The sequence below is a fragment of the Schistocerca nitens genome, chromosome 3 (assembly GCF_023898315.1).
Source record: "Schistocerca nitens isolate TAMUIC-IGC-003100 chromosome 3, iqSchNite1.1, whole genome shotgun sequence".
Taxonomy (NCBI): domain Eukaryota; kingdom Metazoa; phylum Arthropoda; class Insecta; order Orthoptera; family Acrididae; genus Schistocerca; species Schistocerca nitens.
The window spans coordinates 273246613-273390791 of record NC_064616.1 but is presented as its reverse complement, the minus strand read 5'-3'; the positions used below and the strand labels follow the sequence as shown (position 1 = coordinate 273390791).

The 144179-nt window shown below is 39.0% G+C and overlaps 1 protein-coding gene across 1 annotated transcript; it reads right to left on the bottom strand.

Moving 5' to 3' along the window:
• Positions 1-57863: 57863 nt before the first annotated feature.
• LOC126248239 (endoplasmin-like) lies at positions 57864-84914 on the bottom strand. Its single transcript, XM_049949079.1, has 15 exons — positions 84751-84914; positions 84300-84383; positions 83879-84039; positions 83672-83788; positions 81636-81837; positions 81419-81548; positions 78342-78453; positions 75206-75402; positions 74457-74646; positions 70948-71091; positions 70601-70864; positions 70116-70361; positions 69739-70009; positions 66459-66559; positions 57864-58230 (listed from the first exon to the last, which is right to left on the bottom strand). The coding sequence occupies exons 1-15, from the start codon at positions 84794-84796 to the stop codon at positions 58120-58122; spliced, it is 2376 nt and encodes a 791-aa protein (XP_049805036.1). The 5' UTR covers positions 84797-84914; the 3' UTR covers positions 57864-58119.
• Positions 84915-144179: the final 59265 nt, after the last annotated feature.

Here is a 144179-nt window from a genome sequence, read left to right as displayed (position 1 = left end):
ACAGCAGGCGCCACTACTGCCAGCTAAATAAAAGATTCAAACTATGGAAGGCACTAACTACTGATAGGGATAGTTAGCAAATGAAAGATATTAATAGAGAACAAACACTGTATTTACCTTAATAGTCATAATACACTCCTGGAAATTGAAATAAGAACACCGTGAATTCATTGTCCCAGGAAGGGGAAACTTTATTGACACATTCCTGGGGTCAGATACATCACATGATCACACTGACAGAACCACAGGCACATAGACACAGGCAACAGAGCATGCACATTGTCGGCACTAGTACAGTGTATATCCACCTTTCGCAGCAATGCAGGCTGCTATTCTCCCATGGAGACGATCGTAGAGATGCTGGATGTAGTCCTGTGGAACGGCTTGCCATGCCATTTCCACCTGGCGCCTCAGTTGGACCAGCGTTCGTGCTGGACGTGCAGACCGCGTGAGACGACGCTTCATCCAGTCCCAAACATGCTCAATGGGGCACAGATCCGGAGATCTTGCTGGCCAGGGTAGTTGACTTACACCTTCTAGAGCACGTTGGGTGGCACGGGATACATGCGGACGTGCATTGTCCTGTTGGAACAGCAAGTTCCCTTGCCGGTCTAGGAATGGTAGAACGACGGGTTCGATGACGGTTTGGATGTACCGTGCACTATTCAGTGTCCCCTCGACGATCACCAGTGGTGTACGGCCAGTGTAGCAGATCGCTCCCCACACCATGATGCCGGGTGTTGGCCCTGTGTGCCTCGGTCGTATGCAGTCCTGATTGTGGCGCTCACCTGCACGGCGCCAAACACGCATACGACCATCATTGGCACCAAGGCAGAAGCGACTCTCATCGCTGAAGACGACACGTCTCCATTCGTCCCTCCATTCACGCCTGTCGCGACACCACTGGAGGCGGGCTGCACGATGTTGGGGCATGAGCGGAAGACGGCCTAACGGTGTGCGGGACCGTAGCCCAGCTTCATGGAGACGGTTGCGAATGGTCCTCGCCGATACCCCAGGAGCAACAGTGTCCCTAATTTGCTGGGAAGTGGCGGTGCGGTCCCCTACGGCACTGCGTAGGATCCTACGGTCTTGGCGTGCATCCGTGCGTCGCTGCGGTCCGGTCCCAGGTCGACGGGCACGTGCACCTTCCGCCGACCACTGGCGACAACATCGATGTACTGTGGAGACGTCACGCCCCACGTGTTGCGCAATTCGGCGGTACGTTCACCCGGCCTCCCGCATGCCCACTATACGCCCTCGCTTAAAGTCCGTCAACTGCACATACGGTTCACGTCCACGCTTTCGCGGCATGCTACCAGTGTTAAAGACTGCGATGGAGCTCGTATGCCATGGCAAACTGGCTGACACTGACGGCGGCGGTGCACAAATGCTGCGCAGCTAGCGCCATTCGACGGCCAACACCGCGGTTCCTGGTGTGTCCGCTGTGCCGTGCGTGTGATCATTGCTTGTACAGCCCTCTCGCAGTGTCCGGAGCAAGTATGGTGGGTCTGACACACCGGTGTCAATGTGTTCTTTTTTCCATTTCCAGGAGTGTATATATATAGCAGTTCATGACAAATTACAAAACTCCGCCATCTCTCTCCCCACATCCACCACTGCTGGCGGCTCAGCTCCAACTGCGCAACGCTACGCGCTGTTCACAGCCAGCTGCCTAACACTACAATGGCGAGTATTACAACAATGCAAAGCAGCCTCAGACTGCACACAGCACAGCCAGTGATTTTCATACAGAGGTGGCGTTACCAATAAAAAAACCTAAACAGCCTACTTACATAGCCCCCATGCTCCCCACAAAAAATTTTACAAATTGTTTTGGGCACTGGGCAATACATATTTGTTAAAATTTTTTATAATCGTAATTACAATAACAAAGAAATCAAATGCACACACTTATTGATACAATGTTGGTCAAAAGCTAAAATTTTCTCACAGTCCATAAAGATAGTCCTGATCATTCATCATAATAGTAATTACAGTTTTTTTTTACAAAGTCTCTTTAGTAAAAGAAATTGCACACAGAAGTAGTGGATTTCCATGCAGTCTTGAAGAAGTAGTGTTGTCCTTCCAACGGAAAGACAGTGCTGACTCTTGACATGCTGACAGGTAATGGGCCACAACAGAGCAAACCCACAGCGGAGTCAATCGAAGTTTTGAAGAATATCGTTTGGTAGGTCATCACAGAGCAGACCCACTGCAGTCCTGGTAGAGATTACGGTATTGGTGGGCCACCAGAGGCGCAGACCCACTGCAGTCCTTGCAGAAATAATGGTACTGGTGAGTCATCAAAGATGCAGACCCACTGTAGTCCTTGTAGAGATGGCCAGCAGCCATCTGTTGCAAATGTGCGGGTGCACAATCACCATTGAAGAGTCTTGCGGACAATATAGCAAGTCCATAAACCACCACTTGTGCACTCACAAAGTTTTTTTAATCGTCCTTAGAATCAGCAATGCTGTTATCCAGTCCCTTGCTGAATTATTAACACACGTGCAAACACTATCAGTCCCTACTTCTCACATATTGTCCATATACTATGACCAACAAAAACGTGTGCAGTGAAATGTAACTTACAAGTTACTTAATTTGATGAACTGGTGTCAATTACAATTTTATAACATAAGAATACAATAACAGAGGTACAAAATACATCATTAAAGAACATAACAATACAGATAACATTTGTAGTACAGGCTTTACAAAAGAATCGAAATAACACATACATCAGTGTTACAGGAATTATGACATAAGTAAATAAATAAAATAATGAGAATAGTTCTTGAAACATTAATTTCACACATGAGCATTGAAACAAAACAGAATTAATAATGTCTATACACCTTTATGAAGAAAATAACATAGTATTTGAAAAATTCTACAACATAAATCTTATTAGCTAAACACATAAAGACAGGAAAAACACAAATACACAAGGGAACACAAACACCTAGTGGGATAACACAAGGAAAGGACAGGGTTTCTTTTACTGCAGTATTTTGCATGGAGATCTACCTTTGTTCATCATTATTCCCAAAAGTACTATCTAAGCCGGCTTTCTGTATTCTGTTCACATCCTCTTTCAAAACAGTTTTTCTCCACTGTACACTACCTTTTTTTTTTTGGCCAAAACATTTTCTTATATCTTCTCAATGCATTTCATCCAATTCATCATAGTTAGTTTCTTATATAGTCTACCCCCTCTTAAGTTAACTTAAATCTACTGAGCTCAGATGCTAAACTAAGGGACGAGGCAATGCAGCAGCACAAAACAATTAACACAAACAGCAATGACAAAATATTCAAATGGCAAAGCAAGCTACAGTAAATGTAAATTACCAAGCAATGCAACATTACCACTAATATGAGCCAATGTGCAGCAACAAGAAAAATAAATCAGTAGTAAAACTAGCTTAACAGAGTAATACAAAGTTAAATTCAGTAACACTATGCCTGGCAAACAGCAGCAGCAAATAAAATTTAAACCTAGACCTCAAGCAAAAAAAAATATTACACTAAAAATGGCCATGTCTAATACCTATGTCACATCTTAACACTAGAGTGATGCATCACAATTTATTCTAGAAAAGAAATTACCAAGAACTTGAAAAGAAAATTATGAATGCAGTTCCTGTGAAGGTAAATGTCTTTTTGTGCTCCCTTATTTTTTTGAAAAAAATTATTATTTACTCGATCTGTAGACAGAAAATATTTATATTAATACATCTATAAAATTTTATTTTTACCAATGCTGCAGTGCAGCTAGAAACTAGATATCAAATGAAATAAGCAACTACTGTATGTACAAAGCAAAGCATAAGAACATCGTTCAATAGCCATGTGGCATTTCATAAGTAGTAAAAAAATCTCTCATCTAGAAAGACAGTAGTCATAATCAGGTGTGTAGACAAACTATTTCTTGTCATTTCATTAGGCATTTCAGTAAATATCAGAAAGTACGATATGTTTCCAAGTAATGAAAGTGTCGTATTTGCGATGCTTTCTATAAAGGAATGTCCGAAGCGAGGTTAATGGCCTCCCCCTTTTTTTTCTTCTCCACCTGCGCCTCTGGCACACACTAACGGCTTTTTTCCAGCCGACTGTCGCCCAGCTGGGTGCCCACGACGCATTATGTGCAGGTGGTCACTTAACTTCCTTACCAAAATATTTATGACAACAGTTTCCGCTACAGTGGCAGTCTCGTATAAAAATATTTCACAGGTCAAGAATTTGCATTACAAATCTGTAGAAACAAAATCCTATTGATATAACAGTGTCCAAAAAGTTTTCGTCGGCATTGTAATACATTCACGCATTTACATACATTTCATAACTCTTAAAGTACGATTCTTAGTTTCCAACAACCTGTTTCACAAACCAGAGTGAGTCCCTAACCACTACTCATTATTCCTTACCTTATTCGTCGACACTTCTTCAATATTTTATGATAACAGATACGTAGCATACTCAAATAACTCATATAGCATCAGCTTATTGATCATAAACATACCGCAACAGCATAATACACATAGTCATCGTAATAATATCATAACACCTCAGTCAACTCTCAAAATCGTCGTAGCTTCCTCCAATAATTTCAAAACCTAAAAAAAATTCTCTGCTCATGTCAAAAGTGTCATCTGCCTCAAACGTACTTTAAAAATCGTGATCCCATACCAAATATATCATTCAAAACTCTCATAGTATCACAATGGTTCCAAAAAAAATATGAACAGTTCACAAAGTACAAACAACATACAATTTCGTAAGTGTGAAGTTATCCAACTGTGTAATTACGTAAACATCTGTCACTGATGTAGTAAAAAAAATGTTTCTTTCTCTGTTAAATGATCAGGTAGCTGTGTAATTTATGTGTTAGAGAAATATGGTACCGATGTGTAAAGTTGTATAAGCAAATATCATATTAGCTAGGGCTGCTTGTGCTTGCCAAACACATGGTACACAAAGTAACTGTGTACCCCCCTGAGGATTAATGTAATTATACCCTCAGGTGTTACAGATTACACCAATAGAATGAAATGTATCACGGAAAACTTTCTTTGTAATTCAAAAATCTTTAAAAATAAATGTTTTAAGTATAAAATTAATCACTCAAATACGTGTACTGTAGCGCTAAACTGTGCATCTTGTAACATAATCTCTGTGGAAGTGTCGTAGTTATTGTCCTCCGAAAGCTAAGTTCTGCAGAAGTCAATGTACTTACCTCATGATAAACAAAAGTGAAATGCTTTGCGTATAGATATCTTAGTTATTACGCTTATTGCCGTGATGAGGAAAGTACTGTGCTGTAACGTATTGTTGTGCCACGGAAAAGGCAGTCTCATTGTAGCTATACCACAAAAGTTGCTACTAAAACATGTTTTTCTTTCCAGAAGAATTCAGAAAACTGTGCAGATATAAAACAGATACACCGCAAAAGCAACATTGTAAATTGTCACTCATTAGTAGCGTTGTGATAAAAATCGTGTAGCTGTCACATAAACTAACCTCTGTGTCATCTGGTATCTCTCAGAAAGCACTTTAAATTCAGAATGTATTTTCAAATAAACCAAAATGTTGCATTAAAATCTCATTAGCAGTACTGGTAAATGTTCTAAGTATGTGAGCCTTATAGTCGTTACGTAATCGTGCAACAAACAAGCAAGAATGCACACACACAATAACACTGTGTCGTCTGTTCACAATAACAATGCATTCGTAATTTCTGTTTAAATAAGTTCTCTTGGTTCTTGACTGGATATTTAACTTCAAACATTGTTGCATGGTAACAGTTTCTAAGTCTGACAATGCATACTAGAAATGTGAAGTGAAACGTTTTATGGCAATGACAAAGTTAAAAAGCAGATTATCTTTCAATAAACGGTTTTACATGTGAAATATGGTGTAAACCTTTACTCTTCATAGTACGCAGAGTTTCAACTTCAAAGCAATTATCATGTTGTATACATCGGTAAAAAATACTGGAATTTTTCTCAAGGTTAGCGTCTATGTTATTTTTCTCTGAGCCAGCCGGCGCACGTGGCAGCCTGCGGTGCGAGTCATTGTCTGTCTCTTTGTTGGCGCGCGCCGTTATTGGGATTAGGAGACCGAACTTCTACAAATTCACCTTGACGAAAAGGCCCTGCCCTGTTTAAATCCCGCCAGTTCTGATGCAATTCAGGTCTGTCGTTACGATCATATCATCTGTCGTCATGTCGGTAGATGCCAAAGTTTCTTTCTTGTCGGTCACGTGGTGGAGAATTTCTCCCTGAATCGTAACTGCGCGCTGGGCCATTGCGTCTAAAGTTATTCTGTCTCCCTTGATAATAATTATTTTGGTGCCCAAATTGTCTGTTTCTCTGATTGTCTCTGTGATAGTCACTACCGCGGAGAGGTGATCTATCCCTGTAATTATTACTACTCTGCCAACGGTTGTCATACGGGTGGTGTCTGTTTTGGTCACGATATGTGTTGTGAGAATAGCCTTGTCATGTCCAGTTATTATTTCTTTCATCGCGGAATTGTGACAGATGTGACCTGTAATTGTTGTGCTCCTGTTTCCGCGTTCCCCGATTGTCAGTGTCAATTTCCAGTTCTTGTAACAGTCCCTGAAAAGCCTCAATGTCTTCTTTGTAACGTCCTGCTAAAATAATATGTCGTAAATGTTCAGGTAATTTGATTAAGCAAATGCGGATGAGTTCTGAGGGGCTGTATGGGTTTGACAGGTACTGATTCTTGTGCAACACGTCTTCAAAATATTTCACAAGACTGGAGAATTCAGATTGTTCGAAATGTTTCATCATTATGATGCCATGTTTTACTCGGTCTTGTGTGGCTTGAGACCAATATGCTGAGAGGAAGGCATGGTAAAATTCTCCTTCACTGTGGCAATCGTGAATGACCGATCGCATTCTTACGGCTGGTTCATTCTCTAAGTAGCCACACATAAATTCTAATCTGTGCTCTAATGACCAGTTGGGAGGAAAACAATGAGAGAATTGATGAAGCCACGCTTGTGGATGAATGTCGTTGCCGGAATTCTTAAATGTTTTGAATTTAAGTGTAGTAATGAACAGCTTATAGTCAAAATCATCATGTCGGCGAGTCACATGTCCGTCATTATTACGTCGTTTCGGCGGTTCCATCTCAAAATTCGGTGTGCCTTGCCAATTTCTTTCGTAATTTCGGAAGTGTCCTGTGTTATTATTTTGTAGTTGTTCCGTATTTCTAAGTCCCTCTTCCCGTATTGGAGCGCGAGTGGCCTCCGAAATACGTAATTCTTGTATTACCTGAGTCAGCTGATCTTGTACTTCCCAGATTTCTCTTTTGTACTGTGTATTGATTTGATTTTGATTTTGTTTGAATTTTCTAATTTGTTCATACTCTTCAGTGTCCGTGAAGGCTACAGGTCTTGTGTCATTCAGATCATCATCTACCTTTGTAGATAAGTTAATGAACTGATCTGAAAGTTCGGCTACTTTCTCTGATAATGAACTAATTTCCTCAGTGTGTTTTTCTGAACCAAGTTTCAGAGTATCTACTGTGTCCTTTAAGTTTTCCTGAGTTTTTGCAAGTTGCGTAACCGAATCGGTAGATGCAACTGAGTCAATTTTAGCTTGCAAGGTGTCATGATTTTCATGAACAATGGTTTGCAGTTCTTTTATGGCTGCTTCGTGATTCTGTAACATGCCGCGAAAAAATGGGTTGAAAATGCTCACAAATTTGTGTTTTTACGTCATTACAGACTTTTTGACATTTCGATTCAATGTTATGTAACTCACTAGTTAAATATTCACGTGTTTGTTCAAGTGTGGTGTCTAACTTTTGAAGCTGTTGCTGTGTTTGTCTCTGGTGTTGTTCCATTGTGTCTAACTTTTGAAGATTTTGTTCCATTGTGTCTAACTTTTGCTGTGTTTGTCTCTGATTTTGTTCCATTGTGTCTAACTTTTCAAGCTTTTGTCCCATTTGTTGCATTAATTGTAATAACAATGCACTGGTGTCTGGAACATGTTCCTCAGTGCTTTTCAGCAGTGAATTTGCACCGGCAACATTCACATTTTGACAAGCGGAAAATGTGTCTTGACTCATTTGAGAAAACGGTGAGAACCCAAAACCTGAGTCTACAATATTTGCAAAATTGTGTCCTGTCATTCCCGATTCCTGAGGCGAGCTGTTACCGACCGATCGATCGATAATGCTTCCCTCTTCACTAATTGTTTCACTGTCTACGCCATTGTTTGCCGCCCGCTCCATTTCCCTATGCACAATTACCAAATTACTACTTTGATCATTAGTTAATTCATTACTCGGTGGCGCTAACACACTGCTTTCGTTTTCACTGTCATTTCTCAGTTTACTTTGGAGCCTAGTATTACGTTTTTCACACGCCATTATTGTCACAATATTTCACACAACAACACAGAAAAGCACAATTTGAAGAGCAAAAATAAGAGAACACATTAACATAACACTGAAAATAATATCTAGTTAATTGCAAGCGCAGCTGCGAAATACTTGCTGCAAATCTACATACATGCCACAACTGTTTTACTGTACAACAATGAAAAACTACAACTACAAAGGAGATTCTCTCTACAATTACGCGCTAGCAATAAACAAAAGCTACACTAATTACACAAACTACAAGAAAAAATCAGAAGATTCCAGTGAGGTATCCTCGGCTAAGGGTCGACATATGAAACGTCCCCTTTTTGAACAATTATACATGACTGTGCTTTAACTGACACCCAATATTTTGTTAGCGCAACGCAATCTGACTTTCAAAAAAATCCCTACGAAATAATGGCCCTGACTAACATTAACCTATGCGTTTCACAAATCGCTTACCTCACAAAAATCTTGGTTACTCGAACTACTGCAATACAGCGAGCGCCACTACTGCCAGCTAAATAAAAGATTCAAACTATGGAAGGCACTAACTACTGATAGGGATAGTTAGCAAATGAAAGATATTAATAGAGAACAAACACTGTATTTACCTTAATAGTCATAATATATATATAGCAGTTCATGACAAATTACAAAACTCCGCCATCTCTCTCCCTACATCCACCACTGCTGGCGGCTCACCTCCAACTGCGCAACGCTACGCGCTGTTCTCAGCCAGCTGCCTAACACTACAATGGCGAGTATTACAACGATGCAAAGCAGCCACAGACTGCACACAGCACAGCCAGTGATTTTCATACAGAAGTGGCGTTACCAATAAAAAAACCTAAACAGCCTACTTACAATGTGTTTCGACAGGAATTTCTCAGGTCTCAATATCAAAGGGTTGCCAACATCTGACGCTTTTGTTCAGGGATTAGCGTGGTACTTCACGAGGCATTGGAGCCACCGACGGCCGACAGCAGTGTGGCGAGCCTGCTGGCATTTCCAAGTCCCTCCAGCAAGTGCCCACTACAGGCAGCCTGCACAGATGGCGAGACGTGAGAAAGTTTTTCAGATGTGTTTAAGCGGTCTGTGACAGTGTAGTTACGTGCCTCCTTATGCAGTCGTGATACAAAAAGCGCCACAATTGTTCAAATATTCCCTACTGCCTTGCTACCCTCAAAATTTTTAAATAGACAGTATTCCATACAATGCAATTGATTTCCAGCCAATTTCTTTAAATAAATAAATAAACTGTATTCCAGACACTGCCTTATGTTCTATAAATAGTTTAAATAAACAACATTCTACACATTGTCTTCTCTGCCAGAAACAGTTTAAAAAATATTCCATACACTGCAATCTTTTTCCTTGCAAATGGCGAATCAACTGTCTTTTACCCACCAAATTCTGGGTCTGGGAGGGGAGGGCAATAGCTGGGGGGGAGGGGGTGTCCCTGAGGGGGAGGTGTTAATTAATAGAGCGATTTAATTAATTGGTCAACGATAATGATATCAAGTGTGCTTGTATCAGTATAGGGAGTTCGCAGAGGAGTGGAGGAGGAGGAGGAGGAGGAGGAGGAGGAGGTGGAGGGGGAAGGGGAGGAGGAGGGGAGGGATGAGGATGGTTCTCAGAAAGATGGATTATTTGCAGGGGGTCATAATCCCCCCAGGAGAAAAATAGGTTAAGTACCTGTCAATCAAAAGAGAAAAATAAGTTTGCCCCTCAATGTATACTTACCCCTGATGTAGGCAACCACCAGTGTGTGCTGATGCCCGCTTTGTCCTACTACTATTGCCCCCCTGGCTATACACAGTACTGCCTGCCTGGCAGTGTTGCAGATTTGAATCCTGGGCTTCCGCGTGCATAACAGCCACCATCCGTGATATGCTATAGGTAATCTGTCTTTGAGAGTGATGGAACAGGCTGCACGACTGACTGATGAGCCACAGAAGGCTTGTGCCTACAAACTCCCGTTCCAGCTACTACATGACATTGCAGTCAGGTCCTGCAGATGCAGCTGACGAAACACTGCGACCACATCCCTTGTTACAGTCGAGTGTGCGAATTGGGAACCTTCCACCATACCAGAGAAGACAGTCTGTGCTGTAAAATCACATTAATAAGTCTATTTCCAGAAACGCTGTTTTACTGACACCTTACGGCGTATGACAGCCACCCACATCAGCTCTGGAGTTCAGCCTCCTGCACCTGTAGCGTCACCACCTCACCTGCACGGCCTCCATGACCGTACAGATTCCCACCCCAAGGAGTTACCGCTGCAACTGGTGTCAGAAGTATCTGACCACCGCTAGAACTGGTGGTGAGAAGTGTGCCACACACTGCCACTGCTGCAGTGGCATCGCTATGCCCGGCACTAGTTTCCCACATCACCGTCATCACCACAGCAGCTTGACTCATCTCGTAGTCAATGCTTCGCACAATGCAGTGCAGTGAGTGAGAATCATTTTTTTACCATGCAACTGGCCATTTTTATTGCGAAACTCATTGACCATGAAGGATCGTAGAGACATTCATTTTAATCCGAAGGTAATTACTGTAAAACCTTGTGAACCTACTGAATTAGCTGGTTTTAAGGATAACTGTAGTCCATTTAACACCTGCCGGGTGTACATTTTGCAGTCTTTCTGAACACGAGTTGCTGTGCACGAATAATGTGACAGCCATATGTTTCACTTGTCGACACTGGGGTCAAAAAAAATGGCTCTGAGCACTATGGGACACAACATCTTAGGTCATAAGTCCCCTAGAACTTAGAACTACTTAAACCTAACTAACCTAAGGACATCACACACACCCATGCCCGAGGCAGGATTCGAACCTGCGACCGTAGCAGTCCCGCGGTTCCGGACTGCAGCGCCAGAACCGCTAGACCACCGCGGCCGGCACTGGGGTCATGTGGCATGAGATTGTAGTAAATGATACAATGAAAGAACAGGAGGAACTTATAGTGTATTGTGTAGTCTGCACTGTGAACCTGGCGTTTATTGCCTTTTGTATTGTAAATTCTTTTATTGTTTGGGCACTGGTAGAATTTCGCAAGATGCCAGTAGAAACATGCATCGCCGATTTGGGTGATTCTGTTTCCGCTATGACGGAGCAGTTCATTAGGTTCCAAGCAGCGCTTGAACATGGAACTGGAAGGTAGAATATTACAGAGACCAGCTACAGGTACTATCGAACTGTGTGAATATGCTTAAAATGATACAACCCAAAAGAAGACATAATGCTGGTTTACAGTAGAAAAAAAAGATTATTAAAAGAATTTAAAACAGTTGGTAGAGCGCTGAATAATGGTCACTTTATGTTACTGGAATCTTTTATTTTTCGATTACGCGTTTCGAGTGCTGTCCATCTTCCAATTATCTACTAAAAATAGAAACAGAGATTTTTGTTGCAAATACACACAGAAACGCATGTTAAATAAGAAATATATGTATAAAAGAGTCAAAATTACTTTAGAGAAACTTCTTAACGAGTGCATACAATTTGAGAACAAAGTGAATACAAAGCTTTAAATCGTTGTCAATTGTGAATAAACGTAACATGAAGAAACGTGATATCCTTGGACAGACTCTTGTAACCTCTCTTGTACATTACTTGTGTGGTGACTTAAGTGTGGCAGCTGCAGCTACACAGAGGTGAGCTTGCTAACTCTATATGGCGTAAGCGTATAGGTTCTGTCATACATCAATGCGGAGATGTGACCAATTGTATTATCTTATACAATGTTTGATTTCCAAATAAAGGAAATTACTAAAATTTATAATAAGTCATACCCTTCATGCCAGAAAACAGGCAAACACAAGAAGTAGTACAAATAATTAAACTAATAATTATTAAAAACCTGTTAAAACAATTAAAACGGCAAGAAGCGCAACAGTTACAAAAAACTATTCCATCTTTTTAATGAAATTAATTGTCCACTATAGAAATGTGATATACGGACAAATTTCCATGCACACACTGTCCCAGCATCAGGTCGACTCCTTCATCCTTTATGAAACCTTCCTCCTACCTCACCATGTTGTCTGCACCTCTCTCGGTCTCCTTCGCCACACTGACAACCCCTTCCCCTCACACGAGGCAGGGTCGCTATTGGCCATCTCAAGCATATCCCTGTCTAGCCACAACCCTTGGTCAATGACCCTACCGACCACCTTCTCCTTAGCGCTTTTTTCCCTCCCTTACCATCACCTTTGCCACTCTCTATGTCTGTCCCACAGCTCCTCTCCCATACGACTTCATTTCCCATGTTGAACATACCTTCTCCACCAATGTGATTGCCTCTGACCTCAACATCCACAGCCGGGACTAACAGATGACATCGAAAAAGTTTGAAGAAGGGCAGCTCATTTTGTATTATCGTGAAAAAGGGGGGAGTGTGCCACAGACATGACATGTGAACTGGAGTGGCAATCATTAAAACAAAGGTGTTTTTCGTTGCGATGGGACCTTCTCATTTAATTTCAATCACCAGTCTTCTCCTCAAATTGTGAAAATATTTTGTTGGTCACACCTACATAGGCAGAATTGGCCATCAAGATAGAATAATAGAATTCAGGGCTAGCACACAAAAATTTAAGTACTAGTTTTTCTCGTGCGCCGTTAGAGAGTGGAACGGTAGAGAGACAGCTTAAAGGTGGTTCATTGAGTAATCAGCCAGCCACTTTATTTTGAACAGCAGAGTAATCATGGCGATGTAGATGTAGATGAATGCCATATTTAAATGAGTTAAGTAATCATAAGATAAAGTATAGGATAAACAAATTGTTGAACTTACTTTCATGACTAGAGGCGAAAAAATGCACAATTTCAGTAAATATGATTTTATTCTTAAAAAGTTGTTGCTGATAAAAATATAAAGAGAGATTTAACAAATAACGATTCTGATCTTTTGATGAGTGCTTTTGACAAACTTTACAAAATAACTCCTGACATCCAATCAATAAAAATAATACACAAATCAAATTTTCTAACTGTAAGACAAAAGATTCGGGTGAAACAGTGCCAGTTGATGTAAAGTTAATTATATTAGGTGAAATAGTTTAATTACTTTTTATTCTGTGTAAATGAACAATCATAATAACATCTAATGTTTGAAATGTAAAAGCTTCACTAAGACACATAATCCTCACTAACATATAAAAAATGGAAATCAAATAATTGACGATGTTTGATCAGTTTGTAAAACTATGAAAAGCATTGCTCAAAAAATTTGTGGTTAGTGGATTAAGCATTCATGAAGAATGTGTTAATGAATTGTATACACAAATGAAAAATTTTTTAAAAGATAAATGTAATTACTTTTGGAATAAATCGTTTATGGCAAACTGATGTAGTCAAAATGGAGTCTGGTAACTTAGAAGGATACAAATATTATATAACTGTTATTGATGTTTTCTTCAAAATTTGTTTGGGATATACCAGTTAAAGATAAAACAGCTAAAAATATAGTTGATTCTATTGAAAAAATATCTGAGTCTAGAAAATCAAAAAATTTACAAACACATAATGATAAAGAAAATTATAATAAAGAAATCAAGAACGAATGAAACAATTTAATGTTAATCACTATACAACTTTTAATGAATTAAAAGCATCTGTTGTTGAACGATTTAATAAAGCACTGAAACAAAAGATACAGAAAAAATTTGACTTACAATGAAATTATAAATGGGTTGAACTATTTAGAAAATTAAATGATGAATATAATAACACAAAACATTCAATGAAAAAATTAAACCTAAAGATGTAAACATAGAAAATGAAAAAATTATTTAAAACTATTTGTGTAACAAATTTGTTAGATACAAATAATGAATGTAATATTGTAACAAAGTAAGAACACGTAAATTAAATGTAATTTTGGAAAAAAGGAGTAAACAGCAAACTGGTCAACAAAAATGTTTGAAACTGAAGATGTTATTTGTTATAATCCTGTCATATATGAATTAAAAGATTTAAATGGTGAAGAAATAAAAATATTTATGATCCAGAACTACTGAAAACGAAATTTCCAGATGTTTAACTTGTTGAAAAAGTTTTGAAAAAAAGGTAATAAAACACATGTTAATTGGTTAGGTTTTGATAAATAACACAATAGTTGGGTAAATAAAATGATAGTAATTTTTAAAATGTTGATAAAAAGTTTTAGTGCTGATGACCTCGATGATGAGCGCCCATAAGCCCCAACACACCATAAAAAGTTTTATATACATATGGAGTTGGTAACTGAAAATTTAAATCTATTGGGTATTGAATATAAATTTCATTATGCTCATTATTTAACTAAAGAAGATAGAGTATATTTTGATATTCAAATAAAGGTTAACAAAAATGATATTTTCTTAATTATTTGATCATTTTAAATTTGAATAAATGGAATATCATGGTTTTAATGAATTTAGTTAATTAAATGTCTAGCAAAATGGATAAGAATGTTATTTAAAATTTAATCATGAAAAATGTAGTTGAAAATTTAGTTTTATATTCCTAGAAACGTTTGCTGATAAGTTATATGATCATTCAATGGTTCTCATGAATAATTATTCAAAGTATTGAAATAATTTTGACAAAAAATAATTTTCAAGTTTCTTTCATTCGTTGATATAAATTTACTGAATTTGGTACATAATTAACTCTTACAAATTCTTCACAATTTCGATATCAGTTTCTAATTATATTGATTCGTTTTTGAACATCGAAAAACATACTAATCATAATTATGTAATGTTAAAATAATAAATAAATGCTTTAAATTTCGGTTAATCTTTTGAGCAACAACATGTGGTTATAAACTATTTATTTGTTCATTTCCTGAACGTAAAATTTCTGCAGTTCTATCAATTATTTCATCAGATTTTCATGTAATTATTCTTAATTTTATTCACATACTTTAAATGACTACTTGATCTTTGTTTTCCATTAATACTTATTTTTTATTTTCCATGTTTTCTTATTGAGTGTACATCATGAGTAATCCATCTTTTCAATTGTTTGGCATTTTCAATATTTTGATTTTAATATTAAAGAATACATTCCAGAATCGTTAACAAACATTGTCTGTTTTCTGTTCTAAGGTGGCCCTCCAGTTTGAAGGGTTTTAAATTTTCTAGAAATTGTTTTCTTATCTACATATTTAAAAGGTTTGTCTATTTTTTTATGTTCTAAAATTTCAGCCACATTATTTTCATCAGTAATTATTCAAACTTTTTATCATTACAAATAAGTGTGTTGTTTTTTAGATCTAAAAGAGACTTGATTTATACACAACAAAATTTTATCCATTTTTTATTTCTAATAAATTTCTTCTTCATAAATGGATATTGAAAATAAAATGATTTGTCCATTGTGCGAAGAGAAACCGGCAAAAAAATTAAAATTACATAACAATAAAACTTCCAAAATCGGTTTTGTTGATTGTATAAAAAGAAAAAAAGGATATAGGGAAAATAAATATAAACATATAAAAGAACTTGACAATAACTGAAATAAAAACACATTTATTTGTAATAATTAAGGGTAGGAAATTAAAAATTCTAAGTATATTCATAACTGTGACCATAATCAATCAAAAAAGAGAAAATAGATTTCAATTATCAAAAACAAAAAGATATTCTCAAGATGTTGTGGGTTTTTGTGGAAAATTTGGTTGTAAAATGTACCTGAAACTATATAAAAATACCATATAATGCGAGAATATTAAAAACTGATTAATTTTTTTATTTTATTATTTGTTTTTGGTTAATATGCAATGCAACTGCTTAATTCTCACAAGAAATCATTGTTATCATGTATTTAATTTAAGTGTAATTTATGAAGTTAATATGGTGTAGTATTAATATCATCTTGTAATAAAACACGTTTATCACCATCAGAACTTAAAACAATTTTATTACATTCAACTGTATACAGTTCATGGTTAATTTATCTAATTAACTTCATTTTCATATTGTTTTATTTTGATATCCAAACAATTTTTACAATCAACAATACTAATTTCGCCTTCCATAACACATTTTTAACTCCTTTAAATATTTTTCCTGCTTTATCACCATCTTTATAAGTATACATTTTCGATCTTAAATTAACGTGCTCTTACATAATGTTTCCACAATTTTCATCTTCCATTTTTCCTAAAACTTTCCTATTTACTTGCAGAATTCCATAAATATTTCCTTTTGAATAATCACTAGCATCAAATTTGTTTATCTTAGATTTCATGTCTTTCTATAAACTTCAGTTTTTAAAAATAATCTTTAGCCATATAACATAAATCAATAGTTTCACGATATTTTGATTTCATAACATTATAATGAAAACAAGGTATTTTTATTTTCGAAATAATAAATGAGTTTTTGAAACATTACTGTTCTTTGTTTCATATGAACTGCAATTAGATTTTCTGAAGATACAGTAGTATTTCCATAATTTAGTTTTCACATATATTTCGTATATTTTCCTGGATCTGATATTATTTTAATATTTTGCCTATTTCTAATACTTTTCATGGTTTTTTAAAAACTGAATTTTTCATCAATGTATAGAACTCTTTTGAAAAATCATTAGGGGCTTTAGTTTTCATTTCTGTTTTAAAATCTATATATATTTTAACCAATCTCATTGTTCATATATAAGATTCTATGACATTCCATTAATTTTAAACCAATATCTAAAATAGTTTAAAATTTCTATAATATCTAAATCTACATGTACATCTACATGGTTATTCTGCAATTCACACTTAAGTGCGTGGCAGAGGGTTCATCGAACCATGTTCATACAGCTTCTATACATTTTCACTCTTGAATTGTTTGTGGGAAAAGGAACACCTAAATCTTTCTGTTCGAGCTCGGATTTTTCTTAATTTATTATGATGATCATTTCTCCCTACATAGGTGGGTGTCGACAAAACGTTTTCGCATTCAGAAGAGTAACTTGGTGATTGAAATTTCGTAAATAGATTTCGCTGCAAAGAAAACTGCCTTTGTTTCAGTGACTGCCACCCCAACTCATGTATCATATCAGTGACACTCTCACCCCTATTGGGTTATAAAACGAAACGAGCTGCCCTTCTTTGCCATTTTTCGATGTCTTCCGTCAATCCCACATGATAAGGATCTCACAATGTGCAGCAATACTCCAGCAGAGGATGGACAAGTCTAATGTAGGCTGTCTCTTTAGTGGGTTTGTCGCATCTTCTAAGTGTTCTGCCAACAAACTGCAGTCTTTGTTTCGCCTTCCGCACAATATTATATATGTGGTCTTTCCAATATAAGTTACTCATAATTGTAATTCCTAAGAATTAGTCGAATTGACAGCCCTTAGATTTGTGCGATTTATTGTATTATTGTAAATTTATCGGATTTCTTTTAGTACCCATGTGGATGACCTCGCACTTTTCTTTGTTTACTGCCAATTGCCACTTTTTGCACTATACAGAAATTCTCTCTAGATCATTTTGTAATTGGAGTTGATCATCTGATAATTTTACTAAATCATAAATTGCAGTGTCATCTGCGAACAATCCTAGGGGGCTGCTCAGATTATCACCTAGATCATTTATGTAAATCGCAAACAGCAGAGGACCTATCACACTACCTTGCAAGACGCCAGATATCACTTCTGTTCTACTCGAAGATTTACCATCTATCGGTATGAACTGTGACCTTTCTGAGAGGAAATCACGAATCCAGCAACACAACTGAGACGATACTCCATATGCATGCAAATTGATTAATAGTCACTTGTGAGAAATGATATCAAAAGCCTTTCAGAAATCTAGGAATATGGAATCGATCTGAGATCCCTTGTCGACAGCACTCATTACTTCATGTGTTGCACAAGAACAATATTTTCTGAATCCGTGTTGGTTATGTATCAACAAGTCATCGACTTCAAGGTGATTCATACTGTTTGAGCACAGTATATGCTCCAATCAGTGATATAGGTCTATAATTCAATGGGTTACTCCTATTTCCTTTCTTGAATATTAGTGTGACCTGTGCTACTTTCCAGTCTTTATGAACAGACCTTTCATCAAGTGAGTGGCTGTATATGATCGCTAAGAAAGGCGCTATTGTTTCTGCATACCTTGAAAGGAACCTGATTAGTATACCATCTGGACCAGAAGACTTGCCATTCTTAAGTGATTTCAGTTGTTTTGCAACACCAAAGATATCTGCTTTTGTGTTACTCATGCTAACAGCTGTTCTGGTTTCGAATTCTGGAATATTTACTTCGTCTTCTTTTGAGAAGGAATTATGGAAAACAGTCTTTAGTAACTCTGCTTTAGTGGCACCATCATTGGTGACATTTCCATCGCTATTGTGCAGTGACGGTATTGACTGTTTTTTACCACTGATGTACTTTACATACAACCAGAATCTCTATGGGTTTTTTGCCATATTTTGAGACAATGTTTCATTGTCGAAACTATTAAAAGCATCTCGCATCGAAGTCCACACTAAATTTCGAGCTTCCATGAAACAAAGCCAGTCTTAGGGATTTTGCGTTCTTCTGAATTTGGCGTGCTTTTTTCGTTGTTTCTGACATGTTTTGTGTACCATGGTGGATCAGTCCCATCTCTTATTAACTTATGCGGTATGAATCTATCTATTGCTGTTGATACTGTATCTTTGAATTTGAGCCATACCTGGTCTACACTTACATAATTAGCTTGGAAGAAATGGAGACTCTCTCTTAGGAAGGCATCAAGCAGGATTTTTATCTGCTGTATTAAATAGATATATTTTGCCTTTATTTTTAGTGCTTTGGTTGATATAGTTTGGAGCCTCACTACAATGACCTTGTGTTCACTAATCCCTGTATCCATCATGCCGCTCTCTATTAGATCAGGATTATTTGTGGCTAAGATGTCAAGTGTGATTTCACAACCATTCACAATTCGCGTCGGCTCATGAACCAGTTGTTCAAAGTAATTCTCAGAGACAGCATTTAATACAATTACGGAAGATGTTTCCTGTTTACCACTGGCTTTGAACATGTGTTTTCGCCAACAAATCTAGAGTAGATTATAATTTTATGAGTGGGGTACTTCTTTGTAATGAGATTCAAGATTTCCTTGAACTGTTCAGCTATTATATCATCCGAGTCAGGAAGTCGGTAGAACGAGACATTTATTATTTTGGTACAGCTGTTGAGTATAACCTCTACCCATAGAAATTCTCAGGAACTATCTATTTCAACTTCACTACAAGATAAACTATAGCAACAGACACACACTGCCACCTACTTTATGTAATCTATACTTTCTGAACATGGATTGCAGAATTTATAGTTTTCTGTGTTATTTAATGTTGTTAATAATTTATTTTTCCTTCTGGTGCTAATGGTTAATCTTTATGTATATCATGTAATTTTTTGTATATTTTAAAACAACTTCTGAAATACAACCATATTTATCATCATCTGCTATTTTAAGTATTTTTTCGAATTTGTAATATTTTGGGTGTAGCAGACTGTAAGCTCTAAATGGTAAAAATTGTGATATTGCCCAACCATACAAATTATTTGCGTCTAAACATGTAATATAAATTGATTGTTTTTCTGGCTCAAAATTTTTCATATTTTTATTATTTGATTTAGTATATTAATACTTTGTAAATTCCACCTTAAATTCCTGTTTCAAGAAACAAAATGATATCATAATCGTTTAATATATCTAATTCAATTTTTGTCATTTTTAACATAGAATTAAGAACAACCCAGGAGCTGTAAAATACCAAGATGCATCGAGATTTAATACACATATCTCTAATTTATCAAAAATATCTGCTAATATCAAAGTGGAAATGTAAACATCTTGCAAGAGTAGATGTTTACATTTCTGCTTTCGGTCTGGAAAAGCGTTACCTTTCCCAACAACCTTCCCACATCTGTTGTCTATTATAAACTAAATATGTATGTATATAACCAGGGACTGCACAGTTTCAGTGACTCTGAGGGTTACATGTACATGTGGAATGAGACAGAAGGATCTCGAAGATCACAGGAAATTGGAGAGTGTCTTGTTAAAAATCCTAAACAACATGCCTCATCTCATCACCATATTATCATGCATTCAGTTTCTTGTACAGGGCAAAACAGGAATATCAAACTAAACTTATCATTGCAAAAACTTTTGCAAGATCCAGGAGTGGCAGCTGATTACATTGACCGCAGTTTTATGTTATCGGGACACAGTTACCTCCCAGATGATGTAGATTATGGCGTTATCGAATCCAAGAGATGGGATTAATTTGGTAACAATTCCTAAATGCAAAAATCCATTTCTAGTAACAGATATGAAGAAAGAAGAATTTCTTTCTATCATGAACTTGAAAGTTTTTATTTCCAATAGAAATACCAATACTGAAGGGGGTAAAATAAACTCATTGAAAATGAAATGGCTAAGATACTGCAAAGAACAAGAATATTCTATTTTATACAAAGAAACATTGCTGGAAGATATTGCAGTTTATGAGATCACCATTACATCAAATTGAAAAGTAAGGCGTCTTCATTTGGTCAATATTATTCAAGATCCCCTGTATCCAGATCGTTGACGTGTTAAAGAGATGAAAAGAAAAGCATATGCTGGAACTTTTTACAGTATATTCCTCCACATTACCACTCATTCTGTCGATTGTTACCTTCAATAAACCAAATTTTCCTCAAAATCAAAAGAAATCAAGAATCCTGCAAAGTATGGCAGCCATACAGATGAATATATAGATTAAATTCCTCAAAAAGTAAAGTGGGCAGTGACCAACAGTCATGGTTATTTGTTAAATTATGCTTATGTTGTAAATTATATAAGTTACATTCCTGTGTCCTCACAATAAGTGAGTTGTTGAATTAGGTTTCAATAAAAAAAGTCTTGTCATAGTATGAATCACCTGAATTTTTCTGTGTTAAATACTAGAAATATCTAATTATCTTCAGTTTCATTGTGGAGTGACTTACACTGATTGGCATCTGAATGCTCCTTATCATCTTGTATATTCATCTAAATTTTTCATATTCAATTTTTTCAAAGTTTTTTGTCTCAATTATACACTTTGTCAGAAATAGTATCTTTATTAAGACTCAAATAAAACCATTCTGTTGTAGGTGATTTAGTTTCGTGTAATTTTTCTTCAGATTCCAAATATCCATAAGAATAAACCCATTTTTTAATTATTAAAATCAATTTTTCACCTTCAAAGTATTTTGCTGTTTCTCTAAATTGTTCTTTTGTAGGATTAAAAGATAATTTCTCAATACTTGAAGCCATGAATTTAAGTTTACCTAAAAATCTTAATGTTAATCTGTCTTCATGTTTACTAAAAGAAATACTTTCTTCTTCATAATTTGGAATAGTGTCAATATCTACTGCTAATTCTTTGATAAACGAATGAACATCGTAATTTGTTAAATTATCAGTATAAACTAGAATAAAATTAGGATTTCGTTAATTACGATTAGAATCTTCATGTGCATTAGGATTTCGTTAATTACGATTAGAATCTTCATGCGCAGCTCCTCCACGTTTTCCTGTTAAATGCCAATCATCTCTTACTTTTTCCTCCTTTAGTGAATTTCTGTTCACAAATAAAATAGTTTTCAACTTATAAAATTAATTGTATCTTAATTTGTCATTATCATTGGAATATTTTATTGATATATGCAAGCAATTTCTCTATATTCATCTTTTAACATTTGAAGGAATTTTTTTCGATGCATCTTTACCAGTATACATACATAACAGGTTTTTTATAGCTACATTTAAAATATTTGATATCACAACTAAATCAAATTGGTAAATGTTTTTCATATTTATTAATATAAGCTTTTTCAGGATTTGGTCGACAAGTGCTAATAACTTTTAGTAACCATTCGCAATCTGCACAATTACAAATGGTACTCACAACGAATGATCATATTTTCCAATTTCAGTTTTTTCGCCTTCTATAGGTATATCTATTTTTACTTTTTATATTCTTTACAATCGTTTTTCTTCTTGAGAATGAAAATATCTTAAACATCTGTCACAAGGAAATTTTTTTTATTTTTGTGTAGTTGGTTAAAATCTTTTATCCAACAATAATCGGAATTACTTGTATCTTGAATTAAAAGATAGTTAACAGGTTTTTCTTGTTTAGTTTTTGTATGGTACAGAGAATATACAGTAAATTTTTTATTAAAATGTAAACATTAAGTGAAATATTTTACTTATTGTCAAATTTTAGAATATCTGTTAAATCAACAGGAATATTATTTTTCCTTTTTCAAAAATGTCATCTAATTCTTTTTCAATATTTACATATTTATTAACTCCTTCTCCATCACAATTTGCTGTATATCAAGCCGATTTTATTGAAGAAATAAAACTATTTCATCCGTATCTTTACATTAATTACAGCTTTTTACCTTTAATTTCTTTTGGTAAATCGGTATAAGAAAAACCTATAATTGGATTGTGTATGTTAAAATTTAATTCTAAACTACCTATATAAAATAAAGCCCAACCAGATTTTGTCTTTGTATTTCTTCCATTTCAGTTAGTAGTTTATTTGTTGATTTTTATAACAACTTGCTAAATAGTTGTTTTTAATAAAACTTCACTGTTTCATTTAAAAGTTAAATTCTAGTATTTCGTCTATATTAATAAAATTACTATAAAATTTTTATTAGTATTAATCGCTTTTCTTTGTATTATAATATTCTTTAAGTTGATGATTACTTCTTCTTTAATTTGATTAAAAAATTCTTAATTTCATAAGTTATTATCCTCGATTTAAGAGCAGAATGTTTTCTATTAATTCATTTAAGTGATTTAAATAAGTTGTCTTTATCTAGAAAATTGTAACCTGAGGATTTTTTCAGATAATTTTTTGTTTAATTTCTCGATATTTATCTACTAGAAGCTTTTCAAAATAGTTTTTGAAAGGATTTTTTATTCAATTCGTTATCATTACTATTAATATCGTCAACAGGATTAAAATAAGATCAATTAATTTTTCTTTATAAAGTTTAGAATAGTTTTATTGTTTTTTGTTTTACAAACTGGTCAAAGTTTTTTGTATTTTCAAATCTTAATTCTCTCATCTTCGTTTGTTTCATAATCAATAGAGTCCCCTTTTCTCGTCTTATTACATTTAAACAACATTTTTCTTTACAGTAATTTTTTGAATCTTTATAACTGAACGATTTGAAACAGGTCAGCTTTGATATGCATTTTGTTTTTGCTTTTTATTTATATAGATAAAATTTATATTTTTAATTTTTAAAAAAACCATTACAGTTGTACGTACCTTTGAAAGTTTCAAGTGATGACATAGACAGACAAGCTTAGTTGTAAGGAAAAAGATATTCGATTTCATATATTTCAAATGAATAAAAATTTGGTTTGTTGGTATAGATATACACAGAATCTCAGAACTCTGAAGGAAAAAAATTTATTAAATTTGTCATTTTTTAAATAAACGAAAATTTCATTTGCAGAAATAGAAATTTTTAAATGTGGAAAACATTGAAACTAAAATCTTGGTATCATACAGAGGAATTTTTAAAAGAGGGAAACAACAAATTTAAAATCCTGGTTTTAAATTGAGAAATTTTAAGAACTATGCTCTTTGCCTCAGAAATCCCATTTTGAGTACTGTTCAAGTGTTTCAGATCACAACCAGATTGGATTAAAGAACGCATTGAAACAATTCAGAGGCAAGTTGCTAGATTTGTTACCAGTAGGTTTAGTTAATACCCAGTATTACACAGATGCTTTGCGAACTCAAATGGGAATTCATAGGTGGAAGGAGACATTCTTTTTCGAAGAACACTACAGAATTTACACAACTGGCATTTGAAGCTGACTGCAGAACCATCCTGCTAAAGCCAACGTAGATTTCACATAAGGACAGCAAGGAAAAGAAAAATTAGAACTTGCACGGAGGTCTACAGGCGGTTTGCTCTATTTTTGAGTGTAACAGGAAACGAAATGACTAGTTGTGGTACAAAGTACCCTCCGCCACACTCGGTAAGGTAGTTTGATGTATATATGTATGTAGATGTAGGTTACCCAGTAACACACGTTTCAAAGGGAGTGGGAGCACAATACAGAAATTCTGTTCCCCTCAGAGCTTAGTTTCATGTTTAGGCCAATCAGTGTGACTGCACATAGGCACTTGTGAGTTTGCATCATCCCCGTTTTAAAATTAATTTTGTTGAGCCAATCCAGGATATCCTTATAGAACTTATGCGTCAATTACAGCTGACCTCATTTGAGTATAGTAGATTCCTCTCTTTTCCCATCCCCTTCACAATCACTGGAGTTTGTTTCAGTTAGTTGCCTACCTTCAGGCTTTGCTTGAAACTTCAATTGATTTGGTACTCTCATTTGTAAAGTGAGTTATTAATCCAGTTACAGGGCGATTTTGGAAAAACTGTCCCTTAACAAGGCGACATTAAGTGTTGTGAATTTGTAGTAGAGAGAAAGCAATCCTCACTGATCAATAAATTTGGTCTGACCACAGAAAGCTTTGAGGGCTTGCAAGTGTATTCCCATGAGCAGGTGTGGAATGAAGCTTTGTCATTTGTGGGCTTTTTTAGGTGGGTTTTAAAGTTTAGTACTCAGTAGGGGGAGGAACTACATGTGAGTGGGAGTCATCAGCTGGCTGTATGTGATCTTTAATGAATTGGACAGTCCTGAAGATTTCGTTTGTTCCAGTGGAAACTAATAAACAATTCTAGGTAAATCTGTGGAGCAATAAGTGGTACAAAATTGTCTCATATGCTGTACATTGCAAAGACACTGTGGGTTCTGGCCAAGCTCATGAGGGGGATTTCACACGATGCCACAAATGCTTTGAGGATGAGATGGGAGGTAAGTGTTAATACATGAACATACATTATGTGGTGCCACCTGAAGAGCGAGATGCCAAAGGAAGTTTTGTACCTTGCGACGGATACGTTAATGTTCAATGACAGTACAAACACTCAGGATATTCCTGTGGACATGAATTGTAATAAAGTTAAGTATTTCATCTTGTTCAAGCTATAATAATGTGATCTGGCATTTTATATGTTTTAGTATCATTTCAGCCCCTTCAAGAGTGAATCTAAGAACCCAGTACTGTACCAAGTGTTATTTCATCTAGTAAAACACATTAGATCCATACACCTTTCCCATAATGGGTTGAAAAACACTTTATACTGTTTCTGGAAAAGCAAAGCTTATTCAGGCACTTCTTTCCTTCGTGTCTGCATTCCCTAATGTTTTGTAATATTTCTGGACAGAGAGTATAACTCAAAGATTATGAGCATGAGCACTAGCATTACCATAACTGGATGCTACACCTGCATTATTTTAATAATGCACTTTAATAGTATGGTTATGTCGCAGGCATATTAAATGTCGCTTATTGCAATTTGCAGGGGCATACACAATTTTTTCTTCTGGGGTAGTTTCAGTTCTGTTCAAGTACGATATCTTCATTTGGATCAGTATCCCAAGATATTAGCAGCTGAAGTGTCAAACTTTTTCAACGTTTAAAACTGGAACACAGGATGAATCCAATGAAAATTCGAATACAAGCGAAAGCACTGCAGTAGAAAAATTGTGATGTGTATTCACGATTGTACTGAGTATTGGCGACATTCATGCTAAGTGCATTGTTCTGCAGACGAATTTGTAAGCTCAGGTCCTCTTCTCACACCTCTGATCGATTTCAACCAAATTTGGCACACAAACAGTAAACTTCCTGAGTGTCTGCACCATAAAATTTATAACTTCCTAGCTCCATTGTTGCACTGTATGACACGCGAGTCATGTGGGATTAGTATTGGCTTGTCTTATCAACCTGCTTTGCAGGGCAGCCTATAGGCTGCCCTACACAACAGGCATGTTCTGTTGCAGTAGTATTGGTGTTCTTTATCAGCTTCCTTTGCATGGTCGCCTATATGATAGAGGTAAGAAACAGTTTTCAAGCCCCTGATATGTAGGTTGAACTGTATGACAGCTACATTGGAGCAGTAACTGCCTGCTTTATCTACTTCTTTTGCAGGGGCTACAAACGTAGGAGGACATGGCTGGGATGGATAAAGGAGGGGATGGGCAGAGAGAAGGGGAGGGGGAGATGCAGGAACCAGGTGAAAGATGTAGTGAAGAAATGGCCACGTCGAAAAGTAACAGAGGGAGGAAAATATGGTTGGAGAGAGGGTGCAGAGAAGATGGACAAATAGACAATCAGGAGGAGAATGAAGAGACAGGTGTGGGGAGAAGGACATGGACATATACAAATGGAGCTGGGAGGATGAGGTTGACAGAGAAAGACAGGGAGGAGGGAGTGGACACAGAGGAATGACGAGGAAATCTGTGTAATATGTATGTCGAATGCACATGCAGGTGAAGTCATAGTGAAAATACTAGTATGCTCTCCTAAACCACTGGACAGATTTCAACCAAATTTGATACATAAACTACTTCCTAAATGAGAATCAGAACTATAGGGGCTACAATCTTGTACTTCCCATAGTAGTAGAGGCAAGGATAAAAAGGATTTTCACTCCGATATGCAAGCTGCCCTCCACAATAGGTGTGTTGCACATGTAGTATTGGCATCGACTGCAGGGCTATATAAGCGGATTGGCACAGTCGCACAGAGATATGTGTGGGGGGAGATGGATTGTGAGAGAACAGGGAGGGAGGATAAAGTGGACAGAGAGAAAGAAGAGAGGATGAGTTGACCAGAATAGAAGCAGTGGAGGAGACAGAAAGAGCGGTGAGGTGGTGACAGACAAGAAACAGGAGGAGCAGAAGATGTACAGAGAAAGGTGGAAGGAGGGGATGGGCAGACGGATGGGGAGAGGAGATGGAGAGAGAAAGGGGGAAGGAAGGGGAGATACAGGCGACAGGTGAAAGGTGTAGGGGGATGTTGGACATGTTTGCTTTTGTTTCGCTTCAGGGCCCAAAAAACGACTGGGGTTATATGCGCCCAAGTCAAAACTATAAAACACAATGACAGACAGGAGTTAAAAAACGACTGTACATCAGTCCCAACTGACATACGAGAAGACAGCTAAAAAGCAGCCATGTGGAGAAAGTGCTGAAAAGGACACCATACAGAAACGGAGGTCCTAAACAAAAAATTAAATAGCCATCACCATATTGCTTTGGCGGATAAAAAGTAAAATGCGGTCGACAGCCCACGCGTCATTTGCTAAAACAGCCCATAACTCAGACAGAAAACCAAAGTGGGAATGTAAACAGTTAAAAAATAGGCATTCCGTCAGGAAGTGGTGGACAGTTAAAACTTTGGCGCAATATGTAAAAAGTGGTGGGAGAGAACCACTTATCAATGACAATGGCTAAAAAGGCAGTGCCCAATACACAGCCTAGTTCAAATGACCTCCTTCTGGTGAGAGGTCCGAGAGGAGGTCCCCAAGTCAAGGGGAGAGGCTTAATAATCTGGAGCTTATTCCCATGAAGGGAGGACCATTGGCGATGCCAAACAGACACGACCTCCTGACAGACGGCAACACAGAGATCATCGGAGGGAATATAGGAACTAGCGGGCTGAGGTACAAGGACTGCAGCCTTGACAGCAGCGTCAGCAGCCTCGTTTCCTGGCAGACCGACATGACCAGGAACCCACATAACATCACAGTGGCTCCACCAAGAGTGAGCAAGTGACAGTTTCCTGGACCCATGGCACTAAGGGATGGGCAGTGTACAGTGCACACAGACTTTGATGGGCGCTGAGTGAGTCTGAGCAGAGGACACAATTGAAAAGGCTGTGTTGCCAGATGTACTCCATGGCCCAATACAGGGCAAAGAGCTCGGGTGTAAATACTGAGCAGTGTGCCAGAAGCTGATATCAAAAGGCATGGGTGCCAATGACGAAGGCACACCTGACCCCACCAGTCAGTCCGAGAGCCATCAGTGTAGACAAAGATACTGTCGCGAAGTTGCATGCAAAGGTCATGAAACTGAAGGCGATAGAGTGAGGCTGGAGTAGTGTCCTTAGGAGGCGAATGAAGGCCGAAGTTAACATTGATCGCTTCATGAAGCCAAGGTGGTGAAGAGTTCACACCCACTGGGAAAGTTGCAGGTAGTGTGAAGTTAATCCGCCATAGCAAGTACCAAAAGCGGACTCCAGGAGGTAACAGACAAGAGGGATGTGCCCCATACTGGTGATCGAAGGAATCATCGAAGACAAAGGCATAGGATGGGTGGCCACACATGGCAGACTAACGGCATGCATACCTGCTGTGGGTAAGTCACGATGGTAGGACAGTGGTAGTTCAGCACCTTCAGCATACAGACACTCAACCGGGCTAGTGTAAAACAGGCCAGTGGCCAAACGGATGCCACGATGGTGGATTGGAATTTGGAAATTTTTGGTAAGTTCTATGGGACCAAACTGCTTAGGTAGTCGGTCCCTAAGCTTCCGCACTACATAATCTAATTTAAACTAACTTACGCTAAGGACAACACACACACACACACACACACCCATGCCCTCGGGAGGACTCGAACCTCCGACAGGGGGAGCTGTGCGAAACATGACAAGGCACCTAAGACTGTGCAGCTAGCCCGCACAGCTGATGGTGGATAGTGTTGAGATGGCGTAAAAGAGGTGGACATGCAGACACATAAACAAAGCACCCACAGTCAAGTTTTGAACGGAGAAGGGACCGGTGAAAACGGAGGAGGGTAGTTCGATCGGCACCCCAGGAAGTACCATTGAGGACATGTAGGACATTGAGGAACTGCATACAGTGGGCTGCCAGGTAAGACACATGGGAGGACCAAGAGAGTTTCCTATTGAGCATGAGCCCCTGGATTTTCATAGTTTCAACGAACAGAAGGGCAATAGGCACAACATGTATAGATGGTGGGAGAAACCAATTGTGTCGCCCAAAATTCATACACATGGTTTTGTCAGCGGAAAAGCGAAAGCCATTGTCGATGCTCCAGGAGTAAAGCCGATCAAGACATCGGTGAAGACGTCGCTCAGAGAGAGAGAGCTGTGTGAGAACTGCAATAGATGGCAAAATCCTCAACAAAAAGGGAGCCAGAGATGCCTAGAGTGCTGCAACATTTAAATGTCAACAGCGTCATGCCCTGGGGCAGACGATCGGGATGAACTGAGACCATGATCTAGCTCCCTCATAGTAAAGGCTGCATTGTAGCAATCACTATTCCGTGAAGAGAAGGATATCGCTTGAGCCTCCTCCACTTGTTTCCGATGGAGGAAGGCAGGGTGATAGTGAGAAGAGCTCGAAATTTCCGTAAAATGGCGGCCCAAGGTGTTGGAGATAGCAACAGGGTCCTCGATGATATCACCTGCTACTGTCAGGTCGGAAATTGGGTAATGGATCTTGGTGTCAGAGCGCCATCAGAGGTTGGCCCACATGACAGAGGAAGGGGTGGAACTGTTAAAAGAACTAGTGAATGAGATCCAGCTAGCTTTTTGCTATCCTGAAGAACTTGACGACACTTTGCATGCATCTGCTTATAATGAATGCAGTTTGCCATCATAGGATGACAGTTAAAAATGCAGAGAGCACATCTCCATGCGCGAATTGCTTCGCAGCATGCCTCAGTCCACCGAGGGACTGGGACATGACGTGGTAAAGAGGAAGTGCGAGGAATGGAACATTCTGCAGTAATAACGATAACGTTTGTTAGATATTTCATTCGGTCATCACAACTGGGGATATCTTGTTCTTCAAAGGTCGCCAGGGAGGAGTAATGCTGCCAGTCAGTAAGCTGCCATTTGGGGGAGCATGCAGATGGGGTAGCGGTCAGCAAATGGATAGCAGACAGGAAATGGTTGCTCAAGTAGGTGTCAGAAAGAGTAAACCACTCAAGACGACAGGCATGCTGGGCAGTGCAGAAGGGTAGGTCCAAATATGAATATGTGTGACGAGTCTGAAACTAAAGTGGGTGCTCCAGTGTTTAGGCAGAAAAGGTTAAACTGGTTAAGGCCAGCCAAGAGGGCACCTCTCTAACAGCTCCTGGGAGAACCCCAAAAGGGATGATACACATTAAAGTCACCAAGTAGCAAAAATGGGGGAGGTAGCTGCCATGGTGACATCGAATGACAGAGGGACATAAATGGTACAGAGGGAAAAAGTTGGGTGGGGAAGAAAAAGGCGAACTGCAACAGCTTGAAGATGGGCAGGCAGGAAGATGGGTTGACTATGAACGTCATCCCATATGAGCACCATGACACCTCATGAGATGGAATGCCGACCTCAGGGGGAAGGTCAAAACAAACCAGTAAGAAATGTGATAGCTCAAAGCGGTTGTGAGGGCACAATTTCATTTCTTTTTATTTATTTATTTACACGTCAAGTTCCATAGGACCAAATTGAGGAGCAGATCTCCAAGGTCATGGAACGTGTCAGTACATGAAATTACAACATAGAAATAATAACAGATAAAAATAAAATGTTTATGAACCCAAAAAAGTAAATCCATGAGTAAACGCCAACTACTATACAACAAGAATCAGCTTAATTTTTCAAGGAACTACTCGACAGAATAGGAGTGACCCATGATAAAACTCTTCAGTTTCGATTTCAAAACGTGGATTACTGCTAAGATTTTTTAATTAGAGTGGTAGCTTATTGAAAATGGTTCACCTTTCTGCACAAGAATTAGGGAAGTCCGATCAAAATGCACATTTGATTTCTGCCGAATATTAACTGAGTGGAAGCTGCTTATTCTTGGGAATAACCTAATAGTGTTAACAAGAAATGACAGCAAGGAATATATATATTGAGAGGCCAATGTCCAAATACCCAGACTCGTGACTGGGGATCAACAAGAGGTTCATGAACTTACACCACTTATTGACTGAACCACCCGTTTCTAAGCCAAAAATATCCTTTTAGAATGGGAAGAGTTACCCCAAAATATAATGCCATATGACATAAGTAAACGAAAATAAGCAAAGTAGACTAATTTTCGTGTTGAACGATCACTTACTTCAGATACTGTTCGAATATAAAAATGGTAGCATAAAGTCTTTAAACAAGACCCTAAACATGGGCTTTCCACAGCAGGTTAATATCTATCTGAGCACCTAGACATTTTAACTGTTCAGTTTCACTAATCATATACCCATTCTGTGAAATTAAAACGTCAGGTTTTGTTGAATTGTGTGTTAGAAAGTGTAAAAACTGAGTCTTACTGTGATTTGGCGTTAGTTTATTTCCTACAGGCCATGAGTTTAGCTCATGAACTGCACTATTTAAAACTGAGTCAATGTTACACACAACATCCTTTACTACCAAGCTAGTGTCATCAGCAAACAGAAAAGTGTTAGAGTTACCCATAATAGTAGAGGGCATATCTAATCTAATATATAAAAATGAATCGCAAAATGTGTTGGTAAGCGCATAACTCAACAACGCCTCGACCAATTTGGCCAAATCTTTTTTTAAAATGTTCGTTGAAGTTCAAGGATGGTTTTTACGGCGAGAAAAATTAGAATTATTGCTGGAAAAACCCTAAAAATAGCCCTTTTCTTTTTCCTATACAAATGATTTGTAACTAAAACGTAGTCAATTTGAGCTTTATTGCTATGGTATAAAGTTCATATTAAAATGAATCGCAAAATGTGTTGGTAAGCGCATAACTCAACAACGCCTCGACCAATTTGGCCAAATCCTTTTTTAAAATGTTCGTTGAAGTTCAAGGATGGTTTTTACGGCGAGAAAAATTAGAATTATTGCTGGAAAAACCCTAAAAATAGCCCTTTTCTTTTTCCTATACAAATGATTTGTAACTAAAACGTAGTCAATTTGAGCTTTATTGCTATGGTATAAAGTTCATATTAAATTACAAGCACACACTGTTGTCTAAGCAATGTAGGTGTGTTCCTAACGTCAAAGATCATATCTATCAAAACAATGTGCGTGTGTGCGTTGGAGCACAGAATACATAGTTGGAGAAGTTTAATATCGCGTTCCGAAACTCGCGTTTCTTTTGTATTAGTTTCGGCACGCGAGATAAAATGCATCAGTTTCCACGTCATTACATCAGTCAAACAAAAATCGCGTTACAATTCGTACGGCTTAAAAGGATTTGACTTCAAGTCATATAAAATGTAAAAAAAAAAAGTTGTCTGTGACCTAATCTACTGAGTTTGCTTTTGTCAACTGATACACGAAACAAATTCGTGTTTTGTGCAGAGTGTTTACTTAGTTAGTGTTTGTTTAGTTCGTGATTAGTGAAAAACTAATTTATATTTCATATGCCTCCTATACGACGAAGCAATTTAGGTAGAAGAACCAGAAATGCTACAAACCAAGCTAATTACCGATCTAATCGTACGGCACAAGAACGTGACGACGGAAATGAACGTGAAAGAATTCGGATATCACAAACGCGTGAAGCGCGAGCGAGACATTCAACTAATAATCGCGCAAGTTTGAATCGAGCTGCTTTCAGTTACGATGTGTCAATTGACTACAGTAACTACCAATGTGTTGTTATTGGTTCTATGAACTCGGTTTGCTCACACTGTAAGGCATTAAAATACAAAAACGAAGCCAATGGATTGTGTTGCGCAAATGGTAAAGTGAAATTGATACCATTGGACCCACCACCAGAACCATTGTACTCATTGGTTGCAGGAATAGGAACAGATTCTATACACTTTTTGACACATATCCAACAATATAACAATTGCTTTCAAATGACTTCATTTGGGGCAACAAATGTAGTTCGGGAAAATTTTATGCCAACTTTCAAGGTATGTATTATAGCAGTTACTCATAATTATTTTAGCGAACAAAATTTTCTGTCACAAAAGTTAAGATGTGTCACTAATCTTCAATTTCTTAATCACTTATATATCACTTAGTCATCATATTATATGGTGATTCAGTTTCAGTGACACTTTTATTATATTTTATATTACATAGATATTAGTTCAAACTAAATATATACTTTTTAAGATCAAATATTATTTAAGTTTGATCACTGACAATCCATTAATTTATACCACACCATAATATTTTATTTTATTTACAGATACAAGGGCAAATATATCACAGAGTAGGTTCACTGTTACCAGTGTCAGATAGCGACAACAAATTCCTGCAAATTTATTTTATGGGCAATTCACCACAAGAAATTTATCTGCGTTGTGCACATAACAATTTAGTAAAGAGGTCTATTGTAGAACAATTACAAACTTTATTTCATCAACACAATCAATTGATTATATTGTTTAAAACTGCCCTGGATCTGATGCCATCCGATAATCACAAAATTGTAATCAGAGCTGATAAAACACCTGCAGGTCAACATACAAGACGTTTTAATGCACCAACTATTGATGAAGTTGCTATCGTTGTAGTTGGAGAAAACTTGGAATCCCGTGATATTGTTTTACATCGTCGGAATGATCAATTACAATGTATAAAGGAAACACACCGCTCATATGATGCACTGCAATATCCCATTATATTTTGGCAAGGTGAAGATGGCTACGATTTCTCAATAAAAATGATAAATCCCATTACAGGTAACTAAAATATTAATTTAGCTATGGCGATAATATCTCAGTCATTATATTATGTATTTTAATTTTATATTTGAATGTTATTAAAAGAAAATCTATTTACAGGTTCTGAAACCAACAAAAAAGTCAGTTCAATGAACTATTATTCATACCGCCTAATGATTCGGGAAAATGAAGAAAATCACATATTGAAATGTCGGCGATTATATCACAAATATGTTGTTGACATGTATGTAAAAATTGAAACGGAGAGATTAACATTCATCAGGTTGAATCAAACCAAACTCCGATCTGAAGAGTATATTCACCTTCAAGATGCGATTAATACTGATGGAAATGCACAGAATGTCGGTCGGATGACTATTCTTCCAGCAACATACATCGGAAGCCCTCGGCATATGCACGAATATGCTCAAGATGCCATGTCGTATGTTCGTCATTATGGTACAGCAGATTTGTTCATCACATTTACATGCAATCCGCAATGGATAGAAATCAAGCAGGAGTTATTCCCTGGGCAATCACCCATTGATCGTCATGATATTACAGCCAGAGTCTTTAGACAAAAGTTGAAATCTTTAATGGATTTCATCGTAAAACATAATGTGTTTGGTGAGACACGCTGCTGGATGTATTCTGTGGAGTGGCAGAAACGAGGATTGCCACATGCACACATTTTGATTTGGTTGGTTGAAAAGATAAGGCCAAATGAAGTTGATGCAGTGATATCAGCTGAAATCCCTAATGTACAAGTAGATCCTGGATTGCATGAGGTAGTTATCAAAAACATGATACATGGTCCCTGTGGAACTCTTAATCAAAATTCACCGTGTATGATGGATGGTAAATGTTCAAAACGATATCCATGGACATTAATATCGGAAACAATTACTGGTAATGACGGTTATCCATTGTATCGTCGCAGATCGACAGCAGACAATGGAAAATCAACAATTGTCAAATTAAATCAACAAGATATTGAAATAGATAATCGTTGGATTGTTCCATATTCACCCATTTTATCAAAGACATTCAAAGCACACATCAACGTTGAATCTTGCCATTCAGTGAAATCTATTAAATACATTTGCAAATATGTAACCAAAGGGAGTGATATGGCTGTGATTGGAATTGGTGCAGAGAATTCCAATGATGAAGTTACCCAATACCAAATGGGCCGCTATGTCAGTAGTAATGAAGCAGTTTGGCGAATATTTTCTTTTCCTATTCATGAGAGACACCCTTCTGTTGTTCACTTAGCTGTGCATGTAGAAAATGGACAAAGAGTGTATTTTACAGCACAGAACGCAGTACAAAGAGCTGCTCAGCCACCATCTACTACATTAACCAGTTTTTTTGAGACATGCCAAAACGATCATTTCGCACAAACATTGCTATATTCTGAAATGCCAAAATATTATACCTGGAATCAATCCTCAAGGAGATTTATACGACGGAAACAAGGAAAACCAGTTCCAGGATATACAGATGTATATTCCACCGATGCGATTGGCCGGATTTATTCAGTACATCCAAGCAATGATGAATGTTTTTATTTACGACTGCTATTAGTCAATGTACGTGGCCCAACATCATTCCAACAGTTACGAACTGTTCATGGTGAATTGTGTGGATCCTACAGAGAAGCCTGTCAACGTTTGCAATTGCTTGAAAATGACGCTCATTGGGAGCAAACTCTCAATGATGCTGTAATATCATCACACGCTCATCAAATACGAACATTGTTTTCTATAATCATATCTACATGCTTCCCATCAAACCCAATTGATTTGTGGATCAAGTGTTTTCTATAATCATATCTACATGCTTCCCATCAAACCCAATTGATTTGTGGATCAAGTACAAAGATTATATGTGTGATGATATTTTGTATCAAATACGGAATAGAATGGGAAATCCAAATATACAAATCAGTGAAGAAATTTACAATGAAGCATTGATTTCAATTGAGGACATGTGCTTTATAATGTCAAACAAACTATTAATTCAATTAGGCCTGACCGCGCCCAATCGTCCAATGCATGACGCTTTTAACCAAGAGTTGCATCGAGAAAACCTGTATGATCTCAACGCTTTGAAAGAATTAATTCAAACAAATCTTCCACTGTTAACTGAACAACAGAAGTATGTATTTGAAACTCTTATGAAAGTAACAAATGATGAAACTGGAGGGATTTACTTCTTAGATGCACCTGGTGGTACAGGAAAAACTTTTTTGATTTCATTAATATTAGCAACAATTCGCTCACAAAATAAAATTGCACTTGCACTCGCTTCGTCGGGAATCGCAGCAACTTTGCTTGAAGGTGGTCGAACAGCCCATTCAGCACTAAAATTGCCATTAAATATGCAAAGCAATGAAACTCCAACCTGCAACGTTTCGAAGAACTCTGCAATGGCAAAGGTTTTGCAGCAATGTAAATTGATTGTTTGGGATGAATGCACAATGGCACATAAAAAATCTTTGGAGGCTTTAGACAGAACCTTAAAAGATCTACGGAGCAATAATAACCGATTTGGTGGTGCAATGATTTTATTAGCAGGAGATTTTCGTCAAACATTGCCAGTGATTCCACGATCAACGCCAGCTGATGAACTCAATGCATGTCTAAAGTCCTCCAATTTGTGGAAACATGTCAAAGTACTTCATTTAAGCAAGAATATGCGTGTCGAGTTGCGAAATGACCAATCTGGAAACATATTCTCTAAACAACTCATTGACATTGGTAATGGCAAATTTCCTATAGACATGTTGACTGGCTGCATTAACTTTCCTCAAAGTTTTTGTCAGTTAACTCGATCAAAAGATGAACTTATTCAGAAGGTGTTTCCAGATGTTTCTCAAAATTACAGAAACCATGATTGGTTGAGCGAACGAGCTATACTGGCTGCAAAAAACATAGATGTAAATGAATTAAATTTCAAAATTCAAGAACAAATTACAGGCGAATTGAGGATATATAAATCAGTTGATTCGGCTACTAATCAAGATGATGTAGTCAACTATCCACCGGAATTTTTAAACTCGCTGGATTTGCCAGGATTGCCACCTCACAATCTTCAATTAAAGGTTGGATCGGTGGTTATAATGTTGCGAAATATCAACCAACCGCGTCTTTGCAACGGTACACGGTTAGCAATAAAAAAAATTACTAAACAATGTGATAGAAGCAACTATACTCAAAGGAAAGTATAAAGGAGAAGATGTTCTCATACCGCGCATCCCAATGATTCCGACTGATGTGCCATTTGAGTTTAAACGACTACAGTTTCCAGTGCGGCTTGCTTTTGCTATGACTATAAACAAGTCCCAGGGGCAATCATTAAGTGTTTGTGGTATTAATCTAGAAAACCCATGTTTCTCACATGGTCAATTGTATGTTGCCTGTTCCCGTGTTGGAAAACCATCAGATTTGTTTATCTATGCGCCAGGTAATCAAACAAAAAACATCGTATACCACAAAGCACTACAATGATAATAATAATAATTATGATTCACATGATTAACAATAAAGCGATTACTTACTTTTAAATCCTTATATATGTTTTATTTAATTATTTTTTATTCACAACGCCCCATCACCAGGGTGACGGTTCTGTTCAGGAGAATTTTTTTAAATACGTAGGCAAAAAAACTGCCATATTACAAATCTTTTTGACAGGACGAAGTCTGTCGGGTCAGCTAGTCATTTATATAAATAAGAAACAGGAGTGGCCCCAACACTGATCCCTGGGGCATCCCCCACTTGACTGTACCCCACTCAGATCCCACAACACAGCCCTTCTCAACATAGTGAAAAAATGATCTTTAGCTGTCTGTTGCTAAAGCAAGAGGTAAGAAATTGTGAACTACACCCCGTATTCCATAATGGTCCAACTTCTGGCTCAATATTTTGTGATCAACACAATCAAACGCCTTAGTTAAATAAAAAACTATGCCTACCATTCGAAACCTTTTGCTTAACTCATCCAATACCTCACAGAGAAAAGAAAATATAACATTTTCTGTTGTTAAATGACTTCTAAAGCGGTACTACACATCTAATAGCAAATTGTGTGATCTAAAATGATCGATTATCCTTATATACACAGCCTTTTCATAACTTTAACAAACACTGATGGCATAGAAATAGGTTTAAAATTGTCTACATTATCCTTTTCTCCCTTTTTATGAAGTAGCTTTACTACTGAGTACTTTAATCGTTCAGGAAACTGACCATTCCTACAGGAAAAATTACAAATATGGCTAAATACAGGACTAACATGTGCAGCACAGTACTTTAATATTCTGCTAGGCACCCCATCATATCCATGAGAGTCCTTGGTCTTTAGTGATTTAATTATTGACTCTCTCTCCCCCTTGTCTGTATCACAGAGAAGTATTTCAGACGCAATCTCAGGAAGGTATTTGCCAAGCAAGTCATATGATTCCCTGTAGAAACTAAATTTTATTTAATTCACCAGCAATGCTCAGAAAGTTATTTTTAAATACTGTACATATATCTGATTTATAAGTAACAGTAATATTTATACTATAAACTGACTTTATATGATCGACCTTGCGCTGCTGATCAGACACCTCCTTCACAACTGACCATATGGTTTTAGTTTTATCCTGTGAATTAGCTAATCTATTTGCAAACCACATACTCTTTGCCTTTCTACTATTTGCACACCACATACTCTTTGCCTTCCTAATAACATTTTTAAGCACCTTACAATACTGTTTGTAATGGGCTACTGTAGCTTGATTGTGACTACTTATAACATTTTGTTATAATTCCCACTTTGTTCTATGTGATATCCTTATCCCACTAGTTAGCCACCTAGGCTACCCATTACTGCTAGTACCCCATTCAGAATGTTCTAATGGAAAGCAACTCTCAAAGAACATGAAAAATGTGTTAAGGAAAGCATTATATTTATTATCTATGTTATCGGCACTCTAAACATCCTCCCACTCTTTTTCCTTGGTAAGGTTTAAAAAACTCTATAGTACTGTTGGATTAACTTTCCTACATAGTTTGTAATTATATGTGACATTTCTTTGAGTACAAAAGCTTTTCAGGGTAAAAATTTGTGCATAATGGTCTGAAAGGCCATTCACCATTTTACTAACAGAATGCCCATCTAGTAATGAAGAATGAATAAAAATATTGCCTGTGGCTGTGCTACTGTTCCCCTGCACCCTAGTTGAAGAAAAAACACTGTCTGCATCAGATTATATGAATTTAGGGGACCTACCAACATCCTTGTTCTTGCAGCATCATATACAAAATTTATATTGAAGTCACCACAAATAACTTATTTCTGGTACTTCCCACAAAGTGAAACAAGAACCCTCCCTAGCTTGAGCAGAAATGGCACAACATTCAAATATCTGTTCAGTGTAGTGCTGTGATATGTCCATGGACTCAAATGGAATACTGTTTTTTACGTACATAGCCACTCCCCCACCCTGCAGGAAACTCCTTAAAAAACAGCCAACTAATCTGTCTCCTGAATGCAGAGTACAAGGGGATGCTGCGATGCTACAAGCAGCTGTAAATCCTCTTTGTGGGACTGAAAACCGCGAACATTCCATTGGAGGAGTACCATGATGAAGAGATGTAGGGGTGTCACCTTGGCGGCTGCTGATTGACAGCCTGTGAAGAGTCACTATGACAGGGAACAGAAGCAGGAGGATCCTGCTCCATGGGTGTCGACAGAAGCAACGGCTTGCTGGTGCAGTCGGCCTGTGGCCTCCAACGCTGAGAAACAGTTGGTGGTGCGCACAGGTGACAGGGAGGGCAGCTGGCCTAAGGTATCAAGTGGCGACACTGTCAAAAAGGATCTTCGAGTTGGCGAAGGAGAAGACCGTTTGACTTTGGTGGACTACTTCGAACCTCTCCGGTTAGAGGAAGACTCGGGTGTTGTTTGGCTGGAAGGATGAAGGAAGTTTACGCGGTAGTACTCCTCCTGTCCTTTCTGGCCTACCAGTTGTGTAGCTGGTGGCTTCACGCCCTGAGTAAGAGATTTATGGCTTGTTGGCGATGCTACCTTTACACTGGGCGATTTCACAACCTCAGAGCTTAATTGGAGGTCGCATGTCTGCATGGCCATGTCCTCCATGGAGCAAGGGGCAACAAGAACAGAACTATAGGTGCCAGATGGGAGAACGCAGGGTTTGCGACTAGCCAATAACTTCTGAGCGACTGGGTAAGGGGCTTTTTCCTTTACCCAGATCTCTTGGACAGCCCGCTCATCAAGATAATGAGAAAATCCCGAGAGGAGGCGGCGTGGCCACCTTTGCAGTTGGTACAGTGGGGAGAAGGAGACGGACAATTGTCCTCATGTGCATCCCTGTCACAGGTGACACATTTGGCTGGGTGTCGACAAGACGTTCTAGTGTGGTTGAAACGATGACATTGGTGGCAGCACATCGTGTTTGGAATGTACGGCTGGCCTGTGATAATTTCATAGCCTGCTTTGATTTTGAACAGAAGCACCATCCTATCAAAGGTGAGAAAAAGAGTGCGGGTGGGCACTAAGGAGGAATCTGCCTTTTCATTATATGATGGACAGCAATGACACCCTCATCAGAGAGATAAGATTGGATTTCGGCCTCAGTTAGACTGTTCAGCAGGCTAGTGCAAATAACACCATGGGGAGAATTCGAAGTTCTATGGGCCTCGACATGAACAGGGTAGCCATGGAGAAGCGAGGCAGCAAGCAGTTGTTGTGCTTGAGAATCTGAAGTATTCTCCAAAAGCGAAGTGCCATTCCGTAAACGAGAACAGGATTTCACAGGGCCAGCAATTGCATTGACAGCTTTCTGAATAATAAATGGATTTACTGTGGCAAAGGACTGACCATCTTCAGTACGTGAGACCACGAAGAACTGTGGTGCAGTGGGAAGGGTCTTTGAATCATTAGCCTCATTACATTTACATTTCGTAGATGTTGATTGTGAAGATGATTGACTCATTGCGAGAAAATCCCCATGACTGCCAGCATCTCCACTGGCACGCTCCTTCCAACTGGGGCCTCCTTCACAAGGTGCCGCACCTGTCTTAGGTGATTATTCACACCTCCCAAACACCTGACAGAGGGACCAATCAGCAATTTGGGAAGGCTGCAGCTCAGGCAGTCACCCCTCCCTGGGCCTGGCCTGTACCAGGGAGTACGTGCGAATCCTACCTATCGACCTGGGGCGTTACCCAGTCACTTGTTATGCATCAGATGCGTGGGCCGGCCTTCAGCACCGCACAGGGAGGAAGAGGAAAAAGAGGAACCTCAAACGCCGAAGCGGAGGAACGAGAGGAGAAGGAAAACAAAGAAAGGAAAAGGAGCGAGAAACAATGGTGAGACTGTTCTTACATCAGCGACATACAAGGCAGAACATTCCCGATAACACCCCAGACATGTTCCCGAAGGGAGGGGGAAAAGAATAGCAAAAGTATAGAGATGCAGCACACACAGGAGAAGATGCTGCATAGGCTGGGACCCTGTGGTACCCAAGCACGAACTCACCAAAGACTGGCAAGCCCCCTGGTGGTGGTGGGTATGTGGAAACGGAGGAGATGTATACCTCGTCCAACTTTCCTTGATGCAATGTCCACTAACACTACTTGGTATTCATTGGTAGAATTTAAAAGTTTTTGTGACGCTTGCAGTGGTGCTAGCCAGTCTATACCAGTGGCACTGCAGTAGTCACTACACACTGAACTGCTTGACCATGTTCTGTGGGATTTATTTTTCATTTCATTTCACATTCATAGCTAGAAATAAGTACCTCGCGTGAAAATGTACATTGCTGTAATGTACTTTCACTAGACCTTGTACTCTTTCTTGCATCATTTCCATCACAGCAAGTGGTCTGTTTGTAGTGTGCACTGCAAATGTCAGCACAGTGGGAAATTTTGATCCACAACGTTTCTGTCACCACAACAGGCCACAGTGCTTATCACTTCGTCCTTACACATGCTGCTAAGATGACACACAAAAAAAGGAAAACAAGCTATACTGCTATTGGGTTATGACAGAAAAATTAGGTCCACTATACTGGATTTATGCGATTTCGCCTATTCAACTGTTTTCAGTTTCCTTCATCAAGTTATCGATTTTTACTGTTTTCCAGATGAACATAAAATGAAAATGCTCTCAAAGTTCCATTCTTTGAGACATAATTTTTAGGTGTGTCATGGAAAGGATCAACATCCCTTTGCAACTGTTACCGAAATGAACTGTCACTCTGAAGCAAAATTACATATTTAAGTATACGAAACTAGGATGGCTTTGTGGCCACCCCTCTTCCCCCACGCAGCAGGCCCTGTGGTTATAGTAATTACATCCATGCACGAAGTATAATGGGCGATCAAAGAATTTCCATTTGAGGGCTTTCCTGCAGCTATACGTGACTCCAAAGCCGGTATACAAGCACTGACATTTAGGCAAGGGATTAGTGTGGCACTCTTGTCTTTACGATGTGTCTATGGTAAATAGAGAAAACTGAACTGTGGTGATGTTACCAAATGTGTTGAAACAGGACCAACATGCTATAATTCTTTTCTTGGCTGCCTTAGGACAAACCCCTGCAGACATCTATCAGAGAATGAAGAATGTGCATGACATAGCATGTCTCTCAAAACTGACCATTGGGGAATGATGCACCAATTTCTGTGCTGGTCACAATTCTATACAACATACCAGTAAATCTGGGAGGACAGCCTTATCCATTACGGACAATAACAAGCGACACTCTTTCTATAGTCCTCTTCTCTCCCCCCGCCATTATCATGCCTTCAATCCCCTAAGAAGGCCTTGAAGGGGCGACAATTCCTGTCAGACGAGGGTGTGCAGTTGGCAGTTACAGACATCTTCACGCAGCAGGACACAGTATTTTAACATACCAATTCTGGGCTGTATGGCCTTAGAACAAAAACTTTTTGATCACTTCTTATAATTAAGTATGACTAACTGTAATGCACACTAATGCTTGTGTTACAACCCTATGTCACCATACCAGTACTGGTACCCAGACTTCATGTCAGGAGGAAGGGAGCAGCTGGACATGGGTGAGGGGAGGGTGCAAGGGCGGCAAAATCCCTGGGCTGAAGCCTCAATGGGGGGCGGGGGGGGGGGGGGGAGGAAGAAGGAGCTTATTCGGGGATTCAAATCCCCCAGATTGCTCAGTCGGCAAAAACACATATCAAAAAAACTTTTGCATCATCCCAGTTCCAAGAACTCCTGAAGATAGACGTTGACTGTCGATATTGTATCACAGACACAGTCCCTTTGACTGTTCAGAGATGTCACTAAACCCGCCCAAAGACGTAAACGACCATGCATGAGCAGCACCTATTTGACAGAGGGGTCCAACAACCAAACAGTTCCAGTCATTCCAATAGGAAGGAGGTACACGGCTCGTGTTGTCTGTAGTTCAACCATGCCTAGACAGTCAATACCGCGGATCGATTGCGTCCGCATTGTTACTTTGTGCCAGGAAGGGCTCTGTACAAGGGAGTGTCCAGGTGTCTTGGAGTGAACCAAAGCAATGTTGCTTGGACATGATGGAGGAGATACAGAGAGACAGGAACTGTCGATGACATGCCTTGCTCAGGCCGCCCAAGGGCTACTACTGCAGTGGATGACTGCTACCTACAGATTATGACTCGGAGGAACCCTGACAACAATGCCACCATGTTGAATAATGCTTTTCGTGCAGCCACAGGACGTCATGTAACGACTCAAGCTGTGCCCAATAAGCTGCATGATGCGTAACTTCACTCCCGACATCCATGGTGAGGTCCATATTTGCAACCACAACACCAAGCAGCGCGGTACAGATGCGCAAAACAACATGCCGAATGGGCCGCTCACGATTGACATCACGCTTCTCTTCACCGATGAGTGTCGCATATGCTTTCAACCAGACAATCGTCAGAGATGTGTTTGGAGGCAACTCGGTCAAGCTGAATGCTGTAGACACACTGTCCAGCGAGTGCTGCAAGGTGGAGGTTCCCTGCAGTTTTGGGGTCGCATTATGTGGGGCCGACGTACCCCACTGGTGGTCATGGAAGGCGCCATAACGGCTGTATGATATGCGAATGCCATCCTCCCACCGATAGTGGAACCATATCATCTACATCTACATGGATACTCTGCAAATCACATTTAAGTGCCTGGCAGAGGGTTCATCGAACCACCTTCACAATTCTCTATTATTCCAATCTCGTATAGCATGCGGAAAGAACAGACAACTATATCTTTACGTACGAGCTCTGATTTCCCTTATTTTATCGTGGTGATCGTTTCTCCATATGAAGGTCGGTGTCAATAAAATATTTTCGCATTCGGAGGAGAAAGTTGGTGATTGAAATTTCGTGAGAAGATTCTGTCGCAACGAAAAATGCCTTTGTTTTAATGATTTCCAGCCCAAATCCTGTATCTTTTCTGTGACACTCTCTCCGATATTTCGCGATAATGCAAAACGTGCTGCACTTCTTTGAACTTTTTCGATGTACTCTGTCAATCCCATCTGGTAAGGATCCCACAACATGCCAGTATTCTAAAAGAGGACGGACAGGCTTCGTGTAGGCAATCTCCTTAGTAGAGCTGTTGCATTTTCTAAGTGTCCTGCCAATAAAACACAGTCTTTGGTTTGCCTTCCCCACAACATTTTCTGTGTGTTCCTTACAATTTAAGTTAGTCGTAATTGTAATACCAAGGTATTTAGTTGAATTTGTGGCTTTTAGATTAGACTGATTTATTGTGTAACCAAAGTTTAACGAATTCCTTTTAGCACTCATGTGGATGTCCTCAAACTTTTCGTTATTTAGGGTCAACTGCCAATTTTCGCACCATTCAGATATCGTTTCTAAATCGGTTTGCAATCTATTTTGATCTTCTGATGACTTTATTAGTCGATAAACGACAGCATCATCTGCAAACAACCTAAGATAGTTGCTCAGATTGTCCCCCAAATCGTTTATATAGACAAGGAACAGCAAAGGGCCTATAACGCTACCTTGAGGAATGTCAGAAATCACTTCTGGTTTACTCGATGACTCTCCATCAGTTACTACGAACTGTGACCTCTCTGACAGGAAATCACAAATCCAGTCACATAACTGAGACGATATGCCATAAGCACGCAATTTCATTACAAGCCACTTGTGTGGTACAGTGTCAAAAGCCTTCCAGAAATCCTGAAATACGGAATCGATCTGAAATCCCTTGTCAATAGCACTCAACATTTCATGTGAATAAAGAGCTAGTTTTCACAAGAACGATGTTTTCTAAACCCATGTTGACTGTGTGTCAATTGACAGTTTTCTTCGAGGTAATTCTTAATTTTTGAACACAATGTATGTTGTTAAATCTTGCTGCATATCGACGTTAACGATATGGGCCCTGTAATTTAGTGGATTACTCCTACCACGTTTCTTGAATATTGGTGTGACCTGTGCTACTTTCTAGTCTTTTGGTACGGATCTTTCGTCGAGCGAACGGTTGTATATGATCGTTAAGTATGCAGCTAATGCATGAGCATACTCGGAAACGAAACTTATTGGTAGACCGTCTGGACCAGAAGACTTGCTTTCATTAACTGATTTAAGTTGCTTCACTACTCCTAGGGTATTTACTTCTGCGTTACTCATGTTGGCAGCTTTTCTCGATTCGAATTCTGGAATATTTACTTCGTCTTCTTTTGTGAAGGCATTTCGGAAGGCTGTGCTTCGTTACTCTGCTTTAGCAGCACTGTCTTCGATAGTATCTCCATTGCTCTCGCGCAGCCGCAGAGAATGCATTGATTGTTTCTTGCCGCTGACATACTTCACATACGACCAGAATCTCTTTAGATTTTCCGCCGGGTTTCGAGACAAAATTTCGTTGGGGAAACTGTTATAAGCATCTCGCATTGAAGTCCGCGCTAAATTTCGAGCTTCTGTGAAAGATCGCCAATTTTGGGGATTTTGCGTCTGTTTAAATTTGGCATGTTTGTTTCGTTGTTTATGCAGCAGTGTTCTAACCCGTTTTGTGTACCAAGGAGGATCAGCTCCGTCGTTTGTGAATTTATTTGGTATGAATCTCTCAGTTGCTGCCGATGCTATTTCGTTGAATTCAAGCCACACTTATATTATCAATTTGGAATGAGTGGAGATTGTCTCTCAGGAACTAGTCAAGTGAATTTTTATCTGCTTTTTTGAATAGGTATATTTTTCGTTTATTTTTGGAAGTTGCAATATTCAATCTCGCTACGACAACCCTGTGTTCACTAATCCCCGTATCCGTTTTGATGGTCGTTATTAACTCAGCATTATTTGTTGCTAAGAGGTCAAGAGTGTTTGCACAACCGTTTACTATTCGCGTGGGCTCATGAACTAACTGCTCGAAATAATTTTCAAAGAATGCGTTCGCACAATTTCGGATATTTTATGCGTACCTCCGGAATTAAACATGTATTTTCGCCAACATATTGAGGGTAAACTAAAGTCACCACCAACTATTATTGTATGAGTCGGGTACGTGTTCGAAATCAAACTCAAGTTTTCTTTGAACCTTTCAGCAACTGTATCATCTAAATTGGTAGAAGGATCCTATTAATATTTGATTTCGGTTGCCAACAATGACCTCTGCCTATACTAACTCATAGGAAGTATCTACTTTATTTTCGCGACAAGCAGCAACAAACACGCCATTGTCAAACGTGTTTAGCCTATCCTTTCGGAACACCGTTAGGGTCTTCGCAAAAATTTAGGCTGAGCTTATATCCGGCTTTAGCCAGCTTTCAGTGCCTACAACGATTTGAGCATCAGTGCCTTCTATTAGCGCTTGGAGCTCTGGCACCTTCCCAACACAGCTACGATAATTTACAACTGTTATACCAATGGTTCCTGTATCTACGTTCTTCCTGTGTTCGGCCTGCACTCTTTGTGACTGATGCCCTTCTTGTATTTTCCCGAGACCCTCTAACCTAAAAAACCGCCCAGTCCACGCCACACAGCCCCTGCTACCGGTGTAGCCGCCTCCTGCGTATAGTGGACACCTGACCTATTCAGCGGAACCCGAAACCCAACCACCCTTTGGCGCAAGTCGAAGAATCTGCAGCCTACACAGTCGCAGAACCGTCTGAGCCTCTAATTCAGACCCTTCACTCGGATTTGTACCAGAGGTCCGCAATCGGTCCTGTCGACTATGCTGCAAATGGTCAGCTCTGCTTTCATCTCGCAAGCGAGACTGGCAGCCTTTACCACTTCTGTTAGCCGCTCGAAACCAGAGAGAATCTCTTCTGATCAACACATAATTGGTACCGACATGAGCAACCACCTGCAGTTGGCTGCACCCTGTGCTCTTCATAGCATCCGGGAGGACCCTCTCCACATCTAGAATGACTCCATCCGGTATGCACACAGAGTGCACATTGGTTTTCTTTCCCTTCTTGTCAGCCAAATCCCTAAGGGGCTCCATAACATGCCTAACGTTGGAGCTCCCCAACTACCAATAATCCCACCCTCTGATTGCCTAGATCTTGCAGGCTGAGTGGTTTCCTCTGAAACAGGCCAGGTGACAGCATCTGGCTCAGTTACAGCGTCAGCCACAGACAGCACCTGGAACCTGATTGGCAGACAAACCGGGAGGCCTTTAGTGCGGCCGCCTGGGAAGTCTTTCGCCACCTGCTTCGCCCTGGGGCAACCTCCCACTCGACCACAAGTGAGGGGTAAACTTCCGTGCAAGCAGTAACTGGGTTGACCACTGGTGAGGACCAATCGGAGGACTCTGACATGCTGGGCGTGTGTTGGATACCCACCTACCCATGGCCGGCTCACAACAGTGGTGCCGATCAACTGCAGCCTCAAGCTGTGTAACCGAAGCAATCACAGCCTGAAGCTGAGAGTGAAGTGTCACCAACTCGGCTCGCATCCGCACACAGCACAACAATTGCAGTTCCTGTCCATACGAAAAAACCGTGGAAAACTAAACTGTGCGGATAAACGGACTATCGGCACGTGCTGGGCAACTCTACTGTAGACCCTGATTAAAATGCAAGAACTGTGTCCAATAATATGCAGATATTCAAAAACCTAACTACCGAAGCACTCAGGTGAAACTAAATAATTCACCCTTGATTAGGAACTTTCACAAAATCAGTTTACTTTCTAATGCAAACGAAAACGCGAGAACTTTGCTTATAATACTGTAGATACTAAATTTATATGCAGAAACTCAAGAAAATAAATTATTAAAGCACACAGATGATATAATAAAATTCGCCCCTGGTTAGGAACTCGTAAACGTCACAAAATTCGTTTACTTCCCTGTTGCTGAGTCTGCTTTGGTTGGCTACTACTGCCTGAATCAGCCGCGTATTGGTGAGGCATTTGTCTTCATGGACAACAATTTGCGTCCTCATCTGGTAAATGACTTCCTCCAGGACAACAACATCGTTCGACTACAAAGGCCAGCATGTTCTCCAGTCATGAACCCTATCGAATATTTCTGGGATAGATTGAAAAGGGCTGTTTATGGATGACGTGAACCTCCAACAGCTCTGAGGAATCTGTGCTGAATGCCTGTTGAAAAGTGGAACAATCTGGACCAACAGTGCCTTGATGAACTTGGGGATAGTATGTCATGATTAATACAGGCGTGCATAAATGCAAGAGGACGTGCTACTGTGTTTTAGAGGTACCAGTGTGTGCCGCAATCTGAACCACCACCTCTGAAGGTCTCACTGAATGGTGAGACAACATGAAATGTGTGGTTTTCATGTGCAATAAAAAGAGGGGAAACAATGTTTATGTTGATCTCTATTCCAATTTTCTGTATGGGTTCTGGATCTCTCAGAACTGAGGTGATGCAAAACTCTTTTTGATATGTGTATCAGACTAGAAAGGGTTGCAGGACAGGTTAGAGGCTAGTTTTACCTTTTGAACAAGTTTGCTTGGCTATGTGTATCCTTGAGAGGAAGGCTCTGAACTATTATATTTTCAAAACTTTTATGACAACACAAGAAAAATATATCATAGGCATACATTAAATGGTATCTTGAGCAGTTCATAATAATACTTATTTTTATGTAAAACATTCAAAACTTCTTGTAACACATACACATGGACATTTTATGTCTAGGAAACAATCCTTTTAAATAACAGTAATAGGTTCACGAACAGGGCTGGTGGAACTAGGTAAGTGACAAAGCACGCACTATACTTCTTATATCAGCGCACTTTAAATAGTTCTTAAGATCACCATTAATGCTGGGGTGGTACACTGTGCTCAATGAATTAAATATGGCAGCAAACAGTTTTGTGCATATACCTAACACTGAGCACTACCTCAGACTGGCAGACTAAAGGTACTGATCCACATAATTTAGCAACCGACAGACGTCTTTTAAATGTTAACCAGTAATCAGTGAAATAGCAAACATAGTGTGCCACAATTAATCAGACCGAACAATCAGCAAACACAAATGGCACATTGGGCAACGAAAATACAAATGGGTACTCAAACTAAGAGCACTAGCCAACTAAGTCAACAATTGAAAGTCAGTTAAGTGTGCCTTCTCACATGAATTAATAAATTTAATAGCCAGTTTTTAAAGCAGTAACTTTTAATCCATAAAATCACAGATCTAGTCTGCCCCAATTAATTAGGGAGGTTTTACAAGAAACAGCCAACCAGATTTTGTGCTACTAAAAGAAGGCATGAGGCACAAGCAAAATATGTAAATAGCAGCTTAAGGTAAGGTTGATAGTCTACTTAAATTAACAACTTAAAATAACTGCTTTATAAAATAAGGAGAAACCTTCAGTCCATAGGACGAGCACTAGCTCCTGTAAATTAACCAATTCAAAAGTTAATTTTTAAAGAGTACCATCGAACCAACACAATAGTGCACGTAGACCTTAACCACTATCTAGGGCAACCTGACAGGTTACTCTAAACCATTTTGTGGTAGGAAGATTTTTAAACAGTTACTCAGACCAAGGGTGCTGCCAGCAAACTAAAATTAACAAACTGAGATAAGATCTTTTTTCCTTTTTAAACAGTGATGATAAATTAGTGGCAGACTCCGTACTGAACAACCAGTTTCAACAAATAAACATGGCAATAAACATATTCTTCACTTGTCAAAGATTCTTAGATGCAATGCATTGTCTTATTACAAGTATAAACAACTTACAGTTTACTACACCATCAGTTACACCATGTGGGCAAATAAAGAACGGCCACTAGATAAACACTCTGCCATCAGCAGAGCAATGAGCAGCACGAGTGCATGTTCCACAAGAATATAATACACCAGCTAGAACGCCACCACACTGACATCCAAGTCTGATCTTGCACAGCACCTAGACCCCACAGGTCTATTTACAGGGTGACAATTATTGAAGCGTATGAAATAAAATTGTCATAGCTTCTCAATTATTTGTGTTAGGACATTCAACCCGCACGGTTGGCTGCAGGGCATGATGGGAATTGGTATGCACACGCATATGCATCTTCTTGTTGGCCATTTGCACATGAAAATGTTACAGTACAGCATGCTTGAGCATAAAGTGCTTGTGAAAGCATATTATGTGAGCAATAACAGCCCAATTGCAGCTCGAAGAAAGTTTGTGACCGAGTTCCAGCTGAAGACAAGTGGTCCAAGTGTGCTAACAATCGAGACTAATTCGCAAGTTTGAGAGAATGGGTAGTGTTCGTGATGACAGTGATGGCGATGTCGGTCATCCAGAAACAGTGTAAATGCCTGAAAGCATCAAGAATACCTGTGCTGTGCTTCAAACCAGCACCATAAAACTGATTAGACGAGCTGTACAACAGACAGGAATCAACTGGGAGACACTGCGGACAAAATATTGTTTAAGACCTGCATCTCTTCCCACACAAAACTGAAATCCATCAGCCATTAAGCCCCAGGGCCAAAATAGCAGTTTTGTTTTGCCAATACTATTGGCCTCTGAATTCACAAACAGGACTTTGATATCAATATGGTTTGGTTTAGCGACAACGCCCACTTCCATTTGGATGGGTTGGCGTATTTGGGGGTCTGAGAATTCGCATTTCATGATTGAGAAGTCTTCACCCTCAATGGGTGACTGTGGCGTGCAATGTCCAGTCACAGAATAATTGATGCAATACTCCTTGATAGCACTGTGACTACCAAATGGTACGTGAAGATTTTGGAAGATGATTTCATCCTCGTTATCCAAAGTGATCCTGATTTCGACAAGATGTGATTCATGCAAGATGGAGCTTGACCCCATTGAAGCGGGAGAGAGATGTCTTGGAGGAGCACTTTGGGGACTGCGTTCTGGCTCTGGGATACTCAGAGGCCACTGACGTGGGCCTCGACTGACCATGACATTCTCCAGATCTAAACACGCGAGACTCCTTTTTGTGAGGCTATATTAAAGATAAGGTGTACAGCAATAACCCTAAAACCATTGCTGAGCTGAAAACAGCCATTCAGAAGCTCATCAACAGCATCGATGTTCTGACACTTCAGCGGGTCACCCAGAGTTTCGCTTCGCTATTCGCCTGCGTCACGTCATCGCCAATGATGGCTGGTAAATCGAACGTGTCATAACCTAATTCCGAATATCTGTAGTGACATTTACATGTTGAATAAAGTGTGTGCACGTCATAGTTTGTAACTCATTTACTTTTTTTCATATAGTTCAATAATTGTCACACTGTAATGAAATAAAGCAAGTTCATTAGCTCACAGGAAAAAGAACAAGGTCCCAACATTTGGAAAGCATACTCCGATTAAGGTAATTGACAGACAAACAAATCAACCAATGAGCACCAGTTCACACATAAGGAGATGAAATAGTATTACTCAAAGCATGAAATGATTATTAAGCAACTCTCCTCATGGTCATTTCCGACAGCTGGTTCCAGCCATTTGTGCCCAAATACTCTAACATTGTTGCTAGTCCTGGCACAGCACTAACAGGACGAAGTACAAACACTTTCCAGAAAAAAAAGCTCTGGATGTACACGTAAACAGCACGTGGTTACGACCAGAGCACTGTCTACAGGATTCACATCTCTCGTCTACATCCTCACGCCAACTGCTGGCCAACTCACACTGTCTAAAATCTTCTTCCTTGAATAGCACGTACTCCCTTTAAGTCCCGTCCAGTACAGCACACACTGCTACTTTGACAACGAAACAGAGTCAATATACATGTACCAAGAACGATATAAATTAAACGATATAAATTAAAAATATGAATGATTTGCAATGATCAGCCAGAACATTATGACTACCAACCTACCATCAGTATAAACCTGTCCATGCAATAACAGATAACCTGACGAGGAATGACTGCTAGTCAGACAAATGCATAGTGTATGTAGTATCAGTGTGTTCACCATCCACATCTACATGGATACTCTGCAAATCACATTTAAGTGCCTGGCAGAGGGTTCATCGAACCATCGTCACAATTTTCTATCATTCCAATCTCGTATAGGGTGCGGAAAGAACGAACGCTTATATCTCTCCGTACGAGATTTGATTTCCCTTATTTTATCGTGGTGATCGTTTCTCCATATAAAGGTCGGTGTCAAAATATTTTCGCGTTCGGAGGAGAAAGTTGGTGATTGAAATTTTGTGAGAACATTCTGTCACAACGAAAAACGCCTTTCTTTTAATGATTTCCAGCACAAATCCTGTATCATTTCTGTGTCACTCTCTCCCATATTTCACAATAATACAAACCATGCTGCCTTTCTTTGAACTTTTTCGATGTACTCCATCAGTCCTATCTGGTAAGGATCCCACACCATGCAGCAGTATTCTAAAAGAGGACGGACAAGCGTAGTGTCGCCTTAGTAGGTCTGTTACCTTTTCTAAGTGCCCTGCCAATAAAACACAGTCTTTGGTTAGCCTTCTCCACAACATTTCCTGTGTGTTCCTTCCAATTTAAGATGTTCGTAATTGTAGGTATTTAGTTGAATTTACAGCTTTTAGATTAGACTGGTTTATCGTGTAACCAAAGTTTAACTAGTTCCCTTTAGCACTCATGTGGGTGACCTCACTTTTCGTTATTTAGGGTCAACTGCCAATTTTCGCACTATTCAGATATTTTTTTTCTAAATCGTTTTGCAATTTGTTGTTGATCTGTTGACTGTACTATTCAATAAACGACAGCGTCATCTGCAAACAGAAGAAGACTGCTGCTCAGATTGCCCCCCCCCCCCCCCCCAAATCATTTATATACACAAGGAACAGCAAAGGGCCTTTAACATTACCTTGGGGAACGCCAGAAATCACTTCTGTTTTACACTCTGACAGGAAATCACAAATCCAGTAATATAACTGAGACGATATTCCATAAGCACACAATTTCACTAAGAGGCACTTGTGTGGTACAGTGTCAAAAGCCTTCCGGAAGTCCAGAAATACCGAATCAATCTGAAATCCCTTGTCAATAGCACTCAACACTTCATGTGAATAAAGAGCTAGTCATGTTTCACAGAAACTATGTTTTCTAAACCCATGTCGACTGTGTCAATAGACCATTTTCATTGAAGTAGTTCATTATGTTCGAACACAATATAGTTCTAAAATCTTGCTGCATATTGATGTTAACAATATGGGCCTGTAATTTAGTGGATTACTCCTACCTTTCTCAAATACTGGTGTGACCTGTGCAACTTTCCAGTCTCTGGGTACAGATCTTTCGTTGAGCAAAATGTAGAATGTGGATTGTGCACAATCTGGGTGACTGAGGACAGATTGTGATGGCCTGGAGGCTCAACACAAGCATTTCAGAAACTGCACGACACGGAATTTTTTTGAAAATTTGAGGCTAAGTTCCTATTGTACCAACCTGCTGAGGTCATTGGTCACTAGGCTTAGACACTACTTTAACTTTGACTTACACTTAAGGATAACACACACAATCATGGCCAAAAGAGAACTCGAACCTCCGATGGCAGGAGCTGTGCGGACCGTGACAAGACGCCTCAGACCACTTGGCTGCACATGTTGGGTGTTCAAGGTGTACTGTGCTATGCCATGCTGTGCTCAACTTGTGGCAAAACCGTGTCCAGGCGTCATTAGGGTTGGGCGGCCACCTCTCATTACAGATGTCTGACATCGTAGGCAGTGCAGACTGGTAAAACAGGACAGGTAGCGAACTATGGCAGAACTATCTGACTAATACTGGGCAAATTACAAGTGTGTGTGAATACACAGTGCACCAAACACTACTTAATACGGGCCTCCGCAGCCAGTGACTCATGCACGTGTCAATCTTAACACATCAGCAACTATGACAAATGGTCTCGGGACTACTGGCATTGGACATTGGCGCAATGGTAAAGCGTTGCACCTCCTGATGAATCCAAATACCTTCCTCATCATGCCGACGGGAGGGCCCAAATCAGTCTTCCAAGGAACAGCTCCTTGACCCCAATACTCTTTGATGGAGACAAGCTAGTAGTGGCTCCATTATGCTCTGAGGAACATTTGCGTGGATCTAGTGAAGCTTGTGCAAGGCACCATGATGACCAAGGAGTATCGCACACTGGTTGCAGAAAATATACACCACTTCACGAAGATTATGTTTCCCCAACAGCAGTGGCACTTTTTCAACAACATAATGTGCCATGTGACAAGACCAGAAGTTTGATGGAGTGGTTTGATGAACACAGTAGCAAGTTCCAATTGATTTGCTGGTCCCTCCACTTGCTAGATCTGAACCCAATCGACCAAGTTTGTCATATGATTGAATGTGGCGTCACAGCTTGTGGTCCCCCTCCCTGGAATTAACAAGAATTAGGTGACTTGGGTGTGCAGATGTGGTGCTAACTCCCTCAAGCAACCTAACTAGGCCTCAATACTTCCATGCCATGACAAGTCACCACTGTTGTCCATGCCAAAGGCGGACATACTGGCTATTAGGTATGTGGTCGTAATGTTCTGGCCAATCAGTGTACATTTATTACGCTGCTGCTCAGAAGTAAAGAGGAAATAATATTTTGCTTCCGTAGAACAGTCAGCTTACATGAGAACTCCTGTTACTTGAAGTGACATTTCTTGGTCAAAGATGCTTAGCTCTCACCAGTTTCATTTCTGAAAACTGGAGATCCAAATACGGGAAATTTATATTGGAGCTATTTAGTCACTATGGTCTAGTTCTTGCAAAACACATTTGCAGGATCACAGTTGGACAATAAGCTGGAAAGTGTTTACAAGTGCATTATCCATCTATTAACACTCAGAATGAATTTGTAGCTGGGCCCATCATGTCACAAGCGGGATCTCGCATTTAAAAAATTACTCAGTTACAGAACTGCTTATGCAACTCCTGCTACAAATCATGTTATATTTACCTCAATATGGAATTTTATAAATATGAAATAAATGAACGGTTATTCGAATTTTTGGACTAAAGTCAGAAAACAGGAGTGGCTATTCCACATTTAATACAATCAATACCAGAGAAACACTCAATTCCTGTCAGTGAATGCCACAGACATGGTTATTACAATGGACATACAAGAACTTCTTTTGAAGGAGTTCAAACAAATTTCCTTCAGTGGAATTCTGTTGCAGAATTTTCTCTGCGTACTTGTCATAGCCTTATATGGAGTACCTGAAATGGTGAAGTGTCATGGAATAGATTTTTGAAGCGATTCAACAACTTTCCAACCTTCTCAGTTGCAGTCTACAATGATGGGAAATTCTGAAGCATGTCAGATAATAGGTCATTTAAACTCTCAGTAAGTTAAATTCATCATCTAAAACCCATTCTGCAGTACTAGGTGGTTTGGATTATGAGAGATCTTTCATCTGGCTTAAGTTGGTACCTACTGACAGCAAAATCAAATGACTACAAGATTTAAATACTACCACTGATGGTGACTTAGGACACAGAGCTTATTAAAGGAGAAAATATATCTGCAAAAACTGGGACACCATTCTCCCTGCATCTAAAGTTGTTGCCAGGGAAATTAATATCAGCCCTGATTTTCCGGAGCTGCACACTAAAGAAGAAAATCATTTCATGATGAAACCAGGAATGAAGTGACATGCGATTTCAGAAGATGTATTCAAGGTAAATATTTATGTAATTGACAATCTTGAGTGTAACTTGAAAACTATATGGAAGACTGAAGATTTTAGTTGAAACATTTAGGTTTTTGTGGAAATACATGCTAACAATTAGCTCGCTGAGGCACTCAAATTATTTATCCATGAATATCCCCAATGATGTCACACCAGATTTAGAAGAAAAAATTAAATACTCATACTTTAAATTTTGAATGTATTAGTTCAGAAACATTACACTTTAATAAGATGCAAGAGCTTAAAATTTCAAGCTTATTTTTGAGTGTACAAACAGCTACATGCATATTTTGCACTCTTCTAGTGACTAGCTGAAGCAGGCAGGTCATTCAACACACTGGTTTGCTTAAAAATTGTCACAGATCAACTATGCATTAGCCAATGTCTCCGATTTATTGACCTTGTAAACCGAGTACAATTTGGCAGGGCAACTAGACTTTCATGCACTGTCTCAATGATTTGCTGAAATATGCTAACCCTTGTACACCCAAGTGCACTGACTTGTCTTTACTAAAATGTGTGGCCATGCCTGGAAACTATTGGGGACAAATCACTGAAACTAGTCTTGCTAGCACTACACATTGCTCCAATACACAAATTAATGTAATGATTAGCATTTTGTTTTAAAGTGAGGTGAAATGAAATCAATTTAAAAATTAAATGGTGCTTATATATATTAATTGATTATTAAGTAAAATTTGAATTCTAACTTTTAAATTAGTCAGTCTTATCAGTTTTCTGTCTTTCTGTGTAGGTCTGTCAAGCTAACACCCAGTTCCCTGGCTGTGGTGGTGTTAGGTTACTGTTAACTGTCTTCATCAATACTTTTCAAACCAATACTTATAAGGAGCTATCAGAAAGTTTCTATTTGAGGGCAGTGACAGTGCATATGTGATGTAGCACCAACATGTAAACAAAGGATTAATGTGGCATTGGTGTCTTTCCCACAAGTGTGTGGTAAATGCAGAAATTTGAACCATAGCGACGTTACCAAAAACGTCCAAACAGGACCAACATTCTGTTATTCTTTTCTTGGCTGCTCCAAGGACAAACACCCGTAGACATCCATCAGATAATGTTCTCATCACTCCCCATAATATTACCCCTCTTCAGTCCCTTAAGAAAGGGCCTTAAGGGTCAACAATTCTTTGATGAGGAGGAGCAGCAGCTGGTTACAGACTTCACACAGCAGGATGTATGAATAGTTTTCCATCTACGTTGGCTCAAGTAGCCAAAGTTTAATTGCAACGAATATGTATATGTGGTATAGTATGGTTAAAAATATTTGATGCAGTTGACAAACCTTTGTTTCCATTTGAAAAGGCACATCTTAACAATAAACAGCCTTTATAAAGCAACAGACACCCAGTGTTAACTATTGTACATGTGTGACTAGAAACAGGACGATGATGTCAATATTTAGGTGAAAATATGGTGATATCTGTTAAAGTTTGACAAATGACCCACCATTTCAACACTACTTTCCCCTAATTTCAAATTGTGTTGAAATAGTGTATTATTTAGTAAGTTTGGAGGATAATCTACAGCCACATCTTTTAGATTACAAATATAGTATATATAGTATTTATGCTCTATTTTTAATGCCCTCATGATTCCCTAAAAATACCAAATACTAAAAACAGATGTTTCTTATTGTATTTCATTAGTTTTGCCATTTGCCTGAGCTGTATGACTACCTTCACAGTACTATCTGTCAGAACAGTGTTTTTATACAAATCAGGTTGTCAAATTGTGAAATTTAATTCTTCACTTCAGAGGTGAAAAAGAAGAAAATATAAATCACACACTCCTATTAACACATTTTATTAAACAGAATGTATAATAAAGTATAAATAATTAAGTCTTGTACAGACTGGCACCTACAACATAACCACACGCACACACACACACACACACACACACACACACACCTGTCTTTTCCTAGAAAGACAAATACTTTAACACATCTGCCCAATTTGCATTTTACCAGACAGATAATATTACACAAATGTCAAATTTCATCCCCACAGAACACACAGTCTTTACTGCCCCTCCACTATAAATTTACAACTCATCATGATCTTCACTTTCACCATCCTTGTCTTCAACTTCTTGTTCACTGTCATCTGACTTCTTTGGTTCATCATCTTCCTCTACTTCATCCTCCTCTTCAATCTGCAATAAAGAACATATGCATCTTCACTATAAAATCAATAAAAAGAATTGATGTACATCTCTCTGCACGCACACACACACACACACACACACACACACACACACACACACACATTCCACGTGGGAAAAATATATCTAAAAACAAAGATGATGTGACTTACCAAACGAAAGCACTGGCAGGTCGATAGACACACAAACAAACACAAACATACACACAAAATTCAAACTTTCGCAACAAACTGTTGCCTCATCAGGAAAGAGGGAAGGAGAGGGAAAGACGAAAGGATGTGGGTTTTAAGGGAGAGGGTAAGGAGTCATTCCAATCCCAGGAGCGGAAAGACTTACCTTAGGGGGGGGAAAAAAAAGGACGGGTATACACTCGCGCACACACACACACATATCCATCCACACATATACAGACACAAGCAGACATATTTAAAGACCAATATGTCTGCTTGTGTCTGTATATGTGTGGATGGATATGTGTTAGTGTGCAAGTGTATACCCGTCCTTTTTTCCCCCTAAGGTAAGTCTTTCCGCTCCTGGGATTGGAATGACTCCTTACCCTCTCCCTTAAAACCCACATCCTTTCGTCTTTCCCTCTCCTTCCCTCTTTCCTGATGAGGCAACAGTTTGTTGCGAAAGCTTGAATTTTGTGTGTATGTTTGTGTGTCTATCAACGTGCCAGCGCTTTCGTTTGGTAAGTCACATCATCTTTGTTTTTAGATATATTTTTTCCCACGTGGAATGTGTGTGTGTGTGTGTGTGTGTGTGTGTGTAGGGGGGAGGTGGCGGTGCACTTTTGTTTTGGAGAGGACACGAGGGATTTACAAACTGTCATCTTCCTGATTGCAGGTGTCCAAATTCTAGTTCACTTTGCTCCTTTGAATGCTCAACATCAATGCTCTTTTTAGTATACCTCAGACTTAAAAATCTGTGGGTGTGGTATCTGGAGATCATGGGGGCAATTCAACAATACCCCATCTGCCAATCCAAAGTGTTCATTGAGAAAGTATCTCACACTAACTCTGGTAGCCATATTAATTTTTATTTAACCAGTTGCAGATGATACAACAATTTTCCAGTTCTACATACACTTTTAAAGTGCATATAATTTACAGAACTGACAGCACTGCTAAAATAATATGGCCCAATTAGCCCACCACTGAAAATCCCTGCCCACACACTCCCACCATGAGAGTAACTCATCTCCATTGCCACATGAGGATTCTTAAAATCATAGACAAAGCTGTGTGTTCATTCTGCCATCTTTGACATCCTATCATCACTCCAAAGAATGCTTTTGTAAAACTTAAATCAGTTTCTTGTCATATTGTGTCCAATTTATGAATTTCTTACTCCCATACATATGATCTGCATCTAGGCCTTCAAGTAAACTAAGCCTATATGGAATCAATTTCCTATCACCCACATGCTTGTTCTTGCTATTCTCTACTCTTCTGACACTTCCTTTGGAATTTAGTTTGTGAGTGCACAAAATACTGCTGAACAACATTAAGAATTTCTTCTTTAACAACACTTTGGCCCACCTGAACAAGGACCCCTCTACTACCAACCCAGTCTTTTCAAATTTTAAATTTAATTTGTAAATGCCTTGTGGAGATGAAGGTTGGATGTTTGGAAAATGTTCCACAAACAAATTACAAAAATCACTGCAATGACCATGTCTTCACCATATATGCAATGCATATTGTACTGTAGTTAACTCTACTTGTTTCTCAGATAACATCAAACACAACTGCAAACTGCTACAGTCAAATGATTTATGGGTACTACGCACTATTAAATTTCACAACTGACTACAACTATGTTAGCAAAACAGAGCCTAAGGAATGTTAGTGACCACTGTCTTCTAGCCGGGTTATGTAATTACTCAACAAGATTTCAGCGGACAGACTTCTTGCCATCTTCACATGGTCCCCTGTGACTGCTGCTCCACCCCATCTGCCACTCCACCCCTATTGCCATCTGCGCAGCTGTCAAGGAGGATGGTGGCAGTGCCTGGTTCTTAACTAGTCTCCAGTGACCACACTATCGCCATGTGGTGTGAATATCACTATACAGGAACATTTTTCGTTTTCTATCCTCAGTGCAGGGTTCCATGCCTGACTCTACTGTACTGTTACCTTTATTAATTAAACTAACTTGGACCCTGAATCCAATGGCCTCTAATTACCCAATCCAAGGAGGAAGATTGTCTAATTTTACTTTAGTCCACAGTATGGCCAGTTTTTATATTAGGGTCAGCCACAGCTGATTTGGTGTGATTCAGTGTTGTGTTTATGTTTGTGGCCCTCTCTTTTACCACACATTTCCCCAATGTATACTATGCTGCACTGGTAAGAGATTTGGTAGATTCGGGGTTTGCAAAGGCCTAATCATCCTTCAGTGAGTCTAGTAGGGTCGATGTTTTAGAGGGTGAACGAAAAACACATTTAACACTGTCGCTCCAAGATCCTGCAGATTTCTGTCTAAATATTGCCAACAAATGGGATTCATGCTAGACATTTGTGCTTTTTTCCTTATCTTTCTGTTGTTTGGGAACAGCCTGTCTTAACACAAATCATATCTGCTTACTGCTGTGCCCATTTCTCCAGAATGTTGCCTCAAGGTGCTTCACCTTACCTGGAAGGGCATCCTGGTCGCAGATGGATCGGATGGCTTGTGCCCTGTGAACAGGTGTGCATGAACATGTTCACACTGGGTTTTGAGACTACTGGATGTATGAAGATACAGATCAGGGGGTGTGGGTTTTCTGTACACACTGCAGCCCAGTTTGCCATCTGGTTTCCATTTCACTAGGACTTCAAAGAATGGAAGGGCACCATCCTGTTCCACCTCCATGGTAAACTGGTGGTTTGGGTGCAGCAAATTATGGTGACAAATCCACTTAAGCTGCCCCATCCAGGTGGTCATGTCAGTTGTGTCAGCCACTTCACAATAAAGAAGTCTGATTTTGTTGGGCTTGTTCCACAGCCCTCTCCTCAAAAATCCTTCATGCATAAATTCGCCACAGCCAGCAATGGGACATCCAATGGCAACTGTATGTTCTTAATTTCCATCACACAGGAAGAACATTGAAGGGAGGACAAACTCATCAGGATGGTGTCTAATTTCCTGCTTTTCAGTTCCATTTAGTCCTTCAGCAGTACCCTCATGAAGAGGAACAATACACTAACTGATTAACATATCACTATCAACCAAGTCTTAATTTCTTTAAGATGTTGTACAAAATTAATGTAAATGCGGATGTGATGTTCGCTTTTGCCCCCACAGATTGACTCATGAAGGCAGTCATGTTTGTATGTTGCTGGAACTACATTGTTAACTATGGGGCACAGTCTAATACCTTCTTTGTGGACCTTTGGTAGACCGTGTGCTCATAGCAGTGCAATAGGTCGAGGTTTAAGGAACTTAACAGTTTTCACACCCAATGTACTAGAGTTTGTGCTCACTTAGATATACTGCTAATTTGATGGAAATTATTGCGAACAGATGGATGGCGTCACCATGGGACTTCTTACTGCTGGTTGTGGCACATTTGTTCATGGAGGATTTTGCGGATATGACCCAGGAATAACCCCAACATCAAACTTTTTATTTATTAAGTGGCTGACATTTGTCTAGTCACATGGACAAGATAGCTTCAATGAATTATTTAGTCACCTGAATCCACTACACCACAACATACAGTTTACCACAGAGGTAGGACAGGATAGCATCCTCTCATTTCTTAGCATCTTAGTGAAATGGAAACCAGACGGCAAGCTAGCATACAGTATGTACACAAAAAGTGCACACTGATCTGTATCTGAATGCCTCCAGTAGTCAACTCCCAGCGAGACCACGTTTTAAGCACACTTTTTCACGGGTGTTATTCCGGAGAAATGGGTGCAACAGCAAGCAGGTAAGGCATGCATTTAGACAGGCTATACACAGACAACACCAAGATGAAAAAGAAGAGCACGAACACTAGCATGCATCCCATTTATTGGCAATATTTCAACAAATATCTGAAGAATGTTTGAGTGACAATGTTGTATGTCCATTTTGCCTACTCCCTAAAACATATCCTACAGGCTCAGTGAAGCACCTTCTCAAAGCACGAGTCTACCACATCTCTTGCCACTGCAGCATAGCATGCATTGGGGAAACTCTGCATACAGTAGGTAAGAGGTACCACGAACATAGATACCACACTGAATCACGTAAGGCCACCAAATCAGCCGTGGTGGACCATAGCAAGATACTGGCCATACTACTTACGACAACACCAAAATACTTAGACAATGAGATTGTGTGATTAAAGATGCTACTGGACTCTGGGTCTAATTAATGAAGATAGCAGCCTATAACTGAGGCTGGTGTAAAACCCTGCACTGAGGCCAGGAAAGAAAAGCATTCCCATAGAGATGTCCGCACCCTACAGCAACAGCATGCACACTGCAGACTAGAGGTTTGTGGAGTAATTACTACATGACCCAACTAGACACTTGATAATTCCCAAGTATGAAGTCATCCATTATTGGTCTGAGTGAAGTAAACAAAAGAAGAATAATGTGTAACACTAAACTGAAGAACTATTCTTTACCATTCAAGAGAGCCAGAGGGAAGAACAGTGTGTGGTTTCTAATAAATAAGAACAACTGATAATGTATCAGGAACAGAAGAAACAAAAATATAGCACAGAACTTTGTAAAAACAAAAAAGATACAACTTACAATTAATGTAACTATGTTAACTTACTCCAAGCCATTGTGACAATGAGAAGAATGTTATGAAGAGATACAATATGTATGGGATAAAAGATGATTTTCACCTGAAATTGTTAATTTGAGACAAATGCCAAAGTTGGTATCAAAAAACATGCTTCTGTTAGTAGCCACAGAATCAATGACTGAAGTGAGAAAGCTGAAAGCTTGTTAAGTCAGCTGAAGAAAATTTGCCAGGGACATGTTTTTGTAAGAACCACCACAATAAAAAATGGACATAGAGTTGCCAAAGTCACGATATTTTGAAAGATTATTATTACAAACCAAATAAAATAATTAGAGGTGTTTTAGTTTTAAACCAATTTAATACTGGTACTGCCCGCAGAATGGCAAGAGTGAAGCAGACAAACATTCAACATGGAAGGGAACCAATATAAGTGAAAAAATTACTATACAGTCCAGTCATTTTAAGGTGACCACTGTCAAAAGGCCAAATAACCACCTTTTGCATTGCAGACCACTGAGACATGCAGGAAGCATCAATGAGGTTCTGTAACGTAGTGACAGGCATTTGGAGCCATGCCACCTCAAACACTACAGCCAGTTGTGCTAGGTTTCCCCATTTAAGACCCATGGTGTTAACAGCCCTATTGAGTGACTCACAGATTCGCAACTGGGTTTAAATCTGGGGAGTTTTGTAGCTAGGGGAGTCCAGTGAACTCATCCTGGTGCTCTTTGAACAATGTACTTACTCTGCAAGCTATGTGTCATGTAGTGTTGTACTCCTGGTATATGCCATTGTGCCAAGGAAAAACAGGAGTGGACAATGTCTCCCTAAGCTGCATGTAGGAGTGGACAATGTCTCCCTAAGCTGCATGTAGGAGTGGACAATGTCTCCCTAAGCTGCATGTAGGAGTGGACAATGTCTCCCTAAGCTGCATGTAGGAGTGGACAATGTCTCCCTAAGCTGCATGTAGGAGTGGACATGATCTCACAAGGATAGATGCATACTTGTGTTTATTCACTGTACCCTCCAGAACGAAAGGTCACCCAGGGAATACCATGAAACCATTCCTGAGACCATATCCCTCCCTCGTCTGGCCTGGATCCTTCCGACGATTGTTGCAAGGCCATACATGACAATGACCATTTGTCTGATGGGGCATAAACCACGATTCATCTGAAAAGGCCATCTGTTGTCACTCAGGGGAATTCAGTTGAGGTGTTGGCATGCACATCAGAGTCTCCACCACCAATGAAAAGCCGTCAGCATGGGCCTTTGAACCAGGCACCTGCTACAGAGGCCCATACAATGAAACTTTCACTGAACAGCCATTTAGAGGGACAACTGGTAGCCCCTTGCTTCATCTGGGCAGTCAGTTGCTTAACAGTTGCTCATCTATTCACCCCTACCCATCTCCACAGCCATCTTTCAACAGTCACTTATGGCCCGTGATGCAACCAGTTTCGGATAGCACTTTTTTGCCACAGACATACTTCAACCACTGTGTCACGTTAACAGTTTAGAAACTTAGCCATTTTGGAAATGCTTCCATCCTTGGCCTGAAAGCCAATGATCATATCCTTTTGGGTGTCCAGTAAATCAGTCTGCATGCAACGCCTGCACTGTTTTCCATGTTCCTTCAACACACTATATACCCTCCACTGCTAGTGCTGCCACCTGCTGTCCGAGTGGTTATTGCACACTAATGTGACTGGACCATGAAAGTGATAATTACAGAGGGCTCTTCAGATGAGATTGGGGTAACAATTATGGACAAGACAATACTCAGTGATTTAAGTGTATAAGAAAGGAAGTAGATATAAAAAGAGACAATGAAACAAAATTAGAACTAGGAAAGTAAAGAAAATTTAAGAAAGTTTATGATTGACAAAAGAAGTAACAGCAACTGACAGCAATGAAGGCCACTTAACATCTCATTAAGCGTGAGAATGACTTAAGGAAATGAAGATGGCAGTCCCAGAACTCCTTGCAAAAGAAATAATAAAAACTATAAAAGTAATGCAGAATCACAAAGCAGTGAGTCAAGACGATCTGGCAAAATTAAGTACCCAAAATTATTACTGAAGAAACAAAAATCTGGCTAAAATCTTTGTGTTTGTATGATAAAAGCCAGCATCCCAACCTAATGGAACAAAGCAAACATAGCTCTACACTAATAGGAAGTACCCATGATTTGAAGAATTATTGCCCAATCACTTTACTGCTTGCTATCTACAGAACAAGCTGGCTTCCACAGTGGTTACTTCACAAAAATTTACCATACATCCTAACACTGACTTAATTAGTTGAGCCAATAAATATGAAACACTTCTAGATTTTTGAAAGGGTTTTGATTCTGTCAGCCATACTGCAGTTAGGTTACTGATCAAACAATGAGTGGAAACAAGGTATATAAACATACTATGTAACATTGATGAAAACTTTGCTTGAATTATAGTAAATGGGAAAAGTCTTAACTCTTAGATTTGCTCCTAATACAGTAGTCCTAGCCAACCTACACATAAACTGCAATATTATATGAAAGACTTCAGACTGTTCTAAAGTGTGGGCCTTAAGATCTCTGTCCAAAACACTTGTGCACAAGTGTAAATCTAAGAAATATTTAACAACTGCCAAAGAAGTGTTAACCTGGGGCAGTTAACTGATATCCAAAGAAACTCACAATCTCATTTTCCACCAAATCAAGCTCAGTTGAGAAGCTTATGAAAGAAACACAACCTTAATCTAATACACCTATGAACTTAAAAGGTAGTTTTGAACACAATGTTGTTCTGGTACTAACTTATGAGTGTTAAACTGCTTTTAAACGCATTATTTTCAATAAATAAATACGAACAGCTCACAGGTACAAAAAGGAAATTCCTGGGTCTCACTAAGACCCACACACACACACACACACACACACACACACACACACACCAAAAAAGAGGGAAAATGGACAAAGGGGCAATAGTGCAGTGGAGTCTCAGAGGAAGATGGACCACAAGGCAAATCCCCCCCAACTGCTGGGATAAGGCACTGAATGATGTTACTATCTTCAACTGGCAGAAGATAGGAGACAGATGCATGGAAAAAGCAAATAAAATTTTATTCCTTAGCTTAAGACTAATGAGGTTTCATCATGTAAAGGTTGAACAAACTGAATAACCAAATGTCAAATACTTTGAAAAATCTCAAAAAGCCTTCACAGGCTAACATTAATTGCAAAATGTATATTATAACCCTACAAAACAAATAGGGTGCTTGGAACAACAATGAATTTTTGAACAGTCAGTTGTACCGAACAAAACTGTTGTGTCAAGCCATGAAGCCATCCGACTCACTCACTCACTCGACACCTTGCTGTCCTTATTGTCAAGCACGCACACTCTGCTTGGCTGCAGTACTGCACTGTGCAGCTATGATGCTGAAGTAATTACTAATAGGACAAACATCCTGCACAATGTGCCACTGTTCCACAAGAATCTTACCTCTTCAGACTCAGGAACACCAAGTGTCTTCCTCATCATGACTTCAATGCTCTCAGCAAAATCAGTTGTATCTCTCAACATGTATCCCGATCTCAAGGTTGCTGCAAGAAAATGTGTTTATTAGAAAGCAGTCATAACCATGAAATAACTATCTCCCCTCTCCTAAGTATACAAAAACAGTTCTTTGTATCATTCAGATGGAAATAACTCCAAAATATGAAGTCTTCCAGTTGCCCTGCTTTATGAATATAATCTATATTTAATTATTAAATATTGAAATACAGAGACTAATGTTCTGCAACAAAATTTTGCTCCATACAGACCCAGATTTTCAATACAAACAAGGAAATTTTTGAAGGGTTTCATTAATGTGTACATACGTACACAACTTTTTTGCGAACAGCAAATACCTCCCACTTTTCTCCCTCAAGAACATTCTCCAATCACAAAATAGCACTATCTTTGACTACATATTAAGTAATATGTCACAGCCCCAGAAGTTTAGAATTAAGGACATTATGCTATAATTAACGACACTACAATTCTGGAATATATTTCAAAACTCAGTGTTATACTTACCCAAGTGTAAGACAGTTTTTCCCAATTTTATCATTCAAAAAATACATGGCTGTCATATTCACAGATTAAACTATTGCTGCTGAAGTTGACATTTTTACCTTGTTTAATAGGGGTCATCTTTCATGTTCGGCATCCAGGGATAATAACCAATACAGTTTTCCCTTTTTGTAACTTTCACCACACTTCCTCACTTATGCCTGTAGAACCCGTCCAGCACCAATAGCTTACATAAATTTAGTTACATACTATGGTGATTTTGCTAAAGGTTACTGTAATCCACCCCTTTCAGATTCACTCTCACCAATATTTACAGACTAGTTTCCCTTTTAAAAGTCACAAAGTTGTAGCTTTCATCCATCAACATTTACATACATCACTGTACAGCTCTGCTGCTCAATGTCACCAGTTTGTATCAGATGCTGGATTCCCCTTTCCTGTTCATGGTATTGTCAAGCAGCATATCAAAAGGTTGGCATTTGACCCGTGTAACCAATTTGTGGTGGTATATAGGAATGTTTGTAGCACAAATTTATCACATAGTGATAAAAATTCACTGTGTTTTCCTCTTAACTGCCTGGAATCCTAATACATTTCAATTAAAAACTTTTACAGGCAACTGCTAGTTTTGAAGCCAGTGATACCTAGATCTTCAGTTACAGCTAATGCTTTGAGTTAGCATATTTCACTGGTCACCACACATCCGTATCACTGCTTCTAATCTACACAATCACAGAGCCTTCTTTTGAGATCTGCACACTTTGCTTTTTGGCCACACAAAGCCTGGTGACTACTGTTCACTTCTTTAAGCTGCATTTTGCTTTTTCACAAGTTGCAAACAATTCTCTCACATCATACTTTCTTTTCACTGCACCGTTTTCAGTTTTCTCTGCTTCAATAATGTTCAGTTTTTCTTTAACTGTGTACAAGTGATAATGAGAACTTTCAGCCATAATTAACAAGTTATCAGGTGGTTTATACTACACATCTAACATGCTGCTAATGTGTCACAGAATGTAGCCACCAAAATGCTATGCTATAACATGGTCTAATGTTGGATGATGAATGATGAGTGGTGGTGGTGGTGGTGGTGCTGGTGGTGCACTCAACAGCATGGTCATCAGTGCCTGTACAATGTCCAAATCTTTCTATTTTCAGTCTCAGCACTACTGGAATGATGATGAGATGTAGAGGATAAAAACACCTAGTCTCTGGGCAGAGGAAATCCTCAACCCAGCTGGGAATCTAACCCGGGACCCTGTGATCCCCAGGCAGCAACACTTGCCACTAGACCACGAGCTGCGAACATCTACTGTTGGAGAGCAGTACGAAACCTATTACAATTAATCTGCACACTAGTTTTTTCATCCTTAGATTCAAGGAAAAAACCATGCACCGATTGTGTATACACAGAAAATTATATGCCCCTCCTGCAAAGTACACCTAGATTAATTACACTTTTAGTTTGTGTTCCCAATTTTAACTTTGTTGATAACATTCATGGTCAATCAATAGTAGTTAGAAATTTAGGGCACGGTTGTATTGGGAGTTTCACCGATACAATGTAGCACAAATTATGAAGGTATGGACAATTTATGCCCACAACATTAACTTTAAAGTAAAATGCTTTCACATTGTAATAAATAACTTGTTTTACATGACAACCAAATGAGTGAAATTATGCTGTTAACTTTGAATGTGATAGTTTGGTTAAAAGATGAATGTGCAATCTAAAACATCTGGTTGTGGCGACACTTATCTGTAGCTTAGTCCATGGCCGAGGTTATGATTAAGACAGTTTCACTCTCAAAAGTTACATTAATACTATTTGTTGCCACATAGCTTCAAAATATTAAACAAATCACTAGACTGTGGTTAGGTTGGGACCTAACAGTACAGCTTAAAATAATGACCTTTGTTATCAAAATATTTTCCTATGTCTGCCAAACGAGCTACGGTTTTGGAGGTAATGATATACTGATGAAAGAGAATGACAATATTCCTTTGAAACATGTTGTCTGGCCACTGCTCTTTCACTGACTGTGTAAACCCAGCAGCTGATAGACCCTCTTTCCTTCCATTCACACCTCATGTCAAGCACTGGGAACACTGCCACACAAAACATCTAAGTATGAAACTAGTTGCAATCTCTATTTTTTACCACATACTTTTCATGCTAAGATATCCAATCGGCAACCAGACAGAGAGCTCTGCACTTATTTTGCTAGTTTACATGTCAGTTTCAGTACCCACCTGCTCTGAAGATAATCATCCCCCACAGATCATGCTATTTACAGCATTCAGTCTTACTATCAGCAACTAGTTTGTATCCATAGATTCCTATGTCAAACCATAGCCTATTCTACAGCAATGCAAGCCCCTTTTATTGCTATTAAATCCATCTTTAATGATACCACCAGATTCCTCTCACTCTTCTCCTCCTCCTCATCCTCCTCCTCCTCCTCCTCCTCCCCCCTCCCCCAAACACGATTCATATTCATTTGGAAGAAGACAGAAGACAGTTCCATTAGCCTCTATAGCACCAATATTTTGTATGTACACTACTACTTACAGATGACTTTGCAAAGCCTGTGGCAGGAAAAACATGTACAACAGTGTCAAATCTACTCATAGTCCAATAAAATTGAAGAAAGGAAATGACCCTAACAAACAGAGCACCTATAAGCATTTAAACTACTCTTACCTGTACGGAACATCATCAAAGCCATATCTTTGGCTGTGGGGTCACTAGGATCCTCTTCAACTCTCCTCAGAAGTTCCTTGATCAAAGGATGGCGTGGATTGATTTCCAAAGTTTTCTTCTGGTTAAGATAGTAGCTTCTCTGTGGATCATCAGACTTTTGATGAGCATTAGAAATAGCCAAGCGTTCCATATTTCCAGTCCATCCAAACATACCCGCAACCAAAGCACAAGGTGATCCAGACAATCTCTCCGAGATAGTAGCCTTCGAGATCTGTAAATTAACCAAGTTGTTGTTATCTCAAGACTAAAGTAAAGACTAAAGCTTGTGCACTGTACTAGAAATGAAGAGCTCTGCAATACTAAATAGAGAAAATTACCTGATCTTTAAGCACTTTATCATTGAGCCAATTTAGGAGAGGCTCATATTGCTTTTTTATATTTTCAAGTTTCTCCTTGGATTTTGAATCTCCTGAAAGAGAAAAACCTTCCTTGGCCACATTTTGGAACTTCTTCCCATCAAATTCAGGCAGTGCAGATATACAGTATTCATCCACAGCTTCTGTCAAATATAGAACCTCATACCCCTTCTTTAATAAACGTTCAACAAATGGAGAATCTTCAACCTGCAAAATAATGCATACATTATAATTAGTAACAGAAGAATTCTGCTGTTGCAGCAACAATGATAGTGGTGATCAATCTTTAGACAACCAAAGGTAACCCACTAATTCATGCTATGACAACATGGCAAGACAAGATCATCATAAGGAGAAGGAATTGTACTGAGATTTGAAGTCTCAGCAACAATGAGGTTGGTACTGCTTTCCCTCATAACTATCAGTGCTGGTTAGTACTAGTTTACCTCTTTACGATTGGCTCCAGCAATGTAGAAAATCTGTTCTTGCTTCTCCTTCATTCGGCTCACATAGTCAGACAAAGAGGTCATTTCAGGTCCATGCGATGAATGGAACATAAGCAGCTTTGCCAGCCTTGTACGGTTGGAAGGATCTTCTATGACACCCAGTTTAATATTTGTGGAGTACTCCTTCCAGAATTTCTCATAATCTTTCTTTTCAATTTTCTTAAACATATCCAAAGCCTTGCGAACCAGTTTCTTCTTGATTACCTACAGGGAAGGAAGAGTTAGAGATAAATTTCAATGTACAAATCTATGTGGAGTAACTAGTATTTGACGTACTCTAGACTTACTTTGATAAGTTTATGTTGCTGAAGTGTTTCTCTAGAGACATTAAGTGGCAAATCATCAGAGTCTACTACACCCTGAACGAAGTTCAAGTAATTTGGCATCATATCATTGAACTCATCGGTGATAAAAACACGTCTCACGTACAGCTGAAAAATTAAGGAGTACTGTTAATATATTGGCTTAATTGTATGGAATAAAAACAAGTTTTTGCTTACCTATAAATTATGATTTGTATTAAAACAGGATGGCACATTTTTGGGATAATTTTATATCATAATCTCTGTCCCACACTTCACAGTGCTTTGCAGTACAGGGACAGATGGAGAAAGGAGAAAGCCAAAATGAAAAGAAAAAAATGCCATCCAAGGGCAACATTTCAATTAGGTTTCAAGCAAAATATGTATGAATAAGTGATAACAGTATGCAGGTAAGTTAGGTTACCACAAAAAAGTAAACTGAACGTTTGGTTGTGAAATACTTCATATGCACCATTTTAATAATTAGGAGAAATTTTGGAGGCATAATGGATGTTATCCAACACATGAAGCACGAAACAAGTAGCACTGAAATACTGAGATTACAAAGCACTTATTAAGATCTAAGAATATGATTAAGTACATTCTGAATTTCTACTTTAGTCTAAAGAAGAGCAATACATCAAATAATATGTGAGAAATTTGTTTATGAATATGAGGCATCACGAACTCTACCAAACAGATAGACACAAAGGTTTCCTAAGATCTTCAACAGTGATCTTTGTACTGAGTACATGTAAACTGTTACCTAATACCAAATGAAGGATGTAATGAACTGATATGATGCTTCATTGCTAGTGTACCTTCTGATAAGGGAAAGAATCTTTGTCTTAGGCACTCAGCAGGGTAACTAGGTATCAAATACAAAGCTATTAACAGAAGTGTAGGGGGAAATACGGGATGGGTGGCAAGCAGCAAATATCTAACCTTTTTAATATGCCTACAATGAACAAAGATAGAATTTTGCACTCTTCTATATCACAAAGTAAGTGAAGAGTTGCACCTAAGCAATGAATAAATGTGTGAACGTAAGATGATGGGGAGTAGGGGTGGGGAAAAAAGCAGTTGGGGAGGACCAGTATAAATGGTGTTAGTAAATGCAAGGTATGAAACAGTGGAAGGAGATGGGGAAGAGAGAATGAGCACACAAAGCTAAACATTGTCTGGATTGCAGAAATCTCCTGCTATTTTTAGGTTAAAAATCAGTCTAGATTGCAATACTCTATTTACCAGTTTTGTGTTAAATAAATATTGCAATATCAGCTGTTTATTTTAACCTAAAAATAAACACAGTTGAGATGGTTACTTGCATCAAAGAACTGATCTGTGCAATTTCCACCGAAGAGACATTCAATGACAATTCCTGATAAACCTATGACAATTTATCTGCTGTATAAAACTGTACCACTAATATTTGTAAACTTTAATGGGTAATCAAAACACTGGAAATCTGTTGCTGAATGAAATGATTTAAACAGCAATATGGAAATTAGATACTATCTTTGGACCACAATAAACACTTAACAAAAGAATGTGGGTTCTGCATCCCCTTCAATGTTATGCCTTTTCACACCTACAGTGCTTTTGTGTGTTTTCCCAAAAACCCCAGCCTCCTCCCCCCCCCCCCTATCATCATCAGATAAAACAGCTGTTTTAAGCATGTTACTGCTGAACTTTGGCAAGATCCAAACAACTGCATTAATTTACTATTTCACTCCTTAAACATCTCTACTCAACACATTGCAAAAAATGAAGTCACTGGTGTATACTTTCAGAGCATTATGTCTCCGTCACTATAGCTAACAGAATATGGAATCAGCAGTCACAGTATTTGTTCATTGAGATTATGTTAGTACTAAGGACTGAAAAAAATTCATATTTTTTTATAAATGTGAATCCTGACAAAATGTAAAAAGGCAAAATTATCTAATAGATGCTACCTCATAATGTATTGTATCCATATTTTTTTTTACCAAAGACAGCCAAAGTTTTATTTTAATGTGGGCAACAGAAGTGTCTAAAATAAAAAGTGCATGAATGCAACAACACAACCAGGCACTATTCTCTATTTCCAAGCTAATTGTGGACATCAGAGTGGTCTGTATAAGATACATGCTGTGTCCCGCACTATAGTATTCAGTCATGGGACCTAGCATCTTACAACAAAGAAACACTTGTCTGCTAGTGCAAGTTCAAAACCTGATATAATTAGGAAATTTTAAGGGGCAAGTTTTGGGTGGTGGGAGTTTTTAACTGTGGCTGCACCAAATACTGCTAGAGGTCAGTCTAACTACATTAGTTACAATACACTGCCAAACTCGGCAAGCAAACGTCTAGTAGCCATTCTCTAGCTCATTGTCTCTTCTTAGTTTGAAATATGTGAAAAGACTAGTCTGTCACAGATTTTGATCACAACCCTCACAACACCAAAAGAGATCAGCATTCCCTGTATCAGTTCTGCTTTTGCAGAACTTAAGTACAGGATGCTGCCCTGTCAAAGGGGGAGGTGTGGTTGTTTCCCCACATTTTTTTTGTTCTCCATTTACATTTACACCTTTCTGCCAATATATAGTGTTTGCAATGTACACTGTAGTCACAGGAAAACAAAACTTGTTGGCATTTTTAGAATGTGACAATTTCTCCACTAACATGTGAATGGAGTTTTCTGTTTTAATTCTATATGAAGCACCTTATCTGTTCTATCTGTAGCAATGTGAAGTATGGGTAGCACAGCTATGAATGTCCAGGAAGCATCAATATTCTACAGATTTTACTTTGCACAGGAAAATGTTAATCCTTAAATCTGAGAAGCATTCAAGTTCACTGGTGGGAAAAATGCTCCTGCTTCAACAGAACAATCATTTGTTGAAAGCTTGAATGCAGTCAAAAGAAAAAAAGGCTTTCAGAGACTATTTAACTTCAGATGAAAGCAAATAATCCAGTCAAAAGTTGACCAGTTAAAAAACCACACAGTCCATTTCAAAGTACAGCACTAAAGCTTTGTCTTCACACATAGTGTGACCAGGTTTTAAATTCGTGCATCCAATCATAAAAATGTTAGCTGCAAATTTCATCAAAAGTAGATACTACATTTTCCAGTCCCTAGCTATTACTGTTCTTTGCTCACATGTTGAGAAGCACAATATCTGCCATATTGATTTGAAACCAATTCTTTAAAAACTACATACAAAATTTCTGGCAAGGAGTACAGTAGTGTGAACAGAAAATGACATCAAAGCTGCTTTGTTATTAATCATTTTGAGCAACAGGCAACAGTATTTCTGTAGCACTGTTATAACTATGAAACTGAATTTAAAAACTTACAGCAGATAATCAGACTAAGATGTGTGACAAAGAATTAGCAGCTGAAAATTTTATGTTAGTAAATGGCAGAGAAACAGGAAGATCATAAACAGAAATGAGGATCATAAGCATGAGCATGCTCTGTTAGTTACAATACGACATAATTCACCAACCTTGATATTGTCGGTCTTTGTGCCGTATCTATTGAAACTTTCTCCAGGTTGTGTCTGGGGTACAAACAATAACGATTTGAAAGTAACTTCACCTTCTGCAATGAAATGGATTTTTGTTAATGGATTCTTCGTATCCTTAGTGAGGGACTTGTAAAATTCATTGTATTCATCATCCGGTACATCAGCTGGCCTGCAATTTTAAACAATTTAAGCATCATTAAGTATTGTTTCATGGGCTTCATTAGAACAGCAGTTAAAAATTAACACAGGATTTGCTCTTTACACTTAACAGCCAAGAGAAAAAATGTGTAGCATTAAACATTGTTCAAGATTTTTCCAATTTAAAGAAACACTGTTACACTGCAACACTGTGTCAACATATGAATCCAAGGCTAATGTACACCTTAGACATATTCATGAAGTTGATTGTTTCTTTTCTCCCTGGCCAAACCCATTTTTGTAATTGGAAATAAAAACAGGTGTTTTCAGGGAGAGTCCTAATATTGTGTTAAGTAGATACTGCCACAGTTAAAGGTAGTAACTGTAGCAAATGAACAACAACAAATTATTACCTCCAATGAAACAAAAATTATAGAAGCATCACTAATCAGCCATGGGCTGAAGGCGACTTTTGCACTTACAATATTTCATAACATGACAGTGATTTTGTACAAATTGAGAACAGCCTAAGAGGCCGAGCGTTTCCATTTTACACTAGTAGGCTAAATAATAACTTTTTAAGTACATACTTTCGAGTCCAGATAGGCTTATTATCATTTAAAATTTCCCAGTCCCAAACAGTTTTATCAACTTTCTTTGTCTTTGGTTTTTCTTCAGACTTTTCTTCTTCTACTTCAGTATCATCATCGTCTTCTTCCACTTCATTTTCCTTCTTTTCTTCTTTTTCTGCCTCATCTGGTTCAACTGGTTCTTCAACTTTGATTGTCTGAAAATATAAACTTAAGTAAAATATTCTATACACCATAAAGCGAATCAATCGGGCAAGTGTTTTCCCTATAAACTTTATGAATGTTTAGTATTGATCTAACAGAAGACAACCAAATATCTGCAACAAAAACCTGTACAGCATGGAACAGGGCTAAACCTGCAGTACGACGTGGAGCTAATGACATTCATGTAGTACCGAAAGGTAAAAATGAACAGCAATGATACCTGGAAAAACACATTGCCCTGAACTGCATGTCTACCTTATGAAAACAGTCTTCAAACACTTACAATAACAGTTTCATCAAATTTTGTAAGAAATGAAAATAACTACATGAACAGCAACATTTAGACCTCTGAGAAACAATGGAAGGTACATGTAATCTGCCATTACACTGTGCACTACTCATGTAAAAAAGCACCTTTTGGTAATTTACGCGGACATGAAGATATCGTTTTATTGAATGGCCAAATTTGGCTAATTTTTGTATAGTTTGACTGCTTATTTTTGAAGTACCCTATGTTCATTGTTTTTATGCAATGTGCTTTTCAGTTTTATATTTAAAATGAAAATATACTCATCCCTCACATTTTGGTACCACATACCACATTTATTTAAATTAATGAAAAAATAATTCATTTATGTTCAACCCTTAAAATCTAATCAATTAAAAGTAAAATAGATCTGCTACAACACTCCACTGTCTAGTTTTTCAAAATAAACTCTTAACTTCAAAGTTCTCCAACATTATGCTCCTGATACATTAACACCTCACAAACAGCTGTCTGCTCTCTGTATGAACAATAAAGTTTGAAATACATGTAACAAACCTTTTAGGCAGATGCCTTAAGTCAATGAAAATTTGTAATTTTGGTTAGTCAGAATATGCTAAAAATGTGTGTTTCCCAAGGAGCCTCTTGGAGAGAGAGAGAGAGAGAGAGAGAGAGAGAGAGAGAGAGAGAGAGAGAAAAGTAGGTCTTATATTCAGGGTCTCTTATACTCTGGTAAATACAGTATACAATGTTCACTGTGGAAGAGTATCACTCACACTGTTCCACATCTTCAACCACATACACTGGATTATTTCCACATCATTCCTCATTACACGTATCAGAATACTATGTTAAAAATCAAAGCCTGTAATTAACAAAATTAGTACTAAAACTGAAATTACCATAGTTTTAAACCACCATTATAATTAAGTCAACAAAACTTCACAACCTATTTTCTATTTAAAAATTTCTACTGTATTTTCAGTGTCTCCCTTCCCCAACCCCTTCCGCCACCCATCATTGTGCTTTTAAATCCTCCATGTATGTATCTTTTCAGCCTTTTTCAATTTTACAGTTAATTGGCACAAAGGACTGAATACCCTTACCTAAACGCAATTAATGTAAATTCTCAATTACTGCTGAACTATGATGAACAAATTAGAAAACTTTTGCTGAAAGATACCAGAACACTAAGATGAACAATGAAAAGGAGAAACATTTACATGGGTAAACAAATTAGTTAGTATGCCACCTCATGTGGCAATTTGCAACACATAAGTCAAGGACCATGTTTCTGGTACAACAAATAATTAGCACCACTTCTCAATGGAAAATGTCCAATGTTGCTTATCTTTAGTGAAGACTGCCTTGGTACTGATACGTGCAAACTTCGTGTTTCTGAACAAAACCATATACAAAGGGGCAGGGGTGAAAACAGTAACACTACAAAAAGTAATAATGCTGGTTAAAGCTGAAATTACCCAAACATTGACATATTTTATTAGAAACACTGACAATGGGTGCTTAGCAAGCATGCAACTGTGTGAAATATTGACACAAAGAAACTGAAGGTATTAGCTGCCAGCATACATCGATTTATATCAATGTGTCAAGTTCAAAAATTGTGCTGGATTGGGATTCAAAGCAGGGGACCCGAGTTCACAGCCCATTTCTGCACAAATTTTCAACTTGTGCCATTAACACAAGTCAATACCCACTGGCAGGTAAAGTCTCTCTTTTGTATCTTGATTCACTGTGGCTGCAAGAGCAAAATTCTGTCTGTTCTTCGGCCATCTCCAAAAGAGATCACAGATATAAGAAATATTACTATATCCAGAAACATCTTAACCAAAAGTCAAAATATGCATTACATACGTTTGATTCAGACTAACAATGAGACATAGAATACAGATTAATATGATACTAAATGCCACTCAATTATTCATTAATGATTTTTAAACATGAAAGTATCATCAATCAGAATGCCCAGACAGTTTCTCCAATAATTCAGAAACTGAAAGCTACTAGCTTACTATTAAGAATAAGCAAGCACATTTTGTGAGAAAGGTGCCAGTATTCAAAATACTAAGACCACACAAAAGCATGGATTTAGAATGGAACAAAGGAACAGTAGTACACTGTCCGTCATTTTTAAGCTCAGTACAACTTGCTACTTGAAACAGCAGGGCAGTTCTGTGATTAAAATGTGTTTTTTGCACAACTCTGGACATCTCTTGGCGAGATCTAGAAACTAGCTTGCATGTTGTGGCGTGTGATTGAAAGGGCTGATTCATGTAACTTCCAATTTCACAGCAAACCCATCCTGTTAGTAGTAGTTTAGCAAAATTACTACTGTTCTGAAACTGTACATTTTGCCAATGTTGATTCTAAAATGTTTGAACAGTTACAGAACAGTGCTCTATAGGAAGCAAGTCAAACTTATGCAACAAGCCTAACAGTGGTAACACTATTTTGTATTTATTAACCGTGCATCACGTACATGAAAGAACATATGACAGAGGGTGAGAGAAAAAAATTGAACTTCATTACGAATATAATATATTCAATAAAATTTATGAGCCATTCCAGATTTGTAAAATATCCTTCACTGCAATTTCATTCAAGTTAAACTGAAATTCACATAATTCAATGTTTCTGTACACTTACTTTGCTTGTCCAAAGATAGATGGGGAAGTTAATGAACTGAGAATATTTCTTCACAAGGTTTTTAATTGTATCCTGTTCCACGAAATCGAAGGCTTCCTCTTTCAAATGAAGGCTGTAACAGACCAGAAGAATTATTTATACACTAACGGTTCCCTGTAGTACCTTGTGGTAAGATTTTATGTAATGCAATTTGCAGGCACATCTTACAGTGTCACAGCATTAATTGCAAACTGATTCAGTGTCTACTCATAATGCTGTTAACATACTGTTCTACTGAATGTGTGTGCTCATAATAGAAAGTGTTCAATTATAATAAGGTATCATCAAGGTGACCTGTCTCCAGAATTCATTGTAATAGACAAAGCAGATACTGCCTTAGAACTTTCCTCAAGTTAAAATTGTCAATAATCAAATGTTAGGAGTTGCACACCACTGCAGTTTATGATACATGCGAAAAATTATGAGGTACTTTCATCCTGCATTACACCATTTGTCACACGCTACTGTAAATACACAGTTCCAGCCAGTAAGCTGCAGTTGCCTGTGGAAGCATCCATTATAAAAATTTAACCACAGCCTATGAGAAAGCAAATAATCTAAACTGGATAAAGTTGACAGTAATTTGAAGCTCATTCTCCCCGAAAAAGAATCCCATTCACCAACCACTTTGTTACTTCCTCTAGTAAACAACAAATGTTTGCCATCTTTAAGGAAGAAACCAGTATGAATAAATACATTGTGTCAAACAACTGGTAAAAATGAGGAGAATTTAGTATATTCTCCTCCTCCTCACCCCTCTCATCAGACTTTCATTGAAAGCAGAGGAGGAACGGCCACCTATACACCTCTTGATTAACTCCAACTTCTATGAACTAGTACTATCCTCACAATATGAATGTATGGGGCTGTTATATGCTCCTTCAATCATCTTGTGATGTGCCGTATACTAATCTGACAACAAAACTTCTTGTGCATAAGACAACTGTGTGACCAGTGTTAGAATTTGTAGCTGAGCACAAAGATGGAGCAATTATAAGCTTTGAAAGCAAGGTATTCAGACAAATCTTCTGACCTGTGCCGTAAATTTAATTTTAAAAAAATCCACACTGTTTAATGAACTGCATGTAGCCACTGTAACAAAAAGCAAAAGAATTGAATGGATGGATGGCAGTGCTAGATGGTAAGCTACAAGGTATGGTACCCCTTGGTTAACCAAAACTCAGTCGGATGGTGTCAAATACCTGGAGACCTTGGCATTCAGTGAGTATGACTGGCAGCAGAAGCCAATGGATGATACAAACAAAAACATTTTACCCTACAAATAGATTTTAGCTCAGTCATAGCATTATTTTCCGTTTCACTTTTGTGGCTGCAAACAGCTCACCAAACACTGAAAATTTTAAATCTCCACCTTTTCAGCATATTTGTAACCAAGCTAGCAACACTATGTTCAAGGAAGAGCTGGGCAATGTATTACACTTCCTCCTACATGTTACACGAAATGGTGGTGACAAGGAAATTAGAGAGCTCGTATGGAACTTTACTGACATTCTGTGCCATTTGTGAATGGAACAGGAAAAGGAGGGAAGTGATATCAGAAGCTCTCTCCACAACACACTAAGGTGGCTAGTGGAGTGAAGATGTAGATGTGAATGTAAATAGCTTCCTTTACACTTTCCTTGAATTAATATAGTTAACATCAAGATATGCTAACTACAGCCAATTCTAGATTTTTGTTACAGCTGTAAAAATGTATAGGGGGCAGAAAAAAAGGAACACCAAGATCACAACACATTACCATGTCTAATGCAGTGCAGGTAAATCACTGGCATTCAAAACAGTTTCCAGTCCTCTCTGAATGCACAGATAGTTTTCAAGGGCATCTTATACCATTCTTCCTGCAAAATAGTGGCAGATTCAGGTAACAATGATTGAAATGGGTGGGAATCTTGCACCATTCTCTCCAAAATGGACCACCAGAGGCTAAATAATATTGAAATCAAGAAACTTGTGGATAGGAGAGATGCGATACTTCATCGTTATACTCTTAAAACCAGTCCTGGGTGATGAAATCTGAACAGTGGCTGTGTCATCTTTAAACACACCACAACCACTGGGAAACAAGCACTGTACCATCAGATGGACCTAAAACCACACAAAATGGTCACAATTCTTGGGAGTAATGCGACCTGCCAGGATAACAATAGAGCCCATGGAATACAATGATATGGTTGCCCATATCATTTAACCCCATCATGTTTCACTCCTGAAACAAACTCTGCCAGAAGTTGGGAATGATGAAACAATAAGCATCTGACGAAATAACCCTTCTATTGCTCCATAGTGCAGGTTTTATGGCTTCAGTACCATGTTTCTCTCTTAGCTCGCCCTGCAATTCCCAGCTTATTCGGCTTCCTTCATGTTCTGCTTCCAACAGGATTCATGAATGCAACATTCTATTCAGCAGTCCCCTTGTTTTTCATCACAGACCTCTTTAATGACTGCCTGTCATGATCACTCAACACATTTGTCCAAATTGTGAGTTGGTGGATGACTGTTCTTCCTCTTTTCCTGTAGGTAATAAATTTTCAATATGGTGCCTCTTGCAACACTGAACATTATGGCTACCATGGTTACAAGAACACCCACAATACAAGCACCAACAATATGCCCACAGCTAAATACATTTAGCTCTAACATAACAGACTCAAACACAAAATGCTGTTCTGACAACTGACACTTTGAATGTCTTGACATTTCACATGTGCCATTTGTGGTCAAATACAACAGTGCAACCTGCAGGCTTGGCTAGCAACTGCTTTTATGTCAAAACTTCCATTTATTGTGGTGTTTCCATATTTTTACCCAACTTGTGCATATAGCCATCAGCCCTAAATACTTGAAAGTACATTAACTATTATCCGACCCATTTATGGGGAGTGCATAATCAGTCAATAGAAACGATTTTCTGAGCACCATTTCTTGCAAGTCAATATACTTCTCTAATGATATCTTTCCAAACCACCACCACCACCACCACCACCACCACCACCACCACCACCACCACCACCACACACCTGACTTGAGTTCCTCTCTTTAGTGTGTCTCCACGGGGATCTTCGACTATACTGAAGCTCCCAGCATCAGACTCCCAAATGTACTGCTTGTCGTCATTGTGCTTGGTTGTCACAACAACTCTATCAGCAACTGAAAATATGGAACAACATTTAATTAGCACTAAACTCTGTCCAGGGTACCGAAAGCAGGCTATAACAGTAATGGACAGCAATATACCCAAGAATGAAGAGTAGAATCCAACACCAAACTGGCCAATCATGTCATTAAGATCCTGGACACTGGTAGTAGCATCCTGCATTTTGCTGAGGAAATCTGCAGTTCCAGATTTTGCAATTGTTCCAAGATTATTGACAAGGTCATTCTTTGTCATCCCAATCCCTGTATCAGTGATATGAAGTATATGGTTCTCCTTGTCAGCCTGAAAATTTGAGAGCCACCCATTAGAACAATTTAGATAATACTAACACCAAAGAAACATAGGACATCAACAAACTAATCTTAAGACACCTGACAGCACAAATGCTGCTTACTTCACATGACAGCAAAGCCATAATGGCAGAAACTCTTAACTAATTTTGATAGCTTGATATTTCCATTAGAAATTGAGTTCCAATATTAATCTTGCATTTGTTAACTTGAAACAAAATTCACCTCACTAATATAGACCATTCTGTGAAAGTTGTAACTTTTAAAGGTTAGGAACAGCTATATGCTAACATTTTGAAGCACACAAACTTGCAAATCTTAGCTTTTTCTTTGAATGTAAGGGCACAAAATTCAATTAAACACACTCAAGCTTAAGAGCTAAAATAGGGCCAGTGAGAGAGTTCTATTCCCCCAACACTATTGGTTGACAACATTTTGGACACCTAATGGGATGATAATTTTGTATAGCCAATGAGATGTCCAAGTGATTCTGCACATCTAAACTAAAAATTTGATGGGAAATACGGAAGCGTTCGATCCCGCCCGTCTGCTTTGACCCATGACGTCACAAATATGGCGGAAACAAAAACAAACACACACACTTTCCACAAGAAGCCTAATGACACTAACGGGACAAGCGCGGGAAATGGGGTGTTTTGGGTGGGGGGGGCAAACTAAATATAAACAAATTTAGACGCCTTGCGTAGCTACAACGTGTAAGTGAAGACAGCCATGCATGAATACCCACCCACCTCCCCAGGGGTCGTAACCCCCGCAACCCATAGAAGATAAAGATGCTTCAGTAGCTGATTAGTGTTTTTTGTCTTTTTAAAAAAAAAATCTCACGGGATAGAACGAACTGATCAGAAAGATAAATATAATAAACTAAAACAGAAATTGGAGGAAACAGATAATTAAAATAAGTAATAAGTGTTTTTAAATTAAAATAAATAAATAAATCTCACGAGATAGAACGAACATATCAGAAAAGTAAATAAAGTAAGACAAAACAGAACTGGAGACAGCCACACTCAAACCAAACTCCGCGCCGTCATGACGTCGCGCACGACAACACCCTTACGTCACGGGTCAAAGCAGACGCGTGGGATCAGACGCTTCTGTCGACCCATTTGATGTTCTTCAGACTAAATTAAAGCCATTCTCAATATTCTGTAGAGAACATTCATAGTTATACAGGTTTATGAACAGTACCTTAAACTACCCCCATTGCAGTTTGTTACAATTAGCTGCTAACACACCCTCAACATATCCACACAACCTCACTAACACTGCCATTGTTGCACCATGAAACACACACGTCATTCATACTGTATCTTGAAGGAAATGAAGTGTGAATGTGTGTACATGCAACAGCAGAATGAGGGGATGGAGGGCTGGCTGGAATAGCAACCAGTTTACACACACACCTTACGGAAATCTTTACCAAACACACATTCCGCACATTTGTCAAATTGCTAGATTTAAATGCAGACCAGGAACCTTTCCCATAACTGCTGACAGGATAGCAATGTGCTGGTTACAGCAAGATGGGGAAGAAGGTAGATAATTTATTTCAGCACAGATTGAAAGCTCCAAATTTTGAATACAGTTGGATATTTTAGCCTGCTTGGTAGATGAAAGATGTTCATTATTACGAAGCAAGTTGACTGCCTCCTATAATCTCACTGGCCAATTAAAACTGACTGTAGAAATACAAATTTTATCACTCTTCCCATACCATTGCAAATTATCAAAAACTTAAATTTGGACAATGACCAGCTACTTCCTGAGCACCAAATGACAAAAACTTAATGCAATAATCTTACCTTAATTCTGATGTCTAGGTCACTCGTTGCACTCAGTGCATTAGGATCAGTCAGTGATAGTAACCTAATTTTATCCAGCGCATCAGAAGCATTGGATATCAGTTCTCTCAGGAAAATCTATACAAAAGAAGTTCTGTTATTGTCAGCTATTACAGACCTAACTAATATACAAAGTTGTTTATATGAAACCAAAGTGTCTTCTCTCACCTCTTTGTTACGATACAGTGAGTTTATAATCAATTTCATCATTCGATTGACCTCAGCTTGGAAAGTAAATTTCTCTGCTTTTTCCCTTAGTTCCTTCAACTGAGCTACATTTAGCCCATCAAGCTTTATTGCTTCTTCTTCCCTCTGCACAACCTCATCATCTGAAAGTGAAGAACGTCCACAATTATTTTCAAGAAAACGTAGTTTAAATACAGGGGGGAGGGGGTGGCTGTTGCCATGTATAGCATCAGTCTCATTTCTGTGCTCTACACTAATGAACAGTACTTCTGCATACATTTTAATTTACAAAGTAGACCACGAGGGACATGTTAGATGAACACTAGATAAATTACTTGGCCGACCGATTAGTACGAGGTGGACTCTGTATTCTGCTATATGAGTAAGCGAATACTTCACATACCTGTTCTTGAAGCTTCTCTACTGGAGCCTAGGTCAGCCTCAACTGTCGTCCCTTCACTATCTTCACTTTCAGCGTAACATGTGCCTGCGGGAGAGACAAATTTTTAGCTTCTAAATTAACAAAACAAAGCAAAATTCATCGCTAGTAAATCAAACTATGTAAGTAGTTGCACATGTCGGGATTGGGAATTTTTTTCCGTGTGTATTGTGTCGTTTAAAAATCCCTAAACCCAATTCTATACACAGTACACAAAACTTCTGATGCACAACTTTGGCAGTTCGCTTAAGGAATACATAATGGAAAAATCCGTGCATGGAAACAGAGTTTTGTACTAAACGAAACAGGTAAATACCGGCATATAATTTGCAAATAATTCCAGACACTCAAAAAACATGCAAACGGAACCGGCAAAATAGATTTCAATTTTCTTCCAAGAACACGAAATGCATACCTGAAAATATCAGAACACCTAACACACACAGCAAGAAGTACTTCATGCTGGCTACAAAATCAAGCCCGTTTTACCATCAAGCAACCAAGTTACTGCAATTTACTCCTGCTAAATGTCCATCCGACGCCGTCTCACACCAACTTCAAGCTCCAACTTAGCACAGCCATCCAATCCCGTAGTACCAACGCACGCAAGTGCAATCAATCGACGCTTCTCATTGGTCAACTGCGGCCAATCGGATATAGAAGTGTGTCTCCGGTTTTGATACATGCGTCGTAGTCTCATTGGTCAGCGATGACACGCAGATAGTAAATTTGTTTTAGCGGCTGTCAAAATAGCGAAGCTACGAAGTTCATATGATTTGTCGTCGTCATCACTTTTCGTTTTTCGGAGGGATGCAACGACATTATAGCGTTAAGAGGCTTTCATGCAGTTGCAACCCACTTCCGATGCGTTTTGCTTGCCTTTCATAACCTGATGGCATAGTCGTATTCCCCTTCTTGTTGATCTTCCAGTAACAGCGCATCTGCGACAAACACATAGCACCTATTTCGAGCAAATAGCAAATATTGACTGCAGATTTTCGAATTTTAATAAACTGCCCCCTTTATGCGTAGTCATTTAGTATTTAAAGCACCCATATGGCAAGCTGCTTACAAATACGAAAAACTCTTTTTCGTGTCAGACTGAGTATCCATAAACAATCGTTCCTCATAACTTGGATACAAGAAATATTTAAACATGTGAAGGATAACTTCATACTAAGTGGCCAGTGTTTTATGGATGCAATGTTTAAAAGGGTTCCTGAACGTTACTAGGTGACGCTGGACATCACAGTCCCATTCATCAGAAAAATATGAGAATAGCTTTTGTGGATAAGACATTTAGTCTTTCTATGTTGTATAAACACTCAATTAACTGCAAAGTATGAAGCGTAGCACACAGAATTCGGGCACGGGATATCAAACGAAATTTGTGACTGAACTGAGCGTTACTTTGTAGAGAAGATGCAATCTGCTATCTAGGATGGAGAATCAGTAGAGGAGTTCAGTGGTGCCCCAGGAGGGTGAAGGGATTCTTGTTGTTCATGTTTTTGCAATGATGACCTGACACATAATGTTAATAATAATCTTAGACTTTTTCTTCAGAGGCTGTAGTTAAGTACTACGAAGTACTGTCAATATATAAAAAAAGTGCGCAAATATCCGATCGATTTCTTGAAAAGATTTCTAAACGATGAAAGACTGGAAATTTGCTTAACAAGTTCACAAAGATAAAATTGTGCAGCTCACAAAATGCAGAAACGAAGTATCCTATGCCCACAATACCAGTGAATTACAGTGTCATTCAACTCATACAAATGTGTGTGTGTGTGTGTGTGTGTGTGTGTGTGTGTGTGTGTGTGTGTGTGTGTGTGTAGGATACTACAATATGTAATTAGTTTACAAAGGAGACAACTTCCAAAACACTTCTATGACCAATCCTTAAATACTGATAAGGCATGTGGGACCCAAACCATATAGAAGCAACAGGGGATAGGAAAATATACAAAGAAACGTAGCATGAATGGTGAAAGGTCTGTTTGACTCACGGGAGAGTGTCGTAGAAATGTTGAAAAATATGAACTGGCAGCTGCTTGAACACAGAGCTATCCCACAAAAGCTTACTTACAGTTTCAAGAGTAAGTATTAGGCGAGCAGTCTATAAATATACTACAGTCCACTGTGTACTGCTCCTATAAGAACCACCAAGAGCAAGTTCGACTAAATCATAGTTTCCCAACTTGAGGGGCTCGTTCTCCTGGAGGGGGGGGGGGGGGGGGAGGAGGGGGAGCGCCGATTGCTCAGAAGAAGACAGAAGCATGCTATAAAGTCCTTTGAAACATTGTAATTTTTTATTACTCTTTTTTGTTGGTCACCAGTCTTCTGACTAGTTTGATGTGGCCTGCCACGAACTTCTCTCCGGTGCCAACCTCTTAATCCCAGAATAGCACTTGCAATGTTTGTCCTCAATTATTTGCTGGATGCATTCCAATCTCTGCCTTCCTCTACAGTTTTTGCCCTCTACAGCTCCCCCTAGTACCATGGAAGTCATTCCCAGAGGTCTTAACAGCTGTCCTATCATCCTATCCCTTATCCTTGTCAGTGTTTTCCTCATATTCCTTTCCTCTCCGATTCTGCACAGAACCTCCTCACTCCTTACCTTATCACTTCACCTAATTTTCAACATTCGTCTGTAGCATCACATCTCAGTTGCTTTGATTCTCTTCTGTTCCAGTTTTCCCACAGTCCATGTTTCACTACCATAGAATGTTTTGCTCCAAATGTACCTTCTCATAAATTTCTTCCCCAAATTAAGGCCTATGTTTGATACTAGTAGACTTCTCCTGGCCACGAATGCCCTTTTGCCAGTGCTAGTCTGCTTTTGACGTCTTCCTTGCTCCATCTTTCATTGGTTATTTTGCTGCCTAGGTAGTAGAATTCCTTCACTTCATCTACTTCGTAGCCATCAATCCTGATGTTAAGTTTCCCTCTGTTCTCATTTCTTCTACTTTTCATTACTTTCATCTTCCTTCAATTTACTCTCAATCCATATTCTTTACTCATTAGACTCTTCGTTCCATTCAGCAGATCATGTAATTCTTCTTCACTTTTACTCAGGATAGCAATGTCATCAGTGAATCATATCTTTGATATCCCTTCACCTTGAAGTTTAATTCCATTCCTGAACCTTTCTTTTATTTTGACCATTGCTTCTTTGATGTACAGATTGAACAGTAGGAGTGACAGACTACATCCCTGTCTTATACCCTTTTTAATCTGAGCACTTCATTCTTGGTGATCCTCTCTTATCATTCCCTATTGATTCTCGTATATATTGTATATTTCCCGTATATATCTAGAGCTTACACCTACTTTTCTCTGAATTTCGAACATCTTGCACCATTTTACAGGTTCGAATGCTTTTTCCAGGTCGACAAATCCTATGAACGTGTCTTGATTTTTCTTTAATCTTGCTTCTATTATCAACAGCTACCCCAGAATTGCCTCTCCAGTGCCTTTACCTTTTCTAAAGGAAAACTGATCGTCATCTAATACACTCTCAATTTTCTACTGAGTGAGGTGGTGCAGTGGTTAGCACACTGGACTCGCATTTGGGAGGACAATGGTTCAAACATGCATCCGGTCATCCTAATTTACGATTTCCGTGATTTCCCCAAATCAGTTCAGGCAAATGCTGGGAAGGTTCCTTTGAAAGGGCACGGCCGATTTCCTTCCCCATCCCTCCCTAATTCGATGGGACCAATGACCTTGTTGTTTGGTCCTGTCCTCCAAATCAACCAACCAATCTCAATTTTCTTTTTCATTCTTCTGTATAGTATTCTCATCAGCAACTTGGAAGCATGAGCTGACCAGACTAGTGTGGCAGTCATATAAACATACTGTCGTTTGACCATCCAATAGACTCCCATACGGATGCTCAAGTAATAAGCATCCATAGGATAGAGAAACAACTGAAAGAGTTGAAAACAAATGAGTTGCTAGGTTCAGATGGAACCCCAATTCGGTTCTACAAACAGTATTCTATGGCACTGGCCCCTTCCTTAGCTTGCACTTGTCGCCAACCTCTTGCCCAATGCAATGTCCCAAATGGAAGGGAAGAACGTGCAGGAAACTCCTATATATAAGAAGAGTAAAAGAACAGATCCGCAAAATTACAGACCAGTATACCTAACTTTCGTTTGCTGCAGAATCCTTGGAACATATTCTCAGTTCGAATATAACAAATGTTCTTGAGATCGAGAAGCTTCTGTCCATAAATCAATATGATTTTAGGAAACATTGCTAGTGCAAAACGCAGTTGGCCCTTTTCTCACATGATATCCTATTAACTGTGTATGAAGTGCCACAGGCAGATTCCATATTTCTAGATTTTCAGAAAAGATTTGACATGTTGTCCCACGGCAGACTGTTAACGTAGATATGAGCATATAGAACAGGTTCTTATATATGGGAGGTGCTCAAAGACTTCTTAAGTAATAGAGCCCAGTATATTGTCTTTGGTGACGAACGTTCATCAATGGTGTCACCAGGAGCGCCAGGGAAGTGTGATAGGACCGCTGTTATTTTCTATATACATAAATGATCTTGTGGGCAGCAAACTGTGGTTGTTTACTGATGATGCTGTGGAGTATGGGAGGGTGTCGGCACTGTGTGACTGAAGGAGGACACAAGTTTACTTAAACAAAATTTATGGTTGGTGTGATGAATGGCACCTAACTCTAAGTATATAAAAATGTATGTTAATGTGGATGAGTAGGAAAAACAAACCAATAATGTTCGGATACAGCATTATTAGTGTGCTGAGTGACACAGTCACATCGTTTAAATATCTGTGCATAATGTTTCAATACGATATGAAATGGAACTAGCATGTGAGGATTGTTGTAGGTAAGGCGAGTGGTCGGCTTTGATTTATTGGGAGAATTTTAAGAAAGTATGTTTCATCCGTGAAGGTGACCGCATATAGGATGCTAGTGCGACCTTTTCTTGATTACTGTTCGAGTGTTTCCAAGCCATGCCAGGTCCGATTAAAGGAAGACACTAAGGCTGTTCAAAGGTGGGCTGTTAGACTTGTTACTGGTAGAGTTGAACAACAAACAACTGTTATGGCGATGCTTCACGAACTGATACAGGAATCTCTGGAGGGAAAGCAACATTTTTTTTTCAAAGAACACTATTGAGAAAATTTAGAGGACCAACATTTTAAGCTGACTGCAGAACGATTCTACTGCCGCCAACATACATTTTGCATAAGAACTACAAAAAAAAGATACGAGAAATTAGGTCTCATACTGAAGAATATACGTAGATAGTCGTTTTCCCCTCGCTCTGTTTACGAACAGAACAGGAAAGGAAATGACTTGTCATGTTCCAGGGTACCCTCTGTGGAGTATGTGTGTAGGCGTAGAATGACTGTTCTCCACACTAGTACAAAGTTTGGTTATAAAATTAAGTACCATTCAAGAAAAGCAAACGTATATTTAGAGCAGCTGAGATCTGTCAGAACCCTGACTGACTCTAAAAATGAAAACAAAGCTGAACTGTTGAGACAACAAAGTTACTTTCTGATGTACCTTCATTGTATTGTAAATAAAATAAAAATTGAGAAGTCCAGAACCACGTGACTGCTACAGTCACAGGTTCGAATACCGCCTTGGGCATGGATGTGTGTGATGTCCTTAGGTTAGTTAGGTTAAAGTAGTTGTAAGTTCTAGGGAACTAATGACCTCAGATATTAAGTCCCATAGTGCTCAGAGCCAAAAATTGAGAAATAGTGCTCTTCAGAATGCAATACAGTATTGCAGTGACTCCAGTTGCTAGATATTTCAATGTTACTTGTTATTTAATGCAAGCTGGCACAGCATCTCGAATATGTGTGTTAGACTTTTGTACACAGCCAGAAATATAGCAGTTGCTGAATGCTATAATTATATTCCTATTACACTGTTTTAAGATTGTTTTGTCACTTCAGGAAATATATATTTACTTAGTTGATGACTAAGACCATTTTTTGACTTGACACTAACTTTCCATGTATATAAACAAAGGAGTCTTGATCTAGCTGTAGGCGACCCAGATGCATCAGAGCAAGATCCAGAGAAATGCCTCCAGCAAGTGAGAATATTAAAATCTTAATGTTAAGTGCTGAAGAATTAGCAACAAAATTCCAGTGTTTGAACTGCTCCTAGAAAGCACTGAAGCTCATGTAATACTAGGCACAGAATGTGGGTTAAAATCTGAAGCTGACAGTAGTGAAATTTAAGCGTACACCGAAAGGATAGGGAAATGATTTAATGTATTTGTCGCTGTAGACAAGAAACTCAGACCCACTGAGATAGAAATTGAAGTAGCATGTGAAATTGTTTTGGCAAGACTTAGTATCAAGGGTGGGAATAAAATTATAATATGGTCCTTCTATCAACAACCACCCCTCCATGAACCATGGACCTTGCCGTTGGTGGGGAGGCTTGCGTGCCTCAGCGATACAGATGGCCGTACCGTAGGTGCAACCACAACGGAGGGGTATCTGTTGAGAGGCCAGACAAACATGTGGTTCCTGAAGAGGGGCAGCAGCCTTTTCAGTAGTTGCAGGGGCAACAGTCTGGATGATTGACTGATCTGGCCTTGTAACATTAACCAAAACGGCCTTGCTGTGCTGGTACTGCGAACGGCTGAAAGCAAGGGGAAACTACAGCCATAATTTATCCCGAGGACATGCAGCTTTACTGTATGATTAAATGATGATGGCGTCCTCTTGGGTAAAATATTCCGGAGGTAAAATACACTCCTGGAAATTGAAATAAGAACACCGTGAATTCATTGTCCCAGGAAGGGGAAACTTTATTGACACATTCCTGGGGTCAGATACATCACATGATCACACTGACAGAACCACAGGCACATAGACACAGGCAACAGAGCATGCACAATGTCGGCACTAGTACAGTGCGTATCCACCTTTCGCATCAGTGCAGGCTGCTATTCTCCCATGGAGACGATCGTAGAGATGCTGGATGTAGTCCTGTGGAATGGCTTGCCATGCCATTTCCACCTGGCGCCTCAGTTGGACCAGCGTTCGTGCTGGACGTGCAGACCGCGTGAGACGACGCTTCATCCAGTCCCAAACATGCTCAATGGGGGACAGATCCGGAGATCTTGCTGGCCAGGGTAGTTGACTTACACATTCTAGAGCACGTTGGGTGGCACGGGATACATGCGGACGTGCATTGTCCTGTTGGAACAGCAAGTTCCCTTGCCGGTCTAGGAATGGTAGAACGATGGGTTCGATGACGGTTTGGATGTACCGTGCACTATTCAGTGTCCCCTCGACGATCACCAGTGGTGTACGGCCAGTGTAGGAGATCGCTCCCCACACCATGATGCCGGGTGTTGGCCCTGTGTGCCTCGGTCGTATGCAGTCCTGATTGTGGCGCTCACCTGCACGGCGCCAAACACGCATACGACCATCATTGGCACCAAGGCAGAAGCGACTCTCATCGCTGAAGACGACACGTCTCCATTCGTCCCTCCATTCACGCCTGTCGCGACACCACTGGAGGCGGGCTGCACGATGTTGGGGCGTGAGCGGAAGACGGCCTAACGGTGTGCGGGACCGTAGCCCAGCTTCATGGAGACGGTTGCGAATGGTCCTCGCCGATACCCCAGGAGCAACAGTGTCCCTAATTTGCTGGGAAGTGGCGGTGTGGTCCCCTACGGCACTGCGTAGGATCCTACGGTCTTGGCGTGCATCCGTGCGTCGCTGCGGTCCGGTCCCAGGTCGACGGGCACGTGCACCTTCCGCCGACCACTGGCGACAACATCGATGTACTGTGGAGACCTCACGCCCCACGTGTTGAGCAATTCGGCGGTACGTCCACCCGGCCTCCCGCATGCCCACTATACGCCCTCGCTCAAAGTCCGTCAACTGCACATACGGTTCACGTCCACGCTGTCGCGGCATGCTACCAGTGTTAAAGACTGTGATGGAGCTCCGTATGCCACGGCAAACTGGCTGACACTGACGGCGGCGGTGCACAAATGTTGCGCAGCTAGCGCCATTCGACGGCCAACACCGCGGTTCCTGGTGTGTCCGCTGTGCCGTGCGTGTGATCATTGCTTGTACAGCCCTCTCGCAGTGTCCGGAGCAAGTATGGTGGGTCTGACACACCGGTGTCAATGTGTTCTTTTTTCCATTTCCAGGAGTGTAGCTCCCCATTCGGATCTCCGGGCGGGGACTACTCAAGAGGACGTCGTTATCAGGAGAAAGAAAACTGGCGCTCTACGGATCGGAGCGTGGAATGTCAGATCCCTTAATCGGGCAGGTAGGTTAGAAAATTTAAAAAGGGAAATGGATAGGTTAAAGTTAGATATAGTGGGAATGAGTGAAGTTCGGTGGCAGGAGGGACAAGACTTTTGGTCAGGTGAATACAGGGTTATAAATACAAAATCAAATAGGGGTAATGCAGGAGTAGGTTTAATAATGAATAAAAAAATAGGAGTGCGGGTTAGCTACTACAAACAGCATAGTGAACGCATTATTGTGACCAAGATAGACACAAAGCCCATGCTTACTACAGTAGTACAAGTTTATATGCCAACTAGCTCTGCAGATGATGAAGAAATAGATGAAATGTATGACGAGATAAAAGAAATTATTCAGGTAGTGAGGGGAGACGAAAATTTAATAGTCATGGGTGACTGGAATTCGTCGGTAGTAAAAGGGAGAGAAGGGAACATAGTAGGTGAATATGGATTGGGGGGAAGAAATGAAAGAGGAAGCCGCCTTGTAGAATTTTGCACTGAGCATAACTTAATCATAGCTAACACTTGGTTCAAGAATCATAAAAGAAGGTTGTATACCTGGAAGAATCCTGGAGATACTAAAAGGTATCAGATAGATTATATAATGGTAAGACAGAGATTTAGGAACCAGGTTTTAAATTGTAAGACATTTCCAAGGGCAGATGTGGACTCTGACCACAATCTATTGGTTATGAACTGCAGATTGAAACTGAAGAAATTGCAAAAAGGTGGGAATTTAAGGAGATGGGACCTGGATAAACTGAAAGAACCAGAGGTTGTAGAGAGTTTCAGGGAGAGCATAAGGGAACAATTGACAGGAATGGGGGAAAGAAATACAGTAGAAGAAGAATGGGTAGCTCTGAGGGAGGAAGTAGTGAAGGCAGCAGACGATAAAGTAGGTAAAAAGACGAGGACTAATAGAAATCCTTGGGTAACAGAAGAAATATTGAATTTAATTGATGAAAGGAGAAAATATAAAAATGCAGTAAACGAAGCAGGCAAAAAGGAATACAAACGTCTCAAAAATGAGATTGACAGGAAGTGCAAAATGGCTAAGCAGGGATGGCTAGAGGACAAATGTAAGGATGTAGAGGCTTGTCTCACTAGGGGTAAGATAGATACTGCCTACAGGAAAATTAAGGAGACCTTTGGAGAGAAGAGAACCACTTGTATGAATATCAAGAGCTCAGATGGTAACCCAGTTCTAAGCAAAGAAGGGAAGGCAGAAAGGTGGAAGGAGTATATAGAGGGTTTATACAAGGGCGATGTACTTGAGGACAATATTATGGAAAGGGAAGAGGATGTAGAATGGGAGATAAGATACTGCGTGAAGAGTTTGACAGAGCACTGAAAGACCTGAGTCGAAACAAGGCCCCGGGAGTAGACAACATTCCATTAGAACTACTGATGGCCTTGGGAGAGCCAGTCATGACAAAACTCTACCATCTGGTGAGCAAGATGTATGAGACAGGCGAAATACCCTCAGACTTCAAGAAGAATATAATAATTCCAATCCCAAAGAAAGCAGGTGTTGACAGATGTGAAAATTACCGAACTATCAGTTTAATAAGTCATGGCTGCAAAATACTAACGCGAATTCTTTACAGACGAATGGAGAAACTGGTAGAAGCGGACCTCGGGGAAGATCAGTTTGGATTCCGTAGAAATGTTGGAACACGTGAGGCAATACTAACCTTACGACTTATCTTAGAAGAAAGAGTAAGAAAAGGCAAACCTATGTTTCTAGCATTTGTAGACTTAGAGAAAGCTTTTGACAATATTGATTGGAATACTCTCTTTCAAATTCTGAAGGTGGCAGGGGTAAAATACAGGGAGCGAAAGGCTATTTACAATTTGTACAGAAACCAGATGGCAGTTATAAGAGTTGAGGGGCATGAAAGGGAAGCAGTGGTTGGGAAAGGAGTGAGACAGGGTTGTAGCCTCTCCCCGATGTTATTCAATCTGTATATTGAGCAAGCAGTAAAGGAAACAAAAGAAAAATTTGGAGTAGGTATTAAAATTCATGGAGAAGAAGTAAAAACTTTGAGGTTCGCCGATGACGTTGTAATTCTGTCAGAGACAGCAAAGGACTTGGAAGAGCAGTTGAACGGAATGGACAGTGTCTTAAAAGGAGGATATAAGATGAACATCAACAAAAGCAAAACGAGGATAATGGAATGTAGTCAAATTAAGTCGGGTGATGCTGAGGGAATTAAATTAGGAAATGAGACACTTAAAGTAGTAAAGGAGTTTTGCTATTTAGGGAGTAAAATAACTGATGATGGTCGAAGTAGAGAGGATATAAAATGTAGACTGGCAATGGCAAGGAAATCGTTTCTGAAGAAGAGAAATTTGTTAACGTCGAGTATAGATTTAAGTGTCAGGAAGTCGTTTCTGAAAGTATTTGTATGGAGTGTAGCCATGTATGGAAGTGAAACATGGACGATAACTAGTTTGGACAAGAAGAGAATAGAAGCTTTCGAAATGTGGTGCTAGAGAAGAATGCTGAAGATAAGGTGGGTAGATCACGTAACTAATGAGGAGGTATTGAATAGGATTGGGGAAAAGAGAAGTTTGTGGCACAACTTGACTAGAAGAAGGGACTGGTTGGTAGGACATGTTCTGAGGCATCAAGGGATCACAAATTTAGCATTGGAGGGCAGCGTGGAGGGTAAAAATCGTAGAGGGAGACCAAGAGATGAATACACTAAGCACATTCAGAAGGATGTAGGTTGCAGTAGGTACTGGGAGATGAAGAAGCTTGCACAGGATGGAGTAGCATGGAGACCTGCATCAAACCAGTCTCAGGACTGAAGACCACAACACAACATCAACAACCAGACTCACCTTGTGATGTAACCAAAAACTATAGAGGAGACTTAAGTTCGTTTGTACATAAGTTCCCTAATCGTACTAAAATCGTTGGAGGGGACTTTAATCAGCAAACAATGAATTGGGATAATTCTAGTTTTGTTAGTGGTGGGTGTTACAAGACATCCTGTTAAATGTTACAAAACCCCTTCTTTGAAAACTACCTAGAATAGATAGTTGTAAGTCCCACTCATGATGGAAATACATTAGATTTAATAGCAACAAACAGATCTGACCTCTTTGAGGAAATACGCATCAGATTGGATCTGGCGTAAGTGACCTTGAGGCAGTTATAGCAACAACGAATACCAAAGTACGAAGGGCAACTAATGCAAGCAAAAAGAGTTCTCTGTTCAGCAAACTAGGTAGAGCTGTGTCATATCTCAACAAGGAACTTGAAACTTTTCACTTAGGACATGTAGAGGAGCTATGGCTCAAGTTTAAAGGAATAGTTGACTATGCACTTACGTACGTAGCAGTACAGTTCCAGATGGTAAAGATCTTCCATGCTATACAGTAATTGTAAAGAAACATCTGAAGAAACAGGGGCTGCCGCATAACAGATATAAAACAAAGCACAGGGCTATAGGTAGAGGGACACAGAATTAAATGCGTTTGGCAGACAGGAGAGTAGTGCATGAAGCCTGTAATGACTGCCATAGCAGAATATTATCGAAAGATCTTTCACAAAACCCACAGAAATTGTGATCATACTTAAAGACTAATAGTGGAATCAAAGTTAGTGTCCAGTCACTCATGAACAAACAAGGAGCTGAAATTGTGAGTAACAAAGCAAAAGCAGAAATGCTTAACTCTGTTTTCAAATGTTTCTTTAGACAGCACAACCCCTGAGTATTTCCCCAGTTTAATTTTCATACCACTGAAAATGTGAGTGATATAGATATTAGTACCAGTGACGTTGAGAAACCGTACAGATCGTTGAAATCGAAAAGCCCCAGGGCCCAGTGGAATCCCTGTCAGATTCTATACCCAATTTGTGGCATAGTTAGTCCATCTGTTAACTATATTCTATAGTACACTCATCAAACAATTAACCTGTCGCCCTAATAGCTGGAAAAGCACACATAGCATGCCCATCTATAGGAGGAGTAGCAGAAGCGACCCACAAAGCTACTGCCAAATATTCTTGAAATCCATTTGTTGCAGAGTCTTAGAACATAATCTGAAGTCAAACATAATGAGGTATCTCGAACAGAATGACCTCTTCCATGGCAACCAGCATGGATTTCGAAAACATCGATCATGTGAAACCCAACTCGCGTTTTTGTCACTTGACATCCTGAAAGCCCTTAATCAGGGCAATTAGGTAGATACGGTATTGCACAATTTACGAAAAGCATTTCGCTCAGCAGCATACCTACGCTTACTGTCGAAAGTACGATCATATGGGGTATCAAGTGAAGTTTGTGACTGGATTGAGGATATTTTGTTAGGGAAGACACAGCGCGTTTTCTTGGATGGAGAGTCATCAGCAGATGTAGAACTAACTTCGGGTGTACCTCAGGGAATTGTGTTGGGTCTCTTGCTGTTCATGTTCTATATTAATGATATTGCTGACATTATTAATAGTAACCTCAGACATCGTGTAGATTATGCAGTTATCTACAACAAGGTATTTTTTGCAAGAAGTTGCACAAACATTCTCTCAGTCCTTGATAAAATTTAAAAGTGGAGCAAAAATTCTCAACCTATTATAAATGTTCAGAAATGTGAAACTGTGCACTACAAGAAACGGAAACAAACATAGTGTCAGTGAGTGACAGTTGGAATCTATAAAGTCACACAAATATGTGGACGTAACACTTAGTAGGGACAAGAAATGCTGTGATCACATAGGCTGAGTCATGTGTAAAGCAGGTCGCAGACTTCAGTTTGTTTTTAGAATACTAGGGAAATGCAACCAGTCTACAAATGAGATTGCTCACAAATCATTCGTGTGACCCATACTACAATGTAGCTCAATTGTATGTGACTCAGAACAAATAGAACTATCAGGGGTTGAATGTATACAGAGAAGGGCAGCATGAATGGCCGCAGGTATGTTTGACCCACAGGAGAGTGTTAAAAAGATCATGCAATAACTCTTGAAGATTGATGGAAACTATATTGAGAAAGTCTACGAGCAAAGTTTTAAGAAGCAGTTTTAAATTGTGACTCTAGAAATATGCTACAACCACCTACCCATCACTCCCACAGGGATCATAAGGACAAGATTCTATTAATTATAGCATGCACAGAGACATTTAAACGATCATTCTTCCTGCTCTCATACGTGAGATAAACAGGAAAAAGCCATAATAAGTGATACAGTGGGACATATCCTCTGCCATGCACAGTGGTTTGTAGACTATAAGTGTCGATGATGTTGTAGATCCTGTGCTGTCAAACGAGCCAGAGCAGAATGAGAGCAGATATGCCTATCGGCAGTTGCTGAAGCTCATAGCCAATGGTGGGGGAAGTGACAACGTGAAAGAAAGTAGGACACCTTTTAATTTTCGTAACTTACGAGTATGTTGTTATGAAAGCGTACAAGTTTGGCGTATCCACATTTAAGATGACTTACATGAAAGGTGGTGATTGGATGCACATGTAAGACATTCATGCCTGTGAAAACCTGGCTTTATACCCATGCAGACTACAGGTATTGGCTGAAGACAGGGTCAGGACAGTCCACCATCTTCTTGAGACAAAAACAGGGTTTTTCCCCGTAAAACCCTGTGTGAAACGTGGCCTCTCTAGTTAAAGTCACCGAATTGACAGTCACATCTGAGTACATAGTTAAATATCACATACTTTCAGGGGAAAATATTCATAATTAGAGAGTTGAGAGCTTAATCTGTCGATGCAAAATTTCATTCGTTAAGCATTGACGTCATCGCAGCAAAGCAGCCGATCGTTTTAATTTAAGTCTAACGATCAGCTGCAATAGTTAACACAACAAACGGATAAAATTCCTTCTGATAATATCACTTTCAAAACGTGCAATTTTCATAATGTAAACACAGAAATAACGAAACTTCCTGGCAGATTAAAACTGTGTGCCCGACCGAGACTCGAACTCGGGACCTTTGCCTTTCGCGGTCAAGTGCTCTACCATCAGAGCTACCGAAGCACGACTCACGCCCGGTACTCACAGCTTTACTTCTGCCAGTATCTCGTCTCCTACCTGCCATACTGGCAGAAGTAAAGCTGTGAGTACCGGGCGTGAGTCGTGCTTCGGTAGCTCAGATGGTAGAGCACTTGCCCGTGAAAGGCAAAGGTCCCGAGTTCGAGTCTCAGTCGGGCACACAGTTTTAATCTGCCAGGAAGTTTCATATCAGCGCACACTCCGATGCAGAGTGAAAATCTCATTCTGGAAACAGAAATAACGCTTTATAGTCGGAGGAATAGAACTATATCGTATGAAAATTATTGACTGAGCATAGGAGCAATTAAACATCACCAGTAAAATCAAAACCTTACACTTAAGGGGAGTTGGAATGCCCTATCTCGCCAATGTTAAATTTGCTAACTTTGTGTACCTTTTTCTTTGGAACTATTATCTTCAGAACTTTGAAATTCTGGCAGAGGTTTTCAGCATATATTGTGAGCCCACTGAACTAGAACCAATGTTTTCTTTTTGTTGGTATAGTATTTATGAATTTTTTACCATTAAGCCATTTTTTATTGGAAAAAGTATAACATAAACTTCCCTAGTTCAGAGAATAAGCCAGTTCTTGTCATGATTCTAGTTCAGTGGCCTCTTTGAACTGTTTTGCAGCATTTCTGAAAATTTGAATGTTGTTGGTTGAGTGGTTTATGAGATAAAGGTACATGTAACACTAAAAATGTCAAATGCCAGAAAATGCGATTAAAGTAATTTATTATGAAAATTCACAAATACCTTTTATTCTATTATCAAAAGTGTCCAGCAGAGTAATCAGGGTCATCTTCTAGTTCTTCTTCTTCACCTAGAAGCTTTCTTCTCCTTGCTGCCCTTGCTTTTTTTGTATTAAATTCAGCTGCATACTGAGCCTTCCTTACTCGCACGCTGTCCAGAAGCTGAAGACCTCTGATGGTGTTGATACCAGGAGCAATGCCGAGCCTTGCCATGACCTTTAGCCTACCCATATGACCATCATTGAATGAAATAACAGCATCACTGACTCCCCATTTCAATGTTTTTATCCCAACAAATACATTCTTAGGTACACGAGTCCAAATGAGGTTGTTGAACGACTCGTTTTGATTCTGGGTACAACCATGAAGACATTTTCGCAGAAGATCAGGATGCCCCAAGTCTCTATATATTGGTTTAATTACTTCCATAACAGCCAATGGAATATAATTTTTATGGTGATAAGGATCCCCAGTAGCTTGAGATTTTCTATAATTGCACCATGACTGAGGACCATCTGGACAAGCAAAATGTTGAGGATTATCATCAGTTGATGATCGATGTAAATATGTGGCCCATACAGCTTGTCTCATTTCCTGCAAATTATTTGCATTATTTCTTATTGCCATACCATAGTATTGTTGTAATTCATTTATAATTTTATCTGACAGGCGACCTCTAATGGTTTTACCATCTGACAAAATTTTGTCCTTCAGATTCTGTTTCAGTTTCCTTAGACGAGTGCCCATTCGTTTCTGAACATGACCGACACATTCTAGTTTAGTTATTGTCTTATTGACATATGGCATGGATTCTGTAACACTTTTGTATGCCTTGGAGTCCCCATCTCCAAGGAATTTTGTGTAAAATACTCCCCGTTCTTTTTCTGATCTGCTAAACATTTTCACAGCAGCGGCAGCCTCCATGCCTCCACTCGTACCTTCATAATTCTTGCTACATATGTGAGCTGCTTCTATCTTACCAGATGCACAATGGTAACAATGTTTAGTGAGCACTTCATAGTCCAAAACTTTACCGCTGTCCACACTAGTAACAGTAGCAACAGCATTTTTGGATGTGTGACCCCTTTTCTGCCAGGTTCCATCAAAAGCAACAGGGATATCTGGGTTTCCTTCATTTATATATTTTGCTTCACTGGCAGCAGCTTTCATTGATAAATCTGCTACAGACTGAACAGCATCTCCTATCACTTCAGTGTAATTGTCAATTTTAGCAGGTGGAGGTGGAAGATTCATTATGGCACAAAATGTTTGAGCAGCAGTATGTCCTTTACCAATTGCTCTCATTGCATACATTAGCCTGATATTACTCTCAAACAAATTGCTACTGCATGTTTTAGAGCTCCAAAAACAGGTCTCATTTTCACAACTGGCACAAACTATAGCAATTTTGCAGGAAAGTCCTATAGATTTTGTTATGTTCATATCAAAAGAACCTCCACAAAGATTACAACACAAACATTTCTTCATAAACTCAGTAAAAACAGGAAAGTCGACTAAAACATATTGTTCATTAGAAGCTTCATCTGTAATTTCACTTGCACAGTTTGATAACTTCTTTTTTGATGCACTGGTGGGCGTGTCTCCTTCACACATCTCAGCTGTACAAACGTCAGAACTTTCACCAGCATCAACAGGTGCTGAAGCAGAATCACTTGAACAAACGTTATTTGTAAATCTATTACCGCGAAACTTTCGCTTTTTAAATAATGATGCACTCCTAGGCATCGTAGAAACTACGCACTCACCACTGAAAGTCAAAACAAGACAGATAACAAACTCCAAATGAGCGACAAACTAAACTCGAGGCTCAAAACAAACACTCACAGATCAAAAACTGAACAATAAACACAGCTAGTCGTAAAAACAATGGTACCTATGGAAGGATCAAAGATTCTACAACTGAAGAGTGAAATCCACAGCCTTCTATATGTAATGTTTTCGGAAATGCGAAGATTTAAATGTGTACAAATCACAAGATGGGTAACTTTGCTGGGCGCACATGTAATTTTGAAAAATTAAATAAAAATACTTCCAATTGGAATTTCTTAACAAATTTTGCACCATTTTAAGCAGAAAATTTCAAATTAAGTTATAAGGTTAAAAACTGAAAATGTGAATTTTTTCCATTTTCCGGCATTCCAACTCCCCTTAATGTCAATTGAAGCCTATGTTTGTCTGTCTTACAAGTTTTCCTTCCTCTAAGAATCTTTAGGTCCAATTTTGCACAATCATGAATACATATTTCCATCATGATTTTAACTTGTTACAATCAATAGTGCACATATATTCTTGATGCCTGTAAAAATGAATTCGAGCAACAAATATGCTGCACACTTAACCCTTTCACAGACCATGTGTGGAATACTTCCCACTAATTGTATTTCATTAAAGTGTTTAAGGGAATATCTGTTACCACTTCTATAATGCTCCCGGCATCTAGTGGCAGTCTGCTACACCACCTGTAGTTTCTGTTTGTTGTGAAACATTGCATTAAGGACTGTGGGAAGTATATGTCCCAACAGACAATGGTGTTTTAATGGTGCTTGGAAAATGTGTTTACCACCAAAGTAGTTTCTGGAAGGGGCTTGGGAAGTCTACTTACCACTGAATTAATCTGTCATTGTGGTCCTTGGGGAGTATACTTACCACCAACTTAAAGGTATCTCAAAGTTTTTGGGAATATGTCTTACCACCTCTGTCTATGACTGACATCTTGTGGTAGTATACTGCACCAAGTGTATGAAAACTGCTACAACAATCAGTTTCTGTCTGTCGTGGGATCAGCTGTTGTCAGAACACATTCATTCGCTTCTGCACTATACATTATTATAACCTGCATCAGCTTGTACCTCTATTGTGTAATAAAGTTTCTAGGATTGCTTTTACATTGTCATGAGCAAACTTTAATATTGGTAACAAATATTTTTTAAATAAAGTAAAAGGAAAAATAAAATAAAAACAGAAAACACTGTTCATTATTTTTTACATGTTATAGCAACACTTAACAGCTTACAAAAGGGAAGTGGGAAATCCATTTACCACACATTTTTAATACACCACAATAGTGCCATGGTGATGTATGTATCACCATAGTTTTTGGTCTTAAATCACAAAAATAAAATTATCAGTAAATAGGTATAGTCACCTGATCACAATTCTATGTGGTGGTGGTTAGTGTTTAACGTCCCGTCGACAACGAGGTCATTAGAGACGGAGCGCAGGCTCGGGTTAGGGAAGGATTGGGAAGGAAATCGGCCGTGCCCTTTCAAAGGAACCATCCCGGCATTTGCCTGAAACGATTTAGGGAAATCACGGAAAACCTAAATCAGGATGGCCGGAGACGGGATTGAACCGTCGTCCTCCCGAATGCGAGTCCAGTGTGCTAACCACTGCGCCACATCACTCGGTATCACAATTCTAGTTGGATAGCAAAGCATTATCTTCGCTGAGTTGTGCCTGCGAAAGGGCTAAATGATCATTTTATACAAAACAATACTCCAGAGCACTCTGAAATTAAATCTTTATTTCACTTTCACAAGCAAAAGAAACTTGGAACATATTAACCAGTGTATTTTATGACAAATCTAGTTTACTGTCCTTCATAGATAAGTACATTACTATATTTGCATTCATTTTTGTTTCTTTGAGAAAAAAATACTTACAGTATTCTCACTGTATGAGCCATAACATGCTACATGCTATAATTGTAAGTGAGTATCAAATGACCATTAATTCCTCATGTGAGTACTCAAGTCCAGAAACAAAATCTTGTTTAAACACTTATACATAATTTCAATAACCATTAAATCAGTGGGATTCTGTGGACATACATATTGCATCACCAGTGAAACCAGGTGCCGCAATTTGCTACCATTATTTATTCTAGGATGTGGCAAGTAAGTATCAAATATAACCCTGACATAATCATCTGCTCTTGTAGAATAAAAGTTAAGCATTGAGAGAAAATAGCTAAAAATTTAATCGTGGTTTGTAACAATGTCAGTCACATGCTATACTGACGTGACAACTCTTCATTTACATTGATTACACTATTAAGCACTGGAATACTCTTTGTCTGTGTAGTTCTTCTCCTGCAAGGCGATTATCATGTGTTTCAAATGACTATTTTACTGCTAGAAGCGACAATTCAGCTGCTGAGTAAGTTGATTTTCTTCCTGTTTTGCATGTTCACTTCACACAGAGAGTACAACTGTTTCTTGACATGAACAACGGTGTCATGAGATGGTGCATCTGGACTGAGGGAACTGTCTTTTGGCATTAGCAGAAAACAAATGGAAGCATATAATTAGCACTGAATATCAAAGTTTTTGAGGTACATAAGTTATTAATACTTTCTGGAGCAGCAGTTCTCAAAATAAAGAAAACCCTTCCAACGCAACAGTTAGCACAGAGCAGGATAATCGTATATGCACAATAAAGAATCAATATGTTGAAAATTTTTAATGAGTAATTCGTTCGCCTCGTTGTAACATTCTCTCACTGGATCATCACAAATATAAGAATTTAAGTAAAATATACAATGGAGAGACAACTGCTGTGATACCATCGCCAACAACAAAGGAAAACAAGGGTAAGATCAAATAAACAGTATCATAGACTTATGCATTACAATCATTAATGAAAATTCTAGTGCAGCTTACATTCTGCATGTATGATAAGAACGATGAAGAAATGCAAGACTCTGATGTGAAAACTTGACTTTACAGTTCTATCAAAATGAGCTTCACAGAAACAGTCTGAACATATTGTGTTATATTTGACTGGTATGCTACATTTCGTTGCAAAACGTTGATCCACAAGTTTGCCTTGTACTGTTCTTCATGAACCTATATATTGTAAACATAAAAGTCAGTCAGTCAAAACGTCGAAATAAATAGTCCATATTTAAACCTCAATGATTATTTTAGCTAAAGCAGTTACCTGTAGAAAGTAACAGCAGACTTTCCACTTCTGTCTGTGCATCTGTGGGTAACATAACTAACCACTTTTACACAAATTTACGAATCAATTTCGATGACTAACATTATAATACACACACACCACTCACTATGTTTTGGTCTCAAATACATGGAGGAGTGTGTACATCGCTGGTTCAAATTTAAAGTGTTAGTGCATTTCCATAGATTGTAATCTCATTGGGCACATGTTTCGATATGGATGTAGAGAACGACCAGAGCGTTCCAAGTGGCCTGGAATGAACTTTAAATATGAGAAATATGATGCGAAAATACGTATTTTCAATTTAAAATGGATTTAGATGACAATATTTTTCATTTATTCTGTATGGGTGGGTCTTGTGCTCTAGTAGTAAAGTGCACGTCTGATTTCGAAATATTTTTGTGACCTTGGAGAGTAATACATTTGACAAATATCTGTCAAAGGCTTGTCTTACCATAGTCACGCAACACTTTGTAAATGATGTTGTGGATGCCTTTGGACAGTAAAATTTTAATTTGTAAAAACTAATACTATTATTACGACTCTGTGGCCATTATCAAATGGAGATAAATTACATCTTAGCATACATTATAACCTAAAATCTTGTGACATTAGATAACACAGTTAGATAGTTTCATGTTCTATGGATCCTTTGTATGATTAATTGTCATAACGTGGAACAAGTCATTTTACATTCACATTACACATACCTTTACTAATATCGCTACATGTTGATCATCTACATTTTAAAAAAAATTTAGTGCTATTGTGAATTAATGATTCCTACTCATCACCTTTAACAGAATTTAAAAAATGGAAATTCTTCTACTCCTTCAGAAGCAGTTGTGAAGGAGAAACCTTTTCAGTTTGTTTTCAAATTTTACTTTGCTGTCTGCCAGACATTTTATATCACTGTGTAAATGATGAAAACCTTTGATGGCAGCACTGTGCACTCCTTTCCATGCAAACACTACCTTAATGTAGAATAATGAGGCTCAGATTTCCTTCAAGTATTGTAATTGTATACATCATCGTTTATTTTAATTACAGTAGATTATTTACAATAAACTTTTCATGATGGAACAGACATAGTGAGAGGCAGTAGCAAAAACGCCTAGTTTGTTAAAAAGATGTTTAAAAGTTGATCATAGGTGAATACCACATTATTTTTACAGCACGTTTTTGAGCAATGAACATTTTCTTTCTCAAATTTGAGTTAGCCCAGAAAATTATTCCACATGGCATTATTGAATGAAAATATACAAAAATATGTTAACTTCCTGATTTGTCGGGCCCTAAGATTTGCAATGATTTGAAATGCAAATGTAGCTTAACTAAGTTGTTTTAGGAGCTCCAAAATGTGTTTTTTTTTAGTTTAAAGTCGTCACAGTATGAATGCCTAAGAATTATGATGTTTTGATTCTAGCTCCAAAATGTGTTTTTTTTAGTTTAAATTCGTAGCAGTATGAATGCCTAAGAATTATGATGTTTTGATTCTAGTTATTATTTCCTCATAATATGTTCTACTTGTCATTGGATTATGCAGAGAACTGGAAAAAAATATGGTGCTAGATATTTTATTTTAGTATATAAGCTTATTTCAGCCCTAGTGCCTTCCTCAGTACTTTTGCAAACAATCGTATGTATTTTTAATTTATGTAATATGTAATTTATAAAGGCTTTTTTAGATTTGATGTTGTTCTCACATACTGATGCTGTAGATCGACATATGTCAACTATGAGTAAATCGTCATTGTTGTCTGCTGATGGTTGTAATATTATATTCAGCAACATTTTAAAGTTGTTCGATATTTTATGTTGCATGTATGGTATCATACTTTTTTACTATCTAACAGTTGTAGAAATTCAAGTTGGACAGCTAGATATTTACTCAAAATCTCTATGTTGCTGTGGGTTGTGCATCTATGGAACTATTATTGATATGTTTCTTATTTTTGGTGTTTTGGTTATCTGTTAACCTTATACAAAATTTCAATAAAATTTTCTAAGAACTGTGTGCGCTTGAAATTGGTTTGTTCATTCAGTGTGTCACGGGGGTAATCCTTGGTGTGTATGTATATTTTAAATTCTTCCAAAATCTTCGTGATTGGACCTTTTGGGATTTTGTGCAGGATTTTTAGTGCATTTTCAATCTTTTCAACTTCGTGTTTTTCGTTTTTAGGTGTGTAAAGAGGGTGGGTTGGTTGTTATTTGTTTCTCTTGTATATTCTCTGAAACTAACGATGAAATTTCTTTCTGTCTATCCTATACAAAATTTTGTGCGGTTACTGCAGTTAATGTTGTAGATTACAAGGTGTAAGTGTTATGGGTGAATGCCTTTTCCTGAACATAGTTCTGTGCTAATACTATTTGTCGTTCTGAATGCTAATTTCACGTTTGTATTTTGTAGTAGGGCGTTTATTTTATAGGATAGTTTTCCCATATACTTTGATGGTATGTAGATGGTCTTCTTTTTTAATGCAGTTTCTACATTATTGTTATTTTATGCTTCATGGGGTCTTTTTTTTAGGGTGTGGTTTTTGTTGTGTAGATACAGAATCATATTAGGGTCATAATTGTTATTGTATGTCATGGACTATAGCATAGTTATTTCTTTATGTATGACCTCGTATTGCAGTTGCAGGTTTATTTTGTTAATAATGGAATGAAAGAATGCATATGTGAGAAATTTTGGATGTGAAGATGTATAGTTAATTATACCATCTGTAGCAGTTGGTTTTCTGCACATGTCAAAAGTGTGTTTGTAGTGTTGTTGGTTATTGTGAGATCCGGAAAGTTTATCAATTTGTTTTTACTTGAAGTTCTTCAGCGAATTTCGTTTTAGGATGTAAATTATTGAATTGCTGTTGTACTGCTTGTATGTCATGATCATTTCATTCTATGAGTATCAGTGTGTCATCGACATAGCGGTAGTAGTAAAATATGTTTTTGGAAGGGGTTGTTGTGAACTGAAGATTTTTGTTTCTAGTACATTAAGAAATATATCTGCTATGGTTCCAGCAATATTACTCCCCATAGCCACACCAGCTGGTTGAGTGTCATTTATTCCATTACACTGGAAATAGTATTGTGAAAGGGTTAGTTTGAGAAGTTGTATAGCTCCATGTATGCCTTCATTTGGTAGTTTTTTATGAGTCATGATATTATGTTGTATAATACCTAGTGTTTCTTGTATAGGAATGTTAGTGGAGACGTTCACTAAGCCCAGTGAAACGAATTTGGAATTGTGTGCGATTTGTATGTTCCTTAATGTATTTACAAGAATTCTAGAACTTTTATGGTGTAGTTTTTCAGCAGTTTGATGAGTGTTTTATTAACTGGGTAAGTTGGGCTGTTAGTACATAATAAACAATTTAGCTCCTATATGTCCAATTGTTAACAGCCCAGCCCCAGCATAGTATCAGAATTTGGAAATTAAAACCGATCAAGTGTATTAATCGCTAAAGAAAACTGCATAATGGATATTCTTAAAAAATTTTGTATAGTAAATTTCTGAAGAGGGAAACATTTCAACACATTGTTACTTATTTGCTAGCAAACTTATTTACCTTCAATACATGGTGTCTGTTTACCGTAGGTATTACGTTTTTCTTGTGCACCTAATAAATAACATAATTAACAACTTTATTTTCATCCTTCAATCGAGTTGACTTTTTCACTTAATAATAGTTTATTTAATGAAAACTGTTTCATCAGTTTATGTTCTTATTTATGCACAATGAAGCTGTTTGATTTGTTCTGGTACCTAAAACCTAAATCATTTTTCACTTTCTGATTTCTCTTACGGATGAACACTCAAGGAAAGAAACATCCAAGTCGTCAAGAAAACAAAGCAAGATAATAAAGGTTAAGAAAACACAAAAGCACAATATACACTACTATAGCCGGAGTGAAGGTGGGGACCTTAGCTTATGTTGTTACCAGGCGATGACAAATTCACCCTACCAACGTCACTATCAGAAATTTCTTCCCTAGAAATAGTGACGGTGATGTGACGTAACGTGACGTGATGTAAAGTGAAGTGATGTGATGACACACTGACAGTCTGTGTGAATGCCACCATTTCAAATGCCTTATGGAACGTTTGGACATGACGTGACGTGACATCAAGTATGAATTGGGCCTGATCCATGTCCAAAGTCTTGTGTGAAAGCAAACGTCACTCCTGGGGTTAAAAATCGCTCAAATGTTGTTCGTAATCGACAATGGAAGTGTTTTATGTGTTGGCATATTTAATAAAGATAATAAATGCAACCATTACTTATAATCGACTAAACGAAAGGAAACGGTATGCATTTATGTGTAGTGGAATACAGTAACACGGGAGTCAACAATGGCTATCTCACATAGTACTGTCAGCTAAGTAAAGTGGGTTGTAACTAAAAACGAATGACTACCCACTGGAACCTTCGAACTTTTACCGATTCAAGTCTAGTGAGTCTATCGCCCAACTTTCAGTTAGCACACTGTATATCTGCGAAGCCATCTTAGGCCATTGGTTCATGCAACAGTCGTGGAAGCACTGTGAGATGTCATTCCTGGCCTCACTACGTGGCCGTTCCCTTGGCTTTTAGGAACACCAGTCAGTTGCCAGCCTTTGGTGGGATGGCCTTTCTCCAACATGGAAATGGTGGGTCAGTTGCTCCATAAAGCGTCTAATTTGACTGTTTAAGATGCTACTATTTAGGCTTAAGTCTACAGACTTTGTCATGATGGCTGGTGTTTTACAGTATTTGTTGGTAATAATTTTGCGAGAAGTTATAGCAGGAAGCACCACTTGCTACTGGAGAACTATTAGTGAAAACATCTATCGACCAACTCAAATGCTGCATTCTGACTCTGATGCAGATTGGTTGAAAGACCTGTATGTTAAAATATTTTTTTTATCTTATAGTGACTCACAGGATTGATAAGTCAGCTGGCAGCTTTCATTGGTGTAGGAGGTAAGCCATAATACTTGTGGATCACACATGGTCTTTTGATAGTTTTTATCGAGTCTGAAACCAAAAGTTGACGATCCTTAGTGATCAACAAAGTTATTTTTCCAATAAGGGAAAACTGCAACGATCGAAAGTGGATCTGCATCAGTGTGTGGACCAATAGGATAGCTGTAGGTGGAATTTAATAAAAATGACAGACTTCGAAATGCTTAATTGAAGTAAATAAAACACATTTTTTTGTGTGGAAACGTGAAGTGTGGTGTTATTGTGCGACTCTTTATCTCTTGACTTAATAGTTGCCTCGTTTTTTGATAGTAATTTTTGGCACAAGTTGCTAGAAACCTGCTGGAGGCAGTGTAATGACTATGAGAGGTAAATGTTTTTCGACCAAATGGTAGGATTTCAGAATCTTGCTGAATGTAGTTTGATATCTCTTCAGGGCATTAAGTTGCTTTTGGTGTAGTGGCAAGTTTAACCCTGTCTCGAGGATGAAAGTGATGCTCGTGATCATACTTCACAGGGTGTTTTAATAAGATTAAACCAGTCCTCCAAGGCTATATCTTCTACAGGAGTGAACATAGAAACGTGGTATAAATTTTAATTTATGCATCAAAACTAGAAGTTTATCATGGCCCCAGTTGTAAGTTACCAGTTTATATGGTTGTCAGTAAGGGTATCCTTTGTGCAGCTAGCTGTCTCACTTGCTCAATAGCTAATTACTGATATGCAGCAAGTCGAGATGCTTATAACACAGAAACAGTACACATTGGTGTTCTCCATTTCAGCATGTGCGATGTAGTTATAACTGTATGGCGTGATTTTCGTCGAGAATATGCAATTAAACCTCCTGCTTCCCCAACAATGGATCGGTTGTAAGGGGCTTACAGTTCTCACATTCCACCATTGGCCTCTGAGGTCGCCTGATCTTATGATATGTGATACTTCTTTGTGGGGGTTTGTGAAAGACTATATGTATGATTCTCCTCTTCCATCAACTTTGTGTGAATTGTGTCACAACATTGCAACAGCAATGACTGCAGTTACTCCAGATATATTGCCTGTAGATTGATTTTTATTGCATAGCAGTTCATAAAATTGATCTGACTCACTCAATAAGTGCTTCCTAGTAAACCTACGAAAGAATATGTCACATAACCTGTCTAGAACGCCAGTAGTGCATGGTTTCTGGCTGAAGTTGCAGCAGCAGGTGAGGCTTTGCACAACACTGTGGAAGCACCAATAACTAGCGGAAGGAACGTTCCAGCACTCCTCAAATTACTTCTGCCACCATCTGTATATCACGTACAAAGAGAGGCCACGACGTTTGGGTCAAACTTTTCACACCTTCGGTAGACCATTAAAACAACATAATGTGCAAGTAGTAAGATCCACTACTCTTGGCAATTTTGAGACAATTGCAAGAGAAGTTTGACATGTCTGTTGTGTTTTTATGTATCTGAGTATAGGTACCAGACGTTACAGTTCATGGTGGTCAAGTAATCAGCGTTCGACTTTGTAAGATGAACGTGCATGAGGCGACGGTTTGGCTCCGCCCTTCCCCCAAACTTAATTAATAATCTGTTGTTTTCGTCACTGGTCATATTACTTAATATATATATGACATTTGAGAGGCAATATGATGAAAAAACAACATGTATTTGCATGACGTTTTATGTCTGTATGACAAATACCATCCTGTAATGTGTGATGTTGGGAGCACATCTGACAAGTACTTGTACATTACTCTAGTGGTCTCTCACATTTTGACTTACTATATTATTGATTGTGAATAATGTCATTCTCATCATTATTTACTGAGACTTGAGTTGGACTCTCCAAGCCTGTCCCTCGTCCTTGAAAATTTAATTACAGATAGTAGACAGTCAAATAAAATAAGGAATTCACTACAACTTCATGGAAATGTATTTGGTTTTTAAATTATATTACATCTTAAACATCATAAATTAAATAAAGTGAAAAGTGATGAAAAAATTTAGATTAAAAAAAGTGTACAAGGGATATGAACTGCCACCTTTTCCACATCTGTTGCTCAGTGCAAACGCTAACTGCTTGACCACAATGACTTCTTACAGTTGGCACTTCTGTACAGATACATCAGTTACGTAATCTACTCCTAAAATTCCTCCTGCCATTTTCTCGGTATTTCCAGAGTAGTGCACCTCACTACTTGCATGTTATGTTGTTTTAATGGCCTACTAAAGATGTAAAAGGTTTGCAGTACATCCGTGATTCTAGCGTTGTAGCGTCCTCTTGTTAGTTTGGTTGCCAAAATTCACATCTGATCGTATAAAGGAATGGACTGCGATATTCTGTTCAAATCGCTGCACGTTTCATAAGCCCGAGATCGACTGCAACAAACAGGACTATTCTAAATCGTTGCTTTACATGAAAACTTGTTCATTGTAACTTACATTCCTTATAATAAAAGTTTGTTCTGATATAACACAACAGACACTTTGGGCCACTACACAAAATTGCTTGAAATCATCCATCTCTTTTCATATTCAAACGTTTACTTACATTTACTTTATCAGCATTCTTCACATCGTTAAAGTTTTTGTATTTGGTTTCCCTTCTATAAATGGGCACTAGATTTCCAACATGTATTGGAAATCAGAAACACCTCTTGTTCACAGAGACATAAAAAGATTTTGTAGCAGATGATTTCCATAAGCTAATCCTAGAAAGGCTGATACAAGAACGCCACCCATCTTAAATCTTGACACTTTTTTAGAAAAGCCTTTTGAAACAATATATATAATCAGTCTAATTAAGAGGTCAAAGCCCTCACTTGTGACTAGTTTCACTTAAGAGGCTGTTTTCAATTACCATTTATTAACTGAAACATTTTAAACACTTTTACTGTCGCTCAACAAAATCCAATTACAGTTTTTAAATTCTCTGTTCAAATGGAGTCATTTGATGTACAGTATGACAAAATTCTGTTAGTTTTTTATTTCGGACTTTTTCCTCTGATTTTTCTTCGCACTTCCCACCCCTTTAAATCCAGTTCAATCAAAACGTTTATTTATTATTCGTTAATTTGTTTGTAGATAATTTCTGTTTTATAGCGGTAGTCAGAACATACACAATTTAAATTAATTTATATATGTAACATAACCTATAACTCATTAAAAATTAATTTAATCATCTACAGATGAATACCATACACAAGTCCAAGATTTCCTTAACGTAAAGTGGATGAGATAAATACATGAATATTCACACTTTGATTGCTGTATAACGTGGTGACACAGCCAACAACCATACAGATGTGTGCCACATGTTGAAACAGCTCATCTTGAATACGTCATATTACTTGGCATCTGACTCAATCTTCACCTGAATTCAATCCATATCTTCTATCGCACTCCCTTCCTAAGGACACCAAACACTGCAGCAATACACTAGAATAAGCTACTTTATATCCTTGTAACCTTAAGAGATGAACATTGTACTTCCTAACAATTTTTCCAACAAATCTATCTTCAGTTTATCTGACTCGCTATTCATTTTATGTGTTCAGTCCCTTTGATTTAGCTAAATAGTCACCCGTAGATATTTTAATGAGTGATAGAGCCAGATGTTTACAACTATTAATATAATACTGCAGGGTTCTTTGATCTGTTTATGAGAATTTACTTGTGTTTATTCACATTTATAGAGATCTGTTATTAAGTACACCAAGTGTAAATGCTATTTCAGTCCTCTGCATTTACTTAAGCTCATCGAGGGATGAAACTTCATTATAATATAATCATCATCAGACCATCAGACAGTGTTGATGAATCGTTTACATGCACTGCAAGCATAAGAAGCCCTATTACTTTTCTTTGGGACACATTCGTATTTACTTTCACTTCTGTTGAATATTGGCCGTCCAATATGGAGTGTAAGAAGACTAGTGGATTATGTGTAGATGCAAAGGAACTTGCAGTTGATCCTAGGTATCAACACATGTAACAAACTGAGCACTGGGCGTAAACATTGAGTAACATTCGTCATTGTTTAGTCACATTAATCTCTGGATATAATTACTACTGCAAAATACCTAATAGCGATTTGAGATTTAATGATGACATAAAACTAGTTATCAGAATGGCAGATGTGAGACTTAAATTCCGTCCAGACAGGCCTTGGAAGGCCCAATGGTGCCGACCGACCGCTATGTTATCCTTAGCCCACAGGCATCACTGGATGCAGATATTGAGGGGCATGTGGTCAGCACACCACTCTCCCAGCCATATATCAGTTTACGAGACCGGAGCTGCTCCTTCTCAACCAAGTAGGTCCTCAGTTTGCCTCACAAATGTTGAGTGCACCCCGCTTGCCACCAGCGCTCGGCAGACCAGACAGTCACCCATCCAAGTGCTAGCCCAGCCCGACAGCACTTAACTTTGGTGATCTGACGAGAACCAGTGTTATCACTGTGGCCAGGTCGTTGACAGACGTGAGACTTAGAGTCATCATAAGTACAGATTCAAAAATGCACAATACACTATGTGATCAAAAGTATCCGGCCACCCCCAACAGCATACGTCGTTCATATTAGGTGCACTGTGCTGCCACCTACTGCCAAGTACTCCATATCAGCGACCTCACTAGTCATTAGACATCGTGAGAGAGCAGAATGGGGCACTCTGTGGAACTCACGGACTTCCAATTGGGTCTTGTGATTGGGTGTCACGTGTCGTATGTCTGTACGTGAGATTTCCACACTCCTAAACATCCCTAAGTCCACTGTTTCCGGAACTCGTCTATTGACTGATAGAGACCGCCGACAGTTGCGGAGGGTCATAATGTGTAATAAGCAGACATCTATCCAGACCATCAGACAAGAATTCCAAAGTGCATCTGGATCCACTGCAAGTACTATGACAGACATCTCAAAACATGGACATATATCTCCTAGAGAAAATATGTACACACAAATACGTCCAACAATATTTATAAATAAATAAATAGAGCCTGCTTTCTTTGTCAGTTATGTTTTTTCGTACGTAGCTAATAACGACATAAACAATTGCGTTTTTGTCCTTCGACAGAGCTGAATTTTTCACTTAAAAATGTCATTAAATGAAAGTTGCTTCTTCAGCTTATGTTCTTATTTATACACTGTGTAGAAGTCAGCTTTATACTGTTATTGTGGAACCTAAATCCTGTTCTGCCATCAGATATCAGACCTCAGTTATGGAAGAACACTCAGTGGAAAATATATACAAATCATCATGGAACATTTGCAATTTGCCACGAAAACAAAGTAAAATAACAAAAATAGACAATGAGAAGAAACAAAAAAAGGTAATATACTAATACAACTTGAATGTGCATTGCGAAAATAGTTTGTCTTCCGATGTCACATGAAGTAACGTGACATAACGTGATGGCCCGTTGACAGCTTGTGTGAATGCCGTCATTTGAAATGCTTTGTGAAATATTTTGAAGTTATGTGACATAAAATAAAGTGATGGCAAGTGTGAATTGGCTTTCATTATCAATTACACTATAAACAAGAAACATCTGATACTCCACTCACAATCGACCAAACCTAATATAATAGCCCGATTAAGTATCTTCAGTCATCGTAAATATCTTTCCTCTAGCGAGTTTCTGAATTTGTAGTGCATACACTGTGAAATAGGTATTTCGGCAGGCACCTACCGACAGAAGGCAGTGGGGCGGCCAGCAGCAGCGCACAGTATGACTGACAGCCGCTGCATGTGCTTTCATCGTCCGACACATGGCATATCTGTCTCTCTCGCTACCAATCAACAAATCTGCGCTATTGGTCACCTAATTTGGTGTTTTCACGCCTCCGCAGTTTCTTCTCAGATTATCTTAAAGAAGAGCCATCGGTCACAGCTTCAGTAGTGTGTTCCGCCACACCTAAGGTTGTTGGTCAGTTGCGCTGATGAAATATATTTTCAACAAATGCATTGTTGCCAGATTTGCCCCTCCTCCTCTTCCTATCACGTCATCAATGATGTCATGCATTGTTGCCAGATTTCTCCAAAGAGAGCAATTTCCCTACTCATAAAATGGCAGGAGAATCAAAAATTGGACGGAAATTCAAAAACTGGCAGAAAATTCATCATCATCATCATCATCATTTAAGACTGATTATGCCTTTCAGCGTTAAGTCTGGAGCATAGCCCCCTTATAAAATTCCTCCATGATCCCCTATTTAGTGCTAACATTGGTGCCTCTTCTGATGTTAAACCTATTACTTCAAAATCATTCTTAACCGAATCCAGGTACCTTCTGCTTGGTCTGCCCTGACTCCTCCTATCCTCTACTGCTGAACCCATGAGTCTCCTGGGTAACCTTGCTTCTCCCATGCGTGTAACATGACCCCACCATCCATGCCTGTTCGCCCTGACTGCTACATCTATAGAGTTCATTCCCAGTTTTTATTTGATTTCCTCATTATGGACACCCTCCTGCCATTGTTCCCATCTACTACTACCTGCAATTATCCTAGCTACTTTCATATTCGTAACTTCAACCTTGTTGATAAGGTAACCTGAATCCACCCAGCTTTCGCTCCCATACAGCAAAGTGGGTCGAAAGATTGAACGGTGCACAGATAACTTAGTCTTGGTACTGACTTCCTTCTTGCAGAAGAGAGTAGATCGTAGCTGAGCGATCACTGCATTAGCTTTGCTACACCTCGCTTCCAGTTCTTTCACTATGTTGCCATCCTGTGAGAATATGCATCCTAAGTACTTGAAACCGTCCACCTGTTCTAACTTTGTTCCTCCTATTTGGCACTCAATCCATTTGTATTTCTTTCCCACTGCCATTACTTTCGTTTTGGAGATGCTAATCTTCATACCATAGTCCTTACATTTCTGATCTAGCTCTGAAATATTACTTTGCAAACTTTCAATCGAATCTGCCATCACAACTAAGTCATCCGCATATGCGAGACTGCTTATTTTGTGTTCACATATCTTGATCTCACCCAGCCGGTCTATTGTTTTCAACATATGATCCATAAATAATATGAACAACAGTGAAGACAGGTTGCAGCCTTGTCTTACCCCTGAAACTACTCTGAACCATGAATTCTAACTGCTGCCTGACTATCCATGTAAAGACCTTTAATTGCTTGCAAAAGTTTGCCTCCTATTCCATAATCTCGTAGAACAGACAATAACTTCCTCCTAGGAACCCGGTCATATGCCTTTTCTAGATCTATAAAGCATAGACACAATTCCCTGTTCCACTCATAACACTTCTCCATTAGTTGCCGTAAGCTTAAGATCTGGTCCTGACAACCTCTAAGAGGCCTAAACCCACACTGATTTTCATCCAATTGGTCCTCAACTAATACTCGCACTTTCCTTTCAACAATACCTGAGAAGATTTTACCCACAACACTGATTAAAGAGATACCTCTGTAGTTGTTACAATCTTTTCTGTTTCCATGTTTAAAGATTCGTGAGATTACTGCTTTTGTCCAGTCTGATGGAACCTGTCCCAACTCCCAGGCCATTTCAGTTATCCTGTGTAGCCATTTAAGACCTGACATTCCACTGTATTTGATGAGTTCCGACTTAATTTCATCCACCCCAGCTGCTTTATTGCACTGCAATCTATTGACCATTTTCTCCACTTCCTCAAATGTGATCCTATTTCCATCATCATTCCTATCCCATTCTACCTCGAAATCTGAAACATTGCTGATTGTATTTTCACCTAGATTGAGAAATTCTTCAAAATATTCCCTCCATCTGCCCAAGGCATCCACAGGATTCACCAGCAGTTTTCCTGACCTGTCCAAAATACTTGTCATTTCCTTCTTACCTCCCTTTCGAAGACTGCTAATTACACTCCAGAATGGTTTTCCAGCAGCTTAACCCACAGTTTCCAACCTGTTTCCAAAGTCTTCCCAAGATTTCTTCTTGGTTGCTACAATTATCTGTTTGGCTTTGTTTCTTTCTTCAACATAACTTTCTCTGTCTACCTGAGTTCTAGTATGTAGCCATTTTTGATACACCTTCTTTTTCCTTTTACAGGCTGCCTTGACTGTGTCATTCCACCAAGCTGTTTGCTTCATCCTACTTTTACACACTACTGTTCCAAGACATTCTTTAGCCACTTCTAGTACTGTGTCCCTGTACCTTGTCCATTCCTTTTCCAATGACTGTAATTGACTACATTCAACTAACTGGTACCTTTCTGAGATCGCTGTTATGTACTTGTGCCTGATTTCCTTATCCTGAAGTTTCTCCACTCTTATCCTCCTACGTATGGACCTGACCTCCTGCACTTTCGGCCTCACAATCCCAATTTCACTGTAGATTAAATAATTATCAGTGTCATCAAAGAATCCCCTGAACACACGTGTGTCCCTCACAGCCTTCCTGAATTCCTGATCTGTTATTATATAGTCAATGACAGATCTGGTTCCCCTGCCTTCCCAAGTATACCAGTGAATGTTCTTATGTTTAAAAAAGGAGTTTGTGATTACTAAGCCCATACTGGCACAGAAATCCAAGAGTTGTTTGCTGTTCCTGTTGGCCTCTATATCCTCTGCAAATTTACCCATAACCTTTTCATACCCTTCTGTTCGATTTCCAATCCTGGCATTAAAATCACCCATGAGCAGAACACTGCCCTTATCCTTTACTCTTAACAACTAAATCACTGAGTGCCTCATAAAAACTATCCATCTTATCTTGATCTGTTCCTTCACAATGTGAATATACTGACACCATCCTAATTTTCTTGCTAGACACTGTCAAATCTATCCACATCAGTCGTTCGTTTACATACCTTACTGCAACTACGCTGGGTTTGATTTCTTTCCTGATGTAAAGCCCTACACCCCATTGTGCTATTCCTGCTTTGACTCCTGACAGGTAGACCTTGTATTCTCCCACTTCCGCGTCTTTCTCACCCCTTACCCGAATGTCACTAACAGCTAAAACGTCCAGCCCCGTCTTACTTGCAGCCTCTGCCAGCTCTACCTTCTTCCCAGAGTAGCCCCCATTGATATTAATAGCTCCCCATCTCATTACCATTTGTTTGCCAAGTCATATCTTAGGAATCCCTGGTTTGTCAGTTAGAGGTGGGACTCCGTCACCTCCAAAGGCCCGAGGCATTTTGCTCTGATTGTTGCCAGCATAATATTTAAAGTACCAGGGAAGCAGGTTGCTAGCCTTACTTGCCCCGAGTCCCATTGAGTTTTACCCCTAACGGTTGAGGGACTAACCGGTGGATTTGGTAGTCTTTGCCGTATGAGCACAAAGGTGACCACGACTCAGAATATGTCTGAGATGCCCAGCCTTATTCCAAAGTAACTGGTATCCCGACTGTCGGGACCACTTACGCTTCAGTAGTGTGTTCCGCCACACCTAAGGTTGTTGGTCAGTTGCGCTGACGAAATATATTTACAACAAATGCATTGTTGCCAGATTTGCCCCTCCTCCTCTTCCTATCACGTCATCAATGATGTCATGCATTGTTGCCAGATTTCTCCGAAGAGAGCAATTTCCCTACTTATAAAATGACAGGAGAATCAAAAATTGGACAGAAATTCAAAAACTGGCAGAAAATTCAAAATTTGTGAAAATTAAAAAATAGCCCAGTTGTGCCTCATGACTTTCTTCCACTCCTATTACATCACTGTAGAAGTAGTGCTGTTGTCTTAAGTGTTAATTGGAGGAAAAGTGAAAAATCCAAGGTGAAGCAATGTCATGTTGATGTGAAATTTAAAAATTCAAGATGGTGATACAAGACGATATTTGCATACAGGCACAGGGTCTACGACGTCAGAATCCAAGGTGATGATCTAAGATGGCAAACCTGTGATACTGGTGCAGCTTTATGGAGTCAGGATCCGAAATGGTTGACCTGAAACTTGAGCACAGCCTGCATTGTTGACAGATTTCCTGTGTTTTCCCGTGGCATCATTGACCTATGACAAAGAATGTTTGTTTCCCCTGCAAGTTGAAGCCTGCCTCTTAGATAAAACATGCTTTTCTCCTGTCAGTCTGAGCTTGTGGTTCTGGGACAAAGAGCATTGTCCTCAAGTTCACCTAAAGTCACCCGCCCCCCTCCCTGTACCAGCTCTAGGAAAAAGGGCATTGTCTCACCCAAACCAAAGGACGTTTTTCTCCCATGCATGTCCAAGCCTTTACAGAATACCTGGGTTTTCCACCCCCTGACATGACACACATATGGCTTACCATAAGTTGTGCTGTTCTGGAAAAGTTTATGTCTTTATTTTTCAAAGAAGCACAAAACCAGAGGAAGCACCTTCCACACTGCCCACACCACCCTGCACTCCTGTCTGCAGCAGCAGAATAGTCTGCAAACATGAGGCCACTCTGTGTCAGTGTGTTGCTCCTGCTCCCACCACTGCCCCAGCTCTCCACCGGCTCAACCACGACTAGCATAGTACCCATCCCTGCCATCACCACCATCACAAACAAATGCCACAGTAGAGGAAGCACCAACCACACTGCTTCTGCCCTGCTGCACTCCTGTCCTTAGCAGCAGACTAATCCGCATGCGTGAGGCAGCTCCGTGTCAATGTGCTGCTCCAATTGCTACCGCCTTAGCTCCCCACCAGCTTGACCATGATAGCATAACACCCATCCCTTCTACCACACTTTCTGCTGCTATCACCACCAGCACCCACAAGCCTGCCACCTGTAGGCAGACTTGAATGTCCTACTGCAATCCCACTACTAGCACAGTGAGTGACTTTACATCAATGGTCATTCCCCACATTCTGTTACCAGACAGCAGCTCCTGCATCCCCTTTCAAGAGATACAGTTGTCAGTGGCACCAGTTCTACTGTATTCTATTCATAGTTGTATGAGCCCATACTCATGTATGTTTCCCCTTACAGGTCGAGACCTGCTCGTAGACAAAGGTGATTTTCTTCTACCTGTCTGAGTTGGTGGTTTTCCCATACCTGCACCACATTCCAACATGAAAATTCATTGACAGTGTTTGCTATTTATAGTTAACACAGTGGATGTTTGTCTTAATTAACAGGATATTTTTCAACGTACAAGTATAGTTTACAATGGACATGAAAACCACTTAACATGTTTCTCCACTCCCTACAATTTACTTACAAAGGGACCTGCAGGACTGTTTATATAGGATTGAGGTCTGGGTAACTAGCAGGCTAAGGTATGCCCCCCACCCCCTCATCAAGGGTCCTGAAATGTCTGTGTCAGATGTTCGTGCACATTGTGACAAAAGTGTGCTGGTACACCATCAAGCATGAACCACACTTGTAGTCGTTGCCATCATGGCACAGCCTTCAGAAAGGGAGGCAATACATTAATGAGAAAGTCCAGATAATGCATCCCAGTTAACCTTTGTGGTATCATGTATGGTCCTATTAATCTATCACTAAGTACGTCTGCCCATATGTTGATTGAGAATTGGTGTTGATGCCCTCTTTCCTGAATTGCTTGGGAATTAGATTTGCCCATACATGCTAGTTATGGAAATTCACAACACCTGCTCTTGTGAATCCTGTGGTGTCACCGCCAGACACCACACTTGCTAGGTGGTAGCCTTTAAATCGGCCGCGGTCCATTAGTATACGTCGGACCCGCGTGTCGCCACTGTCAGTGATCGCAGACCGAGCGCCGCCACACGGCAGGTCTAGAGAGACTTACTAGCACTCGCCCCAGTTGTACAGCCGACGTTCATAGGAATGGTTCACTGAGAATTACGCTCTCATTTGCCGAGACGATAGTTAGCATAGCCTTCAGCTACGTTATTTGCTACGACCTAGCAAGGCGCCATTACCAGTTATATTGAGCTTATTATAAAACCTGTACCGTGAAGAGCAATGTACACCAATTATGGATTAAAGTTAAGTATTACATCATACATACTTTATTTGCAATTCTCAAGACATTGTCCTGTTCCAGACCTCACGCCAATCTGCGTGTAATTAAACGCGTGCATTTCGGCCTCCTCTAGCAATATGGTGTTGGCTCTTCTGCCAACACTTCAAATCCTGCCTCAACGGTGAATAAAATCTTGGATGTGAACAGTGGATCTGCAGCTCACTTCCGTAACAGCCATTGACAGAACTGCCATCTGCCATAATGATCCTGTGGCCTTAGGGCCTGAACATCCTGTAGATGATATGGGTACAATTATTGTTCAATTGTTCACAAAGTATTCTCCCCCCCCCCCCTACCAGTTAAGAGGGTGAGACATGCCTTCTACTGCTGCTAATCGTCACACACTGGCCCCACGGGTTTCTTTCACAGAACGTAGCACATGTTCCTCCGTGTTAGGTGTGCGGACTATGCAGACCATTCCACTGTCAGTCTTCTGAGGTGCAAGGGCACCTGTGATCCTCAAATGCTGGAAAACTCTGCCAAACAGCTTATCAGAGGGCACTCTGTGCTGTGGATATTTTTCAGCGTAGAGGGCATGGGCTTGCAGACTACATCAAATTGCTAAACCATAGCAGAATATTATATCTGCCATTTCACTTGATGAGTAATAGGCTTCCATTGCTAACAAGTGGTGGAAGAGAAAAAATGTAAATTTACTACACCATCTGTATGTAGAAACAGTGCAATAATAGTAGACAGATAAGCGAGACCTCATTTGTAAGAAGGCAAAACACCATGATATGTACCCAGAGTTGACAGTATTGCATAATAAGGCACACAAACACAACGAAAAATAATGTAGACATTATTGGTATACTGGAGCACCACTTGTATAATTTGATAATTCAGAGGCTTCCTTTACCAGGATACACTTTTGCTGGCTGTTTTTCGAGTTCTTTGTGGAGTGAGGGAGTGGACATGCACATAAAAAACAGTATTCCATTTGAGTCCAAAGAGCTATCACAGCAGTGCACTGAACAGTTATTTGAATATTGTGCAGGGACAGTTGAATTTAGTGAAACTAAACGTCTAATTGTTGTTATTAATAGGTTCCCTAACTCTGACTTCAGACAATTTCTGTTCAAGCTAGAGAGGGTTCTTGGTTCACTTCATAGGAGGGTTCTTGGTTCACTTCATAGGGAGCACCAAAAATTAGTTGTATGTGGTGACTTCTATATTAATTTTGTATGTGACTGTGCAACAAAAAGGATGTTGGAACACCTGATGCAGACTTTTTTTTCTAACCAGGGTGCAGGGGAACAGTAGCACGGCCATGGACAATACTTTTGTTCATTCTTCATTACTAGATAGGCATTCTGTTAGTAAAAGGGTGAATGGCCTTTTAGACAGTGATGCACAAATTTTAACACTAAAAGGTTTTTGTACTCAAACAAAGGTTATATATAATTACAAACTACACAGAAAAGTTAATCCAGTAGCAATAGAGAGTTTTTTACACCTCGTTAAGGAACAAGAGTGGCAGGATGTTCATAGTGCCAATAACATAGATGACAAATATAATGCTTTCCTTAACACATTTCTTATGATTTTTGAAAGTTACTTTTCATTAGAATATTCTAAATGGGGTACTAGCAGTAAAAGGCAGCCTGGATGGCTGACTAGTGCGATAAGGATATCATGTAGAGCAAAGTGGGAATTACATCAAAATTTTAGAAGTAGTCACAATCAAGCTACAGTAGCCCATTACACACAATATTGTAAGATATTTTAAAATGTTATTATTGAGGCAAAGAGTATGTGGTACACAAATAGAATATCTAATTTACATGATAAAATTAAAACCATATGGTAAGCCATGAAGGAAGTGTCTGATCACCAGCACAATGTCGACGATATAAAGTCAGTTCACAGAAAAATTTTTCTGCTACTGATAAGTCAGATATATGTACAGTATTTAAAAATCACTTTCTGAGCCTTGCTGGTGAATTAAATAAAAACTTAGTTTCTACAGGGAATCATATAACTCTCATGGAAAATGCCTTTCTGAAACTGATGTCTGAAATATTCCTCTGTGAGTCAATAATTAAATCACTGAAGACTAAGGATTTTCATGGATATGATGAAGAACCTAGCAGAATATTAAAGAACTTTGCTGCACATGTTAGCCATGTACTTAGCCATATTTGTAATTTTTCCTTTAAGACTGGTCAGTTTCCGGAACGATTAAAGTACTAAGTAGTAAACCTGCTTTATAAAAAGGGAGAAAGGGATAATGTAGACAATTTTAGACTTATCTCTATGGCATCAGTGTTTGCTAAAGTTATTGAAAAGCTCTGTATGTAAGGATAATTGATCATCTTATTTCACATAACCTGCTATGAAATATATGAAGATGGTATCTGCTCTTTTGGACATTTCCCGAAAGAACAGATACCATCGGTGACCATGCAGCTCATTAGAATGAATTTACAGTGAAATGAATACCCTTAGCTGCATACAGGTGTTGATATAAGTCAAAGGGGACAGTTGAAAATGTGTGCCCCTACCGGGACTTGAACCCGGGATCTCCTGCTTACATTGCAGATGCTCTACCCATCTGAGCCACCAAGGACACAGAGGATAGTGCAACGGCAGGGACTTATCTGTGGCACACCTCCTGTGAGACCCACTTTCCCATCTTATTGTCCCGCACTATATTCATAGCACCCCTGCCCATTATACTCATTACTCGTGGCTTTTTGCCAATTCCCATAAGAGTTCGGGCACTGTTTGTGCATCCACACAGAAGAAGATGGTCAAATGGCCAGTGAGCCTTAACTATATGTATGAAGATGGTACCTCTTCTTTCGGAGGCATGCCAGAAATAAGTCCCTGCAGCCGCACTATCCTCTGTGTCCTCGGTGGCTCAGATGGATAGAGCATCTGCAATGTAAGCAGAAGATCCTGGGTTCGAGTTCCGTTTGGGGCACACATTTTCAACTGTCCCTGTTGACTTATATCAACACCTGTATGCAACTAGGGGTATTCATTTCATTGTAACTGCTATGAAATGTACAGTTCAGTTTTAGAAGTCATTTAACAACTGAAAATGGTACATTCTCTTTCCTCTGTGAGGTACTGGATGGATTAAACAAAAGGTGTTGAATACTCAGCATCTTTTTTTATTTAACTAAGGTGTTTGATTGTGTAGGTCACAAAATATTGCTCCAGAAGTTGGATCATTATGGAATATGGGGAGTAGCTCACAATTGGTTCACCTCTTACTTTAACAACAGACAGTTCATGACATAAGTTCATGGCTTGTAGAAAATCACACAAATGCTAAATCACAGTAAGACTCAGTTTTTACAGTTTCCAACACACAAATCAACAAAACTTGAAGTTTTAATTTCACAGAATGGGCATACAATTAGTGAAACTCAAAAGTCCAAATTTCTAAGTGTTCAGATAGATAGTGAATTGTCATGGAAAGCCCACATTCAGGATCTTGTTCAAAGACTCAATGCTGCCATTTTTACTATTCAAATGGTATCTGAAGCATATTTTCATTAGTTTATGATATTTGATATTATATTTTAAGGGTAGCTCTTTCCATTCTCAAAGGATATTTTTGGCTCAGAAACGGGCAGTTTGGGCAATAAGTGGTGTAAGTTCACAAATCTCTTGTCAACCCCTGTTCATTAGGTTGGGTATTCTGACACTGTTCTCTCAATACACATATTGTTTACTGTCATTTCTTGTTCACAATATCAGCTTATTTCAAAGAATTAGCAGTTTTCACTCAGTTAATACTAGGCAGAAATCTAATCTGTGTTTGGATTTTACTTCATTGGCTCTTATGCAGAAAGGTGTGCAGTATATTGCTGCATCCATTTTCAATAAGTTACCACAAGAATTCAGAAATCTTAGTAGTAATCCACATGCTTTCAAATCGAAACTGAAGAATTTTCTCATGAGTCACTCTTTCTAGTCTGTCAAGGAGTTCCTTGAAAAATTAAGCTGATTCATATGTTGTATTGTTGAGTTTGCTTGTTTAAACTTATGGCTTGTCTCTTTTTGGGTTTAAACATTTTATTTTATCTGTTATTACTTTTATGTTGTAATTTCATGTACTGACACGTTCCATGACCTTGGAGATTTGCTCCTCAATTTGTTCCTATGGTAGGTAGAGTACTGTGAGAAAGACGACATAATACCCTACTGATACATTTGACCGAGCGCCAATGCAACGACTATGCTAATATTTGCAACCAAGTGTTGCGAAGCTCTTCCTGTAAGCACATGTTTACCTCAGAAAGTATGCATTTCCAGAACCATGTTTATTGGACTTTTTTTGTTTTGTTTTAGTGAGTACTACCACCTCTCAAAGCATTCAACAATTTGTTTTTAACAAAAAATCGAAAACTAATGAGAGTCCTCGGGTTTGGGAAAAAATGATGATGGTCCATCCTGCTTTCTTTCCTCAGAATATAATCTTTTAGCCTACGGGGTGGTGTGACTGATTGGTGATTTTCCTTTGTTTCATTATTGAATTCAACAAAAGATCTGTTGATTTGATCATTGATAGTGAAGCTGTGTTACTGTTGTATGTAGTGTGTGTGTGTGTGTGAATTCCTAAGAGATCAAACTGCCAAGGTCATTGGTCCCTAGACTTACACACTACTTAAACTAACTTATGCTAAGAACAACATACACACCCATGCCCGAGGGAGGACTTGAACCTCTGGCGAGAGGGGCCGCACAGTCCATGACAAAGCGCCTCAAACTGCGCGGCCACTCCACGTTGCTTGTCTGTAGTCACAACATGTGGAGATTGCTATAAATATGGATGAAGATACAAGTCCACAACACACTCAGAATGCTAAGAAGAGACAAAAGCATGCCAGATTATCAGCTAAAAAGAAAAGAATTATGGTACAAGCACATGAAACAGGTGTGGAGTGTAGGTGTGCCAGATTAAAATGTTTTGAAAGTGTGAATGAAATTGATAGATGTGTTATCATAAAACAGTTCAGTGCCTCAGTTGATTGTGATGCAAGCTTGTACACAGAAGACATCCTCAGAAAAGTTCTAGTGATGCTCTTCTTGATGATCATATATAAATGTTACAAAATAATAGTGAAGAAAGATAATGCTATGAGGGAAATCTGTGTTTGTTACAAAGCTTTCCTGGCATTTCATGGGAATTTCCTAAAACTTTGTAGACTATCCAGGAACAGTTAAAGGAATGTGGCAAAGTTGTATCAGATGGAAGGAGCAAGCACAAAAATTGGCCTCATGCTTTGAGCGATGACACAAGGAATATAATTCATGAACACATTCAGTCACTTCAAGGCTGTCAGTTCCACTATTGAATAAGACATCATAATCTTACCTTTCAGAAGATCTCAGTGGAAAGAAGCTCCATCAGATGTACATGGATAGATATCACAACAATCTGGTGTCTTGTGACATGTGTTTGTGAATTCTTAAAGCAGAATACAATATTTCATTTGGGTATCCTCAATCAGATAAATGTAGCCAGTGTCATACCATGAACGCACAATATGTTAAAATACAAGAAGAACTGGCTCATTTAGAAAAAAAAGAATGATCCTGACATTAAGCTACAACTGACTAAGAAACTGAAAAGTATGAAAGCAGACAAGGAACTTCATTTAAGGAGAGCCCAAACATTTTATGACAGTAAATGACTCAGCAGGCAACATCATACTAAAAGCAAAGAACAAGAACCTATTGTCATGGATTTTCGAAGGAATATGCCAGTCCCAAATATAGGTAGTACACAGTGTACTACAGACATCAGCTGATGGTACATTTGTTTAAATCCATATTTTATCATCAGAGGAGTCAATATTTTATTTTTACCATGAGACTGTAGCAAAGAAAGGTGCAGATGAAGTTGTATTGATGCTTCAACATTTTATGCTTCGTATTCTTTCTCCTGATTTAAAACAACTGTACATATTCTGTGATTCATGGGCTGGACAAAATAAGAACTTTCCTGTTTTCAGATACATTCATTACATTGTGATGGTTTCCCAGTGCCACAATGTGTGGTTGTAGTGTACTGTGAGTGTAAGGTTTAACTCATTTTATTTTCTTATTTCCAAATGATGTTGTGGAGTACTCCGTAATGGAGACTCCCAAGCAGCAGTAAATATCCATTTTCAACATGTCTTGCATCCTGATGTCATTTGGAACACTGGAATGTTCTCTGGTCATGAATACGACCCAGCTATGATTTTTGAAAATCCATGTTATTATAATATGAAAGTACTATTATCCTCTACAGAGTGGTGTAGGCTGTGTGACAACTCAAGAGCAACTGCAGGCATGTTTCCCTGAAATACTCAAATAACACCTTCAGTAATACTGGAGATCACAAGATCAGTCCAGGCAAGTTCTCATAAACAATCAAACTTTTTAATTAAATGGAATTAACTCAGATAGGGGTATATACCTTCAAGAATTTAATGTATAGTAATTTCGTTATACAGTATGCACTTGACCAGAGACTGAACTGTGCGCCATACATTTATAGCTTCTACAAAACATAGTGGAAAAATTTACAGAAACTTTTGCAGCAAACTCCGAATCCCAAGAAAGATGATGTAGCTCAATATTTTGATGCATGTTGCATCTCAGTACATGGAACTATGTAGGAGTTTACAACACTTGATATAGACGTAGAACTATGTACTTGTTTGAGCATGTACCCACCAAACTGTAGAAATAAATGTAGAATGTATGGGACATCCGTGATCTTCTTTCTTCCTACAAAACCCTCCGTATACTAATTTACTCATATAGTATTCAAAATGAGTAGATGGATGAAACATTCTCTTCACGAGGCCTTTGTTAAAACTGATTGATCTGAGAATACTTCAGAAAAACAGAATAACAAGTCTGGGTCATTACTTCCAGGCAGTATCAGGTCGATTATTATTTGCAGGAAGACAAGTGTTTTATAGTCCCTGCTAATGAATCCAGATGATGTTCACTACAAGAATATGTATATATTTTAAAAACACTGTTGCAGCCCAAGTACCAACTACTTGAGGAAATACTTTCAGCTGTGTTGGACATAAGAGTTTCACCCAAAGTGGTGATGGCCCAGTACATGAAGAAGTAAAGCCTAATACACTATTCATATTCTACAATGTGGAAAAACAAGGTCAAATATACAAATACAGGGTGTCCCACTTGAAAGAGCCCCCACAAGCAAACATTTGCTTAAATTACACTTACAGGCTTCAGATAAAAATCAAGAAATGAAATGAAATGAAATGAACATGCCATACTTTGTTCACAGCTCTGGGCTGTGATACGAGTGCATCTACAAAGTGGAAGGTTAAGTTTTATCCTTTTCTGTGCTTTCCATGTGATATATTTACTAAATTTTGTGCATGTTTCTCTGTTTAAGAGGGTTAATCTCACATCTTTGTTAGTGTGAATTCATTCAGGCTTTAGTGCAGTTGTTTCTCACTGAACAACCAGCTATGTAGCTCTCTAACACATCAACATCCATTGGTGACACATCGGGAGTGTAGCAAGTTGCATAATCTAGGATTGCCTGCTTTTATAGATCACTTCTTAAGTTAGTCTTGCTAGGATTGATAGGATGTACGCATGCTGTGTGCAGGCACAGGAGGAGCAGGCCACAGTTCGCGAACAGCTGAACTTGCTGTTGGCTACAGTCAGTCACCTTCAGGCTGCTGCCTCAGGGAGTAGAGGGGTGGAGGATCTTGTGCACCACATGGGACACCTCAGGTGTCACTTGTTTCCCCCGCAGTCTCTGCTTCTGAGGCATCTCTTAGTGCACCCAACTGTAGTCATCAAGCGTTCAGGGTGCAGTCATCTGCAAGTTGTGGCTCATGTTGGCACCAACAACACCTGTTGCATGGGTTTTGAAGTGATCCTCCACTCATGCAGGCGGCTGGCAGAGGTGGTGAAGATTGCTGGCCTTGAACATTGGGTACAAGCAGAGCTTTCAATTTGCAGCATTGTTCCCAAAGTTGATCGGGATCCTCTGATTTGAAGCTGAGTGAAGGGTCTCAACCAAAGACTTCATCATCTCTGTGATGGTCTTGGCTGCAGATTTCTAGACTTGCGTTATAGTGTGGGAATTTTTAGGACTCCCCTTGATAGGAATTCACTACACAAAGGAAGCAGCTACTAGGGTAGCAGAGTACTTGTGGAGCGCACATGGTTTTTTTAGGCTAGGCAGTGGCTTGAGGTGTTCTCATGAATGCTTGCCAGTCAATTCACAGAAAGGGAAGTCAAACAGCCTTCAGAAAAGAAAGACACTGCGACTGTCACTATTTTATTAGTAAACTGTTGAAGTATTTGCAATAAAGTTCTAGAATTTACTGCCCTCCAGGAAAGTTCTCATGCTCAAATTATTCTTGGGACTGAGAGCTGGCTGAAACCTGACGTGGATAGCTCTGAGGTACACTATGTGATCAAAAGTACCCGGACACCCCCAAAACATATGTTTTTCATATTTGGTGCATTGTGCCGCCACCTACTGCCAGGTACTCTATATCAGTGACCTCACTAGTCACTAGATATTGTGAGAGAGCAGAATGGGGCACTCTGCAGAACTCATGGATCTCGAATGTGGTCAGGTGACTGGGTGTCACTTGTGTCATATATCTGTATGCGAGATTTCCACACTCCTAAACATTCATAGGTCCACTCTTTCTCATGTGATAGTGAAGTGTAAAAGTGAAGGGACATCTACAGCACAAAACCATGCAGACCAACCTCATCTGTTGACTGACAGAGACCACCGACAGTTGAAGATGGTCATACTGTGTAATAGGCAGACATCTATCCAGACCATCAGACAGGAATTCAAAACTGCTTCAGGATCCACTGCAAGTCCTATGACAGTTAAGTGGGAGGTGAGAAAACTTGAATTTCATGGTTGAGCGGCTGCTCATAAGCCACATATCACATCCGTAAATGCCAAACGATGCCTCATTAGGTGTAAGCAGCGTAAACATTGGACGAATGAACTGTGGAGAAATGGTGTGTGGCGATCTGATGGCAGGGTGTGGGTATGGCGAAAGCCCGGTGAACATCATTTGCCAGCATGTGTAGTGCAACTAGTAAAATTCGGAGATGGTGGTGTTATGGTGTGGTCATGTTTTTGATGGAGGGGGCTTGCACCCCTTGTTGTTTTGCATGGCACTATCACAGCACAGGCCTACATTGATGTTTTAAGCACCTTCTTGCTTACTACAGTTGAAGAGCAATTCGGAGATGGCAATTGCATCTTTCAACACATTCGAGCACCTGTTCATGATGCACAGCCTGTGGCGGAGTGGTTACGTGACAATAACATTACTGTAATGGACTGGCCTGCACAGAGTCTTGACCTGAATCCTATAGAACATCTCTGGGGTATTTCAGAATTCTGTCTTTGTGCCGGGCCTCACTGACTGACATTGATACCTCTCCTCAGTGCAGCACTCCATGAAGAATGGGCTGCCATTCCCCAAGAAACCTTCCAGCACCTTATTGAATGTATGCCTGTGAAAGTGGAAGCTGTCATCAAGGCTAAGGTTGGGCCAATACCATACTGAATTCCAGCATTACCGATGGAGGGCACCATGAACTTGTAATTCATTTGAAGCCCGGTGTCTGGATTCTTTTGATCACATAGTGTATGTAACGAGCGAGTCATGGAAGGCATATCATAAAGATGGATTAGAGGCCATAGAAGGGGGAGTGTTTATTGCAGTTGACAAAAATATTGCCTCTATTGGTCGCATATAACAGGTGAGACTAAGGTAATTGTTGAATTTTTTACCAGCCACCCGATGCTGCTGTGGTAGTTCTAGGGTCTCTCAAGGAAAGTCAGTGATCAATACCATGTAAATACCCAGACCATGAAATATTAGTTGGAGGCTACTTTAACCTGCCAAGTATAGACTGGGTTATGTATGGATTCATTGTGGGGTGTACAGAGAGACAGTCATGCGAAACACTTTTGGATACCTTTTCTGAAAATTATCTTGGGCAGCTAGCTCAGCAACCCACATGCAATGGAAATATCTAAGACCTTAGAGCTACAAATAGGCTGTACTGTATCGACAATGTCAGTATAGAAATGGGGATTAGCGATCATGGTATCATTGTAGCAACTATGATTATGAAAGTTAATAAATCAGTCAAGAAGGCTTGGAGAGTGTTTCTGCTGGATAGAGCAGATAATCAGTTATTAACATCTCACTTAGACAGTGAACTGGTATCACTTAGTTCCAGTAAGATGGATGTAGAGGAATTATGGGCAAAGTTTAAGCAGATTGTAAATCGTGGTCTGGAGAGTTACTTGCCTAGTAAGTGGATAAAGGATGGAAAAGACCCACCATGGTTTAATAACGAAATTCAGCAGATGCTGAGGAAGCAAAGGCTGTTGCACTCTAGGATCAAAAGGGGGATGCACAAATGACGGCAAGCGAAGGTTAGTAGAGATTTGTGTGTCTATGAGAAGATCTATGAGCAAAGCATACAACAGCTACCACCATCACACCTTAGTAAAAGATCTGGCAGAGAACCCAAGAAAATTCTGGTCATATGTAAAATTGCTAAGCAGGTCTCAAGCTTCCATTCAGTCCCTTGTTGACTAGTCTGGTGTGGCAGTTCAAGATAAGAAAACGAAAGCCAAAGTTTTAAATTTCACATTTAAGAAATCATTCACACAAGAAAACCATCCAAACATATCATCTGACCATCAGACAGACTCACGTATGGATGACATAGAAATAAGCATATTTAGCATAGAGAAACAACTGAAAAATTTGAAAACAATAAATCACCAGGTCCAGATGGAATGCCAGTTCATTTTTAGAAAGAGCACTCTATGGCATTGGCCCCTTACCTAGCTTGCATGTATTGTGAATCTGTCTCCCAGCACAAGGTCCCAAGTGACTGGAAAAAAAGTGCAGGTGCCTCCAGTATATAAGCAAGGTAAAAGAACAGACCCACAAAATTACAGACCAATATCGCTAAACTCTGTTTGCTGCAGAAGCCTTGAACATATTCTCAGTTTGAATATAAGAAACTTTCTTGAAACAGAGAAGCTTATGTCCATGAATCAGCATGGTTTTAGAAAGCATTGCTCATGAGAAACTCAGCTTGACTTTTCCTCACATGACATACTAAGAACCATGGATGAAGGGCAACAGGCAGATTCCATATTTCTAGGTTTCTGGAAAGCATTTTACATGATGCCCCACTGCCGGCTGTTAATGAAGGTATAAGCATATGGCATAAGTTCACAGATACGTGAGTGGCTTAAAGACTTCTTAAATAACAGAATCCAGTATGTCGTCCTCAATGGTGAATGTTCATCAGGGACAAGGGTATCATCAGGAGTGCCCCAGGTAAGTGTGATAGGACCAATGTTGTTCTCTACATAAATAAATGATTTGGAGGACAGGGTGGGCAATCTGCAATTGTTTGCTGATGATGCCGTGGTGTACGGTAAGGTGTCAAAGTTGAGTGACTGTAGGAAGATACAAGATGACTTAGACAAAATTTACAGTTGATGTGATGAATGGCAACTTGCTCTAAATGTAGGAAAATGTAAGTTAATGTGGATGAGTAAGAAGAACAAACAATTAATGTTCATATATAGTATTACTAGTGTCCTGCTTGACACAGTCAAGTTGTTTAAATATCTGGGCATAAAGTTGCAAAGTGATATGATGTGGAACAATCACTTGACAACTGTGGTAGGAAAGGCAAATGGTTGACTTCTGTTTACTGGGAGAATTTTAGGAAAGAATGATTCATCTGCAAAGAAGACAGCATATAGGACACTGGTGTGACCTATTCTTGAATACTGCTCAACTGTTTGGGATCTGTACCAGGTCAGATTGAAGGAAGACATCAAAGCAATTCAGAGGCAGGCTACTAAATTTGTTACCAGCAGGTTCAAACAACACGAAAGTGTTATGGAGATGCTTCAGGAACTCAGGTGGGAGTCCCTGGAGGGAAGGCGATGTTCTTATTGAGAAACACTATTGGGAAAATTTAGAGAACTGGCATTTCAAGCTGACTGCTGAATGATTCTATGCTGACAACATACATCATCACGCATAAGGACCATGAAGATAAGATACAAGAAATTAGAACTCATACGGATGCGTACAGACAGTTGTTTTTCCCTTGTTCTATATGCGAGTAGAACAGGAGGGGAAATGAGAAGTAGTGGAATAGGGTACCCTCTGCCATGCACCATACCATGGCTTGTGGAGTATCTAAGTAGATGTACATGTAGAATCTCAAAAGGTGCTGGAAGTTATGGTTCTTGGCTTGTGAATGTAGTTGAACACAATGCTGCAGATTCTTGAATGTTTCTGCCAGAACTCTGGTGTCACTGCCTGGATTTCACAGATGTCATCCCCCCATAAATCTTCCAAGTTGCATGGCTTATGCCTGTAGACACTGCCTTTTAGACCACCCCAGAGAAAAAAGTCATTTGGTATTAAATCAGGTGACTTTAGGGGCAACAATTCTTTCAAAATCACTCTGCAGGGGAAATATGATTCAACTCCAGCCATGATGACTCAAGACTTGTGGCATGTGGTGTCATCATGTTGGTACCAGCTGAGAGTAAGTTCTTCATTGTTGAACTGGTTCACAAATTCTCAAAATGTTTCAATGTAAACTGCACTTGTCACCATAGACTCAAATTAAAAATAAATAAATAAATAAATAAAAGGTCTGATGATGAGATGCTGTGATATTGTACTGAACGTGCCAATCTTTTGTGAATTTTGGGGTTGCTCAGCAAGTGTATTTGGATTTTTGTTTCACCAAAAATGTTTATTCTGAGAATTTACATAGTCAGAAAGGTGGAACCACACCTCATCACTGAACCACATTTACTGCAATATTCCTGGCCTCTGAGCAATAAATTTCTGAAACCAATGGCGAAATGTAATGCATTCGTCTTTGTCACCAAGAATCAGTTCCTGAACAACTGTGAACCTGTAGGGATTCTTGCTGCCTTTCTTCACTGCTCTGTGACATGTGCTCTGTGACATTCCACATTTCTAAGATAAATGTTGAACACACTTTGCAGGAGAGGCCAACAGTACTTCTGTCACATCAGTCACTTTTTCTTCCAACAATGGTGGCTGTCCCCCGCCATGAAGGTCCAACACTGTTCCGCTGCTCTCCATCTTGTTCAATAACTTTTGTATGCAGTGTTTAGATGGTATGTGCTGGTCACCAAACCATTCAACAAACATTCGCTGACATGTCTTAATGGAAGCAGTAATCCAATATTGTTTCACAACAAACACGATCCCTTTGTCAAAATAGCAATATGTTATCTCTTAAAACTTAACATTGGGCTTCAGCCATAGTGCTGTGCACTAAACAATGTTGCAGATTGCAGTGTTACCCCATCAAACATCACAAATTACATGGTGCAATTTCAGCGTAATTTCTACACACATTTGTGAGGCCTCTTTTGAGTGGGACACCCTGTACCTTTGTTTCGGTCACCATAGAAGTGTTGACATCTTCCAACTAAGCCAGACATATTCCAGGAGCCCAAAGCAACTGTTAAGAGTTAATATGAACCTTATTATCACCTTCAAACAGTATAATATGAATTTAAAACACGTTTACAGGCATATGTGGGAACTGACATGGCATTCAATGAATTTACAACTCTGTGTAGATATTGCTGGAATCATTCACAGTGTAACTTTTTAGTTGTCCATAAAATGAGGCAGTTGAATGATGATTGATACTGGTGGAACTTTCAGGATCTTTTTAAAAGATGATATCATGTGAAACAACAGCATAATTACATTATTATATTTTATGGTATGTACAAGTTCTTGTGATCATCCTGCTACAATCAGTCTTAGAGAGGAAGACAGAACATTTGTTTCCACATCATTGACATGAAAATTATGATGCTCAATGACAGTACTAAACATCACACTACTAGACTTGAGGTACTTAAGAAATAATCATGGAATTAAATACTTGTTCTAAAACTGGTTTGAGGTTAATCAATGAGTTAACTGCAAGTGTTGGTGTAACTTAAAAGAAGACACATGAGTTAACTGCACCAGTTGATGTAATTGAAAAGAAGACAAGCAGGAGTGTATGTAAGTTGTACACTGTTCCAAAGTCTGTTTAATATGTTTCTGACGTGATAGTGAAGTGGAAACGTGAAGTGACACGTACAGCATGAAATCATACAGGCTGACCTCATCTGTTGACTGACAGAGACTGCCAACAGTTGAAGAGGGTTGTAATGTGTAATAGGCAAACATCTATCCAGACCATCACACAGGAATTCCAAACTGCATCAGGATCCACTGCAAGTACTACAACAGTTAGGTGCAAAGTGAGAAAACGTGGATTTCATGGTTGAGTGACTGCTCGTAAGCCACACGTCATGCTGGTAAGTGCCAAATGATGCCTCGCTTGGTGTAAGGAGCATAAACATTGGACAATTGAACAGTGGAAAAACGTTGTGTGAGTGGCAAATCATGATACACAATGTGGCGATCTGATGGTGGGGTGTGGGTATGGCGAAAGCCTGGTGAACGTCATTTGACAGTGTGTGTAGTGTCAACAGAAAAATTCGGAGGCAGTGGTGTTATGGTGTGGTGGTGTTTTCCATGGAGGGCCTTGCACCTCTCATTGTTTTGTGTGGCACTATCACAGCACAGACCTACAGTGATGTTTTAAGCACCTTCTTGCTTTTCACTGTTGAAGAGCAATTCAGGGATGGTGATTGCATCCTTCAACATGATTGAGCACCTGTTCATAATGCACGGCCTGTGGCAGAGTGATTACATTACAATAACATCCCTGTAATGGACTGGCCTGCACAGAGTCCTGACTTGAATCCTATAGAACATCTTTGGGCTGTTTTGGAATGCCAACTTTGTGCCAGACCTCACTGACTGACATTGATACCTCTCCTCACATCGATACCTCTCCTCAGTGCAGCAGTCTGTGAAGAATGGGCTGCCATTCCCCAAGAAACCTTCCAGCATCTGATTGAACATATGACTGCAAGAGTGGAAACTGTCATCAAGACTAAGGGCGGCCAACACCATACTGAATTCCAGCTTTACCGATGGACGCTGCCATGAACTTGTAAGTCATTTTCAGCCAGGTGTCTGGATACTTTTGATCACATAGTGTACTAACATTTGGGTGTTTTCCCTAAGAGAGCAAATTATGGTAAATAAGCAGTGGCCTTACAACACAGTACTACAAAGTCTGTACTATAAATCTCCCTCAAAGAAGAAAGGTGTATCAATTGATCAGTTTAATGTAGTGCCTCCATATAAGAAGAGCTGTATGGAAAATGTTCATTTCATACCATACAGAGAGCCAACATGACAAGTAACGTTGTTGCTCTTTGCACAACAGAGTGCCTGTGTAAAGGTAAATATCTGCAACGTCCTGAGTCATGGCACAAACATTTTTTGACAGAAAAGCTCTGCCTCTTTTTTACAGGTCTCTGACTCCAGACATATGGGACCACTCACTAGAAGAGCCTACATCCTGCTGTTTTGTCTTCCATTCTTCATTCGACAGTGAAAGTGAATGAGCTGCTATAAGCATTTGGCCACTGATGTACTGCCACACTGCTTCCAGCAGGGTTGATATCCACTGCCTCAACCTGGCCCAACTCATCTCGCTCTCAGGCCAAGTCAGTGTCTCATCCCCACCCCACGTTCATGGCTCTGCAAAATTCTGAAACTAGATCTATCACAAAACTTATCCTCATACAAAAATCATCACAACAGATTTTGGTATATCCATAGTTACTTTACACAATTGTACATATGGATAACAGTGAAATCCTATGAAACTACAAATGAATTAAGCATCCACTTGCTCTCTTGGAATAATACTATTAAGACATTAAAGAAAATAAAACAACACAACCTTACATAATGGTATCATCCTATATAAATTTGCAAAAGATTTAAACATCAGCTAGCTTACCTACAATAATAACAATTATAAAGTTACTAAAGTTATTATGTAGATGGTTTAAGTGACAATTAATGTCGCTTTCTTTTATATTACATAATGAGTGTCCATTATGCACATGCATTAATGTTTAATACATAGTTATTATGTTAATGTTTGATGATTAGAACTATTGTATTTTTTTTTTTTGTTTTTTTTTTTTGACTCATGCAATTCTGTACGATCAACAGACATATAGTTGCTGACTTGCAGTATCCCAGTTAGTTATATTCCACCAAGCAAATAAAAAGTCATTACTGATTAAATAAGAAGACCATCACCAGTGATTCATGTGATCAAGCCATGTTTCCTGCTCTTTGTTCATCTTTCAGATTATTCTTTCCTTCCCCCTTGTTCTGTGTTCGTTTCAGGACTCAGTACAACATTATTTTATTTATGGCAGATCTATTTATTTCTTATTCCTTTACCACAATGATTTTCCTTCTGAAGTACTTTCTCCACCTGTGAACAATATCTCACACAAAACACAACACATATTGTGCCATTAAAGTTTCAACTTGGTATGTGAATGGCAAGCGGAGTTAAGCAGTCATACTCACAATGTTTTCATGTAAATTATAGTAGTTAGTTACCTTCTCATCAATATACTCATGTCTTTAGTTGTATTCTCCATGTTATTAATGTCAACCTTGTGCTATTTCCATGTAAGTGTCCCAAAATGGTCTCCTTTCTCTTGTTTTTCTTCAGTTTGCTGATTCCAAATAAACAACTACACAAAACACAATATAACAGTATTCTCAATATCAAGTTTAATATTCTGTTGCTGATCATAGGATTACTGTAGACTGATGTTTGCCTGAACTCACTACAGTATAACTTGTATTCCTTTGACCTTAGATCATCCTTTTTGTTCCTTTTAACCCAAGAAATCTTGCTTACCTTAAAGTAACCTGAAAATTTTGTGTTATTACAAAAAATATGTACATAAAAAGTCCTCGCTGGGCTATAATTTAGTTCAGTTGTACCCTTATGTTCAACTACCTCTATATACACATTCTTCCTCATAAAACCATGTCTAGGCACAACTTTGGTGAAGACCTAAACTCAAAATACATCACAGCCTGTTATCCCAAAACATTTCATAGATGTGGATGAAATACAAATAGGCAACTGCTAAAAAACTACCTGCTAGCTAAGGACAACTATAATAAATCTTAAAAAGACAAATACCACATATGGTACAATAGGCAATCTCTCCACACAATAGTCAACATGACATGAAGTACATTTGCAATCTCATAACCTATATTCAGCATTACTATATCTGGATATTCACATCCCTGTGATATTCTCGTTTCATCACTGCACTATGCAGACATTGATGCTGGCCAGTAAACTTACATATCTCCTTCTCAACTATAAATTATTCCTTACTTAAAAGACATTGGCATTCTCAGAGATAGCATCCATTTTTACTCTGTCAAATTCAGTTGTAATTCTAGCCACTACATCACTTCCTACACACAGGGGATCTATCATAATCTTACGCCATGGATCAATGCTATGCACTGCAGCTGTTCAGTCTGGTTTCTTACTCAACTGTATCTTCAGCTGAATAAAAACACCTTCACTTGCATTACATACTCGTTTGCATCCATATCCTGTATTTTTACTCTAAGAAGGGTTTTATGTGGCTAATGAGGTGCACAATAACAGATTTCTTTGATTTAGTCATTTTCAGCTTGAATGAATTTGCATGATCAATTTTTCTTATCCTGAACACAGAACAAAATTTGTGCCATAACCTCTTTTGTTTATCCGAAAGCTGGAAAAATTTTACTAGTTTTGTCTACTCAAGTGACTTGCATGAGGAAATCCTCAGACAATGCCTTTGATAGTGTCAGTGCAATTGTTTTTGGCAGTGGTGTGTGTGTGTGTGTGTGTGTGTGTGTGTGTGTGTGTGTGTGTGTGTGTGTGTGTGTGTAACAAATTAGGACGTGAGACCAGCCATCACCACCATCATGTAATAGAAACCATGGTGTGTTCTTGAGAAGGGTCCCACTAAATTGGATGTGCTGAGTTGTCTCAATTTCTTCAGTTTCTTTGACCCAGCTGAGTAGAGATGTGCCTTCAATAACTTTGTGCCAGCAGTCAACCACTGCAAATATTCTGCATGTCATTGCAGCATCACCAGTGATGCCAGTCTGGATGAGGCTTGAACCACACCCCCCAGAGTTGCAAGGAGCCACCACCATGCAGCGGTTATGAAATATGGCCACATGGGGCAACCAAGGGTTTCTACTTCTGCTTTCAGTGGGTGAAGTCACCAAGTCCTTGTTCTGCTGAGCATACATCAGACTAGGGGGTATAATCAGTGTTGAGTTGTGTCCTGCAGACCAAAGTTAGTAGTAGCAGCACTTAGATAATTCAGATTTCGAGAACTACAGATTTGCTGTCTCTTGCAGCCCAGTGTTTTTGGCTGCTTCTTTGTGTTCTAGTGGGAACTAAGGTGTGTGTGTGTGTGTGTGTGTATGTGTGTGTGTGTGTGTGTGTAAATCATTTTGCAGAGTCCTGTCTTGGCACTGTCGGTAGACAAGGAAAAATATTTTGTTACATTTTTGTGGTAGTATTGGTGCCATCACCAGTGCTGTATCTAATCCCTGAAAATCCCTCTCTGCTGTTGTGTTACACATACAGAGTGCTTCCTTTCCTGCAGGTTCACACAGCTGTGGTGCTGCCAGTGTGTCTACCTTCATAAAAAATAATGACATAGAAATCCTCTCACTTTGTTCTTGGTGATGGGTATTACATAATGCCTTCAATTTTATACAGGCTTCCTCATATGCCCTCTGTGATAATAACATAACCTAAGAATTTTACCTAAGTTGTCCCAAAACTGGATTTCTCCATATTGGTGGTTACTCTATGATTGGTTAATACAATGAACTGCAGGTTTAGAACTCTGTTATGGTCTTCCCATAATTTCCCTGCTATTAATAGATCATCAGCATAACTTGTTATATGTTGTTCCAATGACTCATCAAAGATCCTGTCTAAATCATAGATGAAAGCTGCAGGTGATATTTTAAGACAAAATGGGAGGCAATGGAACTAATAGCATGGTCCAAATGCAAGGAAGGCTGTATATTTTCTGCACGAAGGATGTAATTCCATCTGGTATGAACTTCATCTTAGGTCTATTGAGGAAAAAATGGTGACCTCATGGAATATTTGCAGTAATTCGTTGCGTTTCTCTGGCCTGTATGATTCTGGTCTGATAATCATATGATTTATCAACAACCCACAACGGACTGTCATAGGCTGAAACAGGTGCTTCAATCACTCCACCTTTTAACATTCTCTGAATTTTCAGAAAGCTTTACATCTGTAAGCAATTGGTATAGTGTACAGTGGTACTAAAATTTTATGATGGCCTTTTACTTCAAATAAATATTAAAAGTTTTTGATCGTTCCAGGCTTTGGAGCAAAGACTACTCATTTAGTAAGTAATTTTTACTCATAATTATTTCCTTCCTTGAGCATTAATGTTTTGAAGTTGTTCCACCAATTTATTAATTTTCTGACTGATCTCATTCTGATCATATTCTCCTTTTCCTGACATTGTCTTCCTTGATCACATTTCCTGCTTACTTTTACTTCTGCTCTATCTTCATGTTCAATACATAGCTTCGAGCAGTTCATTGGAATTTGTGGTCAAATAACCTCCTCCTTGAAATGGATCTGTATTTTCATTCCTTTCTGTAAAATGACTTCCCCGTGCCAAAGATATAATAATGCTTCATTATCATTCACAAAGTCCATACCTATTATTAAGTTAATGGCCAATTTAGGTATTACCAAGAAATTTCCTATTACAGATTCCTATTACAAATTCTAGTTAGTCTTTTGATTTACTTCTGTGAATTCACCCACTGTGGCTTCTTTGATTCTCATTTTCTTCAATGACAGCATTGGCCAACAAAATTCTCATTGCATTTTTGAACTGCTGTATCAGCTATCACTGAAATTTGACTACCACTGCTGAGCATCACTATTAATTTTATTTCTTGTGTTGTTACTTAAATCATTGGTTGCAGATTCTGTGTCCCGATTTCATCTAATAGTGTCTCCAATACATCGCCATATTGAAGCAAATGTATTTGGTTTATTCCAAATTGTTTTGTGTGAGTATCAGCAACCTGCAAAAACAGTTATTGAGAAAAGTGTCTTAAATTCTCTGAGTGAAGCAAGTGGCAGCTATCGCCCTCATCTTTTCTGCTGTTGCTCCTCTGAGGTGTATGAAAATGGATTCTAGCTTATATGCCAAAACCCATGAAGCTGGTAATATTAGATCAAACTGAACAATCTAGGTTTTGGGATGAAAAGTTTTCCTCTTTATTCCTATAGTGATCTTAATGCATTTTGTGATTTGTTCCTTATTTCTTCTATTTGGGAATTTTTATGAAAGTTCTCACTATTGCTGTGTTCAGAATTACTTTTACTTCTGCAATGAGCGTAACTTCTGCTCAGTGGTATGCAATTATGTGTTTAACTTGATACTGTTTCCCAGCCTAATGCTAGTCTTTTGCAATTCTTATCTGAGTCAATTTCTTTTTAGCTGACACTCATTGATGCTTTCTTGTTTATTCTTAAATGTGAGCAGCAACTGTACATCCTGGGTTTGTGTTATGGATATCAGGTTGGTAACATATGAAACTACATCAGCTTCATGTATTTCTTCTTCTACTATCTCACAGTTTTGAACTTGTAATCAATTTGTGGTATCTTCTAACTTCTTGCTGATCTGTTCTTTAATCTTCCCAACTTGCTTCTCTGTCCTATCAACATGTTTCTAGACCTTTTCCTGCCACTCGTGCAATTTCATTTCATTCTTTTCAAACATGTAAGTTAATTTTGTACCTGATCAAAATTTCTTCATCAATTTCAGGAGTCCTTCAGTGTTTTTTTTCCAATTCCTGCACTATTTTCCTGGCTTCCTGTGGTTTTTTCAATGCTTGCCCTGCTACTATCCTAGTCTTTTCTACTTCATCTTCATGTCTTTCCTACCTTCCTTTACTTCCCTCCTTATTTCATCTGTCCTCTTCTTTACTTCTGTGTCAATTTTCTTTGAAGTTCTAATATTCCATAATTTTTGTCTCCAGTTACACTCCATCTATTTGATAAAGAAGTGTGCAAGCTCATTTGAGTATCACTTCTCACTGGCATGTCTGGCCTATCACTATTTTCTTCCTTGTAATTTCTAATTCCGACAATGGCTTCGGTGAGCCATGAAGTGACCTCATTTTCTTCCTCGTTATTAACACCACTCACACCCTTTAATTTGTTATTTATTTGTAAACTGTCTATGCCAATTACTTTGTTACTGCTAACATTCAGAAATGGCCACTCTGTGGGAAAGACCAACTGTTCATCTCCTGAATCACCATCAACCCTCTCTTGAGTTTGCTCCATGATATTTACCGTTTTATTCTTCATCTGTTCTTGTTCTAACCAAGTCTTACTTGTTGTTTTCATTCAGATTAGATATCAAACACCACAGTTAGAACAACAACAAAAAAATGAACCTCATCACATCTAATATCTACCATATCATATCACTCAACAAATCCCATCTATATAATGCATAATCATTCCAATATGATCGACATTGATATCATGATACTGATAAACAATCATACCTAGAAGAAAATTCATGAAAACATAGAAAGAAAGCTAAAAATAAAGTATGTATGTTAATTATTTGTGTCGCCAATCATTCTAAAGACTGCTGCAGTTCTAAATGTTCTCTGTTAAGGAATCATTAAAACAAAAAGAAAGTTATATTTCTGACTACATAGTAGAAATGCAGACATTCATACATACGAAACAAGAAATCAAGGCCAGCTGAGAAGTATACAACATCAACTGAGAGTTGCTGAAAAAGAACCTTGACACTCAGGTGTCAAACTCATAAAGTGCTTTCCAAAGAGTTTGCAGGATAACGTGAGCAAAAAGACATTCCAAAAACTTTTAAAGGATTATTTAATGGAAAAAGAATTTTATAGTGTAGAAGTGTATATGTATCAATGAATGAAAAATGGTACTATTACTATTATAGAGGTACTGTAACTAACTGAACAAGTTATGATTTGTAAATAACTTGAGAACATGAATACTGAGAGAAAAGTGTAAATATGAGTATAATGTAGTTTGTAAATAATTTTCAGAAGCTAAAAGATGGGTGAAAAATGTATACAACATTATTATAAGTATTGCCACTCTGATGTATTAAATTGTAATGAATAGGTTAAATATTGTAAGATAACAGGTTTAAGTTTACTTGTCCTATATTACAAATACATAATTCGTACAAAATGTAATCAAATGGGACCAAATCAATCAGTCAGTCACTTTTAATTTAATACTGGTCAGGGTTTGCCAGAGGGAAAGAGAGAGAGAGAGAGAGAGAGAGAGAGAACGAGAGAACTTAAGGTATGGAATTTGCATTTTATCATAAAAAATTATTAAATGTGTTATTAAAGAAAAGATTGAAATGAACTCCTTAGTTTATTACAAAAAGCATTATAATGGACATGCAACTAAATCAATCATGAAATCACTAAAGTTACAAACATAGAATTAACTGCGAGAATTGTAAAATGGAACTATCAGCTGGCAATGTTACTTATTGGGGTTTGGGATTGCTTAATCATCATGTATTTGATTGCAAAATTTATCTCAACCTGCCTACACATCAATTACAGTGACTGTTCGTCTGAATAGAGAGACAAAGAATCCCATACCAGAGAGTATACTGGTGAACATGAGACAGTGCATCCTAACATGAATCTGAACTTTAAATCTGCAACAGCTTGAGCTGCTAGCTATACACACCATGATCTTCAGTGTAATATGAGCAGAGTGGTGACACTGTGTCTGGCTGCGATGAAGAATGACACTGGAATCACTCTGCCGAGGACAC

Excerpts from the sequence above, each read along its gene's own strand:
- LOC126248239 (XM_049949079.1), bottom strand. The coding sequence starts at position 84,796 with ATGAAGTACTTCTTGCTGTGTGTGTTAGGTGTTCTGATATTTTCAG. Across the intron at positions 81,838-83,671 it reads ACCTAGACATCAGAATTAAG|GCTGACAAGGAGAACCATAT; the intron begins GTAAGATTATTG and ends TCAAATTTTCAG. Across the intron at positions 70,010-70,115 it reads ATAAAGTGCTTAAAGATCAG|ATCTCGAAGGCTACTATCTC; the intron begins GTAATTTTCTCT and ends GTTAATTTACAG.